Here is a 135,925-nt window from a genome sequence, read left to right as displayed (position 1 = left end):
TGAGCTTCCTGGCCTGAGTTCCCAGTGATGGCTGTGCGGGGCCTGAAGGGCAGAGCTGGGTGTCCCAGGCAGCTCTGAGGCTCTGAGTGGGGACAGGGGCATGTATAGGTCATATATTTCTATATATTTACACACCACCCCAGAAGTTCACTAGCACCAGTGTAGTTGTATATGCTTCGAGACCTTTAGCTCAAGAAGTGCAGCCTCAGAGAGCACAGTAGTAATTTCATCATGCATATAATTATTTTTTTTAACATTTGAGCATTTTCTGAGTTACTGAACCACCCATATTTTTCAACCATTGTTCTTGTGTCTGAACATAAGAGCAGATGGTTGAATCCATCCATATTTCTCCTCTTGAATATTGAGGTTCCTTCTAGTTTTTAGCCGGTATAAAAATAATCTGTAAAATGTGAAGATCTTACCCAAAATAGTAAAACCAGAGTGAGGGTAGAGGAAGTATTTTTGGATGGGGAAGGATTTCTGTTCTCTCCCATCCATTTCCCACAAGACCAGACTTCCTTGGATCCTGTCTCCTTGGCACAAGCTCTGCCCTTGAATGGTCTTTGTCCCCTTTGCCTCTTTGTGTCTTTTGCCCCTACTCAGCTCTCTTCCTGGGGTAGTTGTGCTGAATGAAGGAGGTGGGAAGCAGCGCCCCCTCCTGTCCATCCCCCATTAGCACTGGGAGAGGAACCAGCAATGGCCAGACTGAATCTCAATTGTAGAATAGGGCTGAGCAGCAGGAAGCAGAGTGGCCCACTGTAAGAGAAAAGAGCCCAGGCCACAGCCTGGCTCCTGGAAGACTCAGTGACTCCATATTGCTTTCTGGGAGAGGAGAAATTTAGTCTGTGTGCAGCATCTGGCTTAACAGTCACATGAAGCCTTCCCCATCCACAGGGTGGAAAGTCTTAAGAGTCTTCAGGATGAGGGTGGAGTGGGATGGTTTAGTCCGAGGGAGACGGTGTGAAAGGTTCTGTCATGTGGGGAAATTCTCAGGGAGTTTAAATTAAAGACACAGACACCATTTTACCTTTAAACCAGCTCCAGGACGTCTCCTCCAAACCCCCAGTCTCAAGCTCCCCAAGGGGACAGTGAGGTTTTACTGAAGAGGCTAGGGAGGGAGCGCGAGCACACTAGGGAGAGGGCTTTTATTGAAGAACAAAGAATTCTGGGGAAAATCCCATCCAATGAAGATCAAGGGAGGCAGTGTGGCAAGGTCAAGTTTGATGATTGGATCTTTGGGGCAGTGGTGAGACATGCCTCCCTATGTTTGAGCTCTGGAACCCAAGAAGGGTGGGAAAAGCTCTACCACAATAAAAGTGACTGAGTGCCTCACACCCAGCAGGGGAGGAAATTCAGTCTCGTGCAAGGATAGTCTCCCACAGGATGGGGCTCTTGTGGTCTTTTGAGGTGACCCAAGCCTCTGATGTCCACTTCTATAGGATTATCAGAGTTTAGCAGGTAATGTGGTTCATTTACCAGGTGAGAGAATGTCATTGTGACTGCATGGCCATACTACAGAGACTAGATCATTCTAGAGTGAGAGGTTTGCACTCTCTGTCCTTGGAGCTAGAAGCTCAATGTAATTTGGGGTGGAAACAGTCTCAGTGGAATAGAAGAGTCAGGGGACACTGATCCACTTCAGCTGTGCCCCAGCTGGTTGTGCAAGGTGGGAGACAGGGCCCTCTATGGCTGGCTTCCCTCTCTGTACAGTGAAGGGCTTCTTCCACATGCTCTCAAAGGCCCTATTGCCTTTGGAGTTGGTGGCTCCTATGTCTTTCCATGGAAATTGGAACAGCAACTGGACAGAAGGACAGTGGGCAAAGATATGACTGTGCTCAGCCTAATACAGCCTGGCTTTCTGGGGACATTGTGCAAAATTGTTTTCTTCTTTCCAGAGCACTTACCCAGAAATAATCACGAAGTGGGAGTTATGACATGACTCAATGATCAGGCAAGAAGGTGTTGGAAGGGACCACAGCCCCGAATAAGGTCATATGTCTGCAAGGATATGTGTTTGGAAACTAAGGATGCAGTGGCCAGGACCAGGAGTCTGGTGATGGGATGTGTGGATTTGGCCATATTTGGGTAAGAACATCATGGTCTCCTGGCTGAGAGGAGCTGGGACCTCCCTCACCTTGCTCTCAGAGTGCAAGGGAGATTGCAGGCATGCCTGGAAAACTGCACTGGCAGAGGAGCAGAGGGGTCATTTGTGTTCTGGTAGCTCTAATTCCCCATACTGAGTCTGCCTCAGATGTGAGATGATTTTGAATGATGTGCTCTAACTTCCAATAACTGCTCTAGTAGTTCTATGGAATTTTGAAGTTAATTTTTAGGTACACAGTTTGATTGACAATTGCCAAAACAGTAGAGGTTCTAAATACATTTTTGTAAGCATAACAGGCAAGGTGACTTAAGAAAAATAAGCAAACAAAAAGTAATTCAAGTAGCAAAATTGCAAAGGTGATATGCAAAAAATATGTGTGGAAACTTCTAGAAGATGAGATTAGGCAGGAAGCCTCCCAACAAACTGACCAATACAAGGCCTCTGGGGGGACTATCCTTCCTGCTTCCCCTCTTTCCCCTCTAGGTCTAATAATCTTTGTGGATCTGAGGGAAAATAGCAGTGAGCTGGGAGGCCAAGATTGGTTCAAAATACACTTTGAGACTGGATTTGGCTTCATATTCTGGCTCTACCACTTTCAAGGCCAGTGGCCTTGGGCAGGAAGTTTATTGAGCTCCTTCTGAGCCCTGGTTTCCTCATCTATGAAGTGGGGATGTCCTGGTCCCTGGGTGCTTGGACAGTGCCATAGACAGGGACTTCCCAACTCTGTGGTGTAGCCAGCTGTTCCCCTGCAGATCAGAGGGGAGTCTGCCCAGAGGGTGTTATCTGTCTGCAGTGTCTGTTTTCTCTTCTTCCAGGAGTAGCTCCTGATTCTTCCTGGGGTCTCTCCTCTGCATTTCACCCCATGTTGGGTGAGTGGGCAGGTGACTGGGCCTAAGAAGTCACAGCTTGGGGGCTGGGGATGTGGCTCAAGCAGTAGCGGGCTCGCCTGGCATGCGTGCAGCCCGGGTTCAATCCTCACTCAGCACCACATACAAAAAACAAAGATGTTGTGTCCACCAAAAACTAAAAAATAAATATTTTTTTAAAAAAGAAGAAGAAGAAGTCAGAGCTTGGAAACTCCCTGAACAAGGAGGCACTTAGCCTGCCAAGTTGGCGTGGGCTGGTCCAGACAGACTCTTCTAGAGGCCCACACAAATGACTGTAGGAAGTGAGCATGGAAATCTTAGTGCCTTCTTGTGGCCAGGGGAAGGCTAAACATGGAAATGGAGAGAGAAGACAATGGGTCTTTGAAACCAGCTGGACCTGCCCTCAGAACTACCCCCAGAGTTTTCACTTATAAAAGAAAACATCCGGGGCTGGGGATGTGGCTCAAGTGGTAGCGCGCTCGCCTGGCATGCGTGCGGCCTGGGTTCGATCCTCAGCACCACATACCAACAAAGATGTTGTGTCCGCCAAGAACTAAAAAATAAATATTAAAAATTCTCTCTCTCAAAAAAAAATAAATAAAAATAAAAATAAATAAAAGAAAATAAAACATCCCCCACCTTTGTCTCTGTTAGTTTGCCTTGATTTTGTCACTTGAAACCAAGAGTACTGCCTGACCTATGGTTTTTCTCAATTCCCTTTCTTTTGTAGTAATGGAGGGACAAGAGAATGGTCACAGGGGTCAGCAGAAGATTAAATCTCCAAAAAATTCCAATAACCCAATGAATAATTGGCAAATGAACTAAACAGACACTTCTCAAAACAATAAATATAAATGGTCAACATAATATCAAAAAAATGTTCAACATCATTACTAATTAGGAAAATGCAAATTAAAACATCACTGAGATTTCATCTCATATCAGTCAGAATGGCAGCCATCAAGAATACAAATAACCATAGGTGTTGGAGAGGATGTGGAGAAAAAACAACACTTTCACACTGTTGGGGGGACTGTAAATTAGTACAACCACTACGGAAATCAGCATGAGGCTCTTCAAAAGACTAGGTGTGGAACCACCATACGACCCAGCTAGAGCACTCCTTCCTCAGTATTTATCATGAAGAATGAAAGTCACCATACTACAAGTGTTCATGTGTACCCATGTTTATAGCAGCACAATTCACAATTGCTAAACTATGTATTTATCTTCAGTGGATGAATGGATAAAGAAAATGTGGTAAAGATACACAATGGAGTTTTATTCAGCCACAAAGAAAAATGAAATTGTTATCATTTGCAGGAAAACAGATGGAACTAGAGACCATGATGTTGAGGGAAATAAGTCAGACTCAGAAGGTTAAGGGTTGTGTGTCTCTCTAAGGAAGCTAGAGAGGAAAAAGTAAAACAAAGCTGGGGGTGGTAAAAATCAAAGGGCAATCAGTAGAGGAAAGAGACAAAGGAGTGGGATTAAGTGGGGAGGGAGAAAGGGGGAAGTGGGAGGGAGTGATATTGGCTAAATTATGTTGCTTTCTTGTGTGCATGTACAAATATGCAACAACAAATCCCAGCATTATGTGCAACTATAATGCACTAATAAAAATGTGGGGGGAAAGTTTAAATCCATACAAGCTTTGAGAAGTACCTAATTCTGGCCACGGGTTGGAGCACAGCTTTCTAAAGACTTGCTTTTGCCTTCCTGAGGCCTTTGCTATGCAAAGAAAGTTAAAAGTTACATTTTGCTACTGGGCTGGTATGAAGATGAATATAATCCAGGACAGACTTTATTTATTTTGAATTTCAAAATAAAACATGTCCATGCGATGTAGGCACTCTGCCTATTGTGTCCAATGGGTAAATCAACTCTGAACGTGCTTGCTTTTTTTCCTGTATTATACATCCATTTCTGTCAGTAGGCAAATACTTGTAACCAACAATTTCTGTCTAGTTTCGGGCAAATCATTTTTCACTACATCTACAGTGCACATTAAGAACCACATATTTCTTGAGTGAACAGCACAGGCGGAGCCTGGTTGTGGATTCCTATCACAGGTGTCAGAGTCACAGTCAGTTCTGATTGGCCACATGTACTAGTGGTTTCTTTAGGCTGAGCAGGATGGGAGGGAGGAGCTCAGAGCACTGCTCACTCTGATTGACTGAATGCTCAGTGGTCTTATTGGACCCCACGTGCTGGACACTGCAGGCTGGAAATGGTCCTCTTTTTTTTAAGACTTTTTTTTTTTTTGAGAGAGAGAGAGAGAGAGAGAGAATTTTAATGTTTATTCTTTAGTTCTCAGCGGACACAACGTCTTTGTTTTATGTGGTGCTGAGGATCGAACCCGGGTCACGCGCATGGCAGATGAACTCGCTACCGCTTGAGCCACATCCCCAGCCCCTGGAAATGGTCCTCTTATGGAATCCTGCCGGTTGTAGAGCGCAGAGGCTTCCCATCTGTGTAGGTGAATCTCTAGCATGAAACGCCTCACATGCAAATCTTTGTGTAAAAGTGATGGAAACGTATGTCTGTCTTGTGGAGACATCTAACACATGGCCTGGGGACTGTGGGTGATGAGCAGCCTGGCCTCACTGACCATGGGCTGCTGCAGCAGGGACCAAGGGCCTTTGCTGCTCAGGAACAGGGCCCAACTTCATCTCCTGGGGGACCTCCTGGCTAGTGTGTGAGAGGGGAGGACAGTCCTGGGGTTTGGCTCTGTCTTACACTTTCCCCTTTGGCTTTTCCTGAAAGGGCTGAGACCGAGGCCTCAGAGAGCTTGGCAGTGGAGCTGCAGCCGATCAGGAGAACCTGTCAGTCTTCACTGCTGCAGGGCTGGTGCCTTCTGGGAAACTGGGGCAGCATAAAGAGCCCCAGCAAACCTGGATTCTTGCCATCAAGTCAGAAAGAGTTCAGAGATTCACTCAGAGTAATAGGCATAATTTTATTGAAGGGATAGGAGAAGGGAAAGGGGACACTCTTAAGGGAGAGGCTGGGTTCTCCCAGAATGGAGAGAGACAGTGTGCCTCTCCTGCCCTCCAGTATGACTGAGGATCCCTGAGAAGTTTCCAAAGAGTCCTGCCCAGGTTCACCTCTTGACTTTTGACTGACAGCTGCATGACACCAGACTGTCAAGTCCCCACTGACAATGACAACTCTAGCTCACTTTGGCCCATGCTGACTGGTTCTCATTGGATTCTTAACCACAGATTCTTACGTATTTTATGGTTAGGAGGAATCATCCTTAACCCCTGGAATTTTGAGATCTGGCCTTTGAAGGGGTCACAAGTCTCCTCTTCAGGGTAACTTGGGTTCCTCTTACTGATGTTATTTCAGGCCTGCATTTTTCTTGCCAATAACAGGTAGCTTGCTGAGGAATGTGACATAGTCCCTCCACTTAGACCAGGCAGGGACTCAGGTAAATTGCTTCCTAGAAAAGACTTCATGTGGGGGTCAGCACAGTGGGACCAGTATATTGAATTATTCCCTTAACCTCGTGTTCCCACCAGTGATGTCTATCTCCTATCAACAGGACCTCCCTCTGATACTCAAATAGAACATATACATGTTCTTTTTGTACCCTTTAAATGATCTCTCCATGACAGATATCACCTAATGCAACGTAAATGCTATGTGGATGGTTGCTACACAGAATCACATGGGAAATCGTGACAGGAAAGAAGTCTGCTCATTTGGATCAGGCAAGCTCTTCCCCCAGTGTATCCAACCAGTGGTCACTGAATCCATGGATGCAGAGCTCACAGACACAGTGGTGAAATTTTAGGTGCCAGGCCTCTTGTGCTGTGCTGTGGTCTGTATGGAAGGCCCAGGTTGAGATGCTGATCTGCAGGGCTGCCAAGTGAGGTGAGAGCAGTGACGAAGGCAGAACTGGTAGCAAACCCTGCTTCTTCCAGAAATTTTTTGTGAGCTCTGCGTCCATGGAGTGCTCATTACCCATGTTATAAGAGGAAGATTTGGTCTCAAAGAACCTCATGATTAATGGTCAGTTGTTCTCTTTCTACCAAAGCCCAACAAACAGCCAGTAGTAGCTATTCAAAGAGTATCCTGAACACCTAAACAGGTAAGATTGGAGACTAAAAGCCTAATGGCACGCTCTGCCCTTCTTGTTTTTGTCAAACTCTAGTGAGCATAATTATCCTGGGACTAGTATTTCCACTGGCCTGTCCCTCATGTTGGTGCTCTTTGGATAAAAGCCTTAGCCTCCTCAAAAGCTTTGTTTCTTCTTCTCCCCATTCTAATATTCTTTCCTTGTCACCTGATATAATGGTTGTATTTGAGTCCTTTAAATTCTTGTGCACCACAATTGCACAGATGTTCTTATATTAACTTTGAAAATAAAATTTAGAATCCACCGTGTACAGTAACTATAATCATAGGTCTGCATAGGTTGCTAGGAAAAATCAAAGGATAGCCTTAAATCTCTTATAGTAGAATTTAGGAAATAGCATTAAAGATCAGAAAAAGCCTTAGTCAAAGAAAATGGGTATAACCCAGGTTTTTAAATGTTGATGTAGCCCTTTTGTGTCAGATATGATGTATAAAAGAGAACACTTATTGGTTACCTTACCTGTATTAAACCTACACATCTTCCATTTTACAAACTTTTATGTAATCCTCAGAAAAATCCCAGACAAACATATTTAGCTCTCAGAGGTATATATTTCTACTCACATATATTCAGGGTGTGAATCATATTGCAACAATCTAAAATTGGTTGTTTATTTAATCACTTATGAACTAATCATTTAAACGACTTTAAAACAGGTTTGGACCATAATTCCTTTAAGACTTAGTTTAAGTGATAAAACCTAATACACACAAAAAAAATTATCTTGATAAATTCAAACAGATCAATGTTTGAAGAAACTCGTGTTACTTCAAACAGAGAGAATTAGAGTCTGGTTTATATTGGTACCTTAAAATTTGACTTTAACAAAAACATGAAATAACTTCAGGCTATTAATGTCAATTTAATCACATACTCAAGCTCTCTGAGATTTACATTGCAGAAACCTTCTGCATCTTACTTAGACATACTACAAATTCTTTATGTCCTTGGTTTTATCATTTTTTCTTTCATTTTGGACTTTAGCACAAGGATATTACCTTACCATCCAAAATAATTTGCCATCTGTGGGGACAAGTGCATGGAGTACTGCATACATGGCATAGGTTAAGGGTGTCTGAGTTGCAGGCCACTCCCCTCATGCCAGGCATGTGAGCAGCAGGCCGCTTAGCTCACAGGCACAGCACTGGGCCTGAGGCCATGTGTTGCAGTCCCTGTGCTTGCTCCATGGCCCACTCCTCGATTGGTCACTGCAAGGACAGTTAGCAGACATTGCATTGGTGGCTTCCTGTAATCTAATTAGCTACTGTAAAATCAGACCTGCTTCCTGCTTGGTCTCTGGAGGTCTTGATTAGTGACTCCTCCACTACACTGTCCTCTATCCTGTTCTGTGGACCTTCTCACTGAATGAGAGGCCACACAGTCATCCAGAAACATTTCCTTTTCTGTAAGTATTCTGTGTTTGAGATTGGGGTCTCGTGATGACTTCATGACTGTGACATGCATGGCGACTGGGAAAGTTTCTATACAAAAACAGGAAGCTTAGCTGCCATGAAAGTTTCTGTGCAAAGTCACAGGATGCCTAGCTGCTGTAGTAATGCCCTCCATAAGCAGGCTCTGTGCTAGAGTTTTATCAGCCTTGACTTTGATCTCAAGCACCACAGCTCCTGGGAATAAAGAAACTCTCTTGCTAGACAATCACAATGTTTAACCAAGCTCCACTGTGCTTGAACCTGTCCACATAACAGTAACTTTAAACAATGGACTTTCTTGAGAGCCACACAAACCTCCTAATTTTGCACATTAACATTCAGGGTTATTATTGAAATATGATGTGTATTCCCAGCTAGTTTGGTTTAGTTGTTTTTTAACTTGATTTGGTTTCTCCTTTGACTTTCCCTTTTGTGTACTTCCTCCCTTTGCTGATTTTCATTGTTGTCTTTCATTTCCTCTACATGGAATATGTTTCTGAGAATGCTCTGTAATACAAGTTTCTTATTATAAATTCTTTTAATTTTTGTTTATCATGGAAGATTTTAATTTTGTCATCAAATCTGAAGCTTAACTTAGATGAATATAAGATTCTTGGTTGGCATCCATTTTCTTTCAGAGCTTGGATTATGTGTTCCAGGATTTCCTATCTTTGATGATCTGGGTTGAAAAATCTGCTGAGATCTGAATTTGTTTCATCCATATGTTATCTGAAACTTTTCTCTTGTGGCTTTTAAAATTCTATCCTTATTCTGTATGCTAGGCATTTTCATTATAATGTCCCTTGGTGTGGATCTGTTGTGATTTTGTACATTTAGTGTCCTGTAAGCTTCATGTATTTGATTTTTCACACTAAAGAGGTTCAATCAAGAGATTTTTGGAAGTGACCAAGAGATTTTTGGAAGTGAGGATGGCTGCCCACCCGCCCAAGTGGAGAGAGCAGCCATGTGCCCATCAGCACCAGGTTAAGTAGCTTCATTAAAAGGAGGAGGCATGAGCTGGTTGGGCCTGAAAATTAAAAAGGGCAATGCTCTCTCGTGGTGTCCTGCTATTTGGAAGGCCAGCTCCTAGTGGGACCCTGCTATTGGTGGGTAAAGAGCGGGCAGGGTGACCCACTGCATTGTGTCACTAGTGGGGAATGGGTGGTGGAGCTGGAGGGGGTAAGGCTTCCACCTGGAAATGGAAACTTAGCTTAGTCAGAGCCCCAACCATAGCCATATAATTTCATTCTTTTTTATAGCTGAGTAGATCTAGTGGAGACTGGTGATTGTTATATCATAAAACCTTGGGTAGGGAGTGTATACATTATATTCATCTCCTCTGGCTTTTTCCTACAATGAAGGAATTTTCTGTAACAACATCATAGAAGTTTGGTTGAGATTTCAATATCCATTGGGTGTATATGTGTGTGCATATACATCACAATTTCTTAATCTATTCATCTATTGATGGACACCTGGGTTGATTCTGTAATTTGACTATTGTGAACAGTGTTGCTATAATCATTAAGGCAGCTCTATCATTTACTATAATATATTGATTTTAGATCTTTTAGAAAAATACCAAAGAGTGCGATAGCTGGATAATGTGGTAGTTCCATTGCTGGTGTTTTTTTGGTTTTTTTTTTTTGTTTTTTTGGGTTTTTTTTAGAAATATAGAAACCATTCTTGGTAACATAATGTGATTTTGGAGATTGGAGTCCAAGACAGTTGTAGTGAGCAGACTCGATGGGTATGGAATTTATATAGATAAATACAGAAATTGCATTTTACCTCCAAGGATTTCTGTGAATGCCTGGTTGAAAAATGGAAACAAGTTGGAAAGAAGATTGATTTGGAACAATGTAGTATACCTGAATCACAAATAGAATGGCCCAAAGATAGAGGCTATCTAAACCCAAGGGCCTCTTTGAGCCAAACCTATATAAATTGGTGTAAGCCTTCTCTAACCAGGGTAAAAGATGTTTAATTGAACTCAGCTGGGAAGGCAAAAGTCACTGGAAGTCCCTTGTCCTAATGGAATTATTATGCAAAGCTGAGGAATTCTGAAGAAATTCCTCAACAGTTTGAGTGCAGGAACTGGTTAAAAATGTTTGCCAAGGCAGATTGAGACCATTCCTGCCTGGCATGTCTTGGGAGGAAGAATTTATATGATTGAGAACTGCTTTTCAGATGTGGAGTGTATGACCTTGGTGGAGGTGAGAGAAGTGAAATGTTCTGCCAGAAGCAACACTTCCCATCTGGGGACATACACAGTATCACATATGCCACCAGACTACTGGGCATAATACATGCTGCATGTTGAGTCCTCAAACATCATTCTTTTTTTAAGGCTAAGCTGCTCTACTTGAATAGAATTGGGCAAGTATTTATGTTTATCTTCATACACACATTCATTTTTATCTCAGGTTTCCATAAGAAACCTGAAGTGTGTCCTCTGAATATTTGCCAGTTTACAATGTGAAAAATTATCCCTAAATGCCTATTATATGCCAGCCTAGCTTCCCTGAATTTACTGTAACAAGTTCTTGCTGTGAGGCTTTAGGACAACATAAAAATTTGGCCTGGTAACTCAATGTGTTTGGGGGAAATTCGTAGAAATTCTGGATAAGAAATATTGAAATCTCAACCAAACTTCTATGATATTGACAGAAAATTCCTTCATGGTAGGAAAAAGCCAGAGGAGATAAATGTAATGAATACACTCCCTACAAGGTTTTATGATATAACAATCAGCAGTCCCCAAAGGATCCTAACTCAAAAAGAGGACCTTTACATGGTCATCTCTGTGTTCCTGGAAAGAATCCAGACTACTTTCTTCTAGTCCCCTTCATTGTTAGCGTGTCGAAAGTATAAATATCTTTCCCATTTACCAGATTTGACATGGTCTGGGAGATTGGCCCTGTCTTCCTGAACATGTACGGTGATTTTTCCAATGAGTCACAGAAACAATTCTTGTCATAATGAATTTGTTGGAGGTGGGACCCCAGGAAGGGTGTGGGTGGGCAGATGCAGCCTGGTATGAAGTTGCTGAAGCTGGTTCTTCAAGGAATCTTTGAGAATGTCTGAGGAAAAAAAGCTTGGATTACATGTATTTAGAATGTAATGTGGATTTGGAAAATAAGAGACACTTCTTGTAGGCAGCGTGACCAAGGGTTGGAAGGCCCACACTCCTGGGGGAAACGTCTGGCAGAATATCTGAATTGGAATAAGCCTTCCATAGCCACAGAGAGGACAGCAGTTGGAACCAGCTGGGAATATACTGGACTCCTGAAATTCCTTGCTCTAATGGAACTGCTAAATGAAGGTGAAGAAAGCTGAGTACAACATTGCTCCAAGAAAAGTGGGCCTACATCATAGGCATGGCAGTCTGAGGCTTTTCATGGCAGGAATGCTAATAAATAATTTGAAGACTAAGGAGAGCCACTTCTCTGGGTGTCTTAGTCAGCTTTTTTGCTACTGTGACTGAAGTCTTGACCAACACAATTGTTTATTTGAGGGCTCACAGTTTCAGAGGTCTCAATTCATAGACAGTAGGCTCTAGTCCTCCAGAGCCAAGAAAATGAGCCATCAAGTTTTAGACATACAGCCTCTGGAACTGTGAGCCTAATAAATCTCCTTTCTTTTTCTTTTTTTTTTTTTTTTAAGAGAGAGTGAGAGGAGAGAGAGAGAGAATTTTTAATATTTATTTCTTAGTTCTCGGCGGACACAACATTTTTGTTGGTATGTGGTGCTGAGGATCGAACCCGGACCGCAAGCATGCCAGACGAGCGCGCTACCGCCTGAGCCACATTCCCAGCTCTAAATCTCCTTTCCTTGTACTTTATCCAGCCATAGTCATTTTGTTATAGCAATGAAAAATATATTAATACACATTTCAAACTGGAAATACGATAGAAAGTCATGTGCCCATTCCTTGAATCATCTTAGATGCCTGGGGAGAAGTTGAAGTTCAGAGGAATCCACAAAAGAGCATAGCCTCTTTTTTTTGTTTTGTTGTGTTTGTTTTTAATTACTACAGAGAGGAATGCAGAGGTGACACTTTTAGACTCTGAGAACACTATGTAGAATAAATTTGGATAAGAGGAACCTAAGGCAATCAGACCAGGGAAGAGACTCTTCTCTGCTCCAGGTATGACTAGGTATGAGGAGAGACACTGGTAATGATAGAGAGGAATGACAAGTTTAAAAGCCATTTAAGGAATATATTTGAGTAAAATTTTGGACAGGAATGAGCAAAACTAGGAAAGGAGCTATGAAGTGAACTGCAGGATTGAGCAGATGTGGGGAGGGACTGATGATATCCAAGAAAAAATGATGGGGCATAGGATTGCTGGACACAGTAGGTGAGGAGCAATTTGTCTGCCCAAATCTCTGGATGGAGTTCCTCCCAAAGAGATGACACTGGATTGTGGTACACTATCTTTTTGATATGTTTTGTATGCAATTTGCCAGAATTTTATTGAGAATTTTTGCATGTATGTTCATCAGGGTATGAAGTTTTCCTTCCTTGAGGTGTCTTTGTCTGGTTTGGGTATCAGGGTCATATTAGCTTCCTAGAATGTGTTTAAAAGTGTTCCCTCCTTTCTTGCACGAATGGTGTGACTCTACGTCATGTACAACCAGAGAAATGAAAAATTGTGCTCCATTTGTGTATTATAAATTGAAGTGCATTCTGCTGTCATGTATAACTTATTAGAACAAATAATTTTTTAAAAAAAAGAGAAACCTTTATGGGCAGACACTTAAAAGTGATGCTTAAAGATTGAGAATGCACTTTTGAAGGCAAACAGCTTGTCCCAGAATCACCAAAAAAAAAAAAGTAAATAGCTTGTTATATTTTTAGAATTTGTTGATAAAAATTTTCCTTGGTTTCCAGAGGAGGGTACTTTCAATTGAGATACCCAAGAAAAAGTAGGAGAGCAGCTACAATGTTGCTATATTAATGAGGGTTCAGATAAAATTCCGTGTCAACTTCAACTTTATGGTCATTAAAGAATTTAAATTCTACCCAAGAGAAATCGGATTACCACCCTCTACCAAGACAACAGATTTAAAACGGACTTTACATGGTGTCAGACTCTGAAGCCTTCTGCACCCTTTGCACTCTCTCCCTCTCTACAGACTGTATTGATAAGCTCAGCTACAGGTGATAAATCATTGCCCTTACAATATGTTCAAGAATTAATCTGAGGAGAATCAAGGTCAGCAGGCAGAGAAAGATGTTTTTGTTAACATTAAGTTGCCCAGTTAATTACAAAAGCTTGATATCAAGTGCAGTGCCTCTTAACACTGGATCCTTCTCTTATTGTAATTCCTTTTATTACTTCTGGGCAACAAGATCAGCTTTGGCAAAATTCCACAAATTGGCAGATTTTTCTGGCCAAATAGTCATTACCCTGCTAATAAAGTTTTACAGTTTGCTTTCATGACTGCTTTTGTTTTCCCTAAAAGTGTTTGTGCTAAAGCAATTTCTCGGGCATTGTCAGTTTTTACTGATACATCCAATTCGGGGAGGGCCAGATTTTATAACAAAGAGTCTAGTTCATCAGACAAGTTTTTCCTCTGCACAACGTGCTGAAACGTGAGCTATAATTTTTGTCCTGCAATACTTCATCAGAATCTATAAGTATTTACAGTGACAGTACTTATGCAGTGGGGACAACTCAAGTAATTGAAATAGTCATTATTGGACATACTAACTCTGAGAAATTATTTCAGCTTTTTAAATCTTCACAAAATACTATACAATATTATCCATATTTTATTGGTTATATTCTAGCTCTTTCGGGACTTTTAGTAGAAGGTAACAAAGTTAAAGATCATCTTATTACATCAATGAAATATATGTCACCTTATTCCTTAGCTCAAGCATCACACACCCTGTATCATCAAAATGTTTCTGGTTTGCAGACCAAAAAAAAATTCACCTTGCTAGGGAACAGGAAAAGACCACAGTTAATGCCCTCAATGTGTTACTCACCTCCCCTTATCAACTGGGGTAAATCCTCAGGGGCTAAAACCAAAACCTCCTTGACAGATAGATGTTACCCATGCATGAGAATTTGGAAGACAACAATGGGTTCATTGACACCTAGTCTTATTTTACTTTTGCTACAGCACAAATGAGAGAAAATGCTAACCATACCATTAGTCCTTGTCTGGCTGTTTTTGCAGTCACAGTCAAGTCTCAGGAATGCAAAATATAATGGTCCATATCAAATTATTCATAAGACAAAAATCCCATAAAATGCTCAAGGACAAGCCATCGTAAAATGTGGCAATAAAATGTTAAAAATTCAACTTCATAACCAAAAAGGTATTATCCATCTCTGCAGAAGCAATCACACCATGCTCTTCTTACTTTAAATTTCTTAAACTGTGACTAGGAGGAGGGCTGCACTGTGGCTGAATCTCTGGTTCAGTCTGTTCAGCAGGAATGTTGTGATGTACATCCAGGAAAATGGAATGAGCCAGATCCAGCAATGATGTGGGGAAGAGGTTATGCCTGTGACTTTCCAGAAGGTAAGGAGAAGCTGATCTGGGAACCTGAGAGAACAGTGAGTCATCAACATGGATCCACAGTCCCAATTCAAAAGATTGAGGACTGTTCCAGAAACGTGGTGCCACAGCAACAGCCACCCCCAAATCTCAGAAGCAAGGCTGAAACAAGCACCCAGCCAAAGGCACACTGAGTGCAAATTCTCTGATGTGGGTTCAGATCAAGAAGTTGATATCAGCTGGCACAGTGGCGCACACCTGTAATCCCAGTAGCTCAGGAGGCTGAGGCAGGAGGATCTCCAGTTCAAAGCCAGCCTCAGCAACTTAGCAAGGCCCTAAACAAACCAGTAAGACCCAGTCTCGTAAGGAAAATAAAAAGACACAGAGAAAAGATGCAGAAGCATCTTTTCTATACATCACACATCTGTACATCACACCATTCTTGCTGAACAGACTGAACCATCACAGTTTAAGAATTTAAAGTAAGAAGAGTATGGTGTGATTGCTTCTGCAAAGATGCAGAGTGGCAGAAAGCTTTATTTATACCAATAGGTTACTTTAGGTCATTAGTGCCATAACTACATTTGATTTAGTGTTCCTTTATTCCCAGGAGCTGATGTCTGAAATCAAGGTCCAGGCTGTTAAGACTCTAGCACAGAACCTCTTCACAAAGGACATTACCATAGCAACAGATACTGCACCTGTTATTAGTTACCTTACTAGCTTCTACAAGAAACTGCCAAGCATTCCAAGTGTGGGAAACAGTTCCAGTTACCCTGGGAGTTTGCTCACCAGAGGAATGCATTTCTGTATACTTCCAGTCAGAATCCCTACATAGTCTCAAATAAAAATATAAAAAATGGGAGTGGGGATGTGGTTTGGTGGTTAAGCACCCTGGGTTCAATCCCTGGTTTTAAAAAAACCAAAAACCTATCAACAAAGAATTTCCCACTTGGCAAAAATAGCATTCATATATGAAGATAAAAGCCAGGTGTGGTGGCACATGCCAATGATCCTAGCACTGAAAGAGGCTGAAGCACGAGGATTACAAGTTTGAGGTCAGCATCCGAAAAAGACCCTCAGCAACTTAGTGTGATACTGTCTCACAATGAAAAATAAAAAAGGCTGGGGAAATATATCACTGCTAAAGTAGCCCTGGGTTCAATCTCTAGTATCCCCACCACCACCACCCACCACCAAAAAAAATAAATAAATAAATAAAAAATCAAGAAGTCTGTTTTTGGAAACAAATCCTACAAGAAATGCCAAACAAGTCATTAATCTTAAATTGATAAGATACAGTAAGTATCTTGAAGTCATGCAGAAAAATAGGAAACAATGTTAAAGACAGCTATATAGGTAAATATATAAGCTACTACTACAGCAGAGCTTGTAACTCTTTATATTTGGTTTAAAATATAAGTGTATGGGCTGGGGATGTGGCTCAAGCGGTAGCGTGCTCGCCTGGCATGCGTGCGGCCCGGGTTCGATCCTCAGCACCACATACCAACAAAGATGTTGTGTCCGCCGAGAACTAAAAATAAATATTTAAAAATTCTCTCTCTCTCTCTCTCTCTCTCTCCTCTCTCTCTTTAAAAAAAAAATATATAAGTGTAAAAGCAATATTCATATATTTGCCAAAGGGCACTGCAATTGACCATTCCCCAATGCTATACAAAAATATGGGGTACGTTATCATGAAAAAAAAATCTTATTTAACACCAAGTCTGGAGGTTATAACTACAATATCTTGATAGCACCATGAGTTGGTCTCTGGGGGCTACCCATTGATCAGCATAACATGGGATGGCACCAAGGGGCAGAATGTGGATGAGGAGAAACTAACACACACAGAAAGAGAGCAAAGAGGGGCAGTTTTGCTTTGTGCATAGCAACTTATTTTCTAAAAACTTCACTCCAAGAGACTAGCATTAATCCCTTTTGAGAGTGGTGCCCCCAATGACACTTCCCTCCAACTAGACTCACCTGTTAAATCTCAACATTGTCATAGTAAGAACTAAGCAGGCAACGCTTAAATGATAGGGGGACAAAATCACACCTGAATCAGAGCAGGCACAAACTATAAAAAAAGTAGCCTGTGGCAAAAGTATGAAAGAATTTAAGGGAAAAGCTGAAAATAAGCAGAATTTTGTATGTTAATGAAACTAAACTGTTATGAATTCAAACCAATTTTTATAAAGCTGTTAATTAAAACTCATTAAGGAAAAAAAAAACATGTCCAAAACAAAATTAAAATGATACGCTGGACAATCAACTCATCATTTAAAAAGCAGTAAAAAAAAAAAAAAAAGAATGGAAAAACACAAAAACATAGCCATAGAAAATAACTAGCAAAATATCATAAGTCCTTTTCAATCAGTGTTATTTTAAATGCAAATATTGCAAAAACGGACTGAAAAGGATGTGGTAGAACACAGCAACTCAGGAGGCTTAGGAAGGAGTGCAAGCTTGAGAACAGCCTCATCAACTGAGCAGTGCTCTTTCTTGCAAGTAACTAAACAAGGATTGGGGATGTCACTCGGTGGTAGAGCACCCCTGGACTTAATCTAGCACTACATAAAAAAAAAAAAATCCAGGTGTGCACAAGAGATTCACTTTAGATTTAAAAACAAAAATTGGTTGAGAATGAAAGCACTACACAAAAACAACCACCATAAGGCAGCTGGAATGACTTTGTGAATACCAGAAAATATAGACTCTGTGGATAGAGAGAAAAAAAAAAAAGCTGTTGAAGAAAAGAGAAAGGCCATTATGCGTTAGCAAAAGTTGTAAATATTTATACATCTAACCAGAGTCCCAAAATGTAAGAATGAAAATTATCAGAATTAAAGGAAAAAAGAGTTATCAAAATGGTTGAATACCATAATACCCCACTTTCAACAAGGCATAGAATGTACAGGGAAAAAAAGATAGATTTTTAAAAGAAGGACAGAAGAATATAAACCAAATAGAACTGAGGGACTGTATAGAGGACTGCCCAATAAGGCAGAGTGCACAAGAACTTGTAATTGCTCCTGGAACACTGTCCAGGAGAGACCATATTGGGCCTCAGAACACTTTAAATGACAATAAACGTAAAAAGACTAAGATCAGACTACGTGTCTTTTATGATCATAATAAATGAAGCTAGCAAAAAATAATAAAAGGAAAACTAAAAAATTAACAAATATGTAGAAAATAAATAGCATAAAAAAATAAAAAGTAAAATTAGAAAATACTTTAAGCTGAATGAAAAAGATAATACAACATTGCCAAAACATATGAGGTGAGAAAAAAAACAATTATCAGAGGGAATTTACAGCTATAACCCTGTTATAAAATATAAATGAATAGCCTATATTTTACACTTTAAGAAGAAAAGGCAAATTAAGCTAAATCCAAAGCTAGCTGAAGGTGAATATAATGAAGACCTGAGCAGAAATAAAAAAGAAAAACTAGAATAGAAACTAGAGGAGCAGAGGTTGTGGCTCAGTGGTAGAGCACTCGCCTTGCATGTGCGAGACCCTGAGTTTGATCCTCAGCACCACATAAAAATAAATAAGTGAAATGAAGGTATCATGACCAACTAAAAATAAATATTAAAAAAAGAAAGTAGAATGAAAAAAAATGGCTACTTGTAAAGATGGATAAAATTGAAAGCATAAGAGAAAACACTCAAATTATCAAAATCAAACTGGGGACAGACATCAATACTGAATTCACAGAAAAAAAAAAGATAATTTTAAAAGAATACCATGAACAACCATATGTCAATAGATAACCTAGATGACATGGACAAATTTTTTAAACTAAAACTGACTCAAAGGATTGGAATTGTGGCTCAGTGGTAGAGGGTTTGCCTGGCATGCATGAGGCCCCGGGTTCAATCCTAAGCACTGCACATGAATAAATAAAGATCTATTGACAACTAAAATATATTCTTTTAAAAAGTGACTCAAAAAAAGAATAGGGGGCTGGGGTTGTGGCTCAGTGGTAGAGCACTCGCCTAGCATCTATGAGGCCCTGGGTTTGATCCTCAGCACCACATAAAGATAAATAAATAAAGGTATTGTGTATATCTGTAATATTAAAAAAAGAATTAAAAATCTAAATATACCCATAATAAGAGACTGAATCAGTAATCAAAGAAAAATAAATAACATCTAGGTAAGAAATGAAATTAAACTATGTTAGCAGATTAAATGACTTTGTGAATAGAAAACCATCAGGAATCTACAAAAGAACTAACAGCATACAGAAGTGCAGGATCTAAGATGAATACACAAAAAATAAATTCAATTTCAGTAAATTATGATAGAATCAAATAATTAAATAGTAATAACTTTATTAAAAAATGAAAAACTTGCAAGTCTCTGGACATTAAAAATCCCACTGAAAAATTGATAAAAGAAATGTTAATAGAAAGGCATCCCATATTTATAGAAGACTTAAGGTTAAAATGGCAAATATCAATTAGATGCACATATTGAGGAAAACCCATCAAAATTTCCACCTGCTATTTTTGCAGAATTTTAAATGTGATCCACTGATTAATACTGATGTAAAAGGGAATTGTGTACACAAAATACTCAAAAAAGTACAAAATTGAAAGACTGTACTTACAATTCCAATTCTTAATATATATATCTTCAGTATTGCTCAAACTGGATATTCATCTCTCACTCTATAAAATCATCTCAAAATGAATAAAGACCTTTCTAGGGGGGATTGAACCCTGGGCACTTGACCACTGAGCCACATCTCTACCCTTTTTAATAAACTGGTCTTGCTGAGTTGCTTAGGGCCTAAATTGCTGAGATTAGCTTGAAGTTCCCACTCCTGTAGCCTAAGCCTCCAGTCACTGGAATTACAAGCATGCATCACCGATATATTACCTCAAAGACAGAAACTATAAGGATAAAACATAGGGTAACACTTAAGACTTACAGCGTAAAAAGGTTTTTATATAACCATAAAAGCACAAAAGACAAACACAAAAATAAACAAATGGGATTACAAACCAAAAGAGCTACGCACAACAAAGCAAACAACTAAAGAAGTGGAGAGAGGACTAACAAATGGGAGGAAATCTTTGACAGCCATTCATGCAATGCATGAGTAATATGCAGTAATTTAAAAAAAAAAAATCTAAAACTGGAACAATAACATGTAATCCAGAGGTGGGAGTTGTGGGTCAGTCGTAGAGCACTCACCATGCACATGCGAGGCCCTGGGTTCAATCCTCAGAACCACATAAATATGAATAAATAAAATAAATGTATTTTGCCCATCTAAAACTTAAAAATTAATAAATATTTTTAAAAATGTAATCCAATCTAAAAGTGGGCAAATTATCTGACCAATTTTTCATAGAAAATACAAATAGCTGATAAAATGTTGACTCTAACAAGCCTTCAGGGACATGTGAATCAAATCCACAGTGAGATATTATCTCACTGCAGTTAGAGACCATTGGCCAAGAGGGGAAAAAACTAATTAATGCTCATGAAGATGTGGAGGAAAATAATTTGCACACTGTTGGTAGTTGTAAATTTGTGCAGCCATTGTGGAAAACTGAAGTTACACATCCTGCTTAATTTTAACCTAAAAAAAACGACTCTGTGAATTCACTAAATTTTATGATGTAACATAACAAATTGAAAAAAACATAAATTACAATGACTTAGTGTTCTCCCAATGAGAAGGAAATAATAGAATATACTAAAAAGACAAAATATGTATTAACATGACCACTGTGGAACTGTATCTTAAAACTACTTTCTGAATAACACCAAATGTTCTAACCATCATTCATAAAATCTCTGAACAGGTGATTAAGTAGTGTTTTTATAACATTCAAATCAGTTATATTAGGTATTACATGAGAAAAAAGAAAGGAGAACAATGAAAATTTGGAGAAATGAGATCATTGTACCTAAAATAGGTTTTGTCTTTTTTTATTTCTTTAGGTATCTGAGGTTTCTAGTTTACTACTAAATCATCACCAATCTTGAAATTCTTTCAGTTGAATGATTCCCTTTTCTTCTAAAAACTGGCATAAGAAAACACATGCACACACACAGTGCCATGAGATTTACAGTAAGATTATAATATTTGTATAATTAAGTCAATATGAATCAAACCTTTGTTTTGTAGACGTTTTGTTAATACACAGAAGTGACACATGGAAAAAATACTATAGGATAAAATTTAAGATACAGAAGTCTGGATTTATTGGCATTTCTATTTCTCTCCCATAACAGTCTTAATTTACAACTAAATACAAAAAGAGAAATATTTAAAATACAATTTTTAATAATATTTGCCACATAATTTGAAGCTTAATTATACTTCCTAAATGGTGTAATAACCATATATATCCAATAACATCTTCTATTATCTGTTACCTATAACCTTTAGGAAAGCAAAATTCTTTTATGCCTGGCAGAATAACATGTGACTCACTATATGACAGTGTTAACACATTGAAAAGCATTCACTTTATTTTATATGAAATACTTTGCTCATATTATGCATGAATGTTAACTATTTCAAATTCCATCATGAAGTCTTTAGAAAAATACAGATTGAATATTTCATTATAATTTCTTCAACTTTCAGGACTGAGTATATTTATGTAATCTTTAATTTATAAGTTGATGTCTTTTAGAAATGTGCTACCACACTATTCTGATATCTGAGGATTTACATCAACTAATGAAGTCCAGTAAATTTTAATCAACAGTTAAAGGCAATGCTACTTTCTCCTTTTACAGAATTTCTCTCCATTAATAATTCTCATTTACATCTAGATATAAAGACTTTGCTATAATTTTCTCATTAGTCAAGATTTGATCTCCATTATAAACATTTTGCTGTTATATAAGGCATATATTTTGGACAAAGGTCTTTCCACAGACACTTCGTTCATGAGGTTTTGATACAATATAAATTTTCTGATGTAGAACAAAGTATGAAGTTTGATAGTCATTGACACATTATCTTTTTGTTCATTGTAAATGAACCTTTATCCATTTATATATGATGCTGAGAATCGAACCCAGTGCCTCACACAATAGGCAAGCGCTCCACCACTGAGCTACAACCCCAGCCCCCTGACACATTATTTTTTTATAGTTTCTGTACTATGAATTCTCTGATGTTGAGGAAGATGTGAACAACTACTAGCCACATTCCCTACGTTTGCATGGTCCCCTCCAGGATGAATCCCTGATGTTGAGTAAGGATTTAGTTTTGATTAAACACTTTCAAACAACATTTTCATTTGGAGTGCCTCTCTCCGCTATGAGTCCTGTGGTGGCGAGTTAGGGTTGGACAAGACTTAAAGGCTTTGCCACATTCTTTACATTTGTAAGGCTTCTCTCCTGTATGGATCCTCTGATGCTGAGTAAGGGTTGAGGTTTGGTTAAAAGCTTTGCCACATTCTTTACATTTGTAGGGCTTCTCTCCTGTATGAATTCTACGGTGACTAATAAGGTGTGAGTTTATATTAAATGCTTTGCCACAGTCTTTACATTTGTAGGGCTTCTCTCCTGTATGAATTCTACGGTGACCAATAAGGTTTGAGTTTTGAGTGAAAGCTTTGCCACAGTCTTTACATTTATAGGGCTTCTCTCCAGTATGAACTCTCTGGTGTTGAGTAAGGTGTGAGCTTCGTTTAAAAGCTTTGCCACACTCCTGACATTCATAGGGCTTCTCTCCAGTATGAATTTTCTGGTGCTTATTAAGGTGTGAAGTTCTAATGAAAGTCTTGCCACATTCTTTGCATTTGTAGGGTTTCTGTCCAGTATGAATCCAGTGGTGTTGAGTAAGTGTTAGAGAATCCCTAAAGGCTTTGCCACATTCATTACATTTGTACGGTCTCTCTCCACTATGAATTTTATGGTGTTGAGTAAGCGTTGCAATTTGTTTAAAAGCTTTACCACATTCTTTACACTTGTAGGGCTTCTCCCCAGTATGAATCCTGTGGTGTTGAATAAGGTGTGAACAATCCTTAAAAGCTTTGCCACATTTCTTACATTTATAAGGTCTCTCTCCAGTATGGATCCTCTGATGTTGAGTAAGGTTTGAGTTTCGATTAAAAGCTTTACCACATTCTTTGCATACGTAGGGTTTCTCTCCAGTATGAATCCTCTGGTGTTGAGTAAGGGCTGAACAGTCTTTAAAGGGTTTGCCGCATTCTTTACATTTGTAGGGCTTCTCTCCAGTATGAATTCTATGGTGTTTAATAAGGTGTGAACACTCCTTAAAAGCTTTGCCACATTTTCTACATTTGTACGGTCTCTCTCCAGTATGGATCCTCCGGTGCTGAGTAAGGTTTGAGTTTCGATTAAAAGCTTTGCCACATTCTTTGCACTTGAAAGGTTTCTCTCCAGTATGAATCATCCGGTGTTGAGTAAGGGTTGAGGTTTGATTAAAAGCTCTGCCACAGTCTTTACATTTGTAGGGCTTCTCTCCAGTATGAATTCTCTGGTGTTTAATAAGGTGTGAGCTTATATTAAATGCTTTGCCACAGTCTTTACATTTGTATGGCATCACTCCAGTTTGAATTCTCTGGTGATTAATATGATTTGAGCTTTGATTGAAAGCTTTGACACATTCATTAAATGTGTAGGGCTCCTCTCCAGTATGAATTCTTCTGTGTTGAGTAAGGCTTGAAATTTTCTTTGAAGTCCTTTCACATTCTTTACATGTGTAAGGTTTGTCTTCAATATTGATATTAACTTTTGAGCTCTGATGACAGACTTTCCCATGTTTATTAACTTTGCAAAGGTTCTTTGTAAAATGAACACACTGATGTTTTCCATGATTTGAACCAAGGCTAATATTTTCATGAGTTTCACTGCATTCATAATTTTTTTCACCAATATACATACACTGGTAATTACATAGGGTAGAGACTTGGCTAAAGTTCTTGGAGGTTTTATTATTAACATTTAAAACTTTCCAAATATCTTTATCTGAATTTTGATTATGCAATAATGGGGAAGCATGAACCTCCCCACTTTGATTAAAACTGTATATTTTGGCACAAGGAGGAACAATTTGTTGTTGATTGCAAAATAGCAGACTTTTTGTGAAGTAACACACAACATGATCACATTCAGAAATTTGTTCTTTATTTTTAACTCTCTTATCTATATAAATGTTTGAGTCAAAGTTTAAATCAATGCTGCAATTGAAATTGTTCATGTTGTTAACTGAAGCTTGGGACAGACTCCATTTCAGACTTTCCAAATTTCCTTTCAGAGGGAAGATATGGTTCAAAAACTGCTGTGGATATGTATTTAGAAACACAGAGAGCTCCTCAAAAGTGACTGGAATAAATTGAGCTGTTTTCTGAGATGCTATATGTTCTTGATGTCTGCTGACATTGACATTTTCATCATGGATAGTCATCAAACATTTGTTATGCTCATTATGACAAGATTTCGGAACTTCACTCTCTCTGACACTTTCCCAGTCTTTCCTTAGATGTAAATTTTCAATACCTTGACTTCCATGTCTTCCCTTGATCACTTTTTGAGATAAATGTTCTGGCAAAAAGTCTTGGACTTGATGAGAATATACAGCTGAAAGAAACAAAAATAATCAATTATTTCACTTTCTAGACTGGTGAATATAATTTGCAAATATATGAAATTATACAAAGGTGGGACATCAATAAGGTATGTCCCACCTTCATATAGTAAACCCATGACTTTCATTATTCCAGAGATATGTGAACTTCAAAACCATATTCTGAAAGAACTGATCTGTAAGAATCTTCAAAAGTGCCCGAGACTTCACAGCGGCACAGATGAGCACATCGCTACAGAGACATGCAGTAGACGGAGGAAAGGGTTATTTTTATCACCCACAGCATTTCAACTCAACTGTGCAATTAGGCAAAGAATATATCACGTACAACATTCCGACTCAACTGTGCAACTAGGGACAAAATAGCAATACTTTCTCTCTCAGTAAGAAAAAGGAACAGAAAAGCCTGCAAATATTTCTGACTTTATTGGGGACTTTCTAAACACTACTTTTTGTCTATATAGAGACTTGGAGCTAAAAGGTAGATTTTGGATGACAGTACCCCAGAAACTCAATAGAGCAGAAGAACACATGGACTTTTAAGAAGAAATATGAGCGAACTTTTATGATGGGAAACATACATATATACTTCTGGAGAAATATTCTGAAAAGAAAATTGAGAGGAAACAACAATCTCATAGAGCAGATATCAATATCACCTAGCCAAAGCTAACCCATAGGGATCAACCAAAATGACTTGCTTTATATTTGTTTCAATTTTTTCTATTTATTAATTTCACTGACAAGTCAACCTTTATATACTTACCATGTACATCATGTTTTAAAGTATATATACACATACATGGTAAAATGACTAAATCTAACACATGCATTATTTTGTATAATTAGCATTTTTGTTATTAGAAAACTTTATGTCCATTCTAGTAGCACTTCCTAGGCACACATTACACTACCCGGGCATGGTGGTGCACAACTATAATCCCAGTGACAGCTGTAATCCCAGTGGCTCAAGTGGCTGAGGCAGGAGGATAGCAAGTTCAAGATCAGCCTCTGCAACTAGGGAGACCAGGTCTCTAAATAAATAAATGAATGGGTTGGGGATGTAGCTCAGAGGCTATCACTGATACAATTCTCAGTAGCAAAAGTAAAATAAAATAGCATTCACCCTTTGTAAAGTAGAACTCTTGACTTATTTACACCCATTAAGATGAAATCTTGCATCTATGACTAACATTACAATCCCCTAAGTCCCATGCCCTGGTAACCACCATTTTATGTGACATTTGAGTTCTACTTTGTCAGTTTCTATGTGAGTCTACTAGTGCAGAAACTGACCTTCTGCCTTATTTCTTTTCTCCTTTTCTTGGGGGAGAAATGAGGAAGGGGGGTACTTGTGATCGAACCCAAAGTTTCTTTACCACTGAGCTATATTTGCAGTCCCCCACCTTTTAAATGTGTGTGTGTGTGTGTGTGTGTGTGTGTGTGTGTGTGTGTATGTATTTTTTGAGACCAGGTCTCATTAGCTGCTGAGACTCATCTCAAATGTGCATTCCTCTAGTCTCAGCCTCAACCAATGAGGATTTCAGGAATGTGTCATTTCATCTAGCCTATTTTTTGTGTATTTAATAACTTTAATACTCCTTTCCCAAATGATATTAATAATCTACTGTTGGCTGATTTCCAAGTGAAAAATGTCCAGTGAAAAGTAACAGAGAACACAAAGAAAAAGTGAAAAATGACTCCATCAAAGTAACAAAATAAAAGAGTGGGAATTGACCATTAGGAAACTATTATAGATAACCTACAGAACACTAAGTAGCCATTTGAAAATGTTCAACAACTAAACCAGAACAATAGGAAAAATAAACGAAATTCTGACAAAAAAATTCCAACATAAGCAAGTAGAAACTGTGTAATAGAATTCCTTAAGAAATAATGTTTGAGGGCTGGAGTTTAGCTCAGTGGTAGAGCACTTGCCTAGCACGTGGAATGGACTGTTTGATCCTCAACACCACATAAAAATAAATAAAATAAAGGCATTATGTCCATCTACAACTAAAAATATTTTTAAAGAGTTTGAGAAATTAGAAATACAAAAAAAAAAAAAGATATCCAACTTTAAGAATTTCAATCATCTCTAGAAAAATGCAAAAGATTGAATATAAAGCACATTATACTCAAAGTGTCAAAGTCACAAAGAAAATTTTGAAAGGACCAAGATAAAAGAGGTTTGTCAGAAGTCTTCCAGAAAAGAATAGGGGAATACAGTCAAAAGGGTGAAGAAACAGAACTAGGAATCAAGAATACTATATCCAGAAATATCATGCTTCAAAGGTGAAAATAAAGACTTTTAAGATATGCAAATACTCAAAAAGTTCCTTACCTCTAGACCTGGTCCTACAAGAAATACTAAAGGAAATCCTTCCCATTAGAAATAAAATAAACCTACACAACAACACAAATAATTTGAAATTTAACAATTTTGCTACAGAATTTAAAAGACAAAAGCACAAAATTATCATACCTCTATTAATACATATGCCATTTCCAAACAGCTGTGACATCAATAACCTAACACTAAGAGAATATTTAAAGAAAATGATTATTATACAGTGTTGACATTAATTTATTATCACTTCAAAATACCATGCAAGCTTAAAGTGCTGTTTTGTATAATCAAAATATAATAAAAATAAATAAATAAGCACAGAAGATATAAGGGGAACAAGGGGAGAAACCAAAGCATGTCACTATAAAAATTAATGAACCACAAATTAAAGCAGTTAAGAAAAGTAGGAAAAGCAATTATAAGAAAAAAATAACTTAAAATGGCAATAGTAAGTGCTTCCTTTTCCGTAATATATTAAGTATAAATGAATTATTATTAGCCACTTTTTATAATGTATGACAAGATTAACAGGGTTAAGCCCCCAAATATTCAACTGAATACTATCTAGGACTATGTTGCATAGTATGTCATCTTTCAACTTTCCTGTCTATATTTTCAAAGATTGATGTTAGTTATACAAGATTTTTACTATTTTTGTAGTACCATAAAGAGTGGTCCCTTTTGTGGGGATCCGATCTAAATGACCACATCTTCCAGTCCTGAAACACCAGGCTCTGATCAGTCACTACATTTCGTGGTGACTTGGGCGTTGTCCCAGTTTGGATAGCAAAGCATGGCTCCAGGAGTAGGTGTCACCCAGTGGGGTTGAGTCCCACTCACCTATTCCTTTGTAACCCTACCCCTTGCCTCATTTGATGGCTTCTTCCCAATAAAAGGGTTCAGCATGTGCTCCTCTCTCTTCCCATGGACCCCTAAGGTGAGAGGAGCCATCACAGGACCCAAAGGAAAAGGTATTTCTCTGTCTCTGTAAATTATTTCCTGCAACCCAGTTCACCTGGAGTGACCTGAGTGTTTAGTCATGGAACTCAACAATTGGTGGCCCATACAGAGACTCCAGGGTGAATTTTAGAAATTTAGTGGATTTGGAATTTCTCTCCAGAAGTTAAGCATGCTTAGGATTTCAGAGTATTGTGGGCTGAACTGTAGAAAGTAAGTGAATTAGAAGAAACATCTGTGACGTTAAACTTTTTTAACATCTGGGAATATTTCATCTTTATTTTTTATTTATTTATATATTTTTTTTTTGGAGAGAGGGAGAGAGAGAAAGAGAGAGAATTTTAATATTTATTTTTTAGTTTTTGGCGGACACAACATCTTGGTATGTGGTGCTGAGAATCGAACCTGGGCCGCACGCATGCCAGGTGAACGCGCTACCGCTTGAGCCACATCCCCAGCCCATATTTCATCTTTAGAAAGATAAAAAATTTTATTTTTGCAATTCTAGAGACTGTAGTTCTCTCCCATGGGAAAAGCACTTTTGTGTACCTTTTTGGATTGTTTTTGTAAATCTTTATATTTTAAAATATTAGGTATTAGGAGTTACATGCTAAAAACCTGTGCTTGGAAAGTATAAGAGAGAAAAACAAAGAACTTTTTGTGGTGAGACTTAACACAGGAGATATTCTACTTCTAGAGAGGTATATTTGTTTTTCTGTTGTTTTTTAAAGGTACTCAAACAATTTATATTGCACTTTTGTGCCGAATTCTTGTCCTACTGGATGAGAATGGCTACAATTCAGCCCCTGTGGACAAAAGACTTTAGCCGCTGTTCCCTATGGGGTCTGTAACTAGACCCACCGCCATCAGTGCTTTTAACCCTGAAACCATCTGGCCTGGGTGCCAAACAGGCAAGGTGTTAGACTGCCCTACGATCTGATAGTAACGCTGGTGTCTGCTGTGAAACTCACCTTTAAAGTGCCCACGTGCTACAAGGGAAAGTACAAAAGACAGAAGGACACACACTGCAAGCACAGGTTGAAGAGACAAGGCAAACCACTCCCTCAGAAGGGAAATGCAAACAAACCAGATGGAATGCAACTGGCTCCAGAAGCCTTTGCCCCAACAATGGGCAGCTGGCTCCAAGCGATTTTCAACACCTGGCTACTGCCCAAAGCCTAGCCAGCCCCGCAGGCTTCCTGGTCCCACCTCCCATGTTTTCACAGGCTTCCCATTGGTCCTTCTAATGTCACTCAGACAGGACTTCTGGTCCCGCCTCCCAGCCACTAACCTGTACTTCCTGTTTCCCACAGACCTGCTACTGAAACTACACAGAGCCTGCATTTTTAAGAATGCCCACCTGTAAATGCTAATGAAAAGTATCTTTTTCAGACAAAATCTAATTCCTCAGGTTGCTAGTTGCAGCCCTAAGCCTGACTTGCTCTCAAACCTAAAAATAACTTGATTTTTTATCCCTCAACACCTTTGTTTAAGACCCTTCCTTTTCCTCTCTATGGTAATATTACTAAATAATGTTCTATTGATGAGAGGTATCAAACATATGCTTCTTTGTATTTTGTTTTCAATTTTAAAGGCTATGAGGATGCATTTGCTTGTCCCAGGAACAAAAGCTGGCAATGTTTCTGTGATAATCAAGAAATCCTTATTCTCATTCCTGAATATAAAATTACAAGAAATGAGCAAATATCTACACAAGGATCTTATTACATGATGTCACAAATATAAAAATGTGCACTACTCATCCAAAGAAAATTAAAATGGATCCAAATATCTTAAGAACCATGTGGTAACATAAAGCTTATACAATCATAAGTTTTGTCCTTATTCTTAATACATATTTTTCTAGGTATTTGGATAGCCTATAATTGTTAATGTATAAAATAATTAGCATATGTCTAATTGTTTAGTTAATATATATTTATCTTATTGTTTTCCTTTAACAGAAAACATATACATAATCTATATATACATTTATCTGATGCTCTGCCTTTTGTAATTAGAAATACCTTAAGATAAATGTATTTTACTGTAAATTTGCTTTCAGGTACAACCATCAAGTAATCTCTAACTCTCAAATTATTGTACAAACTTTATAAGATGATAAATTTAAACTGATTTCAAGGATAATATTCAAGGATATTTCAGGCTATTTCCTTGATTTTAATATACTGATATCAGCTAAGACTTTGTCCATATTTTGACATGATAAAGACCAATTAAAATGTTAAGTTTATTTCCTTTAAGGTCTTTATTTACCTAGTGATTCTTAGTGTTTAAGACAAGGATTAATTTTGGTGAATAAATTCATATCTAAACACTAAATATATTAAACTGCTGACTTAAATTCCATTTCTGACACTTCTACTTGGAGACTAAATTTGATTCTTGCATATTACTTCTGTTTGTTGGAAAGTTGTGATATTTGGGAGAGTATTTTATTAGAACTGATGTTTTCCAAAGTCGTATGTTAGTTTTAAGGAATAAAAATTGCAAACCTTGTTGGAAATTCATTGGTACTATATAAGTTCTCTGACTGGGCCTATTATCCATAAAAACATATGGTAAGGCTTATATATTACTCCCTACACTGGGAAGTAACCTTAATCATATTTTTAAAAAGGACAACTAAGAGACACCTAATTAAAGGATAATATTCTAAAATATAGAGATATTTGATACCTTCTCTCAAAAAGAGATTGAGGGTTCTTTTCAAATTGTTAGGATGGATCAACTAATCTATACACTAAAAAATTACAGTGATTAATTTTATATCTAGCTTCAATTACTATTAACAAAGAAGGCCTTTAAAAATTGCCTACTAAAAACAAAGATCAAAGAAAACCTCTCAAACTTAATATAGACCAAAACAAATTCAGGGAGATATTTCAAGAGATCCAAATTCATATATATTTCAAAATTTATGCCAGATGTCTAACCTCATCTAGAAAAGTATTATATTATTACTTAGCTAAACTTCAAAATAGAAGGCCATTTTAAAAATAGTTTTAAGAAAGATTTATCTTAACCATGTCCCAGTAACACAGAATAGGGACAGTTTGTCTGGAGAACAGACAGTTCCCCAGGAAAACTGGTATCCAACAGATAAACAAAATGCCTTAAAAATAATTTTAATAAGACTTTACAAAAATCCTTCTATTTTCATAGAGAGATTTAAAGAGACAATACAGCACCTAAACTTATAGGGAGCCACCCATTTTCAAAAGATGAGTTTATCATCCAATTAGCTCTAGACATTCCAAAGGATTCACAAAGGTTAACATAGTCCTAGCCAAGTTTAGATGTTACACCATAATTAAATGAAAAAAGAAGAAGGGCAAGCATACAGACAGAAAGAAATTAAAATGTTAATATTTCCTTCCCCCAAAAAATAAGCTTTCTAATTAAAAATTTTACTAAAAACAGATTTTGAAAAACTCTAAACACTGAAACAGGGCCTAACTTCAAACCCCTGTCAACCCCTGTCTCTGAGAAAAATAACCATAAAAATAATTACCCCTAAAGTATTAGACATCCATAAACAAATCAGCTCAACAGCTGATAGCTAATTTCAATAAGAAATTTTTAACATGATAGATGTTTTCTCAACTTTATTAATATGAGATAATGCCCTACATACATTGATGTTTTTAAAATTAATAAAATCATAAATTATACATAATTATTAGAGCTAATTTTACATTATTATAAATAAAGTTATTAAGGATGCTCACACAACTATTTCTTTATACACAAAGATTTTACACAAAGATTAGTTTGACACAACATCCCTCAAGATGTCATTGCTAGTTCAGTGTCATACAAATTCTAAATTAGATCACTGTCTTAAACCACACTGTTGACTTATTCTTACCTATTAATATTTGGGATACCAACTCTCCCTTCTTAGGTCAACACTAAATTTGATAAAAATAATGATAGTTTTTCATGGACTCATAGATAAAAGACTATTCATTTTCTATTTCATTTTTATTAATAATAAAACAAAACATCTTTTCTATGCTTAATTAGCATATGTACTTCCTATTTTGGACAATTGTCTATATTTTTCTCATGCCCTTAGTAAAGGTCACCATTCTTAAGTTTCAAACTGTTTCTCACTTCATTCCAAATTAAGAAAATTATTTAAGTTAATTTAAAGCTAATTTCAAAATATAAATCTTTATATACAATTTATTATATTCTTCATTTCTGGTAATTCTGTTAAAGTCAAAAATCAAGTCTTACATTTAATAAAGGCTGTTTCTATTTGCCATACTCCCTTTCCAACACATTAATGTTGGACTTAACATAGCTAGCAGATGACCTTTGTCAAAATTTATGACTAGCTAAGGATAATAAATCCTTTCTTATTATTTAAATACTTGTACTATTATCTATAACTTAAATTGATGATACTACTGTTGATGCCTTAACTCAATTTTATTAAATAAAGAAAAGGGGGAAAACAGAAGCCACAGACACATACTGGATCTTAAAAATATTTCAAAAATTTTCTTAACTGTGTTACTGAGAGTCTTACTGCTACTGAACATGATTCAGTAAATTAAATCAGATTTCATAAGATAGAGTTTAAACCTGTCATTGTGATAATGACTGAGAAACCTGGCACAGGAAGGTAAATTTCCAGCTGCAGAGTTTACAACCATGCAACTTCACAAGTTTATCTAAGTAAAAATTATGAAGAGACTTCTATGGACTAATTTCTCAGGTCCATTTTTAATGTACATGGTAGTGGGGACTGGAAAGTCCACCAATGAAACTAGATTAACTGTACTGACTGTAATTGTCAGTTATACCTTTATGTTGATCCTATGGTAAACAAGCTGTTTGGGAGTATTTTTTGAGAAAAAGACACCATATAAGAAACCTAAACCAGCCAATCATGCTAGCCCTTAGAGGTTAAGACTATATTTACTTATCTGGACAAGTGTCAGATAGATTATTAAAATAGATTTTTCCTATACAGAGCAGTTATTTACATAAAATATCCACCAATGTATTACTGTCCTAATCATTCTACAATATAAGTTGGCCCCTTTTCTAAGTGGATGGATTGTGCATGTCTTGTCAGTACAACACAAGATGTCTAGAAGTAGTGGATATTTTAGGCTAGTCTCCTAGAATGGACAAGAACGATTACACAAGGATGCCATAACTCCTAAAACCTTTAACTCTCACTGAGACGGCATCCAAAAGGATGTTTTGATGTTGACTTCTGCTAAGTATACTTACATTACTGGCAGACCCATAGACCCCTTAAATGTGAGAATTAAGAGAAAAATGATGAATATCCTGTGAGTATACAACTTATCTTATTGTATCACTAGTTATTGCCAGCTAAGATTTCAGAGCAATAACATGCTGAAGTTAATGCTCAGGCTTTGAAACAGGTGCATCCTAATTAGCCAGACCTAGGCAAGCTCCTGGTCTCATGATCCTTGAATGACTACCTTCAGTATTATTCCTTGCTTCTACAATACAGCCATGATGGCTAAGTTTTAGAACTTACAACATATGGGTTTTCTTAATAGTTTGACTTAAATTCTAAGTTAAAATGCTCTAGAAGCCCCTGTAATGAATAATGCAAATGAACCTTCTGCACTATGGTTTGTGGAAAGGCTTAAACACATGCCAAATAAAAATGTCTGTGCTACTATAACCAGACATAATGCTTCCCAATAAAATTGGGAAAAGATTAAGAATCTTCTGATGAGTGTTTGGCAGAATAATAATAGTAATAATAATAATAATCTAGATCTTCCAAGTTGATTATGTTGTCAAAATGATATGTTTTCTACTAATTCTTTTTGTGTTTCAATAGTAGATCATGATGACCTTGAACCAAGAATCCAGTGACTGAAAGATATAATTCCCTAGTTGCTTTTTTTAATATTAAGAAAGGGGGAATATGTGGGGAGCCACTCTGATGACCATGCCTTCCAGTCCTGAAGCACAGGCTCTGACCAGTCACTACATTTCATGGTGACTTGGGCATGGTGACTTAAGCATTGTCCCAGCTCGGATAGCAACACATGGCTCCAGGAGTAGGTGTAACCCTACCCCTTGCCTCATTTGAATGGCTTCTTCCCAATAAAAGGGTTCAGCAAGTGCTCCTCTCTCTTCCCATGAACACCAAAGTTAAGGGGGTGGGGGTGGGCCTGTCACAGCATCCAAAGAAAAAGGTATTTCTCTGTCTCTGTGAGATGATTTCCTGCAGCCCAGTTCACCTGGAGTGACCCTGAGTGTTTAGTCGTGGGACACGACACCCTTTTATCTCTTATTTTACTTCGTCTCTTTATCAAAGTTTTTTCACTTACACGTATTTTACCCTACATGACTTCTAGACTATTTAATCTAAGGTCACGGAGAGTAAAAGAGAAAGGATGGAAAGGAATAACGAAAAATGAATTAAAGGAAGCAGAGGTGGCAAGAATTATATTAAGTAAAACACAATTTGAAACCAACTTATATGAAATAAAATACATTTTAAGTAAAAAAAAAAAAAAAAAACTTTCATATGAGACAAAGTAGAATATAACAATAAAAGGGACCTCTCTCTAGGACACTACAGAACAGTGAATATGTAGGCAATGCACCTCACACTTCCCAAATATAGAAAGCAAATTTGAGAGAATTAAAGAAACAGAAAGAACACGGTAATGCTAGGAGAAATCAATCCCCATTTACTATAATGAAAAATAAAACCAGACACAATGGTAATCAGGAACTACAAGACTTCAAAAAATGTTGTATAGCAATTAGACTTACAGAGTAAATCTTCTTAATAGTTCATAAAATATTATTCTGGATAAGCCAACTTAAAAGCACAAAATGAACATTAATAAATATTGAAATTATTTTCTAAGCATAATATAACTACCACTGATTTAAAGTGAAGGATGTTTATCACCTTGAGATAGAGAGTTCAATCACAAAGGGAAATATCAGTAATATTTTCCTATCTATACTAACAGATATCCAGTCTTCTCTGAAAGCACGTATCAGAAACATTCATTTGGAGCAATTTCCAAGAGATAATCTGAAAGAAAGGAGATTTTACACTGATAGTGAATGCTGAGTTCTGAAGGGAAGCCCTGCTCACCCAGGAAGAACAGGTTTCCGTAGTTCTCTAACATCACATCTTTATATAGATTCTGCTGAGCAAGGTCCAGGCAATCCCATTCCTCTTGAGTGAAATCAATGGTAACATCCCTGAATGTCAACGATTCCTGAAAAAAAAGAGAATAGGTATATGAGTAGCATAATGACCGTGTGATCACCAACAGTCTTTAATTGGACCCCAGTTGAAATACGAGAACCAGTTCTCACCCAGGCAGCTGACCTCCATTATTCAGTAATATACTTTTAAACACACTGATGTGCTCTAATGTATTATCTAACTCTGAAGAGAGAAGATGATATAAGTAAAAAACATATATACTACTAAAAAGAACAAATAAAAAATTTTAAGTATATACTAAACGTTTCTAAAATAAAATGTAAAATTAAGGCATCAACACAAGAATATATATTTTAACCATAATTGCAGAAAATCAATTGTATATATTTCTCAAATGAGAGTTACACTGAGTAAGAGGATGCTTCTCAAATTTTAACATGTACAAACATGAATTAGAAATTTTATGAAAAAAGCAGGCAATGATTCAGCCGTTTTGGAATGTAATAGGATTTCTGAACACAGAGCAAGCCCTCTAGTGATTCCAATGCCAATGGTCCAAAGAAAAGCCCTTGAATAGCAATGAAGTAGAATAATAAAGGAAAAATTGATGAATTTGAATTCAAATATTTTTAGAGATTTATGCATTTCATTATAACAGCAAGGAGCAACAACAATCCTTTTGGATTGTTTTGGTTCACTGCAAATATATAAATATCACTCTAAGTGGTTTTCATACCTTATGTATAAAACCCATAATAACCTATGAGAGACCTAATAGTTTTCATCTTTTATGCCATTTTATCAAACATCCAGTAAATGGTAGAGTCCAGGTTTTATCCAAGTTTTTCTGACATAATTCATAAAAAGGTCAAAATAAAGTGTGAATATTAAAAAAATTTTCAGGGGCTGGGGGAGTGCTCAGTGGTACAGCACTTGCCTAGCATGTGCGAAGCCTTGGGTCAGATCCTCAGCACCATATAAAATAAATAAATAAAATAAAGATATTGTGTTCAACTACAACTAAAAAATAAAGATTAAAAAATAGAATTTTCATAACAGGACAGTCATCATAACCAAAGAGTAGTGTAAACATTTAAAGAAGGCAGCAAAATCAGACTCATCAATGATATTTACATTTTAGCACACATACAAACGGCAACTTTTTATACATTAAGACAGAATTGTTCCTGTGAACAGAAATAAAAAACATATTCAATTGGGGAAAATTATAAATCAACTGGGGGTTGGCTTTTTATATTACTGACATACACACACTGGAAGAATAAAGGATGAAGAGCTCAGGTTGTGTATTTTCTTTTCCTTTCCTGCATCCTCTGCTCCGAGCTGTGACTTTGACTCTAAGGAAGGTGAGTGTGTGTAACTCCCGCCTCTGTAACCCAGAATGCGGGCAGGCGAGGGCGCTACAGGACCCGCATGCTAATCATGGTCCCTTGAGCCATGGTTTCTCTGGGACCCACCAGGTGGAGACCACCGGTCCTGCTGGCCTGTCTCAGCTCAGAGCCTTGAGGCCTGGCAGCCTCCAGATGACAAGCAGGCCGGAGGCCACCAACCCCTAGGCAAGGCCCTGTGGCAAGGAGAGCAGGACACCTGCTGAGACCTCCTTCCCACCCCTTCCTCCTGACCTGTGCCCTCTCCTGAGGTCAGAGCCCTCCGGTTAACCCTAACCCTCTGCCAATACTCTGGCCTGTTGGCCTTTCTTTTCTGATGTATCCCTTTCATAGCTTTACTGCACAGCCAGCCCCATCCCTCAGGGAGGTGACACCAGGAGGCACAGTAAGGTGGAATCCAGTGGAAGCACAGGTGACTAGGGTCTGATTCAGAACCTCCAGTAGCAAGGCCAATGTCTCCCGCAAACAACAGTGGGAATTTTCCCTCTTCAAAACCAGCCCCAAGCCTGAAGTCACAAAAAAATGAATTTCTGCATCAAATATGATGGTTTATACAAATTATTTTTAAAATCCTGATAAAATACTTAATGATAAAAAGAAAGAAATTAACTTGGGGAAGTCATTAAGCATGGGGAAGAATCTGTCACAGAAAATTTAGACCAAGCAAATAAGGTGGAATTTACTGTAAAAGAAGCATGCAAAAATGGACACACCATCACTGCAGGGTTATCAGCGCCCCAAACAAAGTGAAATAAAAGGTGCCCACCAGTTTTATGTAAAGCATGAGACGATCACATCTCCCGTGCTCTGTAAGTACCCACAGGGTAGCACTTTCCTAGCACTCTGGAGAATGAATCTCTTGTAATTTTCTCTTCTGTCAGAACTTGGGTACTTTGGCAATGCATATTATCCCCATCAATATGCCTTCTGTCAACTCTCTTTAAGGCGATGCAGCATCCAGATGGAATGTCAACAAAGCATGGCTTATTGTACAATATCTATGAAAAAGCACTGCAGTGACTCCCACCAAAACACCAAGGACACAGGACAGCTCAGCATATGCAAATAAATAAATGCAGTATACCACACGTACAGAACCAAACTAAAAAAGACAAGATCACCTGAACTGATGCAGAAAAAGGCTTCAGTGAAATTCAACCCCACTTCTTGATAAAAATCCTTAATAAACTAGGGATAGAAGGAACTTACTTCAAATCATAGTGGCTACATATGACAACCACAAAGCCAACAGCATGATGAGTGTGAAGAAATGAAAGCACTTCCTCTAAAACCAAGAACAACATGAGGATGTCCACACTCATAAATTCTGCTCAATGTCATACTTGTATTTTTAGCTGGAGCATTTGGCAAGGGGCAGAAATAAAGACACAAATTAAAAATGAAAAACTCAAAATACCCATATCTGCAAAGGATATGATCCTTCCTACACATAGGAAATTCTGAAACCTTCAACAAAGAATCCCAGATCTGAACAACAAATCCAACAAAGTAACAGAATAAGAAAATCAATGCCAAAATCAGCAGTTTTTTGTTTTTTTTTTTTTTTGTACTGGGGACTGAACTCCAGGTCACTCATCCACTGAGCCACATTCCCAGCCCTTTTTTATATTTCATTTAGAGACAGGGTCTCACTAAGTTGCTGAGGTTGGCTTTGAATTCACGATCCTTCTGCCTCTGCCTCCCCAGCCACTGCACCCATCCTAACCAGAGCTTTTCTATACAATAATCTGCTGAAAAAGAAATTAAGAAGCCTATTCCATTCAAAATAACTTTAAAAAGTAAAATGCTCAGGAATAAATCTGACAACAGAAGTGAAAAACTTTTACAACCAAAATTACAGACCAGTGAGTGAGGAAGAACAGGATGCGAGGAGAAGGGAAGACTCCCAGTGTTCATGGAAAAACTCTATAGACGAGGCAACCTCCTCCAAATACCAATGAGATTCTTCACAGTAAACAAATAATCCTAAAATTCACATGGAATCCTAAAAAGTCCAGCAAGTAAAGCAGTTCTGAGTTAAAAACAGTAAAGCTGAAGGAATCACAATACCCGACTTCTGATTACAGACAAGAGCAACAAAACATGGTGGTGCTGGAATAAAAGCAGACACACAAGAACAAGTGATGGAACACAGGAGAGAACAGACAGAGCCTCACGGCTGTGATCATGTGATGACCCACAAAGGCCAAAATAACAAACATTAGAGGAAAGAAGTCCTAACAACTGGTGCTGGGAACATGGGGATGTCTGCATGTCAAAGACTGAGCCTACATTCCTATCTCTAAACCTGCACAAAGGTCAACCCCAAATGGGTCAAGGTCTAAGACCAGAAACTTTACAGCTGCTACAAGAAAACTAGGAACAGTCCAACATAGTGCACAGGATTTGCTTCCCCACTAGGATCTTACAGTTCAGTAAATAATCAAGAATCAATAAATGAGGGTTGGGGAAATATCTCAGTTGGTAGAGTGCTTGCCTAGCATGTACAAAACCCTGAGTTCAATCCCCAGCACCACAGAAAAAAAGAATCAATAAATGAGATGGCATTAAACTAAAAACCTTCTGCATGGCAAAGGAAAAAAAACATCAGCCAGAATAGATAGCCTACTAAATGAGAGAAGATCTTTGTCATTTACTACTGATTAATATCCCGAATACAAAATGAACTTAAAACCAGAAAACAAAACAACCCATTCAGCTGGGCATGGTGGTGCATGCCTGTAATCCCAACAGCTGAGGAGGCTGAGGCAGGAGGTTCCTGAGTTCAAAGCCAGCCTCAGCAACAACAAGGTGCGAAGCAACTCAGTGAGACTCTGTCTCTAAATAAAATACAAAATAGGGCTGGGGATGTAGCTCAGTGGCCAAGTGACCCTGAGTTCAATCCCTAGTACCAAAAAAAAAAAAAAAAAATTCAATAAAATAAATATTTCTCATCTCTCAAAAAAATAGCACAGGGCTGGGGATGTGGCTCAAGTGCTTGCCTGGCATGTGTGCAGCCTGGGTTCGATCCTCAGCATCACATATAAACAAAGATGTTGTGTCTGCCGAAAACTAAAAAATAAATATTAAAAATTCTCTCTCTCTCTCTCTCACTCTCTTAAAAAAAAAAGCACAAATAGCAAACAATTATAAAGAAAATGTTCCAAATTTTTAACAATCACGGAAATGCAAGTCAAAAGTTTCCTAAGATTCCACGTCACTCTAGTTAGAATGCCAATCATCAGAACTACAAATAATAAATAATAAATGCTGACAAGGACATGGGAGAAAGGGAGTACACACACAACACTGCTGAGAATATAAATTAATACAACCACTACGAAATCAGGGTGGATGCTTCCTCAGAAAACCCGAAGAACTACTACATGAATCTCAGGATCTATCTTAACAGTTTGGAGATGGATTCCCATGCTTACAGCACCACAACTCACAATAGCTGTTATGGGACTAGTCTAGGTGTCCATCAGTAGATCAATGGAAAAAGAAAGTGAGGCATATACATACAAGGAAGTTTCATTCAGCCATAAAAAAATAAAATTATGTCACTTGCAGGAAAATGGATGGAACTGGAAACATCATTTTCAGTATTTAAATAAGCCAGACTCAGCAATTATTGTAAATTTTCTGTCATATTTGGAAGCTAGAGAGAAAAAAGAGAAAAGGGATCTCATGAAAAAAAAAAGAGAGACCATTGGGTAGAGGAAGGACTCTGGAAGAGGGAGGCCTGGAGGGCAAAGGGAGACACTGGGAATGACAGTGATCAACATATTTTCTGTGAATCTGGACTTCACCCACATTGAAACACTACTATTCAATAAAATTAATACGTATCAGTGAAATTTTCATTAAAATTCCACTGACACCTACTATTTTTGCCCCAATTCTGGTTCCAATTTCAAGGTGAAAACTCGTTGAAAATCACACGTAGCTTAAATATGGCTTAAATAATCAAGGCCAGAAAAAAATGGTTTCAATTTATTATAATTTCCAGTTCCATGAAACCTAATTATAATGACCTTGGGTTCATAACAAGTGAATAGTAAAATAAATGTGAAAGATATATGTGGTTTCAAGGGAGAAATAGTGAATTAGATTAACAAGGAATTAAACCTGGTTTTAAAACAGAGATCAAGGGCTGGGGGTGTGGCTCAAGCTGTAGCGCTCAGCACCACATACCAACAAAGATGTTGTGTCCGCCAAGAACTGAAAAATAAATATTAAAAAAATTCTCTCTCTCTCCCCTCTCTCTCTCTCTTTAAAAAAAAATAAAAATAAAAAAAATAAAATAAAACAGAGATCAAGTTGATATAAACCTGAACAGGGAAAACAATACTAACGATGCCCCAAAATAGCTCCCAAAATATAATCGAGAAAAAGGAGACTTAAAATTATAACTGGCTTCTGAATTAAGTTTGTAGATATGTAGAACTGATGAAGCATTTCTCCTACACAGGAAACAACAAAAATGATGGAAAAACAACAAAGAAGGGTTGGGACACAGCTCAATGGTAGAGTGCCTTCCCTGCATACTCAACATCCTGGGTTTCATCCTCACCCCACAGAAGAAAAAGGAGCTCAAAAGTTAAAATAAATGATATTTTCTGAACTCATAAGAGAAATAATACCATAACACAAATAATCTGGTATTTTGAGGGCACAGAGGCCTGCAGAAGACAAAGGCTACAATGACTTCTCCAAGAAAACTGTTAAACTAGTAAAATGAACCGAGTGTTTTGAGCCAGTTCCCGAGTCCATGTGCAGGTGGTGAGTGTTAAAGTGAAATCCTCCGGTGTACAGACAAAGGGTCCCCTCCATCATGCTTGTTTGTCCTCAGGAATCTAAAATGCCCATCAGAGAAGTCAGGGCAGGATCCTGGGGGTCTTTCCCCCTGGTGCTGAGGAGGAGAGCTCCAACCACTGCTGCACTTAGGAGCCACCTCTCACACATGACTTTAGAGGACACCGCCTCACGTGCAGTGAGATAATATCAAACCTGGGCCTTGTGAGAAACCACCACAGCAGGGTGAATGACCCGGCCACCAGCAGGTCAGACATGCACACCTCCTGTCCTCTACCCATAAACCTGAGACCACTGAAAGCCATCATTAAACAGATAATCATCTAATGCTCAGAGGGTAATCACCACATTGACAAAGGCTGATGCCAGTTACACCTTGACTGGACTGACACAAGCCCCACACTCAAGTCGAGGGAGCACAGCTCATCAATAGGCTTTAAAATGCTTCCCGAACCCACTATTCTACTTAACACTCTGCCTTCAACAAATAGTTTCAATTGTGTTTACACAATTTTGTCTTTATTTGCAATGTTGGTTATTTGATTTCCTTTTCATTCCTGTAAGAACTTTAGTGTCAGTTGGCCAATTTCAACAAAAAGGAGATTGGTATTTTGACCTAATTACACTGAATTTTCAAATGCATTTTGGGATACTGTGATTTTAACAACATTAAAATTTTGGTCATTAGGGCTGGGGCTGAGCAGTAGAGCACGTGCAAAGTCCTGGGTTTGATCCTCAGCACCACATATAAATAAGGAAAAAGGTATTGTATCCAACTACAACAATAACAACAAAATAATTCAAACAAATTTTGGTCACTAAATATCAGCTGCTTTCCCATTTGTTTTACATCTTTCTTACTTTTCAGACATTGCACATATACTTTTATTTCAAATTATGTTTTTCACACAGTAGTGAATGTAATTGTGTCAATTTTGAGACTGATCATTGCTAGTATAAGAAACTTACAAAATTTTTTAAATAATTGTATTTACCCTGTAACCCATAACCTTGATAAAATGATTTGTTAGTTTTAGTGTTTTGTGTGATAATTCTTGAAATATTTTATATTCAGGATGATATCATCTCTGTAGGCTATTTTGCTTTTTGTTGTCCGTTCATAATTTCCAGAATGATGTCACAGAAGCCATAAAAACATGTTTTCTTTTTTCCAATGTAAAGTGTAAAGCATTCAGATTTTCACCATTAAAAACAATGTTAACTGTAGGTTATTCATGACTCACTTTATTTTTTTTTTTAAGAGACAGTGAGAGAGGAGAGAGAGAGAGAGAGAGAGAGAGAGAGAGGGAGGGAGGGAGGGAGGGAGGGAGGGAGAGGGAGAGAATTTTTAATATTTATTTTTTAGTTCTCGGCGGACACAACATCTTTGTTGGTATGTGGTGCTGAGGATGGAACCTGGGCCGCACGCATGCCAGACGAGCGCGCTACCGCTTGAGCCACATCCCCAGCCCTATTCATGACTCACTTTAGCAAAGTGAAAAAATTTCCTTTTAATCCTACTTTACCACATATTTTACCACGGACATTTATCAAAAGCTTTTTTCAAGTGATTTTTATAAATTAAAAAAAAACATGGTATTTTACTTGATTGGTTTGGGATATTAAATAAAATCTGTATTTCCAGCATATCCCTCAGCCCTGGTGTCAGATCTCCCTTAATGCACTTCACCTTGGCCTGCAGGTGACTTAGAAGGTGAGTCTACACCACCAGAGTGACAGGTGCTCTGCAACTTCCCTCCTGTCTACTTTTGTTATCTGGTAAATCTGGCCTAACAGATGATAATGTTTCCACTTCCTATTGGAAGTGATCTTGAACGACTGGTACTGATTCCTATTAAATACTTGGCAGAACTCATCAGTGTTTGGGGACGCTGTTGGTGGTGGCGTTTTTTGTTTTTGTTTGTTGTTTGAGATATGCCCTTGCTCTGCTGCCCAGGCTGCCCCTGACCCCTGGACTCATGGTTTCTCCTTCCTCAGTGTCACAAATAGCTGGGATTACAGGTATGAACAGCCACGTGCAGCTTCTGAGCTTCTCAGGATATTATTTATAATTGTGTTAGTTTTTACTTTATACATCTATTTTATATTTTTTCACATATGTCAACTGGTGTATTCTATTTATTCTCGAATTAACTTTCAAAACTCAAGTATAGCTAAGTATTTGACAGCAGGTTTTAATATTCCATGTTTCTAGACATTTCACAATTGAAATGAAATAATAAAGAAGAATAAAGTTGGGAAATGGGGACTTGGCAATGTGTGAATCCCCCCACGTCTCAAGATGCCTATTGAGGGATGGAGAATATGCAAGGTTTATACTAATATCTGTGACATAAATGAGGTATAGAAACTAAAGGAAATTGGGATTTGGAGCATTTTTTCTGATTTTGAGTACTTTAGTGAAGCTGAGCACTTTTCATATATTGTCAGACATTTATCCTTTATTGAGAAATATCTACCTAGACTTTTACCCATATATGAATTAGGTTATGAGTTTTTTTATTTTTCCTTTTTGATGAGTTGTATTCATTTCACTTTTTTTTTTTTAAAGCCAGTACTCTTGTTTTTTTTTAAAGAGAGAGAGAGAGGAGAGAGAGAGAGAGAGAGAGAGAGAGAGAGAGAGAGAGAATTTTTAATATTTATTTTTTAGTTCTTGGCGGACACAACATCTTTGTTGGTATGTGGTGCTGAGGATCGAACCCGGGTCGCACGCATGTCAGGCGAGCGCTACCGCTTGAGCCACATCTCCAGCCCCTCATTTCACTTATTATGGATTTTAAACTTTCTTCAGATTTGTAGCTAGCAAATATCTTCTTCCAATACATAACTACGTTTTCATTCATTGATTGGTTCTTTTGCTGGGTATAAGCATTTTTTTATTTTAGTATGGTCTGTCTTGATTGTTCTTTGTATGTTTTATCCAAACACTGTTGCTAAGACCAATGTCAAAGAATTCCCCCTTTTTACTTTTAGAAATTCTGAGGTGTCAGGTTATGTATCATATTGAGATACCATGTCATGCTTGTTAGCATAAATGTCATTTAAATGATAGTAATAATAAGTGTTGCAGAAAATACGTGGGAAAGGAAACCCTTTCTACACCACTAGCAAGAACATAAATTGATAGAGACATGGAAAACATTGAGGTCATCAAAAATTAAAATTAGGGGGCTGGGGTTGTGGCTCAGAGGTAGAGCACTCACCTACCATGCATGAGGCCCTGGGTTCGATCCTCAGCACCACATAAAAATAAAATAACAATATTGTGTCCACCTATAACTAAAAAATAAATTTAAAAAAAATTAAAATTAGAACTACCCTAAGATCCAGATATCCTTCTAGATAAATGCACATATAATTTGGAGTTCTTCAGAAAAAACGGAATCAGTATACATGTACATACATATATATACATGGGAAACAGTGGATTTTACAGGCCAAATGACCATATCAGTGTGATATGTCTACATATGCATATACTGCATTGATAACATCCAACCACACTTATTCCACCCTTTCCCCCAACACGCACACACACACTCTTCCCAATCCCTTTAATCAATACTTTACTTTCAGGTCGACTTACTTTACTTTTATATGTAAGAGAATATGTAAGATTTTATTTTCTGTGTCCAGCTTTTTTTACTTAGCATGATATCTTCCATTTCCTTCAATTTTGCTGCAAATAATAGGAATTTATTTTTATTTATGGCTAAATCATACTCCATGTGTATATAAACCATGTTTTCTGATGCATATATTAAAGTGCTTATCTAAACTGCTAAAGTTACTCTTTATATTATTGCAAAGCTGTGTAATATGCAACTTTAATTTACACTGCGAAGAAAAGAAATAAGAAAGAAGTAAATTAGAAAGCTAGGCTACTTGGCCTAATTTAACCCAACTTTAAAGATGTATTCCAAAGCTCCTATCTCTATTTTACTTTAACTTAATTAATACACAAGAAAATAGAATGGCAATTCTCTTTGGATCCATCACCTGCTGATTTGAGTCATTAGTAGATTATATTACAGTTATTTGCTATTGTGCAAGGCCTATCCCTATCACAAGACCTATCCCTGGGGATCTCTTTTACTATGTATGCTCTGGATTGTTCCTATTAGAATATATTTTTGATCCTAAAAATTACCCCTACGAGTCTCTTCTTCAAAACCAAGTAACTCTTTTTTGACTTTCTCAGAGTTCTCACCCCTCACAAGTCTCCCGTCCTCAGAGTTGTTTTCCACTCTTGTATACAATTATTGTCATACTCTCTAGGGACCTTTCAATACTGAGTAACTGCAGGCTTGGGTGAGTTAAATGGTACCTGGTGTTCTATCATAAATTTGAAGCCAGCCACAGCAACTTAGTGAGAACCTGTCTCAAAATAAAATAAAAAAGGGCTGGGGATGTGCTCAGTGGTAAATCACCTCTGAATTCCATTCCCAGTACTCAGGTCCCCTCCCCACCCCCACACAGAGCAATCCCTGTCTTTTTCTATGATATTAAAGACCTCAAAGAAAAAGAAATGAGGCTTGGGGACACTAGGTCTTCCCCAAAAAAGCTGTGTATTCCAGTTTTCAATGCTCAAGATTTCAAATCTTTGTAAACATTATTCCTAAGAATTTTGATATTATTGTCACTAGAATTGGTTCCTTAATTTTATGTTTGGATTGCCTTTTTCTTGTATACATTAAAAACAACTGCTGGGCCAGGCATGGTGGCGCATTCCTGCCTCAGCAGCCGGGGAGGCAGGAGGATCATGAGTTAAAAACCAGCTTTAGCAACTAAGCGAAGCCTTGGCAACTTAGCAAGACCCTATCTCAAAATAAAAACAAAAAGGGCTGGTTATATGGCTCAGTGGTTAAGCACCCCTGGTTTCAATCCCTGGTACCAAGAGAGAGAAGGGCAGAGAGAGAGAGAGAGAGGTGGGGGGGAGTGGAGAAGGTGGCAACCAGAAGCTTGATAGTGTCAAGGAAGTAAAAAATTAAAAACAGTGTATAGGTCGGTCTGTAGGAAACTCATGTGGTTTAACTGACTGCTGATTTTGAAAGTTAGCCTCCTTTGTTAGTAGCACATGGAACACTCCCTAAAATAGATCATATTTTATGGTACAAAGCAAATCTTACCAAATTAAAAAAAAAAAAGATAATTCCTTGTATCCTATCAGATCATGATGGAATGACATTAGAAATCAATAGAGATAAAAAACAGAAACTACTCTAATCCCTGGGGATTAAATAATACTCTTGAGTGAAGAGCCCTGAACCACATAAGAGTCTCAGCTGAATTCTACAAAACTTATTTAAAGAAGAATTAATACCAATCCTTCTCAAATTACTTAATAAAATAGAAAAGAAGGGAACACTGCCAAATTTATTCTTTGAAACCATTATCATCCTGATTCTAAAACCAGACAGACACGTAAAGGAAAGAAAACATCAGGCCAATATCGTTGATGAGCATAGATGCAAAAATTCTTTTTCCTGGTACAGAGGATGGAACTCAGGGCTGCTCAATTACCAAGCCACATTCCCAGCCCTTTTTATTTAGTTGCTTAGGGCCTCACTAAGGCTGGCTTTGAACTCATGATCCTCCCTCCTCAGGCTCCCAAGTTGCTAGGATAACAGGTATGTGCCACCATGCCTGTTATCATTAAGATGATAGTGCACACTGATCAAGTAGACTTCATTATAGGAATGCATGGTTGGTTCACCATACACAAACCAATAAATGTAATTTGCCACATAAATTGTGATAAGGACAAGAATCATGATATCCAATAGATGCAGAAAAAACATCTGACAAAATCCAGCACCCATTCATGTATAAAACACTAGAAAAATTAGGGACAGAAGTGTTAGATACAGAAAATGAAAAACTCCAACACAGTGTGGCCTGAGAAAAGGGGATAAAGCAGAAAGCCACATGCTGAGGGCACTAATCTCTTCCAAGACAAGCCTATTCCCAGTGCTGGCCACAAAACCCCAACCCAAAAGTCCAAATTCCTGAGGCCCAAACAGACAGACACACTCACTAAATCACCTCTCAGTAGAATCTACATGAGCTCAACTCCTCCTGTGGCCAGTGGCTCGTTTTCCACAAGGAAAGTGGGTCCATCAGAGGCCTCATACCTTCCTGCAGGAGACTCCCTTCCTGTATAAAAATCTGAGATGACCCATGAAGTTTGCGTCTGGCCTGGTCTTTCCAGCAGTGTAAAGGCCACAGGTGACAAAGCCAGGGCCAAGACCGCACTGCATGGAGAAAAACCAAAAGCATTTCCCCTAAAGCAAACAGCAAAACACCAAGCATGTCCATTCTCACCACTCCTATTCAGCATAGTCCCTGAAACTCCAGCCACAGCACTCAGGCAAGAGGAGAAAATTAAAGGTATAAAAATAAGAAGTCAAACTATCTCTGTTTGCTGATGATATATTTAAAAAACAACAACAACAACAATAAAAAACCCTCCACCAGAAGACTTCCAGAGCTGATACACAATTTTATTAAAGGTTATAAAAGAAACATACCTCAATCATTTTCCTATACTCCAATAATGAATCTACTGAAACAGAAATTAAGAAAACTATCCCACTCCAATAACCTTAAAAACAATAAATATTTTTAATTAATCTAAGGAAGGAGATGAGAGAACTCTACGTGAAAAGTGCTGAGCACTGAAGGAATTGAAGAAGACCTTAGAAGAAGTCTTTGAACAGGCAGAATTAATACTGTCAAAATGCTACACTACTAAAATGCATTACACAGATTAATGCAGTCCCTACCAAAATCCCAATGACATTCTTCACAGAACTAGAAAAAACAGTTCTAAAATTCACTTGGAAGAAGAGAGCCAGAATAGCCAAAGCAATTCTGAGCAAGAAGAGCAACGTTGGAGATCCAACTGTACCAGATCTGGGTGGACCACAGAGCATGGTATCGGTGCCTATGGTACCAAACAGCATGAACAGCATTAAGTCTAGTGGGACCAAAGACACAGAGACATACCCACAGAGATAGTCACCCGATGCTTGGCAATCACACAGGTTGGAGAAAAGAAAGCCTTTTTCACAAATGATGTTGAGAAATGGGATGACCCCATCCCTCATCCTATACAAAAGTCAACTCAAGTGAATCAAAGACGCAGGAATTAGACCAGAAAACTACACTGCTAGAAGAAAACACACTCAACACTCCAACAGAGAGGCACAAGCATCAGCTTCCTTAACAAGACCTCTAAAGCTTACGAAATAAAACCAAGAATCACTAAGTGGGATAGTGTCAACTTAAAAAGCTTCTGCACAGCAAAGTCAACAATTAATGGGCAAACTGAACAGACAATTCCCCAACAAGAAATACAATGGCCAGTAAATATATGAAAAATGGCCAACATCTCTAGCAATCAGAGAAATGAAAATCAAAACTACACTAAGGGACTGGGGCTCAGTGGCAGAGCACTTGTCTAGGATGTGGGAGGCACTGGGTTCAATCCTCAGCACCACATAAAAATAAACAAATAAAATAAAGATATTCTTACCATCTACAACTACCAAAAAGAAAACTGCATTAATATTTCATCTCATTTCAATTGAATAGCAATTATGAAAGAATAAAGACACTAACAAATGTGGACAAGTATGTGGGGAAAAGTATACTCATACATTGCTGGTGGAACTGCAAGTGAGTAAAGCCACTCTGGAAAATAGTATAAAGCCACTCTGGAAAACAGTATGTACACTCCTCAAAAAAACTAGGAATAGAAGCACCATCGGACCCAGCGATCCCACTCTGGTACATGCACAAAAGCTCTAAAGTCAGCACATTATAGGGATGTAGCCACACCAGTGTTTCTAGCAACACGACTCACACTAGCTAAGCACAGGGGCCTGTCAACAGATGGATGGATGTAGAAAATGCGGGATACAGACACAAGGGAGTATTACTCAGCCACAGAAAAGAATGAAACTTTGGTGTTTGCCAGGAAATAGATGGAAATGGAGAACATCATGCTCAGTGAAATGAGCCAGACCCAGAAAGTTGAAGGTCAGATGTTTTCTCTGATCTGCAGAAGCTAAAACAAAATAGGAAATAAAAGTAAAAGGGGGGGGTGGAATTCCACCACAATAGAAGAGAGGTCAGGGGAGTAGGGGAATGGGGAAGAAAGGAGGGAGGAAGGAGGCAAGAAAGGAAGAACAGTGGATGGGTCTAGTGCACATGTGAGCATGTGTCCCAGGGAGTCCCACCTTCATCTACATCTGCAATGCCCTAATTTAAAATATCTGCAAATAAATATAAAGAGACACCAGGGACTGGGGATGTGGCTCAAGCGGTATCCAGCTCGCCTGGCATGCGGGCGGCCCGGGTTCAATCCTCAGCACCACATACCAACGAAGATGTTGTGTCCGCCGAGAAATAAAAAATAATAAATATTTAAAAATTCTCTCTCTCTCTCTCTCTCTCTCTCTCTCTCTCCTCTCTCACTCTCTCTTTTAAAAATAAATAAATAAACAGGTATAGAACTTCCACTGAATCAGTAGACCCCATGTCAAATACTGCTGCTGAGAATGCTCGGAGGTTAGACACCCAGTGGGACCCTCTGTGGTACCCTTCCAGCAGAGGTTCACAGTGGTCGATCACGTGAGGTGCTATGTGCTCGTGAGAAAACCACTGTCTTCTCAGAACAGAAAAGCAACCCAGGAGATTCACAACATCTTTACAAAGAGAACACTCAAAAGACAACTAAACAGAAGTCAACATGGCTGAGAGAAGTGGTCATTCAAGATGCAGGACCACTGCACTCACCAGGGGTAACAAGGACGACAAAGGCCAAAACAAATCATCAATTAACAGATGAACAACTGCAAAGGAGTGACGCAGTGGCCCTGTCAGACACTGCTGTGGACGCCCAGTGGTGGAGCTCCTGGGAAGAGGGCCCGGTGCCACCTACCCAGGCACACCTTTGGGACCGCCAACTCCACTCCCAGGCAGAACAGAGCAGCACAAAGGATTCCAGGAGAAGGCTCTAAAGGCCAGTGTCCCCGCTGCCTTTGTCACCTCAGGTGGGCTGCCTCCACCCTGCCTAGCCTCCAGGACCTGGCCCCTGGCCAGCTGGACGTGCGGGGCATTAGAGAAGAGTGTGGAGCCACTGGTGGGCTGGATGCAGAACCTGGAGAGGCCCAGGTGGGAGAGGAGGACGCAGGGGAGGAGGACAATGTGAGGAGCAGGGGGACATCCCCCAGGGTGGGTGGGAGCAGGAGCAGGGGACACAGGGGGGGAGGAAGATAAGGGTGACAGGGGCTGTGCCAAGAGAGCTGCTCCAGAAGGGGACTAGGGGGTCCCTGCAGAAGACAGGAAATGGGGTGGCAGCGTGAGCCCCAGGCGAAGGGCTGGGGGCAGGAAGCCCCCAGGGACTGGGGGTGGGGACACTTGACAGTGGGAACTTCTCCTGGCTCTCTCTTCTGGCTCCAGAGCTCCACTTTCTCCTTCTCCCCAGCCTCACTCGGCCTCCCTGGACACTGTCCCCACCCTTATCTGCCACTGTGACCCTCAAACCTGCCATCCCAGTGCCCAGCTGGCCCTGCCTCTCCTCTCCTCCCAGGCTCATCCTCCCGACCCCACCTAGACCACAGGCCATTCTTCTTGAGTAGCCCCTCCTGCCTGTACTCTGCACCTCCACCTCATACCCTAGCCCATCCCTTTCCTGCTTGATCCCCAGATCTCAGACCCCTCCCTTAGATAGCTGTGGGCCAGGGTGGGACCAGCCCACAGTTGCCCCCTTTAACTTCCCTTTTGGTAAAACTTACATAATAAGTTGTCACACTTCTGTTTTCTTGTTTTAAAGAACACTCCAAGAGTACTAGTAAAACAGAAAAGTAGTAGTTATCGCTAACAGGAAGCAGTCAGTACATGCAGTGGAACCATAGTAAGGTCACTGGTTTACTTTAAATTACTTTTAAAGTGTTCTTTGTTACTGCTGCCCTGGATGAGTAAATAACAGATAAACTGCTTAAAAAAAAAAAAAACAAAACAAAACAAAAAAAACCCTGGCACAAAAGACCTGAGAGTAGCAAGCAGAGATAAAAGGAGCTAGGGAGTTGGTTGGGGAAATGCATCAAAAAAGAAGGATTAACAACTCTTGACAGGGTCCACCTAGGCCAGGGCCAAGCCAGGAGTCATGGCCACAGATGCCTCCACAGTCTTGGAAGGGAGGCAGGTTTCCTTAGTAACATGCACTAAGGTAAATTCTGACTAGCCTGGCCCCAAAACCAAAGGAGGGTGATTTGTAGATAAAATGCCCTGAACAGGACGGCCACCATGGCAGTTCTGAAAAGGGCCAATTAGGGTCAAAACCTGGGCCCTGGACATGAAGGAGGAGCTTCGCACCTGACTGTCCTGGCTCTCAGCAGTGCTCTCTGCCTGAGCCTCACTCTGCTCTTACTTACTTTCACCTCACACTTATACTAAAGTGCTCTCTTTTCTTAATATTTATTTTTAGGTGGACACAACATCTTCATTTTATTTTTATGTGGTGCTGAGGATCGAACCTAGTGCCACGCGCATGCCAGGCGAGCGCGCTACCACTTGAGCCACATCCCCAGCTAAAGTGCTCGTCTGACTTTTGGTGTCCGACTTTAAATTGTCTTTTGTGGGAACACAAGCAAAATATAAAACATTAACAGTTTTTGTCTTGTTTTAATAAAAAAGAGAGCTATAGGGCAGATGAGGTGGAATATGCCTACAATTCCAAGTACTTGTGAGGCCAAGACAGGAGGACTGCAATCGCAAGGCCAGCCTGGGCAAATTAGTGAGGTCTTGTCTCAATTCAAAATTTTAAAAAGTGCTGGGGATGCAGCTTAGCGGAAGTATGTTCTTGGCTTCAATCCCAAGAACCATACAAAAATTTACTTGTTTTCAAAGTTACACAAAAAGACATGTTAAAAAATGTACAAACTGGATAACATTAAAATAAAATTTTCATCATCAAATGATACCATTAAATGGTACAAAGGAAGTGACAGCAGGAGAAATTAATTACTTCACATATAACTAAACTTTTAATAAGAAAGGAAAAGATAAAGACCCCAAACCAAGGCAGGCAAGAGACTGCATAGCCACCTTATATGAAATATCTGTGTTCAATAATCATAAAAAGCTCAACATCTTTAGACATTAAAGATATAAAAATAAAATTAGATAAAATTAATCACTGATTTGGAACAAATAAATTCTCATTAACTGCAGACAGAGTGGAATGAAGACACATGACGCTCCCCCCAGTAGCAGACTTGCAGGAACGACTGCAAAGTGAACCATGATGATCATGTGTAAGGATACAGCGGTATAGATCCCAACACCTAAAATCCAGGATGGGGAAAGAGAACTCACACGAAAGAAGAGGTAAATAATACAGTGTGGGAAAAATGGTCCGGTTCAACAAATATATAAAACACCACTAAGTATTATATAGATGCCACGTTCATGTGAGACCTCACATACATACATCTTTTAAAAGGAAATATGTAGAATACTCATCAGAAATAAAAATTTCTGGGAGTACTTGAAAGACTAAATTATATACACCATGTGTAGATAAAACTCATCACTAAAAAATAATAATTTTACCCAAATTAATCTATAGTATAAAAAATTTTAATATGCTGGGTTGGGGTTGTGGCTCAGTGGTAGAGCACTTGCTTAGCACGCATGAGGCACTGGGTTTGATGCTCAGCACCACATAAAAATAGATAAAGGCATTGTGTCCATCTACAACTAAAAAAAAAAATTTAAAAAAATAAATTTCAACATGCTTATCTTTTAATGAAAAAGGGTTTAAAGCAGGTTTTCCGGGGGCTGGGGATGTGGCTCAAGCGGTAGCGCGCTCGCCTAGCATGCGTGCGGCCTGGGTTCGATCCTCAGCAGCACCACATACCAACAAAGATGTTGTGTCCGCCGAGAACTAAGAAAAAATAAATAAATGTTAAAATTCTCTCTCTCTTTCTCTGTCCCCCTCTCTCTCACTCTCTCTTTAAAAAAAAAAAAAAAAAAAAAAGCAGGTTTTCCTAAAATTCTCCTGGTGGTAAAGCATACTGATTTATAACAGCAAATGAAGTAGTTTTCAGTACCTAAATTATATACACTATATATATTAATTATATACATAATGTGTAAATTATAGGCACTAATTTATAAATTATAGGCACTAATGTATAATATAAAACCATAATATTGCAATAATAAAGACCAAGGAACCATAATACAAACAAAATCCATAATTAAATCCACATATACACAAACATTTTTGTATTGTTAGGTCCAACTATATATATGAAGAACGACATTAGATGTAAATGGATGAAATTACCAAATGTACAAGTAGGTTGAGCCAGGCAAACAGTTCACCGTGCATGTGCAGAATTGAAAGGTCCTAGGCTTAAATACCAGAAGCACAAATAAGAGCCTTTTTTTTTTTTTGGTAGCAAGGATTTAACTCAGGAGCACTTGACCACTGAACCACATCCCCAGCCCTATTTTGTATTTTATTTAGAGACAGGGTCTCACTGAGTTGCTTAGCACCTCACTTTTGCTGAGGCTGACTTGGAACTCTCATCCTCCTGAGCCGGCGCTAGGCATAAAAGGCTTTTTTCTAACGGGGATTATTTTTGGAAAAAGAATATGAGACACCTGATTTTCCCTCCATCTATGGCTACACTGAATAGATGCTCATGTTTGGGTCCCTTTAAGACAGTCACAAATGAGTTTAAAGAATTAGATCCATTGAACAACTGAGAAAATATATACTTTCAAATGAGTAGGAAAATCTGGGGTACACTGGCCATGGTCCTACACTGCAAAATGTCCCATTTCATTGGTATAGAATGGGAGCCTAAGACCATACATACCCTAAGTCAAGTTTCCTGTGGTTTGCATTTTAATTTATAGGGCTGGGAGAACAAGTATCTGCTTAAGTATCAAAAAGTGGTAATTTTCTATGGTCATGCAAGCACTTCCCGGGGTTCATCACCTGGGTTCAGGGCAGAAGCCTTCAAACCCAACCGCATAAGCTTTCCCTTGGAAGATACCTGTCAGCAAGTTCTGCCAAATGCTGTGGCTGACACGCTGAATTTCTATCTTACTTCAGAGATTTAATAGGAAAAATACAGCATAAACCACTGACAGCCTGAGAGTTCAGCATTTACCTCCCAAACCTCCAACCTCCAACCAAAGCAGCTGAGAGCACATCCAAATCTCCAGACTGGAAACATGGATTTATTGTTTTGCAAGAGCTTCCATGAGCTATCATCCCCAGCAGTGACGCAGAAAAGGTGTTAGAAATCATAGATCCCTCTAGATTGCTCTTTCAGTGACTTCCTGGCAGCTCTCATTTTAACAAATTTGTTTCAGGAACTCAATGCACAAGTCAGATAGCAGACCTCCTGCAGCCTGAGTACAGATGCTAGAATGGCTAGTACAAAAAAAAAAAAAAAATTTTTTTTGAAAGATAACCAACACACCAGCGTATACAGACATAGATAAAAGGAAACCCTTATACAACCGCTGGTGAGAACATACAGTACAGCTGTTTTTGGAAACCGTATGAACGTACTTCAAAAAATTAAAAATAGGCCGTGCGCGGTGGTGCACGCCCATAAACCCGGCGGCTCGGGAGGCTGGGGAAGGAGGACCGCGAGTTGAAGGCCATCTCAGCAATTGAGCGAACCCTAAGAAATTTAGCAAGACCCAGTCTCTGAATAAAACGTAAAAAGGACTGGGACGTGGCTCGGTGGCACCGCGCCCTGGGTTCAATCACGCACGGAAACACCGGGGCCAGCGGCCCTCGCGGGGAGGCCGCGGTCCCCACCCGCAGCCGCCTCGCGGTGGGGGCGGAGGCTGAGCCTCCGCACAGGGCTCTGGCTGTGGGTTCCGGGGACGCCGCGGCCGACCCTCCCTCGCGGGCCGGCCCAACCAGGCGGAGGCCGGAGAGACAGTGGAGTCCGCCCGGCCATTTCCAGCGCCCACCGCCGCCCGCCCAGGCGAACCGCCGCGCTGTCCGCGGACGCCCCTCGCACACACCATTTCCCGGCCGCAGGGTGCCCGGCCTTCCGCCGCGGAGCTCCGGCGCCTGGCAGCAGAGGAACTCGGGCCTCCCGAGGACTGGTGGCAGCCCCGCCGCTCACCGGACGAATGGCGAGGTCCCGAGACAAAGGCGCCCCCCCAGGCGAGGCCCGCCCTTTCCGCACGGTGCGGGCTCCGGATTGGGCAAGTCTCGCCCGCTCGCCTCTGATTGGACAGCGCCTCCGACCCCGACCCTGACCCGGAGCCTAGGGAGCCTGCGGGCTGAGTGACAGCGCGGGCGTCCAACCCCGGAAAGACCGGGCGGAAGGCGGCCTGGCGGTCCGGCTCCGCGCGCCCGCGCTATTAGGGCAGAGCTGGGGTTAGACGCGGGTGCGCCTAACCGTAGGCCGCCGCCCACGCCTTTCCTTTCCTCACTCCCAGACAAGCGCTCACTAACGGCGCGGCTGCTGGACTCACAGGCCCGCCGCCCACGGCGCTGTTCTGAGTTGCTGGGAATGGAACAAAGGCTCGGGGACAGCCTTTCCAAGGCGGGGCCTCCCTGCAGCAGGGGGCTGTCTGCAGCAGGGGGCTCCAAGCCGGGAAGACTCGTATTTTATGACGTATATAGTCGCATCAATTCATGGAATAAGTGCATGTATTATTATCCAGGGATGGAAATCATATAACGACAATCACTTTGCATTTTTATGTGACTTTTCTGCTCTCTGGTCTTGGGAGGAGGCAGCGTGCACCTTGAACTGGGAAGCAAACCCCTAAAGCAGCGATTACCCGCACAAATAAAATGTGGGCACACGCGTGATTCTAGGTTTTCTATTACATGAAAGAAAAAAATCAAAAATAACAGGCCAAGGCCACTTTAACAGGACGTCCTCTTCAGGGCGTCGTCGTTATGTGGACAGCATGAAATTCCCGATGAGGTTGGCGGGTGTGGAAGAGCATCCTCCACGGCAGCCACCGCTTCGGCGGGGGGCAGCGCCTCCCGCGACTCCGGCCGGTGGAGTTCCCGGACGCCTCCGTTTTGTGCCAGAGGCGACGAAATACACTCCCTTGCCAATATTTTTCCTCGGTGCCAGGGAATAGCAGAGACACTGCCCTGGGAGCGAACCGGGACCTCCCAACGGGAAGTGTCCCAGAGCAGACCGCTGTTTCCCACCTGGCGCTGGGCAAGGTCCTCTCCCATTTCAGATGTCATACAGCAAAGAAAGGAAGATGGGTGTCCCAGGAGATGGGGGCCCATGTCTTCAGATCTTTCAGCAGTTTAGACGCTAGCGTTTAAACAGATTAAAGGAAATTTTATTTTTGCAATTTTCTTTGATCTTAATGGCAGGACTGGGATGTCTGTTTATATGCATATATGTCTACACGTATTGCGGTATTCAATACCCTATCAAAAGACCTAACTTTAAATTAGGAGAAAAGAAGAATCAATGCCTATAACACATGTGCTATTTTCCAGATAACTTCTGCATCACATGTGACACAATTTTGTTTATAAAGGGTGTCTTAGTTATTTATCACTGGATTATAAGCCTCTCAAAAACATCAGCTCATGATTGCACTGATCATTTTAGGCTGGGCTCAGCTGGGCGTCTTTCAGCTGCTTGTGGTTAGCTGATAGTTGATAAGATTTCAAAACTTCAGAGGGTAAGCTGACTGTCAACTGGAGCACCTTGATCCTCCTCCCAGTGAGAGCTCCTTCTCCAGCAGGCTGAGATGGACTTGTTCTCTTGGAAATGGCAGGGTTCTGAAAGCAAAAACACAAGTATTCAATATCTTTTGAGGCTAAGTACCCCACTAAGACTTTCACAATCACAGCTTTATATGAACCATAGCAGAACAGTTATATAAACTTCATCTATAAGAAAAGAAAAAATGACAATGAGTGACAAAACATCTGCAGTTCTTTCGTTTTATCTGTACCCATAACCCTGACAATGTGATTTTACTCCCTTTCCTGTCAAAATACAGATAGTTTCCCAAGACTTGTGGTTCTGCATAATTGAAGGGGCCTTGATCTTTTTACTGCCAAAAGCAGCGGACTTTTTCTGTACCTACAGGAGAAATGCTATTTTTATGTCAATCAATCTGGAATAGTAAAGGAGGATAAAACAACTCCGACAGGACCTTGAACATCAGAAACAACCGCTCTCCTCTACAGAAGGATGGAGTGGGCACTTCCTTCCCTGACCCCTCTCCTTGTCACAGGTCTTTTGTTAATGCTTGCCCCCTGCGTCATTAGATTGGTTCAAGACTAGATCCAAAAAAGTCTCTAATCAAACTATAAACCAGCTTTTGTTACAGGAATATCAATCCCTCACCAAAATTGGGGCACTGGGGACAGCATTTCACCACCACTCTGTAGAGAATCAGATGTGACTGTGTTACTATTACTGTCCTTGATGGAGTCTGCCTGCAAACGGGATATTCTGTCAAGGTATAGATAGGTTGCCGCAGTCTAGCTGGGCACAAAAATCATGAGTCACTCACACCTTGTAGATTCAAACAGCAACTCTTTATTCTCAACTGTCACCGGCACTCTATACACAGGTTCTGGGGAAAATTCACGTTCTGGCCGCCAAATTCACGTTCTCCACCAGGCTCTAATCAGCAGGATAGCCCTATTCCCAGCAGGGTACACCTTAAACCTGGAACCGCCCTAAACCCCAGGACGGGATACTCCCTAAAACCTGATCCGCCCTAATCCAGTAGGATCCTCCTTAAACCCGGATCCACCCTGGTCCTTGAGCAGGATCACCTTTCTCAAACATACATGCAATGTCACTGCAAAATGTCCAATGCAAGTCCATTTCCACGAGTCCTTCCTCTAAGCAACATGGGGTACGCCGGCAAGGAAATTTCGATGCTTCATTCCTACTTGGCAATGGCTCTCAGCAATAGGTAACAGCAGACATGCTTGAAAACGAGGTGTCTGCTGTCCTTGGGAGGGCCTGTTCGCAAAAGAGAGGCTCCTTCAAGGTTTAGGATAAGGTAACAGAGGACATGCTTGAAAACAAGGTGTCTGTGGTCCTTGGGAGGACTTGCCTGCAAACGGGATGTTCTGCCAAGTAGGCTAGGATGGCGCTGAGAAAAATTTTATTATCTGTTCTTAACAAGAACAGAGCTTGGCATGCTCCAGGCCGAGAATAGATTAGCCACGAGAAGCGGGTCACTTCTGATTAGAAAGTAAAACTTCTGTGTGCTAAGTTTAATTAGCTGAAAGACCTGATTCATTGATGTTGGAAGGCTGCCTTCTTTGTTCACAATACTATAAAAAGATTGCTTGTACACAATAAAGGACTTTGTTTCTGCTGCTGCTTTGCTTGCTCTGCTTCTTCTTTTCCCATGCTGACCTGCAAGTGAATTACTGCAACATTTGGCGTAGTCGGCAGGATCCAGCACCGAAAGGGTAAGCACCCCAGGTTAAGAAAACGAAAGGGGGACTTTCAGAATTAACAATATCAAAAGGTATCACTCTGGGTTGAAAGAAACTTTAGAGGACTTTCAGAACTAACAAATATCAAAAGGTATTGCCCCAGGTTGAAAGAAACTTTAGGAGGACTTTCAGAACTAACAAATATCAAAAGATATTGCCCCAGGTTGAAAGAGACTTTAGGGGGACTTTCAGAACTAACAAATATCAAAAGGTATCACCCCGGGTTGAAAGAGACTTTAGGGGGACTTTCAGAACTAACAAAATATCGAAAGGTATAGTTATGCTCAAACTCAGGACCCCTAAAGACCACCAGAGACCCAAGATCGATTTAAGCAGCAAAGAGGTGTTTATTGCGAGCTAGCTTGGTCCTCCACGCGCGCGCGCGCGCGCGCGCGCGCACACACACACACACACACACACACACACAGCAACTGGTGACTCTGAGAGGCCCGAACCCAGGGTTTGCAGCATTTTTATACATTCTTTGGAGAGGGCAGGGACTTCACATACACCATAGCCTCTTTTAGCAAATCATCACACACTGCGGGAAAATCAAATAACAACTCTAAAACATGATTAGCACATTCACTGGCGGGAACAAGTTGGGTAGGGGTGATTGATCAGTACAAAAGGGGTATTCATTTGAACTGATTGGTTTAAGCCAAGAGGGGTGTACATGCTGAACTACATGGTTTCCCAAATTGTTATCAACCACCATAAAATACTGGGATCCCAGGTATTTCCCTGTCTCATGCCAATTGGTGGCTGCTAGGGGGCTGCTATGGATTCCCACCTAGCCTGACTGAGTCAGGGACACCTGACGCAGCAGATCTCTCCTGTTATTTGTAGATAAACAACTTAGCAGGGTGGGAATGTGCCTAGGAGTGCTCTGTGGGGCTTTCCAAGGACAAAGGCCATGTCCCTTCCTTGGACAGGCTTTGCTCTGAGATAGAGGCTGGTTTTTCAGTATCGCCTCGGGTTGAAAGAGACTTTAGGGGGACTTTCAGAACTAACATGGAAAACTCCCAGTCCTTAAAGGAACAATATATGGAGTTACTACAAGGATTATTATATTCCATAGGTGTGAAAACATCTCATAAGAGACTCAAGGAGTTATTTAAAATTATAGAATGCCATTGTCACTGGTTCCAGTATCAAACTAAGGTCCAGTTAAATTTAGGGAAATGGAAATTGGTTCAGAAAGAGCTCCATAAGCAGCATCAGGCTGGAAATGTTATTTCTTTGAAGATTTGGACATTGTGTAACACCATTACTCAGGCATTACAATTATTAGAAAGCAATAATCAAAAGGGCTCTCTTTGTGAAAGACAAGTTTATGCATCAAAATCTGATAATAAGGTTAACAAAACAGAGCCCAAGGAAGATATTTGTGATACTATAGATGACTCTGTTACCGCTGTTGACTAGTGAGGAGTCCTTGCTTCCCGATGTTGAAGAATAACACCAAAGAAGCACGCCGAGGCAAGGTTAGAGTAGAGATTAGAAATTTATTAAAGGACAGAAGAAAAGACTTCTCCCGGAGGAAGAAGGGGACCCAGAAGGTGGAATCCAGTTAGCGGGCAATGTGTTCCCCTTTTTATAGGTTTGGTGATGGAATGTAGGTTGGAGGGCCCGAGGGGTGGGACACCTGTGGGCCAAAAGGGCAGAAAGGACTTTTGGGATGGGTTTATCACTTCTCTGGGATGGGCCATCTCCAAATCTGTTGGGGGCTGTTCATTAACACTTCTTTGAGGTGGACTTTGGCATAGGGCCTTTTGGGGACTTCACTGACATTGCATGAATTGTCCTGCCTTTTCCCTGAGTCATTCCCAGCATGGCCTCCATTTTAGATTTCACTCGGTATTAGACCCGATTTACCTAACTACACTGACTACCTAACTTTAAATCTGGCTTCAACTCTCCTAAATCAGTTCTGGGTGATAAGGAAGATTCAAAAAGTTCAGATAGTGACTCCAATATGAAAGAAATTATGGAGGCCTTTGTGGATTAAAATGAAATTAAAAAAGCAAAGGTCCTCTCTTAAACCTACTACTCCTTCTAATGCTTCTCTCTTTCCAATGACAGAGTATAGAGTTGATGTGGGTAGAGAACAACAATGTTTTTCATTTCCTCTTACTATGATACATGATAATGATGATCTTGCAGCTCCTCCTGGTTGTTTTGTTGATCCACCACATTTGTTTCCTATAACTAGACTACAAAACCTTCAAAATTCCCCAGGACCTATGGAGGATAAGTTAATGGAGGAGGGTAATTACCCTGCCTTTAGAGAGCAGGCTCAATATACAGATCCAGATCTTCAACAAGTTCGACAGGTTTTCTTCAGAGCTTGGAGATGTGTGATACCCACTGGTCAGGCACAACCTTCCTTTACTAAAACTGTACAAGGGGCTACTGAAACTTACACTGATTTCTTTTTTTTTTTTTTTAATATTTATTTATTTATTTTTAGTTCTCAGCGGACACAACATCTTTGTTTGTATGTGGTGCTGAGGATCGAACCTGGGCCACACACATGCCAGGCGAGCGTGCTACCGCTTGAGCCACATCCCCAGCCCTACACTGATTTTCTTGCAAGACTGTGTACTGCTGTAATGAGGGCAGTAAGTCAAGATCAAATAACAAAGGTATTATTGGAAACATTAGCATTTGAAAATGCAAATCCTGAACATAAGCATATTTGGGGGCCATTAAAAGGGCAAAATGCCTCATTGAGTAAATATGTGAGAGCTTGTGCTGGAGTGGGAGGAATTGAACATCAAAGCTTCTGTTTTTGCAGCAGCCATGGCTGGAACCCGTAAACCCAATAAACCAGGAACTTGTTTCAATTGTGGAAAAGCAGGTCATTTTAAAAGGGATTGTTAAAATAAATAAATAAATAATAAATTTATGGTACTTTCTAATTATCGGCCGGTCATTTTTTCTAGGACTCTTGCTTTTTCTTAGATTCTGTATTTTTTGAGCTAATAATTTTGATCCTACAGACCTAAGTTAATGTTTTCCTGATCAGTTCTGTGTTTGATCAACTGTGAAATATTTAAACATTGCAATGAAAATTTCACCTAAAATAGCTACAAGACCTTTATTGTGTTATGTGTGCACATTTGTATTGTATGTTGTATGTCTGTTTGTGCGTATGTCCATATATCATGTACATGATATAAAGATTGATATATATGTAAAGAGTGCTCATAAAAATGAAAAAAAAATGAATCCAAATATTTTTAATTCACTGATTTAAATGGTTCAATTTAAATTGGGTAAACAGATAAAAAAATAAGATGTCTTTAACATGTTAATGACTGATGTGCTGAAAGGGTAAAGTTTCTAAGCTGCAAAGCCTGAATTAAAATGTAAAAGACTGGGCATAGTAAAGTTCCTCTGCTACACCCAGAACCTGAAATTCCTGAGATAGTTAAGACAACGCCCTACTGGCCATTTAGCCTAGGGCCCTGTGCAGTTTGTCAAGTAAGCATACAGGACCCGAACCAATCAGTTTGAATGTGTATCCTGCTTAGGAGTGACCAATCACCACACCCCATACCCCCCCACACCCCCCATACCCCCCCACACCCCCCCACCACCTGTTCCCGCCAATGAATGTGCTAATCATGTATGAGAGTTGTTGTTCAATTTTCCCGCACCTCATGCTGATTTGTTCTGATGTATTCAAAGTCCCCCCCCTCCTCCCCCCCCTCCCCAAAAAGTGTACTTAAGCACTGCTTAGCCTCTACTCTGGGCTCTGGACTGCTCTCGCTTCTTGAGTGAGCCTAGAGCCTCAGCGTGCTGAATTGGATCCTCAATAAATCCCCTTCTACATTTGCATAAGTCAGTCTCTTGGTGGTCTCTTTCTCCAACTTTTCGCTGGACCCTTACAGTGCTTTGGTTCTAGGACTTTTCTTCAATAACAACAACAACAACAAAAATAGCTAACACTGTTCATTATACTCATCTAATGTTTTGATAAAATAAGTAAATTAATTAGACATAAGATTACTTGTTTATGAGTACTTTTGTTTGGGGTTGGGGATGTGGCTCAAGCGGTAGCTCTCCTGGCATGCGTGCAGCCCGGGTTCGATCCTCAGCACCATATACCAACAAAGATGTTGTGTCCGCTGAGAACTAAAAAATAAATATTAAAAAAAATTCTCACTCTCCTCTCTCTCTCTTTAAAAAAAAAAATGAGCACTTTTGTTAAATATCGGGTTAATTTACAAGGTTAATATGCTAAATGTTAAATATACCATGAAATGCTTTTAACTCCTTAAATTACATGAGATAACATTATTAATAATTTTTAAGTTGGTAAATAATAAAAATAAATAAATAGTTGTTTTGTCATCCCTAATATTTATTTTTTTATTTTTTATTTATTTATTTATTTATTTTTAAGATAGAGGAGAGAGAGAGAATTTCTTAATATTTATTTTTTAGTATTTGGCGGACACAACATCTTTGTTTGTATGTGGTGCTGAGGATGGAACCCGGGCCACATGCATGCCAGGCGAGTGCGCTACCTCTTGAGCCACATCTCCGGCCCTTATTTTTTTTTTTAAAGAGAGAGTGAGAGAGGAGAGAGAGAGAGAGAGAGATAATTTTTTTTTAATATTTATTTCTTAGTTCTCGGCGGACACAATATCTTTGTTGGTATGTGGTGCTGAGGATCGAACCCGGGCCGCACACATGCCAGAGGAGCGCGCTACCACTTGAGCCACATCCCCAGCCCCATCCCTAATGTTTAGACACTATATTTTCATAATATGGTAAACAAATGTGATTAATTGTGTACTACAAATAACAAAAATATCTCTTATTAAAATGGAATAATTTGCTTAAATTCAAAAATTTACAAGGATTGTTTCAAAGTGTGAATAAAGAAGAGGTTAACAAAAAATTAGAAGGTTCTAGGTATGGATTTAATAGAAAAAATGTGTTTCTGGAAGTGAGTAAATAAAAGTGTTTAAGCAAGTGATAAAGAAGGTCTATGTATGTTGGCTATATAGGTTTAAGCCAGTGATAAAGAAGGTCTATGTACGTTGGCTATATATGTAAGTTTTTTAAACAAATAATCTTGAAGAAATTAAAGATTATACAACTATGGTTAAACAACAACTATTATTTTACAATATTCTAATATGTTATTTCTTTTAGAGCTAAACTTAATTAATATAAAAACATCAATAGTAATTATGGTACTATTACTCTTCTTTGTATATTAAATGTGTTCATATTTTCCAGGTATATAATCATTAAGATAGAAGCTTTAAAAAAAATTATATCAAGCTGGTGTTCTCCAAAAGGTTACATGGTAATTTTAGGCTTATAAAAATAACGTATTGGAGATTTATTTATATCATTTAATTTCTGTAACTGGGCCTATTATCAATAAGATATATAAAGTTTTATCTTATTTTTTACACTGAGGTACAATTTAAATGTATTTTTTAAGTTAATGAGAGCCTAATCTACATAAAGGTTAATATTATAAAACACAAAAACATTTTTCTATTTTTCTACAAAAAGCTAAAATTTTCAGCCTTTTTTTATTTCATGTTTTAGATGTGTTATCATATTGTGTTAGTTTTTACTCAAATAAACTTAATCAATTATTTATATAAAATTTATAAAATAATATTTAAAAACAAAAATAAACTTTAAAACTACAACACTTACTTAAAATTTATAAAGAGCTCTGCTTACCTAAGATAAGACTCTATGTCCTATCTCCCTTCATGTAAAAATAACTACAAAAATAGTAGGCCAAATTTCAGTATATTTTACTCATATTAGAGCACATTCTACACTGTCAGGACCATTAACTAAAAAAAAAAAAAAATCAAAATATTGATCAACTATTATTCCCCTTACAAAAGACTCATCTAGAACATGCTTTACATCATACAAACACTAAAGGACTTTATAAAAAATACAAAATAACTCAAAAACAAACATGTAAAATTATAGCTAACTGTTCATCATGTGCTCCTTTTAATATTCCTTACTGTCCTCCTGGTGTTAATCCAAGGGTACTCCATCCTATTGCTCTTTAACAAATTGATGTTGTTATAATTCAGTCATTTGGATAACTAAGTTATGTATATCATACTATTGACACTCATATTCATTTTCAATGGGCCACAGTTTATCTTAAAAAAAAGCTGATGCAATCATTTCTCATTTATTATCTTGTTTGCTATCATGGGAATTCCTAAAGAACTTAAGACTGACAATGCACCCACATATACCTCACAAAAATTACATTCATTTTTACAAAAAATATGACATTACACATACATTTGGCATACCTTATAATAGTCAGGGTCAAGCTATTATAAAAAGGACAAATCATACGTTAAGAAAATATATACTAAAAATAAAAGGGGGAATATGGCTATGGCTTATACACCTCAAAATATACTTCATAAAACTTTACTAACTTTAAATTTTTTAAATGTCTGCTCAGCTTCCGAGGTTCCTGCAGCCCAGCAACATTTCTCTACATTTAAATCTCAGCCATTATTTCTAAAATTGGAAATACCTATATCGTACAGGGATGAAAATGAAGAATGGATTTCTAGGTTGTTGCACCACACGGGAAAGGGGTTCCTCTTATTTCTACAGATAAAACATCTTTCTTTTTTTTTTAAAAATATTTATTTTTTAGTCTTTGGCAGACACAACATCCTTGTTTGTATGTGGTGCTGAGGATCGAACCCGGGCCGCACACATGCCAGGCGAGCACGCTACCGCTTGAGCCACATCCCCAGCCCAAAACACCTTTCTAGGTACCTTCAAGACTTATCAAATTTCAGAATGAGCGACCCATTTATCAGAAAACTTCAGGAGCTGGCAATGCGGAGAACTCCTACAATGGCAACGAGAACAACAGACACCCCAACGTGGGGACAGATGAAAAGGTTGACTCAAGAAGCTAAAAAAACCCTTCAAAAAGGCAAATCAGCCTTTAAATCCTGTTAATCTTTTTTTTAGCTATGCTTGCAGTTATTAATTGCCAGGTAAGTATAGTTTCTGCTCATTCTTTTGCTTATTGGGCCTATGTTCCTAACCCTCCTTTGGTGCGCAGTGTTTCCTGGGGAGAACCTGAAGTTCGTGTGAGTACTAATAATACTAATTCCCCCCCCTGTATGTGGGGGAATTGAAGATATTCCATTCCATAAAAATCTATATAATATTTCTAATATAACTGTAGATGTTGAAGGAGTCCCATTGTGTATAGGGGCTCCTTCTTTCTGTTTGCCTCTTATAGCACATAATGACTCTCTTTCTTATAATACTTGGAGAGTTAATTATCGTAGTTATTCTACTGCTGTTTTTACTGTCATGATCTCTTCCTGAGGATTTAATACCTCTAATATGTATGTTGATCAATCATGGCTAACATCTGAAGAATGTTTTGTCAAAACTCATCTTCCTTTATGTTCAGCTAAATATTTTGAAACATTTTCAACTCATTTAAAGTGGGAAAAATGTCATAATCATCACCCTAAAACAATATTCAAATATCAAAATATCACTATAGTTCATTGGAGTCCTGATCATTCTAAATTTATAGAAAGTTGATCAAATCATACTTTAAGATGGCATCCACATAATGGGACAATAAATGCTTGGGGTAATGAGACAATTAAAATGCAACATTATGCTTTGGTCCCTCCAATGTGACAACATATAAAGTTTTCTAATATTCAAGGGGATATATGAAAATTATGGGCAATATCTGGGGAACTCACTGTATGGACTGGAAATTTCACATTAGATTTATCTCTTTCTTCTCCTTTTGAAGTACATCTACATAATAATCTGACTTATTTTGCTTCTACATGTGTTAAATTCCCTTATTCTCTTATGATTGGAAACTGGGAATAGAATGAAACTTGGGGAACAATATCATGTATAGACTCTTATCTTACTCAATGTGTAAATAGGACTAATTGGGAATTAATAGAAATTAATAACTATTCTTTAGTTATTGTTAAAGCTCGCACAGAATTGTGGGTGCCTGTTAATTTGACTCATCCTTGGTCTGATTCATTTTCTGTTACTCATTTTTACAATGCTGTTCAAGTTTTGTTACAACGCTCTCGACAATTAATAGGAATAGTTATAGCTTCATTCCTTGCAGTTGCTACTGTAACTGCCGCTGCTGCGATAGCTAGCGTCTATTTGCATCAAGACATTCAAACTGAAAATTTTGTGAGAACATGGCATCAAGATGCTCATTTATTATGGCAACAACAAAAGGACTTAGACTTCCAATTGATTACAGATGTGATCAATTTACAACTGTTTCCTGGCTTGGCGATCAAGTGACTATCTTGGCTACCAGAAGTGTTCTGAAGTGTGACTGGAATTCTTCTCATATTTGTGTGACTCCTGTGCCATATAATACCAGTGATTTCTGAGAAACTGTTAAAAGATGGTTAAATGGACATCAAAATTTAACTTTAGAAATTATAAATTTGGAAACAGCTATTATGGACACCTTTAGTAAGACATTACCTGAACTAACAGGATCTGACATTTTACAAAAATTGTCTTCAAGTATTGCTAACTTAAACCCTTTAAGACATTTCTCTACCTTGTTATCAACTTCTTTAGGTAACACTGTAATATTTTTTTGTTTTGTGTTTTGTTTTGTATATAGTCTTCCAACACTGAAAAAAAGGGAAGACAACTGAAACATGAAACCTCTCTTATAGATTCTGCTATGGCTCATTTACAAAAACAATAGGAGGGAGATGTAGAGAATCAGATGTGACTGCATTACTATTACTGTCCTTGATGGAGTCTGCCTGCAAACGGGATATTCTGTCAAGGTATAGATAGGTAACAGCGGACATGCTTGAAAACCAGATGTCTGCTGTCCTTGGGAGGACTTGCCTGCAAACAGGATGTTCTCCCAAGTGGGCTAGGAGGGCGCTGAGAAAAATTTTATTATCTGTCATAAACATTTAACCTCTGTCATCGTCATGGTCCCATGACATCCCACACCCCTATTCAAATGCTGCCCCTTCCCAGCAGGAAGCAGTTATAGAAGATTGACCTAAGTCCCTGTCCCTTAAGGGGCCCAATAAAAACAAAAAAGAGGGGAATGTAAGGTCCTGGCTTGGCATCTGGATGGCCATCTTAAGTGATGGCTGTCATTTAAGGAAAAAGTCTCACTTTCCCACCCAAGGGCTTCCCACCCCTCATACCAGCCCAACCCCCAACCACCCACATTAGACCACTCGGCTCTGATTCCTGATCCTGCCCCCTAAACGTCCTAAACCCCAAGCCTGTGTGGCCCACTCCGTCTGTAGAGAGATGGCCTTTATTCCTCAGCTCTGACAGATGACCTCTGCCTGGCCTCCTCCTGCATTTCTCGCTGGCCCTTCTCTCCTTCCTCTCTTTTCCTCCAGCAAGACAGTTCTGTTATATCTTATTTTGGGTGTGTTTTGAGGGATGAACTCTGGGCACACAACTTGGTGGTTCAGTGGCATTGTTTACATTTTCTGTTTGGGGACAGGGTCCTTGCTAGGTGGCCGAGGCTTTCCTAGGGACCGAGGCCCTGCAACCTCGTGGTCACTGCAAAGGATTTCTTGGAAACACACATGAATACTGACCATACGCAGGAACAGCCCTGAACTTGGGTTCTCACTCTGAGGGGTGACCCGTGTGCGCTGGCAGGCGTCCCTACAGGAACGTTGGGGACACTGAGCCTCCCCCCACTCACCCCCCCTCCACACACCAGGCCCCAGGTTAGGGACTGAGCGCGGCGATGGCGCCCTCTGCTGGCAGCTGTCGTGCCCTGCACTCCACACACAGCTGAAAAGAAAAAAATAGTAAAAAAAAAAAAAAAAGTTAAGTAGAATAAACTAGTTAAAAACAAAGCATCCAAAAACTAGTATAAAAGGGAGAAAGGGAAAGAGTTGTTTTCTTCTTTTAAATATTTTTAGTTTTCTATGGACACAATTCGTCCATTTATTTTTAATGTGGTGCTGAGGATGGACCCCAGTGCCTCCCAGGAGCCAGGCAAGCGCCCTACCACTGAGCCCCAGCCCCAGCCCGAGGGGTGTTTTCTTTCGTTTCATCCCTGAGGGCTGAACCAGGGGCACACAGGGGCTCCAGCGTTTTTACACTTTATTTTGGAACATGTCCTTGCCGAGTCCAGCAGGGAACCACAGCCCTGCAGAGGATTATTATTATTATTATTATTATTATTATTATTATTATTATTATTATTATTATGGATCAGGGACTGAACCCAGGGGTACTTACCCACTGAGCCACATCCCCAACACTTTTTTATTTTTTTACTCTGGGACAGTGTCTCACTGAGTTGCTTAGGGCCTCACTAAGTTATTGAGGCTGGCTTTGAACTTGCAATCCTCCTGCCTCAGCCTCCTGAGCCACTGGGATTATAGGTGTGTGGCTCCACGCCTAGCTAGAAGATTCTTTTTTTTTTTCTAAGATGTTGATGGACCTTTATTTTATTCATTTGTTTATTTGTAGTGCCTCACACATGCTAAGCAAGAGCTCTACCACTGAGCCACAACCCCAGCCCTAGAGTATTCCTTTTAAACACACATCTATAATAAACAGATACAGAAACAAAACTAAACCTTGATGCAGAATTCACTTTCCGCAAGACAAACAATATGAGGGTTGTCTTTAGTGGAGGCAGAACTGCTGGAGAGGCTGAGCCTTCTCCTCTCAGCATGAAACCCCGGGCGTGGATGGGGCGTACCGAGGGCGCCCTCTGCTGGCCGGTGTCCCGCCCTGCATTCCTCACACAGCTGGACCAAAAAAAAAAAAAAAAAAAGCAAAACAAGTGTATTCAGATGCAAATAATTGAAAATTTCTCGATTTTATTTATACCTGACCTCCACAAGATTTTTGGAAGCATCCCCCTCCTATAATTCAGTATCAAGAAGATTATTTTCTCACCATGTGAATTTTTTTTTTCTTTTTTGGGATACTGAATTCACCACTGGAGCAAGTACAAGGTCCTGAACTATTAGAAATTATTTCTTAATGCAGACCGTTTAATTTCTTTCTTTCATTTCCCTTTCTTTTGGACTGGTATTTATCTTATGCTATTGTGTGAAAAACTGAAAATGTTTTGGTTTGTTATATTCTCAGTAATCTAATATTTATAGTACTTTCATAGGGAATGGCCTCTTCACTGATCTCATAACTGTCTTCACTGATTAAGCTGAAACCCTCTTTCCTTTGCTGTCAGATGACCACAATATGTTTTATGTTCAAGACAAGGAGCCTGTTTCTACCATATCTCTTTTTGTCCCAACAATTAATTGCTCTCATCAAGTCATTTTTGTTCTTAAACTTATTTTTATGTAACTGGTGAAATATGAACTCTAAAAGAAATTATTGTTTCCAGGAAAATCAAGGTGAATACTTTGGAAAGACTAAAAAGTGAGTCATTTAAAAAACTGCTACCAGCTGGCCATGGTGGATCACACCCAGCAGTTTGGGAAGGTGAGGCAGGAAGACCACAGCCTCAGTGACTTAGTGAGACCCTGTCTCAAGATAAAAATTATCAAGGGTTAAGAATGTAGCTCAGTTTAGAGCACTCCTGTGTTTAGTCCTAGTCCAAGGAGTGAGGGGAATGTTACCAACTTAGATATTGGGGGGAAACTATAAGAATGTGGGGAAAATTGTTAGGAAAAAGAGTTACAGGTTTTTATCTTGTTCTGCTTTGCCACTGTAACCCCATTGAACCCAGGGGCTGTGCTGAGCTATGTCTCCAGCCTTCTGATTCCTTTTATGTATTCTGCATTTTAAAATTTTTTTGTCGGGGGGTGGGTACCAGGGATTGAACTCAGGAAACTCAACCACTGAGCCACATCCCCAGCCCTATTTTGTATTTTGTTATTTTTTTTAGGGTCTCACTGAGTTTATTATTTTTTTTTTCAGGGTCTCACTGAGTTGCTTAGCGCCTTGCTTTTGCTGAGGCTGGCTTTGAACTCGCAATCCTCCTGCCTCAGCCTCCCAAGCTGCTGGGATGACAGGCGTGTGCCCCTGCAGACGACTCCTCACATGAATTTGCATTTTTCATTTGACTGGATGAGGCATGTATTGTCCTCTGATTCCCTTTTTCCCTTGACTGATGGGAAGCTCAGTGCTCAATTTATTGCTTAGTTGGTCAACAGGTCTCTTCAGGAGGCCACAGCATCAAGGGCCTGCCCTCTTCCCAGACTCCCTCTTGGCCTTGGTTCTGTGCTAGGCCAGGGCCTCTGCACAGGCATCAGGAAAAGGCTGTTGGTCTCCACCTCTTCCATCATCTCCCTCTTCACCTCCTTGGATGAGTCCTGAGCCCAGGGCTCAGTGTAGAAGTCCTCCCTGCAGGGACCATGTGGCACAGGATCCTCCCTGCAGTGCCCGGGAGGGTGTCTGCACACCCCCCAAGGTAGTACCAACCCCTCCTGCCAGCCGTCTGCCAGTGCCTCTACCTCTGGGCCAGCCTCCGCAAGGTCGACTCCCTCCCGGCCGTGCCCCTGCGGGCCTGCCCAGGCAATGTGGTCCCTGCTCACTCTGCAGCATCCTCGCTGGCCTTGGTGGCAGCTGGCGTATCAGCGCTGGCAAGGAGGTGGCCGTCCATGTTGGTGGGTGGTCATCAGGGATGAAGTCTCCATGGGTGACAGGGACAAAGCCCAGACAGCGGCTGCAGTGTGGGTGGGAGAGACCCGAACCGTGGACCTTCCTTGGCCCCTTGCAGCTAAAGTTGATCCCCTTCCTTCTCTGGACTGAACCAGGGCTTCTCAACCCCCACACCAGGGACCTTTGGGACTGGTAATTCTACATCAGGGAGGGTGGCCTGGGCAGGGCGGGAGGCTGAGTGAGACCACCCCTCTCCAGGTGTGACCAACGAAGGTGTCAGTCAACAGACTTTGCCACAGATCCCTGGTTGAGAGCCCCCTGTTGTAGGGGCTGAGTCTGCCCTAGGGGCTGTGTCTGCCCTAGGGGCTGTGTCTGCCCTAGGGGCTGTGTCTGCCCTAGGGGCGGGGTCTGCCCTAGCGCCTGTCTGCTTCTTCTTGCTCCCCTTCAGTTCCTCCCAGGCTTTCTGCTCACCAACTAAGGGGAGGAGGAAGCAGCTGGGGAGGGGGTAGTGGGGGTCAGGGAATGTGTTCTGACTCTCAGCCAGAGCACAGTTGTGCAAGGACTGCACCCCACAGAACCCCGACTGGCCCTCAGAAGACCAGGTGGCTGGCTGGGGGCAGGGCCAGGCCCTGGCTTTCATTAGACCCCCCACCACCACCCAGGCTCAGCCTGTGTTCTCAGTGCCTCCAAAAAAAACAGAGCTCAGCTGGAGCAGTGCTCAGCCCACCCGCCTTCCTGGGCCTGAGAGCAAGCCCCACACCAAAAGTGAAAACCAGAGAGAGAGGCCGGCTTGCGGCTGGGGCCAGGCCCTGTGCTGGCCCTGTGGGCCACAGCGCGGCTCCTGCACATGAGGTAGAGATGCCCACGCACGGCCTCCCTAGACTTGCCTAAGGGAGTGACAGGGCTTCCTGCTCCCAGGCGCCTGAGCTGGCGTTCACGGGTGGGTGTGATGGGGTCCCGTCCCAGGACGAAGGCCAAACACTGTAGCAGGGGATGGGGAGAGGGTCTGCCGTACCCAGAAGGCCCCGTCTCTCAAGCTGCACCCAAGCTTGGGCACCAAAGCCCAGGCAGGCCACCCGACCTTCCCGTCCATCCTCCAGGGCCTCAGCGGCCCTCCCAGCCCCTGGGGCAGGCCCTCCCCCCAGGGTCCTGGGAGCCGCAGAGAAACACAGGCTCATCCACGGGTCGCCCCAGAGATGCTGCCGTTGGGTCCCTTCAAAGCCTACCACGCCCCTCTTCACCCAGGGGACGTTCATGTGCTGATCCAAAAGCCAAGGTTCCCTGGGGACAGGGCAAGGGGTGGTGTCCACACCCAGTACCCGAGGCTGGAGCTGCAGGGTGCTGAGACACGTGGCCCAGGTCTCACACAGCAGGTGGAATCACTGTGGGGGAGGGAAAGGGCCCTGAGCTGCATGGAAACCCATGGACCCCAGGATGGCAAATGGTGGGTCCATGTGGTGGGGGAGGTTACATGTGGTGGGGGATCAGCAGTCGGAGACCCCCACCGCCTCTGCACTGATTTCTAGGGCATTCCGCTCTAGACAGGACCCAGGGCAGGGCAGGGGCTCTGGCCTGGGGGTTTGCTTCAAGGGGTGAGAGAGCCAGACCTCGTTCCTGCCTGGGGACCCAGATATGGCATCAGAGGTGGTCTTCATCTCCATGGGTGCTGTCCAGGCTAAGGGTGGCCTGCTGGCATGGCCTCTTGAGGTCCTCAGCTTCAGGTCCCTGAGGGAGATAGGAGGGGTCAAGGTGAGGAGGGCAGCTGCCCTCACCACCCCACCCCTGGGCTGGCCCAGAACCTGCCACACCCACCTGGGGGTCCTCTAGGGTCCTGGTAGGGGATGTCCTTGACATAGACTGAGTTCCCCTGCAAGGGGTGGAGCTTCTGATTGACACTTTCCAGGCTTCCTCCCTGGTACAGGCCACCCAGAGGAGGATGAGACACAGCTGGCTCAGGCCTGGCCAGCCTGAGTTCCCAGTGGCCAACCCAAGCAGGCTCCAGTTGCTCAGAGCCCCCAGGGACAGCTGCAAGGGAGAAAGAGACAAGGTGGGCTTCTGTCACTCGCCCTGTGCTGGAGACCTGGCTTCCTGTCCCTGCACCCCATGCCAGGCAGCTTCTGCACCCTGGATCTACTTGATTTTAAAAAAATATTTTATTAGTTGTTGGTGGCCCTTTATTTATTTTTTTGTGGTGCTGAGAATCAAACCCAGTGCCTCACACATGCTAGGCAAGCGCACTGAGCCACAACCCCAACCCTACTTGATTTTTCCCCCAGAATTTCTCTCTTTATTTTCACTTCCTGTATTTTCTCTGATTTCACTCCTTACATGGTCCTAGACCTCACAAATCAGTTTTACTATGGACAGTCTAAACTCCCGCTCTGACATTTCTTCCATTAGGGTGTTTAAGAGTATCTTGGTTTGTTTGAGACGATTTGTTCCCTTGCTTTTTCATGTTGGGTGTCTACCCCTCTAGCAGAATGGGTCTGAGGCAGTCGAGTTTCTACTCTGTGGACAGCACCTCACAGTTTAGGGGGAGACAAAAAATAACAACAAATAATGCCAACATTAAACCAAATAGTTCCTGCTATGACATCTACGATGCTGTCACAAGAAACAGAAAATATATGATCAGTTATTGCCTACCATAAAAACAGCGAGTTTGCAAAAGGGTTTACAATTTCAAATGGTGGACAGGGAGAGAACCCAAGAGATGTAGAAAGTGGTAATTACAAAGGAGGAGAGAAGATAGAGATAAAACATCAGGGCTGGGACCGGGGCTCAGAGGTAGAGCACTTGCCTACCATGCGTGGGGCACTGCTGGTTCAATCCTCAGCATCACATAAAAATAAAATATTGTGTCCATCTATAACTAAAAATAAATATTTCTTAAAAATCAAAGGAACAATAAAAGAGAGAGCAACAGACATTGGCTATTCGCAGAAGAGAGAAAGAGAATCAAGATAAAAATTTTGAAAGTAAAAATAAAAGAATACAAAACCAAACCAAAATAGACTAGTCAAACACCCTAGTCCTCAAAATACTGCTCCATGAATGATAACCGGCTTCCAAAAATGCTAGAATTAAGAAAAAAGAAACAAATAAGTATAAGTGTCCATGAACCATTCAAGTCACAATTAAGACGGGGGCGGAGGGAGGGGATCTCAATGAAAAGCTATAGAATTGTGTCCTGAGTTCAAACCCGCCCAGCTTCCCTTCTCGGCAGCCTAGATGGGTGGGGTCGGAGGCTCCACCCTGGGGTGGGCGGAGCTCCTGGGGGCGGGGCCTAGGTGGGCTCCAGGTTCCCCGCTGAATGGTGATTGGTCTGGAGACCTTGCATCAGCGCTCCCCAAGGGCCCAGCATTGCTGTGCCCCAGGCAGACCTCCTGAAGGGCAGGTCCCTTTAATTCCCTCATCCCTGCGCTTTGTCCAAGGGGGAAGGAGGGGCTGCTCTGGCTGGGAGTGGCACTGGGGACGTCTTCCTTATTTTATTATATCCAACCTCCTTAGGCTCTGATCTGCTTTGAATGTCCAGGATTAAGTCTCAGTAAAGTACCTTTTTTTCTTGGTGTCACACGGGGCAGTCAGGGTAAGTGACCTCTTCCATTTCCCCATTTTCTGCGCCCTGGACCTGGAAGGGGGCTGGTTCAGCCTGTGTTCCCACAGAGCCGGGGTGCAGGTCTGGGTTGCCGGCCCTGGCTCTCGGAGACCCGGAGCCTCAGTTTCCCTCAGCAGATCTCCCTGGTGAGATCTCCCTAGCCAACCCCCATAGCGCCTTCATGACCGGACAGGATTAGTGATCCTGTGTCCACATCCTCACTGCCCCTGTGCTCCCTGCTGGGAAAGACCTATGGGGGTCCCCTGCCCACCCAGAGCACCAGAAATGCCAGCGGGTGTCCATGCCTGCTGGTGAGCTATCTCAAACTGGCCAAGACGTCTGTCCTCATGAGGGTCCTGGAGACAGCTGCTCATCTGCCCAGGGGAACTAAAGCATCCTGCTGGGAAGTGGCTGTCCAACCTCACAGCCCCATCTGTGCCACCTTGCACTGTCACCAGGGCCAGCAGGGACCTGCAGATCCATTCTCAGGGATCTCTATGTGCAAGAACCTTATCCAGTGTGCTTCCCGTCCTGGTGCCATCTCCTCTCTGTTGGTGCCCAGCACAGGACCATTCTGCTGCTCCACAATGGCCTCTGCTTTCTGGATCTCACCTGAGCCAGGTTCAAGGTGGGGAAAGCAGGGTCCCAGCAGCCCTCTGAAGTCAGATTAAGGGGCCTGTCACACTGGGTGGGAGTGTGGGTGGCTGGACCTGACGAGAGAAGGAGCCTGTCACACCCACTGGGCACCTGGGCAACCTGGGCCAGGCCCCTGAGCTTCCTGGTCTCAGTTCCCCAGGCTTTTGGAAGGGGGCAAGAGCCGGGTCAGTACCCGAGGGACTGGGAAGTCCTTATCAGAAGTGTCTCTGTGACTGGTGTGGTGGCCTCAGGGTGGGGGCTCTGGAGTGTGGGGGTCTTGAAATGAGTGGAAGCATGGGGGTGATGACTGGCTGTTGGAGCAGCAGGAAGGTAGTGGGTCTTTTTGGCACCTCAAAAGGACTCTCCCAAGAAAGAGCAGCATCCCTGGCCACCCTGCATGGCAAAAGTAGCCCTGGACCAGTGCCCCAACTGCCAGGTTCAAGGGCAGGTCCCAGGGGCAGGAGTGGGTGGAGAGAAGGGCCAGCTGGGGAGAAGGGGTGCCCAAGGCCTGACAGGGCAGGATGAGGGGTGGAGAGAACATGTGGTGAGGCGCTGGGGGCCTCCCTGTGTGTTCTGCTGCACAGGGATGGGGTCATTTCCCTCTCTGACTTTGTGTGCCTGTTGGGTTTCTGCAGCTTGCCCTCACACCTCGGTAAGGGCAGCTAAAGGGCACATGCCCAGGGAACTGGGGAAGCTCCCTACCTGCTCTGAGGAGAGAGCCCTGCAGGCCAAGCGGGGCTCATGCATTCCCAGGAGGAACACGATCTGGAGACTGCACCAGGAACCAGACTCCTTGTTCAGACTAGGCCGGGTTCCAGATTTCTTTCTGGTTACTGTATGTTGCTGGACAAATTGATCATCCACCCTGGGCTCCTGCTTCTCCTCTTCTGTAAGTGGGGACAAGTGGACATCCGCAGGGTGCAGCGGGTGGGCTGATGGGCACACTTGGCATTAAACACGAGGCCCAGCCTCACCTGAGCTTCAGATCAGCATGGCCTTCTCCATATTCCCAATATCTTGGATGCACTTCCACCAACAGCTGCTCTGTTTTTCTGAAATGAAGTTCACCTGGCCGTCCTGTAGTCCACTTCATATGAATAGGACGAGCTGGGCAGAGCCGGGTGGGGTCAGGCCCCCCCCCCACCCCAGGGATGCTGATGGGATTGTGGCTGAGTTCTCTTGGTCTGGATGGCTTGAGTCCTCTGTCTTCCATCCTACAGGCCCTGTCACCATGGTTTCCAAATCTGGTTCAGCAGAGGAGAGAGAGGGGCCTCTGTCCTGCCCTGGCCCCTCTGCAGGGCTCATGCTAACCTTTGCAGCACTTGCTATGAGCAAGTGAGGCCCAAAACACCAGCTCCAGGCACCCCATGGTGCCTGCCTCTTTGTGCCCTGCCCCCCCCCACCTTGGTATTAACAGAGCTGCAGCCAAGGCTGCATGGTGCAGGCAGGGTCCATCTTTCCCAGACAGACTGTTCCCAGGCCCCCAGTGCACATGTGAAGGTCACTGCCTACCTGGGGGCAGAGGCAGATGGCACAGGTAGGGGTGGTCCAGGGCCGGGGCCTGGCTGGCTGCTGCTGGACACCAGCATGGCTGACCTTCATTAGTTCAAGGAGCTTTTATTAGGGGCCCTGGGCATGCAGGCTGGGCTGGGTGTGGGGACCAGAGTAGCAGGAGACAAGGAGCCCCAGCAGGGGAGGACAAGAGGCTCTGGGTGGACGCAGGCCTGGGCGAGGGGCCTCTAACCCGTCCTAGAAGATGTCCCTGAGGGAAGACTGGCCACAGAAATGGCTCAAGCAAAGACCCTGGGGTATGCCCAGGGAGAGACGCCGAGAGGAAGAGACTTGGGGGCAGGGATGGGAACTGAGCAGAGGTGGAGGTCAGCAATGCTACTGCTATTTTTGGGGAATGAGTGTCACTCTGAAACCAGAGGAGGTTATCCAAGTGACAGACTGCCATGCACTAAGTCTCAGGAGGGTGTTTTCAAGGAGTTTGCCCACAGCTGAGGTCACCTCTCCCTGAATCTCAGGGTGCTCCACCCACTGCACAGCCTCTTCTGGGGTGGAGACAGACCTGGCCAGGTGCATCCTTTCCAGCCCCTCAGCCCCTCAGCCACCTGGAGCCCGTGCCTCCAGCTCCTACTACAGCCCCATCTGTGCCACCCTGCACTGTCACCAGGGCCAGCAGGGACCTGCAGATCCATGCTCAGGCATCTCTGTGTGCAAGTCTTAATGAAGCACAGTGGGTGGACAGAGGCTGGAGGACCCTGGGGAGGGCAGGGGAGGAGTGGGTCACCAGGAAAAGGAGGCAGAAGGATTTGGGCAGGAAGTGCATTTGGCAACTGGGTCTTTGAGAACACTCATTCTAATTGATTGATTGATTGATTGATACCAGGGGTTGAACCCAGGAGCGCTTAACCACTGAGCCACATCCCGGCACCTCCTCACCTTTTTTGTTTGTTTAATTCAATTTGTTTGTTTAATTTCTCAAAGTTGCTGAGGTTGGCTTTGAACCTATGATCCCCCCCTGCCTTAGCCTCCTAAACTGCTGGGATTGCAGACATGAGCCACCAGGAACAGCTGACTACTCTAATTCTGAGAGCCTGTGCTGAAGGAGTTAATTCTGAATTGCCCTGGAGTGTGGCAGCTGCTCAAGGACATCCAATGCACTGTCATTTAAAAGTAGCTAAGAGGACAAAGACAGGAGGCTGGAGGGGAGGCGGGGCTGAGAGCAAAGGAGGCCTATTCCTTCATTTCTACTTTGAATTTAGAGCAGTTTTACATTCACAGCAAAATTGAGCAGAAGGGACTGAGAGTCCCCATAGAAAGCTCCTTCACAACCCAGACCCCCAGAGTGGGGTGGTCCAGGACAAACATGGGGTGCACCATGGAAAAACCCCACACTGGCACATCATACACCCACAGTTCCCAGAGTCCCCATTGCACAGAGGGGTCACTCATGGTGTGGGATGTTTTGTGGGATTGGACAAAGGTCTAATTTCGTGTGTCTGTCACCACACATCATCTAGTATGGTGTCTTGCACGCTGCCTGTTCCTACCTCTCAGCTGACCCTTTGCAACACTAATCTTTCACTGTCTCTGGAGTTCAGGCTTTTCCAGAATGCCCTAGAGATGGAATCATAAAACACGTGGCCTTTTCAGACTGGGCTTCATTCACCAGTACGCTTAAACTCCCTCCCAGTGTGTTCTTGGCTTAACAGCTCCTTTCTCTGTAGTACTGAATATCACCATGAGCTATTGAAGGACGCCATGGTTGCTTGCAAGCCTGGGAAATCACCAATAAAGCCTCTTTAAATATTCGTGAGCAAGTTTAGGTGTGAATGTAAGTTTTCAGCTTCTTTGGGTACACACCAATGAGTGGATTGCTAGGCGGGATGGCAAAGGTACACAGCCTTTAAGAAACTGCCTGTCCCCAGAGCAGTGGTGCCTTCTTCATTCCCACCAGAGATGAAGGGGCTCCAGGTCCTTGCCAGGACGCCCTGGTGTCAGTCTTGTGGATTTTGGCCATTCCATTAGGTACGTGGAGGCAATGCACTGTGGTCGATGGACCCTTCTCTTAGGACATGTGATGTGGAGCTTGTCCTCAGATGCCTATTTGCCATCTGTATATCTTGTTTGATTCGGAGCCTGATAAGGTCTTCGGCCCAGGTTGTAATCAGGTTGCTTCTTATTGCTGAGTTTTGAGCGTCCTTTGCGTGTTTTGTGTGGCAGTCTTTTTATTCCATGTCTTTTGCTAAGTTTTCTCCCTTGCCTGTGGCTTGGTGTTTTCCTTCTCCTAAGAGTGTTTCTTTTGCAGAGCAAAACTGGAGGGCATTAAGTGGAAGAAGCGAGGCATGGAGGACAAGCCCTGCTGATCCCCTGTTTGGATTTTGAAGACTACAACTGAGATATCACTTAGAATTTTGGTCTAGCTTCCATCATTAAACAGGAGGATTGATTATGATCATGTTACTTGTTTGCGTTCTTCCTTTCTGAGAGAGAAAGTCCGGTGGTCCATTTTCAGAACATAGAATAATTGGTAAGACTGGATCTTACCAATTTAGCTTTAATTGGTAAGATCCAATCGCAGCTTATTTCTGCCATTGGCTGTGGTTTGACAAAAAAGAAAATGAGTTACAAATTGGAGAAAGCTGCCCATTGACTGTAAGGAAACCAGATACCCACAGAGAGGAACTTCACCCATGGTAACATGGTGAAGAACTGAACTGCCAAGGTCTGAGCAGAGAAGGACTTTGGCAAGAGAACATATCTTCAGGTGGGCAGGAGACCTGGTGAGGTGGCACAAGACTGTGTGTGTCCTCCTTCCTTTTGGAGGATCTGTGTTGAACTTTTGCTGGTCTCCAGGTATGTATCACTCTTCCATTGTGATTCCTAAGCATGCTCAATTGATTCCTGAGCATCTTTTTCCTTGAGTTCTCTGAGCACAGCTCAGTACACTGGAATTTGCAGTAAGAAGTTCACCTCTGCAGCTGAATGCCACCAAGTGACCTCAGTCAATTCCACATGGAATGAAAGGATTGCCCAGCTGAGCCCAGGCTGAATTCCTGATCCACAAAGTCATGGGCTCCGCACCCAGTTTTGCATTTTTCCTTTTAAAAATTTTCACCAGTTAAATGGTGAAAATTTCCTGAGAATAGAGTCTGTCTGCCTCCCCCTTGCTCTGATTTTCGGGAAGTCCTGCCTTCTGGTTTCTGTGCCCATCCACACCAAGGTCTTCTTCCTGGAAGGGAGATGGAATTCCAGGCTGAAATCTCTCAGGCCAGACAGTTTCAAAGGTTTCAGCCCATAATTGCTGGATCTTATTGCAGCACAGAACATCATGGCCGGACTGTGTAACAGAGGATGCTGATCACCTCATGGCACAGCTTCAGAGGTCTTAGTCCATAGAAGGCCAGCTCCACTCCTCAGGGCCCAAGGTGAGGCTGAACATCATGGCAGGAGAGTATGGCAGAGGGAAGAAGCTCACATCACTGTGATCAAGAAGCAGAGAGCCCGGCCCTGGTTTTTTTTTTTTTTTTTTTTTTTTGCTTAGAGATTGGGCCTCACTAAGTTGCTTAGGGCCTTGTTAAATTGATGGCTTTGAATTTATAATCCTCCTGCCCTAGCCGCTGGGATCACAGGTGTGCGCCCCACCCGGCTCTGTTTGGCTTCTTTGTTGTGTCATGTATATGCTTGAGTTCCGTGAAGAATACCCTTGTAACTGCTCCTGAGAGGCAAGAAGAAAGGAATAGAGTAACAAAGCAAGCCAGAGAAGTCCCAGGCCCCCCCAGCATTCTCTCTTACAGGCTGTTCTGGGAAAAGAATCATATCTTTGCTATTAAGTTACCCTAGGAAAGGTCATCAGATAGTCAGCTATTTACCAAAAAAAAAAAAAAAAAAAAATCAGCCAAAAACTCTTGGTGAGGATAAAAACAACAAAACAAAACAAAAAACCCTAAATTTTCCTACTGAAACTTTTTATTGTGTGCTGTTGTTGCCTAAGGAAAGTAACTTGACCATAATGCGTGCAGCCTGGACTTAATGACACCAACTGTATATGAGCCACTTAGGAACAAGACAATCTACATTCTCAGATCTACTTAGGTGATAAACGTCACTTCACCAATGGCTTTTCTCAGGTAACCTTTAAGAAGAACTCATAAGTTGCACTGATTATGCCCCAAGAGATGAGGGACTGGTGGTAATTCAGATGGGCACCTCTGAAAAGATTTGTCAGTTTCTGTTCTTGTTGTAGCCAGGTTGTTTTGAACACCTTGAGAAAGACTGAAATTTCCCACCAATCTGTGTCTGTGTGCAAGTTTTTATGACACTAATTGGAAAAAGCAAGAATCCCAACATGGCACCCAACAGACCTCCAAAGATAAAGTCATTGACTAAATGAGCACCACGAGTCCCTGTAGTAGACTCTTTACTGGACCTCACAGGCCAAAGGAGAGGACATTGCTGAATCCATTAAGGAATAGAATGGGCAGCAACCCCCACCGATACTCTCTACTCCATGGCATTTCAGTGCCCTGAAGCCTAAAGTGTTTGTGACCTTGTCATGATACTTGTGGTCTTGAAGCCACCTCTGAACTCCTTCTGATGGAGTGGAAAAATGGATTTTGTTGTCCTTGCCAGTGTGCCACCACGACACAGGGTGCAAACTCTGGGGCACAGAGGCACTTTCAAAGAAGGCAGGGCAAATCCTTAAACAGACCAGACACAAGTGCCAGGATGCTTGTCTTCTGCATCAATGGGGAAGGATCCTGCCATACAAGTTCCAAAATCCATCCCTCAACAGAAGTTCTGCATCGCGGGTTTGGCTTCCATAGAGTTGCTGCTGAGAAAGGATCTCCTGCAAGGGAATGTGAAGGCCACATTGTTGGAAGCTCCACAGCGGCCGCACAGCAGGGCTTCACTTCTCCAACATTGGTGATGTGAGGTGAGATCTCTGGTTTTGAAGATGTTAGAATCAGTGGCCTCTTCTCATGAGCTTCTGAATTCATCATGTTGCCTAAGTTGCCTCCCCTTTGTGAAGTTTATTTTTTTTTAGTTGTAGCTGGACACAACATCTTTATTTCACTTGTTTATTTATTTATTTATTTTTAATGTGGTGCTGAGGATCGAACCCAGGGTCTTGCACGTGCGAGGTGAGCACTCTACCACTGAACCACAACCCCAGCCCCATGTGAAGGATTTTTTAAATAAACTTATTTCAAAACTGCATCTTATGTCAGGTAAGTTGGCACACCCCTATAATACCAGCAATTTGGGATGCTAAGGCAAGAGGATTGCCAGTCCGTGGTCAGTCTGGGCATTTTAGCCAGAACTGTGATCCCAGCTAAGCCTGGCGGTGGGAAGGATGAAACTTTCCCAGTTTCTTCCATTGTTGCTGTTTTGTTAGTTTCTCTCTTCTGGAGTCAATTTTGTTAACTGGATTTCCAAACAAGAGACTAAATGAGTCAACTCCTCCCAGAGGTGAACAGCTTGATATTTTCCCCTAAGATGCATTAAGGGTGACCCCAGTTCCAAAGCACCTAACCTGTGCCCCAGAAACACTCTGGGACATGAGGTGTCCTAGCACATCTGATTTTGTGGAATCCTTTCAAAGCAAAGGCACAAGAAGCTCCAACTGGCCAGGTCACCATTCATGTATTTCAAGGGCTTTTGTTTACTAGATTATAGGTAGAGAGACTATAAGGATGGCCTTAGCCTAAGCAACTCCATTTTAAAACTCTATCTTAAAATAAACCTGCATTCTCACCAGGCAAGCCACAGAGCCCTCCAATATGTCATCAAGCATAGCCTGATAAAACAACTCATTTTCCACAACCCTGATAAGAGCCAGGAGGGTGATATTAGGGTGGAAACCACCAGACCATATGTCCTCACCTGGTAACAGCTGATAGGGACCAAAAGTGCATGCAGAAGCTCCCAAAACTTAGTATAAATAATGGAACAAATGAACAGACATTCAGCCAGCTGATGCTGATGCACACAAGCCTGAGAACCCGATGAGGACCTAGACTGACATCCCATCTCTCCTCATCTGCCTGATCCTCTGCTTCGTCCTCACTACTCTCAAACTCTACAGCAGCCTCTTGACCCTTCTCCTCAGCCAGCCATCAACTCCACACCAGGAGAAGCCTCGGTACATCAGCTGGACTTAAAACCTGAGACCTCAGACTTTAGCACTTGAACTTGGCAAGCAGAGGGAATGTCTGTAATGAATCTGTCATGAATTAGTGTGTTTGCAGTGCTTAGAGTTAACTTGGAATTGTTTGCTGTGAATTGGTTTATGTCTATTGGAGAGCCCAGCATTAAGGATTGTCATTTCTTGATTAAGAACCTGTAGAGTGAAACGTTTTGAGTGATTTTGAGTGAATAGAACATTGAAAAGGGCATTAGCATGTGGACATTCTTTGTTTCTCCCCTTGACTGCATAAGTCGTACTTTTGCTCATCACAACAGAAACAGAAGTGGGAATTAAGACCACCAGCTCAGTAGAGCTTGGCCAAGGACACTCGGCCCCATGCCTAAGGCTGCCGGTGGCTGTAGGAAAGTGGCCAGTGAGCCCTCTAGCCAGTGCCCACCCTGACCTTTTCATCAAACCCTACTAAGAAGCATCCCAGCACCATCAGATCCTCTCCTTCACAATGACATAAAGGCTGCTGGTCAAATAAAAGAGCCACCACATTGACCTCTGTGGGTTTTGGGTTCCTGAATCTCAACCGCAGACCTGGAACCATTGGAAAACTACCTGAGAGGGCTTAACAACCATTTGACCCTCTGGGGCCTATCAGAAAGACTTGTTTGTTGCTGTACTGGGGACTGAGCCCAGGGTGCTCCACCATTGAGCTACATCCCCAACCCTTTTCATTTTTTATTTTGAGAAAAGGTCTAACTAAGTGGCCCAGGCTGGCCTTGAACTTGCAATCCTCCTGCCTCAGCCTCCTGAGTCTCTGGGATGACAGGCATGCACTATAATGACCAGTCAGAAAAGATTAACTTTAAAATAACCATTTTCTCCTTATTACTCAAGTAATATATGGAAGGACATCAGCAAATGTACAAGAAGAAAAAAACATCAACAAGTAACAACACTCAGTCTCACTAAGACAAGCATGCCCAAACCATAGTCATCTTTCCAGAACTTTTCAACACCTGTACATGCAATTTAAAAATATCTAGACATGTACATGCATTCCAAAAATATATAGACTACTCTAAAAGTTTTATAGATCATTAATATCTTTCCATGTCAACAATACTCATCTGCCCCATTAGCTCAAAAAGCAGTGTGATCTGTGAACCTCTGGGGGATTCATGAGCACAAAACTATTTGTATTTTAATGGTAAGACATCATTTGCCTTTTGTACTTTCATCCTTTTTGTTGTTGTTTTTAGGTATACATGACAGTAGAGTGACATCATACATAGATGGAGTATATCTTCTCATTCTTGCAGTTGTACATGATGTGGAGTTACACTGGTCCTGTATTCATCTATGAACATAGGAAAGTTATTTCTGATTCATTCTGTCTTTCCTACCCCTATCCCTCTCCCTTCCCTTCATTCCCCTTTGTCTAATCCAGTGAACCTCTATTCTTCTCTCTCCCCTTTATTGTGTATTAGCATCCTTACATCAGAGAGAACATTTGACCTTTGGTTTTTTGGGATTGGCTTAGTTCACTTAGCATGGTAGTCTCCAGTTTCATCCATTTACCAGCAAATGCCATTATTTCATATTTCTTTATGGCTGATAATAATCCATTATGTATATGTACTACATTTTCTTTATCCATTTATCTGTTGAAGGGCACTGAGGCTGGTTCCACAGTGTAGCTACTGTGAACTGTCTGCTCTTGTTCTATCCCAAGCATACACTTAACCTTCCTAGAGGCTAAATGATTTACAGCAGTATGAATATAGAAACAGATATAAAAGTAAAGCTGCTTCTATTGTTTGATGCTAAACAGAATAACAAAAATCTCAAAGCATACCACTCTTTCTACTGTTTTATTAGTTTGGGAATATATACTTAGTTTTCAGAAAATATTATTTATGCTACCATATAATGAATTTATTGTTATTGTTAAATGAAATAGTATTTTAAATTTCTCTTTTAATTTCAAAAGCTTTGACAGATGCAGCTATACATCTTCTTTGGAACCTCCATAATTTTGAAAAAAAAATGTAAAGGGATCCTGAGACCAAATAGCTTAAGAATCTCTGATTAACTACACCATTTTCTAAAATGGCTGACTGATTCCATTGATCTGAAGTATCATAACTCCTTTAACCAGTAAGTAAGCCTGAGAATAAGATCAAGGTAAATTTGTGCATACCCTTAATTATCCTCTTAGAATAATTTTCAGAGGTGAGTTTTCTTGTTTTTATTTTTTGATGTATTATTTTGTTTTTTCAGGGGTGAGTTTCAAATGAACTAGTATGGACAATGCAATCTGCCCCTCAGCCACTGGGTTATTTCCATTCTTTGGTTTCCCTACAATACACCAAGGGGAGTGAAAGGCATGGAGTCTCCTCCTAGCTTAAGGGTTTCACACTAGGTGGTCGTTCCCAAGGGGAAAGGACCTTGTGGACTATCTACTCCCATGGGCTCTAACCTAAACACCCTCGAATCTTGTTTAAAAGCAAATTCCTGGTGGGGAGGGGGGATGAGTGCAGCTACCTACACGCTAACTATTGCTGGGATGAGCTCCCTTTTCGTAAAATACAGGCTGAAATGATGCCCAAGTGAGATGGGCTCCGCTGCCCTCTGGTTGGACTTCAGGTCAGTTCCTTTCCCAGGGCCTGGGGCTTTCCCAGCCAGGATCCACGCAGCCTTCTCTTCATTTCCATCGCTGAGCTAAATCCGGATGGACACTCCAAGGACTCAGCAGATGACAAATCCAATAAATCCTAAATTTTCAATTCTGAGAATATTTCAAAAACAATTGACACAGGTTCTTTAAAATCAGTTGGAAATGATAATCTAGAGCTTCCAGGTGCATTAACATTATAATTACCATATTATTGGTATGTAATTACAATATACTATATTTAAGTATTTATGAGTGTGCCACACCTGGGATGATGGGACACAAAGGAGTTTTTTTGTTTTGTGCTACGGGGGACTGAACCCGGGGGCGTTTCACCACTGAGCCAGCCCTTTTCCTTTTTTGTAACAGGGTCTCCCTAAGTTGCTTAGAGCCTCACTAAGTTGCTGAGTGCTGGCCTTGAACTCGCCATCCTCCTGATCTTCAGGTCCAGCCTCCGTAGCCGCTGGGATAACAGCTCGGCTGACACGAAGGATCTCCACCAACACTGAAGAAGTCTGGAAGGTTCTGACTCAGTGGGCCCCAAGCCAGTCCAGAAGCCTGCATTGGAAATGCGCGCCGCTGCTGACGTCAACCAGGGCCACCGTCCACCCGTCGGTACGGGATGGGCGGCTCCGCGGAGGCCGCGGTGCATCTCCCGCAGAACAGCTGCCCCCGGGGCTGCGGCGGGCATTCGCCGGCGCCCGGCGCAGGTCGGCCTTTGAGCCCAGCGGCTGTCGACTGCAACACCTCAACCCCAGGACCTCGGGTCTGGCCGCAGGTCTGCAGAGGCCTGAGGAGAGCCCACCCAGGCGCTGCAGGAGCAGCGGGGAAGACCGCGGAGACCCGGCGCACCAGGGCGGCGCTCGTCCAGGCTGGGTTCCCCGCGGGGGCGCGCGCAAGTGGGCGAGCCTGGGGCGTGGCTTCTGGAGGGGCGGGGCCACATGGTGGGTGGGGCCGGCCGACGTGGGCAGAGCCGGGAGCGAGGGCCGAGAGGAGGCGGCCCCGGGCCCCAGTCTTCGGGGCTGAGGCGTGCGGAAGCTTCCGAGTGCTGCGCGGAGGGGCGGCTGGAGGCGCGGCCCAGCCTCACTCGCACGGCCACCGCGGCGCGCCCGCGGGGAACGAGGGCCGACGGCGCACGGTGAGCGGGCGGGTCGACCGGGAGCTGGGCCGTGCAGGTGCGGGCGGGGCGGGGCGGGGCCGCGGACCGCCCCCTGCGCGCCCCCGGGCCCCGCACGCCCCCCGTCCACCCCCTGCACGTCCCCTGGCCCCGCGCGCCCGCCCGCGCAGACAAAAGCTGCCGCTGCGCCCCGCTGCTGTCAGCGGCGCCTCGGGGACCTGGGCCACCGGGCCGACATCGGAGAACGTCGCGGCGTGGGGACGGGCCCGCTGCGTCGCTCTGCGGCTCCGTGGACAGGCCGCAGCCCTCGGCACGGGTTCGGGCGGTCGGCAGCGAGGCCCGCGGTGAGAGGAGCGAGTGACGGGCGCGGGAGGGCTGGTGGTCGCAGGTGAGAGCTGCTCTGGGCACAGCCTGTTGGGGGCCTGCTCGGGCCTCGCGGGGCCGCCCCGAGGGCCCGGAAGTGGGGCCAGCGCTGCGCTGTGCGGGGAGGGGCCGGGCCGGGCCTGCGCAGCGCGACCCGCCCTGCGCGGCCCTGACCCCCGGTCACGGAGCGTCCCCGCGAGTGTCCCTGATGCCCAGGAGTATGCTCCCCACCCACCGGCTACCTCTCCTGACTCAGTAGTTACTTGATTTGTTATAGTTTGGAGATTTTTTTTTTAAATTGTCCACGGATCTTTTATTTTATTTATTCTTATGCGATGCTGAGGATCGAACCCAGGGCTCTTCCACTGAGTCCCAGTCCCTTGGAGATTTTTTAACCTCAAGAAGTACATTTTCTCTTCCTTAAGCTGTTTGTGCGTGTCTTTTTTATCCTTTCTTTTTGTACTGTAGTGTCTTCTTTTAGGTTTTTTTTTTTTGTAGTTGTAGATGGACAGCATGCCTATATTTTATTTGTGTATTTTTTATGTGATGCTGAGGATCGAACCAGTGCCTCCCACATCCAAGGCAAGCTCTCTGCCACTGAGCTACAGCCCCAGGCCCCTGTAGTGTCTGCTTAATAAGTTAAGAATCCATGGTTCTAACAAAATAAATTTTTTGAACATAATATCTATCTATTTATTTATTTATTAAATCTCCATTTTATAGATAAAATAGAATAGGAATGACATTAAGATGTGTTTCCCCAGTATTTTTATTTATTTTTTATGTGGTTCTGAGGATCGAACCCAGGGCCTTGCACACGCTAGGCCAGTGCTCTCTACCTCTGAGCCACAACCCCAGCCCACAAAATAAATTTTTCATTTTATTTATTATTATTATTATTTTGGTATGGGATTGAACCCTGGGGTGCTTAACCACTGAGCCACATCTCCAGCACCCCCCCTCCTTTTTTTTTTAGTTGTAGATGGACACAATACCTTTATTTATTTATATGTGGTGCCGAGGATTGGACCCAGTGTCTCACATGTGCAAGGCAAGCTTTCTACCACTGAGCCACAACTCTAGCCCCTCCCCAGTCCTTTTTATATTTCATTTTGAGACAGGGTCTTGCTGAATTGCTGAGGCTGGTTTTGGACATGCAGTCCTCCTGTCTCAGTCTCCCGAGCTGCTGGGATTACTCAGCATTCTTAATGCAATTAATAATTTACTGCCCCCTTTGTTATTGGTTCAATTATTTAAGGAATGACTGAGGACTGGACTCCTTTCATTGAGCTTCTTTATTCTCTTAAGAGATAAAGTGAAACCCTTTAATTATGTATAACTATAAAGCTCTAATAAAAAAAAGTCAAGCAAACACACACACAAAAATAAGAGAGATAAAGCAATATGGTCATAAATAATCATTAGAATAATTTCCATCTACAAGTTTGTTTTGATTCTAAACATTTTAAAATTGGGGCTGGGGATGTAGCGGGGATGTAGCTCAGACGTAGCGTGCTTGCCCTGTATTAAGAGGCTTTGGGTTCACCCCCCACCACCACCAAAAAAAAAAAAAAAAACCTTGTTCAGTGTTTTTAAAATTATATTACAACATTAGTAATTTTTATGTGGGTTTGAAGTTGAATAATGGACCTGAAATCAAAGTTGAATTGTAGCAGCATAGTACTGAAACTCATTGATTGTGTGTTGAACTTTCTGGTTACGAAGAATTTAGACATGGTCACTTAACTTTTGAGGTCACCATTTCTGGTAGGTTCTGTATGATAGGTCTTTGAAAATGGCTACCAAGACATTATTAAGATATAGTTTAGGGCTGGGGTTGTAGCACAGTGGTTGAGCACTTGCCTTTCATGCGTGATACACTGGGTTTGATCCTTAGTACCACATAAAAAATTTAAAAATAAAATAAAGATATATTTAAAAATATATAGTTTAATTTTTGAATGTTTAATCTTTCATTGGGATGATTTTGAAATGATCATTCAAAGTATTTTGACACAAACAACCAATTTTGGTTCATTTTGATTTCCGTTTCAGTACTTGTCTTTTACCCTGCCATTCACCTTTGAATCAACTGCTTGTCTGTCTGTGTAGCTTCCTGGGAATACTGATCCGCCTTCATCTCACTGAAGCATCATGAAGTCACACCATTCTGCTGTGCTTATGCTAGCCTTCCTGACACTCCTGATGTGGCTCCCTGGGTCACTGAGCTGCAACAAAGCACTGTGTGCTAGTGACGTCAGCAAATGCCTCATTCAGGTAGGACCGACTCCTCTGTTAATGTTAAAACACATAGTAAAGGGGCTGGGGATGTAGCTCAAGTGGTAGTTCACTCGCCTGGCATGCACAGGGCGCTGGGTTCGATCCTCAGCACCACAAAAATAAAATAAAGATGTTGTGTCCACCGAAAACTAAAACAACAACAACAACAACAAAACACATAGTAAAGCCGAAAAACAGTATACAGATAGTGTGTATATGATGCGGCATTGGGCCTGAGGTGCTGAACTATGGTGCACTCTGGATTTTTACCTCTGTCATGTGTTGCACACAAGCACTATAGAATTTAAGAAGTTCAGTACTACCAGGTATAGTGGTGCACACCTATAACCCAGTTACTTTGGAGGCTGAGGAGGTTTGCATGTTCTAGGCCAGCCTAGGCAACTTAGTGAGACCCTGTCTCAAAATAAAACAAATAGGCAAAGGGGTTTGGGATGTAGATCAATGGTAGAACTGGGTTCAATCCCCAGTACTATAAAATATAATTAAATTCAATACTGAGTCTCATATCCTGCTTTTTTAAAAAATATTTATTCGTAAGTTTTAGGTGGACACAATATATTTATTTTACATTTATGTGGTACTGAGGATCAAACCCAGAGCCTCGTGCATGCTAGGAGTGCACTCTACCTCTGAGCCACAACCCCAGCCCCTGATATCCTGCTTTGTAAACATGCTGTTATAAGGTGATGAGCATCTTTTTCAGGTGAATTTCAGAATTCCTTTATGTAATCTAATATTTAATTGCAAAGAGACTCAAAGACTATGTTTAGAAAAAAATTTTAGCAGCTCAACTAATAGAAACATTGTTCCCTAAGTGTAATATATCATTTTATATTGCAGTGTAACAAAGTACTTCAAAACATAGTGGCTTAGTGGAGTAAATATTCATTCTCTCTTGAAATTTCTGAGACTGGAACCCTGGGAGCAGTTCAGCTTGGTGGTTCTGCCTCAGTGTATCTCATGGGTTGCAGGCAAGTGTTGGCTTGGATTAGAGACTCCGCGTCCAGGAGACTTTAACGTGGACTCTTATGGTCATCAAGCCAAGCCCACTACCCTAGGTACTGCTCTCTCTCTCTCTGAGGAGAAAAGAGGCTCCATAACTTGGCAGGGTTCATATAGGGAGTAAGTACCTGAGGGACCTGATCTGGCTTGACTCCAAGTCTGCAGCCTTCCGCTGAACGTTCTGGCTCGTCTCTTGTTCCCTCTCCCATTAGACTAGCAATAGCCTTTTCATTTTGAGTATGTCTTTATTAGTCTCCCTTCTTGTTATTGATTGTGGGCTAAGAAATTTAGTAACCGTGTTTGTAGGTTGAGTAGACTTATCTAAAATGCCAGAACTGGTTCAGATTTCAGACTTTGTGACAGAGTTTAGAATACTTTCATATACCTAATGGTATCTTGAAATGGGACCCAAATCTAAGCATGAAGTGCATTTGTTTCATATAAACCTTACTTATACACAGAGTCTGAAGGTAACTTTATGTGCTTTTTTTAGAGCACCTGCATTTTGACTGTGACCCAGCACCTGAGGCAGGTGAAGTGTCACTTGTGGCATCATTCTGGTACTCAGCCAGTTTCACAATTTGGAGCAGTTCATGTTCGGGATGCTGTACCTTTATTAGCATTCCTTGTGAAGTGTGATTCAGCCAGCTCTGCAGCGTGGTGCTCCTTACTGGGGTGGTAGTTATAGATCAGAGGCACCGTGTGCTTCTTTCTGGTGTTTTGAGTCTTCTCATTCATAATTGAAATTCTCATCACCCCCCCCCCCCATCTCATACCATGATAACCCTTCTTCGTGTTTCAAATTAGAATGTTTACCTGGAAGAATTTGCTTGTTATCTGGCTTTAACTTTTTCCTGTGGACATGTTCAAGTGTGGACAGAGGAGACGTGAGGAGGCAGCCGTCAGCAGGCAGCGCATCCTGGCTGTGGGCTGCCCTTCTTTTGTTGGTGTGTAGGTCTCTGGCGGGTCAGACTCTCTGACACCCAGCTGTGAGACCAGAATGCAGCTGGAGCTTCTGAGGTGGCAGGTTCTGTCATCTGCACAGCAACTGGCTTTGTGCTGTGGTCAGATGGGCTCTGCCCCTTCCAGGTCATTCAGCATACCTTTGTCATTCATCGTTGAAAATAAGGTCTTGGAACCATTGCTGTGTCTGGGGGTTAGGGGAGATTCACTTGAACCTCAGGTTGTTTTCGTTTTTGACACTCCAAGTTTCCATTAGTTCCAGGAATTAAAAATGATACTTTAAAATACTTTTCTTTGTAAGTAAGGAAAGTTTAAAAGAGAAAGCTTTGGGTTAATGTTGATAAGTACTCTCTAAGGTTTTTGTTTGTTTGTTTAAAAAAACTTTTTTAGCTTGAAAGTTTTAAGATTTACAAAATACTTCAAAAAGTAAAGAATTTTATGCAAGTATAAAAACTGGACTAGTAAATAAGACTCCACCTTGTGAAAGAAGCTAGGATTGGAGTTTTGTCTGATGCATGGGGCTGACATTCTGAGGCTGCGGCTGCTCTTCAGGCAGGAAGTGGTGACTCTTTTTCTGGAGTAGCAGACCCAGGCCTTCTGGTGTGTGGCGGGTGCTTGGGGTTGCAGATTGTGTGGGCGGGGACTTCTGTTCAGTGCTCTTCCTCTGTTCAGTCACATTCTGAGCACTGACCTGGGACATGCTTTCACTGCACCTCTGGCTGCTGTCGTGGACTCCAGAGCTCTGGCAGATGTCCTCACGATTGGACCCCCAGTTCCCTTGTGTTCCTTTCACTATGGCTGTGTGATAGATCACCCCAAGAACCAGTGGCTGAGCTCAGCATTTATTTTGCGGAGGCATTTCTTTCTGAGCAGGGCCGGGGGAGAGCTGGCCTCTTGTCAGGTCCTTCACTGGAGTTGAGGCAGCACTACCCATCAGGCCTGCCCTGTCGAGTTGGTGGGAGCTAGGTGCATGTGGCAAGTGAAGTGTCACTAGTGTGATTGGAACACCAAGTTTTAAATTTTACTCAATTTAATTAAAATACCTATGTGTGACTGACGGCTGTTCACTGTACTGGACATCAGAATCTGAGTGATCACAAAATCTGACACCTGAGCTGGAAATATCCTTTGGGCATTCCTCCCCACCCCAGACTCCCTCACACCCTCCCTTCCTGGGCCTTCTGCATGGGCTCTCCACTGCGCTGCTTCAGGCAGAGCCATGCCTCACATCCTGGATCTCCAATGCCGTAGGTGGAGAGGATGTGGGCCTCTCCTGTGGTGTTGGGGATTGAACCCGAGGCCTTGTGCACACAAGGCTACCACTCCACCAACTGAGCTATATCCCCAGCCCTGGGCCTCCGCCTTTCCATGGAGGAGCAACAGTGTCACTTTGTCAGGAAGCATGAGGACAGGACACAATCCTGTGGCCACCTGTGGAAAAGACAGCCCATTAGCCTCTCATCTGGGAAAGGGGCGGGCTAGATGGCTCGGTGTTCTCCTGGTTCAATGCAGCTCTAAAGAAAAAGCCACCTACTGTATGTCAGATATTTGTTTTTTTAATTGTAGTAGTAACTTGTTAAATTTTCAGAAGAATACACAGCAAAAAATCTCTGGATCCAGTTCTCCCTACTCCTCCTCCTGTTACAAAGGGAGATCCACTTTTAATGTTTTAGCTACTTCTATTTTCATTTCTGTTTGTGATTTTTACCGAGATGATGAAATACTAAACTTTTACTACCATTTCTTGATTTTTCAATTCTAGGGATTGTGTGTCTAAAACTGCTTTTCTGCTATAATAGATGAGAGTGTATCCCACTCACCCACCCCCACCCCTGCCCTCTGTGGTTTCCTCACTGTTTCAAGTTTATCTCTGGTTTCCTTTTTAATTTCTACAATGTATTTAAGCCTTTCTGCTCTGTTCTGATTTCTGATGTAAGAGGAGATTAATAGCCCCATTCTTCCCTTTAAAGATTCTAATTTTTAGCAACAAGATATAGTACAATTTTTAAGAACAGTGCACCAGGCTCAGTGGCACACACCTGTGATCCCACCTACCCAGGAGGCAGAGGCAGGAAGATGGCCAGGTTGAGGCCAGCCTGGGCAATTCAATAAAAAATTAAAAATAAGGGCTGGGGATTTGGCTCAGAAGTAGAGTACCCCTGGGGTCAATCCCCAGTACTTTCCCCTCCAGGGAGCATAGAGAAAGGAGGGTTAATCAGGGCTACAGTCTCAGGCAATCCTTGCCACGCTTCACGTCATAGAAAGCCAAGAATTGCAATTTCCTCATATATGCGAATGCGTTTTTACTCCTGGCCTGACCTCTGGAGAGCAGCGTAAGCTGAGGGTACTGGGTTATTTTCCGACTTCACTCCTGTTGTGGGGTTGCTAGATCTCTGCTCTGGAGACAGCCTGCTGTGATGGTGAGGGCAGTGCTGCACTTGCTGGCCCTGTGCCCGGGGCAAGTCAGTCTCAGGGTCTCTGTTTCCTCACCTGCCAAGGAGAGGGAGCAGCCAGGCCTGCCCGTGTGGTCACTGTGCTGTGCCTGGCACTTGGGTGCTCCTGTGGCAGTAACTACCCTTGTGCTTGGGTTCTGTGGCTGTGTTTGTGTCTTCCCAGTTTTGCTCAGGTGTGTTCCGCAGTTAGCGCTCTGCGGTCTGAAGATGGTGAGAGCCTGGACTGCTGGCTGCTGCTCGCTTTCACTTGAGGAGCTCTGTCTCGAGTTGCTAACTGTCCTTCTTTGTCTTGCATCATCAGCCGATGATTCCTTGGGTGTTTTAAACTCATGATCCATCTTCCTCCCACGTGGAGCCTCAGTCTTGATGTTTCTGGACTCTGGGGGGGTCTGACTTTCCCATCGTTCTCCCCAGTTGGTCTCTCTGTTTTAGATTCCGTATCTTGTCCTTTTTAAAATGTTTGCCCTCATCCTGTCGTGAGGTGCCTTCAGGTGGCTTGCTCAGTGGGCTGTGTGGGAAGTCCATTGGGTGGTCCTGCCAGCTGGGAGTGGAGTTTCCTCTCGGGTCACACACAGGGAGGGTCTGCCTGAGTGTCTGTCCTGCTGGCATCCCACATTGCTGGTGAAAGGTCAGTCCAGCTTGTTTCCTGCTCTCTGTGTGGGACTTGGTTGGTTATTTCTCCTGGAGCCTCCCTGCCACCTCTCTGCCCTTGACACGGTGAGACGTACCCTACAGAATCCTGGCCAGCCTCGAGGGGCTCAGTTGAGCCGAAGACTGTCAAGTGCGCGTGTGTGCATGCTTTGTCTTCTGGAAGGCTGACTGGTATGTGTTGAAGAAGGAAGGATCCATCGAGGTCAGATCTTTTTAAGACAATTTTGTTGAGATGTAATTCACACTATAAAAATCCTCCTGTGCACACATCTGATCCAGTGGTGTTTGGTGTGCACGGAGTTGTGCAGCCATCACCACGATCTAATTTTAGAACATTGTCATTACCTTAGAAAGACATCCCACACACAGCACCCGTCATTTCCTGTCCCCCCACCCCCCATACAAGACTCTTTGGGATGTTGAATACACTCGAGTCCAAGAGTGTTGCTGTGCCTGGTTCCTGTCTCTGAGCATCCTGTTTCGGGTCCACCCATGATGTAGCATATTGCCGTGCTTCGTTTATCACCGTCAGGTGCTGTGGAGAGTTGGGTCGTTTCTCCTTTGTGGTTTGGGATAATGTTGCTTTGAGCATTCATGTATGAATATCTCTTTTTTCCAGTATTGGGAATTGCTAGCCATGCCCTCCACCACTGAGCTACATCCCCAGTCCTTGGTGTACTGTCTTCTTTCTCTTGAGTGTGTACCTAGGAGTGGAGTTGCTGTGTCCCGTGGTGACATTTTGAGGAAATGAGGGTGTTCTTTTTTTTTTTAATATTTATTTTTAAGTTGAACACAATATATTTATTTATTTATTTTTATGTGGTGCTGAGGATTGAACCCAGGGCCTCGCATGTGCTAGGCGAGCGCTCTACCGCTGAGCTATAACCCCAGCCCCCCTGAAATGAGGGTTTTCAAAGTGGCTACTCTGGGTGAGGATCCGACCCTCAGCCTTACCTGTGCTTGTCTTTGAGGGTCACCAGCTCAGTCTGTGATGTTGTGATCTGCGAGTCCTTCCTGCCAGGGAGCTGAGCATTGTTTCACATGCTGATTGGCCATTTGTTTATCTTCTTCAGAGAAATAGCTATTCAGTATGTCTGCCAATTTTTAATTAGATTGTCTTTTTCTTGTTGAGTTGTAAGAGTTCTGACTACAAGTACCTTATCAGACAGAATTTTCAAATATTTTCTCTCATTTTACGGGTTGTGTTTTTACCTTCTTTTGGTATCATTGGTAGCACAGAAGTTTTAGTTTAGTTGTTTTTGTTTTGTTTTGTTTTTCCTTTTGTGGTGCTCGGAATTGAACCCAGGGTCACACACATGCTAGGCAAGCACTCTCTCAGGTGCCTTTTAAATTTTTATTTTGGGACAGGGTTTCATTAGTTGCCCAGGCTGGCCTCGAACTTGACATTCTCTTGCCTCAGCCTGCCACATACCTGGGATAACAGGCATGAGCCACTTTGTCCAGCTAAGTGTTTAATTTTGATGAAGTCTAGCATATCTAACATTTTGTTGTTGTTGTTGCTTGTGCTTTTGATGTTATATATAAGAAGCTGTGCCTCATCCAGGGTCATAAAGGTTTGTTCATATACATTTTTTCTTCCAAGAGCTTTATAGCCACAGCTTATACATTCAGGGCTGTGGTCTAGTTAGTGTGGGCTCAGTCAGATATTTGCTGTGAGGTGGTTCCAACTCCCGTCTTTTGAATATGAATATCCAGTGTCCCAGAACTATCTTTCCTAAGTGTATTATCCCTGCACCCTGTTCAGATCTTTGTTTGTAAATGGGAGGTCTGTATGTTTGCAGGGCTTTACAGGCAGGAAGGCTCACCTGGGTCGGGAAGCCCCTAATCCAGGAGTGTGTCCCCCCTCTCTGAGGCTGGTTGTTTCCCTGGAGAACACGCTGGTGGTTTGATTTGCTTGCTTGTGTTGATTGGCTGCTTTCCTGTGCTTGGTGGCAGGTAGATGGCCCACAGGTGCCTGGTTCCCGTCTTTTTGCTTTAGCATGGGGGCAGCCTGACTGTCTAATGGAAACCAACTTTAACACCCTCTTCTAGCCCTGTTCTCTTCAGTTAAAGAGCAGATTAGGTATTTTTATTTCATATGCCAACACTTATTAACTGGGATCTGTCTTTGGACCTCTTGGTGGCTTCAGGGGATTTCTGGGAATTACATTCAGATTGCGTGTGTGCAGTGTCCTGGGAGAAGGTCTGTAGCCTTCAGGGGGTTTCCAGAGTGGTCAGAGGCCCTGAAGAGGTTGGGAATTGGTGCAGCCTTGCTCTCACTGCCACACTGGGGTCCTTGTTAAAATCCACCTTTCACAAGACGTTTCAGATGATAATAGCTTTCCCTTAAGCTTCTTTAATTATGGACAGAAAGGACAGACATAAGGGGGGAGATGAAGCACTAAAGACAAAGAAGCAACACATGAGTAGCATAAAGGAAACTTGCCTCTTAGAGAATTTAGAGTCTCTTTTTACTGGTTTGGTTTACAGCCTCTGTAGTGATGAAAGGATGTTCTGTGAGGATACAGTAGAACATGTGTGTGTGTTGACCTTTCTCCACTCATGAAATAAGCAGAAAGTTTCCCTGGAAGCTCATAGTTGTGTAAATATTTGTGACCAGCACAGTTGCAGGGCAGTAGTCATTCCTGCCACTCCTACAGGTTGCTATGCATAAGGGTGGTCCCTATGTAAATATTTATTTTGTGCTTCTGATGGGAAAATTTAAATATCAAAAAATAAAACTGTTGTCTCCGTGTACCCCTTGCTCACATAATGAGTGGTTTAGCTAATCTTGTTTCAGAAAAATAATTGGTGATGTAGGATTTTTCTTCTAACAAGATCTTTACTATTTTGATGCTTTTATAAAAAGAACTTTTAAAGTTTGGATTGGTATTATGCTCTACTGTAGTGTGCCAGCTTTCCATTCTTGTGGCAAAATGCCTGTGATGATCAACTTAAAAGGAAGAATGGTTCGTTTGGCTCCTGGTACCAGGTTTCGATTGGTGATCGCTTGGCCTTAGGACAACACAGCACTTCACAGGCGGAGGAGGCCTGCTCGCCTCCTGGTGGCCTGGAAGCAAAGAGAGAGGGAAGGCCAGAGTCTCAGTGACCCCTTTGCAGGCATGCCTCCAGTGACCCAGCTTCCTCCCACTGCCCTGCCAGAGGTCTTCCACCTTCCCATACGGCCAAGGTAGGGACCACGATGGCTTTGGGGGACATTCCATACCCAAGCCATAAGCCTGGTAATCTCCAGGCCCATTTTATTTTAAGTGTGGAAAAGCCCATGTTGAGTTTTAAGTGCTTTTGGCTAATATTTATGCTCATCTCATGGGAACTTTCAGCCTGCTTTCCAGGCCCCAGGGCACCACCTCAGCACGTGCTGGTCCTCTGAAGATGCATGCAGCACTCCCCTGTGCCACATTGACACCAGCCTTCTCATTCTAAAATTAGTTATTGAATCTTAAGTTTTCTAAAGCATGTTAGAATTTCAGAATGCTTTATTTCTTTTTAATGATTCTAGTTTTAAAAATGTATTTTCCATCAAAAATTGTGCTTTATTTATATACAATGAATTGAAGAGCATTCTGCTGTCATGTATAACTGATTGGAATGAATGAATGAATGAATGAATACATAAATAAAAGAATGCAAATATTTTTTTAAAGTGTATTTTTCCTTAGGTTAAAATTTTAAATAGTTCAGGAATCTTTAAAGCTTTCTTAATTACAATAAACTAAAAAATTGACTCTCTTTTTTTTTTTTTGAGAGAGAGAATTTTAACATTTATTTATTTTTTCTTAGTTCTCGGCGGACACAACATCTTCGTTTGTATTTGGTGCTGAGGATCAAACCTGGGCCGCACGCATGCTAGGCGAGCACGCTACCGCTTGAGCCACATCCCCAGCCCAAAAGTTGACTCTCTCTTCCAAATTTCCTTCTCTTCCTTTCTCCTTAATGCAGATTATACTCCACATTACTCCATGGCAGTTGCTTGACTTGTCACTGACCACTAATACTTTTGGCTCATAGTAGGAAGTGCCTTCCTACTATGTGCATGGCGTTAATTTCCAGTGCTGTTCCCAATTGCATGTTTCTGCCTGTGAAAGCCATGCCTTGAGCCCCGTTTCCCTGCTCTGCTTCAGGTGACCTTCGTGGAAGTCTTGGAACACACAAAGGCAGTCAGTGTCCAGCCTCATGAAATTCAAGGAGGAATGCATCACTGCTTCCCCCTCTTATTTCACCAGCTGGAATACCTGCTAAGGTGTACAAGTAGTGGTCAAGGTACATTTTCACCGACCACTTCACCTGTTGGATTGGTGTGTTAAAACAAAGACGAGGATTCACTGGTGCATGTGGAAATGTTCACGCTTACACAAGAGGGAAGACCGTAAGTAGCTGGTTTCCACCCCGAGCTTGGGCAGTGATCTACATTTGATCGATCCATCCCATCTGGACTTGCCCCACCTCATGCACTGGGTAATTTTAGAGAAATGCATGGGGCACCTCACTTTCACCTTCAGTTTCTTTTGCTAGGTTTGTGCAAGAAATGGTGCCAGTCGATATAGTCAGGTCTTCGACCTGCTTGTGTGAGCTCCTGTGCGCCTGCATTTAGCCAGGAGGATGGAGTCTTTTCCCAGCTGGTTCACTTAAGTGCTGGTTATTTTCAGGGCAGAGTTTATAGAGAGGATTTTGAAGAACAATGTGATGGAGGTTGGTTGGTTTTCTGCCCCAGGTTGAAGGTTTGCGTGATGTCTTCCTAGAGTCTTAGAATGGCAAGCAGATGTGTTAGAGCCTGGTGGCAGCTGTTGGTTCTTGAGTAAGGGCTAATTCTGGAAGGATGCTTTGTTACATGCCTGTTGGGCCTGTGAAGGTGTGCAGCAGCTGCAGTGCAGATGTGACCAGCATGCTAAACCCACTAACCACCTTCCTATTGATTAAGGTCGAGATACTGCGAACATTGGGAGTATGCCTCATCTCACAAATGAGGATCGCAGTCTGTGTTCTTGTGTACTTTGCTATTTTAAGAAGTCATATATGATACAAGCAAATTAAATGTTTGCCCTTGTAAAATAATTGCTACTCAAAAATTCAGAAAACACAGAAAAAGTAGCCATTTGTAGTCCTGTTCTCCAAACCCAGACTTGGATTCTGTTGAGGTGACTAACAGTTGTAGAGTATACACAACCTTTGCTACTAGTGTTTTTCATCTGGATTGTTTTGTGTTTCTTTGTTTTAAAAATAGTATTTGTATAGATTTTTAAAAGCTCTGAGTTCAGAGACCTGCTTTCTGCATTGTTTTCTGTTGTACCAACAGAAGAGTTTAGATAAGCTTTGCATTTAGGTAAGTTCTGTGCTTTACAATTCAGGTTTATTTAAAAAAAATAGCTAATGGCTAAACCACAGTGTACCATTACTGGATTTTCAGAATGAAACAAGGTATTCCCTGATCTCCCAGAGCACCGTTTTTTCCCCTTTTTCGGTCATGTTTATTGTGGTATAATCCATATGCTGTACAATTCCCTCTTTAGGGGTATAGTTCTGTGATTTTTGACAAACATATACTCATATAAATGCTACCAAGGTCAAGATAGACAAGATATTCAGCCCTGTAAAAGGTTCTCATGGCTCCCTCCTTTTTGCAGTACTGTAACCCTAACCCAGGGGTGTTCCACCACTGAACCACATCCTCAGCCTTTATTTTTTATTTGGAGACAGTCTCTCTAAGGCTAGCCTCCAACTTGTCATCCTCTTGCCTCAGCCTCCCAGTAGCTGGGAGTTCAGGTATACACCACTGTGCTCAGCCCTGCACCCCTTTGTAATGGAACCCTCCTCCCTCTCCCAGCCTCTGCCCTGGCAACCACAGATCTGACATTTGTCCCATCTGTTTTTTTTTTTTTTTCCAGAATTTTATGTATTTGTTGGTTTCTAGAATTTTAGGTATTTTTTGGAATCCTGTGGATTCTGTCTGGCTTCTTTCATTTGGTAGAATGCTTTCGGATTCTTCCGTGCGGCCGCTGTATCAGGGAGTGCTTTCCTTTTTTGTTGGTGCATGTGCCCCATTGGTGGGGTGTGTCTCATCGTTCATTTATTTACCATCAGATGAACTGGGATTGCTGCAGCAGCCAGGCCACTGGTGGTCATGAGAGAGTGAAGCTAGTTCTTGCTTTCCAGTTCAGTCTTTGTGTGGACCTGCAGGTTGTTCTCACCAGGTAGATACCTGGGCGTAAGACTGCTGGGTCACCAGAGCATTTGGTATTCTTTATCTCATTTGGATGCCAACATCTTTGAGGGAGAGTCCAGCAATACCAGTCCTTTCCTGCCTGAGCAGCTGAGAGTCAGTGTCACACGCTGCCACTCTGGGCTAGGACTTGAAACCCCACCCTGGACATCCAGGTCATTTGCTCTTTTGCTTCCAGTGTTTCTCTGTTGTGACGAACACATCAGGTCTTGGCAATAGTTAGAAAGTGAAGTGTTTACCAAAACCGATCCTCAGAATAAACAAGATCCTTCCTCAGGTTACTAGCTTCCCTGTCTCACCTAGAAATTTGGAAGTTCGTCCAGTAAACATTCTCATTATCTAGTCTTAAATCAATCTTCCCAGAAAATGTGTTTTGCATAGAGATCTCCCTAGAATGTAATTTGTGTATGGAATAAGATTCCTCTCCAAAGTCAATTGGATTGTTACATAACATTTCTATCTTGTGGCATTCAGAATGAAATTCTTTACATGGTCCCCAACCTTAAGAGCATCTAGCATAACGCTTCCCTCGGCACCCCAGCTCTGACATGCAAGAGCAGCGTGGGAGGAAGAGCCAGTGTCACGGCCGACCAACTGAGGTGGTGCGGCCTTGGAGCCCCAAGCCACTGGGGAAGCAGATGCTGCTTCATTAGCTGAGAGGAGTGAAGGGGCGTCAGGGGCGTCGAGCACTGCGTTCCAAGTGCCTGGCCTTGTAGGTCAGCCAGCCTCACCCTCTCCTGGATTTGGGCAGCAGCCCTCCAGGTGTTTGCAGGGCTGGACCTGAAAAAGGGCCTGATACACAGCCTGCAGGACAAACTGAGGCAGTCACCGGGCTCCTGCTCTCTGGGAAAGAGTGACAGCAGGAGTTATTGAAATGTTAATGAGGAGTGAGCTTTATTCTTCTTAAAGAAACAGGGAGATTTAACCATCACTGGGGTTGGTCCCAGCCACTTAGTAATTGAATGGTGATTTATAAATGTTGTCATTTAGATTTGAAAAATGAAAATAATAACTACCTTAATTTGAGCTTTATGAGGTTCAAAATAGTGCATGTCAACTCTGAGCACGCGTGCTGTAAGTGGTAAGTGGAATCCCTCCAGAGCCTGGGGGCGGTGGTGGGTGTCAGTATTGGAAGCTCTGAATCAGTCTTTATTTTGGACTTCTGTGAACTTGGTGTTTGGTTTGGTCAGATGTTCCATTCAACTGAGCAGGACTCAAGCTGAGCCATAGTGGGGCTGGTTAAATGTATAAATACATTTCCTAGCCTCAGCTCTACTGTATTTTCTGTTAAATAGAGACTTTGAAAGGCAGTAAGGATGAAATGGAAGCTGGCAGAGTGTTAGAGAGTGTCCTAAAGAAGAAGATGGCCAGACGTGGGAGGGATTCACAATTTAAGGACTGTTCCTGAATTTTTGGCACAGTGAGTTGCACATCTCTTAAGTTATGTTGACAAACTTTCATGATAGTGAGATGCTTATTTTTCTTAGATCAGGATATATGTAATCATTATTTTGTTGGAAAGTCCTGAGACTTCATCAGCATGGGATGCATCTGATTGTTTTGTTCCCATCTTCTACCCTTGTACATATTTCCCAACATCTTATAATTTCAAAAAGTTTTTTATTTTTTTTATTTTTTTTATTTTGCAAAGCCTTAGTTTTTGGCTGGGGATATAGCACAAGGCTTTGGGTTCAATCTCTAGCACCACCAAAAGGAAAAAAAAAAAGCTTTAGTTTTTGTTTGTTTGTTTTTTTGTTTTTGTTTTGGGGGTGTCTTGTTTTGAGAGGGAGTCTCATCATGTTGCCCAGGCTACCCCAACTCCTGGGCTCAGATGACCCTGCCTCAGCTTGGCAGGGAGCTGGAAGGCGCCGCCAGCCCCCAGGCTTGCTTCCTGTTCTATCCACCTTGTTGCTCATAGAAGATCGCTTATCCTCCTAACTGGAGCAGCTAGAGGTGGCGTGTCCTTGGCACATGTCTTAAATGGAGTACTTTTGTACTTTTCCATAATCCTTGATTCAGCAGTTATATTTCAAGTTTATTATTGGGGTCTTTTTTTGTTTGTTTAGTATTTTTGTTGTTATTGTTTGTATTTCCAATATTTGAGTTCAAAACACTTTACAAATATTTTCTCTATTTAGGAACATTCCTCCTAGCCATAGTTTGCTTGCCTTGAAAACACTTGCAGTGTGTTTCCAAGTGTGTTTATGACCAGTTGTTAGTCAGTCAAGCTATGTTCCGAGGCATGCAGGGGTGGAGGAGGGAATCATGTGGTGCGCTACTCCTGCTGCCCCGTAATTACTTACCTGTGCAAATTCAGGGTTTCAGAGTGTTTCCTGCTTTAAAAACAGCATTTTGGAAAGCAAATGATCACAGTCTATTTTTGCTTTCTTGATTTGCAGAGAGATTTTTGAGATCAAGAAGCTGTCTGTGAACTTGCTTATATGATGTTTTCCCCTGCAAAGTGAGAAGTGCTTTTGAGAGTGGAAAAGGCTCAGATGCTCACCAGGAGGTTGGGCTAGGGGCTTGTTCCCATGTCCAGATCTGAAGTGCACATTGCCAGGAGCTGTGAGGTGCTGCTCATGTTTGGGGCTTATTCACTCACATTGCTAAATTTTATCTGATTAACTTGTTTTATTAAGACAAAGACTTTTTTTAAGCTTACCTACAGTAAGGCAGAAAGAAGGAGAAATATATGAGAGTGCTGTGTTGTTAACAGACCAAACACGTTGGTGTCTGTCCACATGTAGACATCACCCAACAGATTCATGGTTACATCTCTCTCACCAGTGGCAGTTCACTCAATAGGCATGAATCATCTGGTGATCACAAGCCAGCAATCAGGTTCTTTTATTCCAATCTAAGTTTCTAATATCTATAACACTCAAGTCACACGTCACACTTCACACAATCGTGTACTAGGTTACAGAAAGGCTAAGAAAGGGTTAGGGTAACCATGTGGGGTTAGAAGGTCCGAGAGCAGCTATGTAGGTGTCAGATAAGACCAGGAACCAGCCAATGGACATCTTCAGGGCACAGAAAGCCCAGGATGTGCTCTAGGCAAGGGTCCTGACTGCAGATTCGGTGTCTGGTGGAGGTATCTGCTTGGAGTGGGCCATACGTGGTGATCACGGGCAGGAGAAACCGCACTTTGCTGAAGTCCAAGGAGGATAGGAAATCAGAGGTTGTTTACTGTATCAATTTTCCAGAGCAAGGCTTGTGACTAGTGATCAGGGGACAGGGTAAAAATGTTGCTGTGTCTACTCTTGGGGACGGGGACGGGTGAAAGTGTTGCAGTCTAATCTTGAGCTTCTTCTTTATGGGCCTTGAATGAGGGGTTCACATCTGGTGAGGTTTATGTGATTTGGGAGGTTTACGTGTCCAGGTGCTCCTGAGTTTGGTATGTTGGCACATTTATTAATTTGTGCCTTATGGTGGCAGATGGTGGCTATTTACTTGTACAAACAAGGGGTGGAGTCGTTCTTCCTTGACATTTTTACTCAAAACTGAGTAGCTCATGGCAAACTAGTGCTTTACTAGATGGAATCACTCAAGATCAGGCACAGCCTGACAATTGGTGTTCTGTATAGTGACCAAGGGGTCACTCAGGGCAGGCAGAGCTTGAGAACTGCTGTTCTGTACACCACAGGGTCACTCAGGGCAGTCTTAGCCTGAGGTCTGCTGTTTTACACACTATGGGGTCACTCAGGGCAAGCAGAGCTTGAGAACTGCTGTTCTACACACCAAGGGGTCACTCAGGGTAGGCACAGCCTGAATACCGCTGTTCTATACACTGTGGGGTCACTCGGGGCAGGTACAGCCTGAGGACTCCTGTTCTATACACCATGGAGTCACTCAGAGCAGGGCATAGACTGCCCTCATGTTAAAAAAGTAAAGCCATATTTCTATGTGTAACGTACATTAAATTTTAAAGGAAGCTTTATTTCATGCGATTAAGTGGCAGCCTTTATAAACAAAAAGCATCAACATCCTTAACTAATGGTGTTTTTAAAAAAATGTTCCCTCAAAATGTTGTCCTTCCAGTGATAAAACAGGCAGGTTTCATGGAGAAACCAGTCACATATTTTCAAGTAAGTTCAAGCTTGTAGTTTTGTGTTGCTTTGCTTTGTTGTGCCAGAAATCAAAGCCAGGGCTTCTCCCATGCTGGGCGGGTGCAGACATACAGCTGTGCTTCTCAGTGAGTCCCTACCCTTTTGCCCTCTTTTTCTTATTTACTTTCATATTTATCTATATATTGGGGGAGGTGTTCCTTGGGAGCTTGGGGTTTTGGGGTGCTGAGTCTAGAACCCGGGTCCTCACACATTCGCAGCACGCATTCTGCCACTAGCTGCCCCCCAGCCCTGAGACTTCCTGACAGCCCAGCAGAGTTCCCTTGCCTCTGCAGTGCGGGAATGCAGCCCTACCTGCAGTGGGAGCTTATTGTCCTTTGTATGTAATAAGTCACAAATGCTGACGTGGTACTAACAAATTAGTTAGAAAATAGTGCAGGTGTTGATTCCTGAAAATGCTGTGTGTAGCTAGGGGATTTCTAGAGATGAAAAAAAGGAGTTAAAATCAGTGTTGCAAAACAATGTCATGTTAGAATTACAGGCTCAAGTCCAGTGATCTGGAACATAATGAGATGAATTAATAGGGATAAGTATTATGTCCTCTGTTTAAATTTTAAAGGCACCAATTGACTTAGAGAAAAAAGGGTTATATGGCACTACTTAATTTTTTAAAATATGTGCTATTAGTAGTATTTTACTAGGTCTCAGTTTTTTAGAATATTGTTGAAATGGTTTGAAAACAGCACAGTTACTAACAGCATCTTTGTACCCCAAACAAGCCGTCTAATTTAGGCTACTTCAGTTATGAGAGACGGTGCCCAGAATCCAGCAGGCCAGTGGTTGCTCCGCTCTTCCTGGCTGTGCTAGGCTCTGATGGGTGGTGGTGGTGGTTTTTTCATGGTGGCCTTAGGAAGAAAGTGCTTGCTGGTGGCACAATCAAGGTCATATCATGGGAGGGTCACACTGTGGGAGACCTGACCCAGGACGAGAGGGCAGGGAGGCAACACGGCCTTGCTGGGGTCAGTGGGGCTCTCTGGCTGGACGTGACTCGGGTGCTGAGAGCATCTCACGGGGTGTCACTTCCCTGCTGCTCTCTCCCCGTAGACACTGGAGCTGATGACCAAGGGCAGTTTCGGTGGACTAGAGCGCAGTGGTCCCTCCAAGGACTGGACCCGCGAACTGGTGCATCTCCAGGAGCAGGGCAGCCTTTTCCTCCCCACCCCCACTTCTTGTGACCGAGTGGCCTCCCCACTCAGCTGCCCATCAGCCCCCAGCGAAGCTCCTCAGGGACTGACAGACATCTGCGTCCCACTTCCACAATCTGGGAAGAGAACGGACTGCCAGTGACCACCTGCTTTCTATCAGTGCCAATTATTTGTAGTCTGGAAGAAGAAAGGTCACACAGTCTAAATGATTTCTGAGAACCCAGGAGGGTGGGATCCAGACGGTGTGCAGGTGGCGAGAGGCGGGAGGGGCTTTGTGGAGAGAAGATATGTTTGGGGGCAGCCGGTGGCAGGAGCTGAAAGAGCAATCTCCCAGGAATCAGACTTCAGTTCAACTTAGGGAAACACTTACTGAACCAGGGGTGGCACACATCTGTACTCCCAGCCACTCAGAAGCCTGAGGAAGGGGGACAACAACTCAGGCCAGCCTTTCAGCAAGTTAGCCAGACCCTGTCTCAAAAGAAAAAGTAAAAAGGAATGCAATGTAGCTCAGTGGTAGGCACCCCTAGGCTCAATCCTCAATACCACCAAGAAAATAAAAAAAGAATGGAAAACATTATTGGAGCATTACAAGTTGTGACAGGCTATTTGGGTTATTAAATCCCTCATCAACTGTTGGCTCAAATGACCACTTGTCAAAGGAACATTACAGAAGAGATCCTAGTCTTAGATGGAAAGATGGTCTAGTTTACCTCTGAAGTTCCTTCTGAGCCTGAGGGTAAGATCAGTTTTATCATAAGTTACTTCTATCCAAGTAGTAAAATTTAATGTTTTTTTTACAGATACATCCAGTATCTCTTAAGCCAGGGAAACCAAGAGGGCTGGGTGGCTACAGAATCCCATCTCAGTTAGTTCAGGAGTGATGGTCTGGGGACAGGGGGAGGCAGGTCAGGGGCCTCCTTCACAAAGCAGGCTGTATGGTTAGCCCTCGTGGAGTGACCAGCCACCCAGAGGGGCCTGGTTCAAAACAAAGCGTTTCTTGGCTCCCGTGTCTGTGGGTTGGCAGTGTGGGCTTCGTCCAGCTGGGTGGAGGCTGCTGCTCTAGGATGACTTCCGGTGGCCTGACCTGTCACGTGTCCTCATCCCAGCTTCACAGGACAGCTGGGGAGCTCTCACAGGAACAGCTAGCACTACAGGCTGCTGCAGGCCAAGGCGTAGAGCTAGTGTGAGGTCACTTCCACTGAATCTGTCCATCAAAGTAAATCTCAGGATCACCTAAAGCCAGAGGGGCTGGACATGTCCCTTGATCAGAGGAGAAGCTACTTGTGAAGAAGGGATATAGAGATGGAAGGTCATTTCCACTTTCTTTATAAATAAGTACCACAGTGAGCACACCGTTTTAAAGTATTATGGGTCATTAAAAATATCCTGTGTGTGTGTGCATGTGCGTGCGAGTATTTTACTGGGGATCGACCAGGCGTGCTTAACCACTGAGCCACATCCCAGCCCTTTTTATTTTTTTTGAGATAGAGTCTTGTTAAATTACTGAAGCTGATCTTGAACTTGCAATCCTCTTCCTCAGCCTCCTAAGTTGCTGGGATGACAGGTGTAGGCCACCATGCTGGGCTCAGAGTAGCATTTTGTAGTAGATGCTTTATTCACATTTTATATATTGAGAAACTACAGCTCTCACTACAAGTTGACTGTTCATTTATATTAATCTGAACAACGAATCGAATACTGAGAAGTATTTTCTGTTCAAGAATGGTACTTTGAGGTGGTTTGCAGGTTAAAGTTACAAGTTATAAAGTTAATTGTTTCCTTTGTTTCAAAGAAGATAAAAGTATCTATATCTCTTCACTGAATCTGTCCAAAAGAAAAAAATTGACTTGACTTTGTAGGCCCTTATGTTCCTGCAAATATGAATTAGATTGGATAAAAAGTTACACCAAGAGGGCTGGAATCTGGCTAAGTGGTGGAACACCTGCCTAGGGAGCATGAGGCCCTGGGTTCAGTCCCCAGTGCCAGGAAGAACAGTTGCATCAGGAGTAAATTATTATAATGTAAAGATTTGGGGGTTAGTTCTTAAAGAGCAATAACATTAGATAGCATTGTTTGAAACTTTGCCTTTAAATGTCTGTCCCTTCTAGGAGCTCTGCCAGTGCCGGCCCGGCGAGGGGAACTGCTCCTGCTGTAAGGAGTGCATGCTGTGTCTCGGGGCCCTCTGGGACGAGTGCTGTGACTGTGTGGGTAAGTTGCCACCCAGGCGGTGGCTCAGCGTTTAGGAGACTCAGGGAGGCCAGGGGGTGGCCCAGTGGCAAGGCTCTCACCTGGTGTGTGCGTGACCTTTGGCTTAATCCCCAGCACCATGGTAGAAAGAGAGACTTCACGGAACAGAAGTGTGTTTTATGTGTATGAATGAGTTGCCTCAGGTATAATAAGCATTTGGAACATTGCTATTACATGTGCTTGTTTTGGATCATATTTACATTTATGTGCTTTATTTTTATTGAAAAAGTTTGGGGAGGAGATTTAAAGTGCATGACCTTGGGGTGTGGAAGGGAGGGACCCAGAGGTGATACTTTTTGCTTTTCATTTGAAATCTTCTATACTGTTGAATTTTTTGTAAGAAGAAATTTGTTGCTAGGAACCATATTTTATCAGAAGCATCTAGAAAAATTTTCCAAGATATATTAAGTCAAACATGTGCATGTGGGTTGATAGAGTGCTGCTGGTGGTGCTGAGAAGGAAAACCGAGCACCTGAACCGTGACTGGGGCAGGACACCCCGCGGCTCCTTCAGGTCTTGGTGCAAACACCCCCTTCTCAGCAGCCCTCACAGGGAGCCGGGAGCACCCACTCACCCTGCAGGACTGCGAACTGCAGGCCCCTGTGAGGGTTGCTAGCCTGTAAGGAGGAAGCAGTCAACCTTTTGCACAGTTAACTCCCTGTCCGTCCTCACTTGCTCGCTCCTCTCTCCCTGTCCGTCCTCATCCTGTTTGTTTTCTGGGGTATTGTGAAGTCCATCATTTCACAACACTACCAAAATACTTTAGTTATGTATCTCAAAAAAAGAGTAATTTTTCTTACAATGTCCAGTGAACAGTTCTTCTTTAATGCCATCTAACACCACGTCAGTCCACTGATGGACTGAAGGTCTTCTGCAGGGGTTTTACCCAAACCAAGAAGTGAAGTCCACTTGCTGTGGTGGGTGGTTGAGGTTTCTTAAGTTTCTTTTTTTCTAGAACAGTTCCTGCTTGTCCCCATCTTTTGCTGTTCTTTTTGAAGGAACCCATTTGTTTTGATGGGAAGGAGACCTCTTCTGGATTGGGTGGTGGCTTCCTGTGGCCGTTGAACCTGTTATTCTGTCCACTCTGGCCTAGAGGCTGGAAGTGAGGTTCAGGCTTGCTGTGGGGAGGCACAGAGTGCACCTTAGCAGGTAGGCAGCACCAGAGGTTCTGCTTCTGGCGATGCTTAGTTTGGTCAGTGGGTGACAGTGCCATCCTTGGTGATAGGTGGAGGTCCCTGTCGGCCTCCCATCTAGCAGTCTCCCCCTGCCCTGATGACCACTGGCTGGGCCAGGCGTCCCATTGGAGTTGTGAGGCAGTGACTGTCCATCTCCACAACTGCTTCTGCAGTTGTCACCAGCTGGGACTATTCTGCGTGGAGCTTCCCTTGATCCAGTGAGGCCCATTGCTTACCTTAAAATAAAGGTGTATAGACAAACGCAAGATAAACAGTAAATCCTTTCTCTTCATGCATTTGCCAAGCACTGACTCTGCCCTCAGATTCCACTGAGGTTCAGTATGTTTTATTTGCTTTTTGCTTGCTTGCTTGCTTTTTTGATGAAGGGTTTGGGATATATATATTTAGTGTTTTATTTGATTGCTGCCATCCCTCCTCTTTCTTTTTCTTCAAATTGCCTCATCTCTAGTTAGTAGGAGTCTTTCCAGATCCTCACAAAGGCCCAGAGTCCTTTGGATGTGGCTTGTTCCTATGGCTTCAGAACCTCCCAGACTCCTGGGATTGCCCCTGGAGCCTTGCCCCCCCCCCCCAGGAAGAATGGTGGTTGGAGATGGCCATCCAGACATTGGGAGTGTTGTGGCTGCTCCTCGGGCCTCTCCTGGCCCTTTCCAGTGGGCAGACATGATAGACAGGTATAGGCACGGAGAGGACCTGCTTTGAGTTCTTACTAATTCGGTTTTAAGATAACAGAGTCTTGGGCTGGGATTGTGGCTCAGTGGTAGAGTGCTCACCTAGCACGTGCGAGGCCCCAGGTTTGATCCTCAGCACCACATAAAAATAAATAAAATAAAGATATCGTGTCCAATTACCACTAAAAAATAAATATAAAAAGATAACAGAGTCTTTATTTCTTTGATTTATATTTGTAACTTCTTTTAAATTAAACTTTTTTGTTCCTGCGTATATGCTTGATTTTTTGTTTAGACGTTTTCTGTGTGAAGGAATTTATTAGAAAAGTTATTTTGACCTTTTAAAATAATAATATATGCTTTTATGTATAATAAATCAATGAGATGATTAAATAAAATTTAAGGTTGCTGATTCTTAAATATTTCCTGAAGATGCAAGTTCAAATACAGTGTTCCAAGGTCATCTAGAATCATTTCCTGGGCAGTTATGGGACCATCTTGACATAAAGTAAGGTTTATTTGTATTCATTTGTTTTCAATTTTTAGGGGTTGTTTCCTTTTGGTTTGGTGTTTGGGTTTTTAAAAATAACTTTATTTTATTTATTTATTTTGTATGTGGTGCTGAGGATCAAACCCAGTACCACTGAGCCACAGTCTCAGCCCCATTTTAGTTTAGTTTTATGTTTTGGGTTTTTTTTTTTTTTTTGGTGTGTGTGTGTGTGCATGTACATGCTCATAGCTCATGCCAGGGATTGAATTTAGGGCAGCTTAACTACTGGGCCACACCCCTAGCCACACCCCCTTTAAAATATTTTTAAAAATTTTTTTTATACCTTTATTTTATTTATTTTTATGTGGTGCTGAGGATCGAACCCAGGGCCTCATGCATGCAAAGCAAGTGCTCTACCACTGAGCTACAACCCCAGCCCTGCAAGCCCTTTCTTTTATTTTTTATTTTGAAACAGGGTCTGAGTTGCTGAGGCTGACCTTGAGCTTGTCATCCTCTTGCCTCAGCCTCTCTGGTCACTGGGATTACAGGTGTGTACCACCATGCCCAGCTAGCTTTATGTTTTGAGGATATGAAACCTGTACAAGAGAACCAAGCCAAACGCACACAGCACTGGTTAGATAGGGGCTCATGTCCATCTTTGTCACCTCTGCTCTGCTTCCTGCCTTCCCTATAATTTATTGTTCAAGTAAGGTCACTGGGAGAGTGAAACAATGGTAGCCAAGCCTAAACTCACTGAAGAAACTGGACCTGTGATCCCTTAAAACTCCACAAGCATTTGCGTTTGCCATCAGAGCACTCATCCTGCATACACCGTTGTGCCCTTTGCCTTCTCTTCTCTCTTCAGACTTAGTTGTGTGCAGCTGTAACCATGCTGCTGGCCATGGGGCGTGTGCTCGCTCACCATGCATGGGCCTTTGCTTACTTCCTGTCTTTCCCCATTCGGACAGCCCTGCATCAAGTGGCCATGTGCAGAGGTCTTCTGTGCAGCTGTGCTGGTGTCCACATGCTCTTCCCTGAGGGCTCTATCCTCTGCACTTTCACCAGGGCCCTATAACTCTGCAGCTTACCCAATCCCTGCTGCATTGCTACAAAATTACACTGCTGGGCTGGGGCTGGGGGCAGGGCGCTTGCCTAGCATATGTGAGGCACTGGATTTGATCACATAAAAAGTAAATTAATTTAAAAATACAGTTATAAAAAAAGACTTCCTTCCTTAAAAAAAGAAATTACACTGCTGAACGCCCATTGCTATTGCTAATGAACTTCTGGATTTTTGTTAATCTGATAGGAAGAAATGGTATGACTTTAATTTTTATTTATCTTATTTCCAGTGAGGTAGATTGTCTGTTCATATGTTTAAGGACTGTATATTTTTTGAATTGTTTATTCTTATATATTAAGAATATATAAGAATAAACAATATAATTGTTTATTCTTATATATTATCCACTTTTCTACTGCTTTTTTCCTTAATTATTTAGGAATTTTGACAAATATATAGGATATAACTCCAATGCCTGTGTTTTTCCTCAGTCATTTGTATTGGTTGTGCTTCAAAGTATTTTTCATCCTGAAAGTCTTGTTTTCATGGAGCTGATCTCATTAAGGTTTCTTTCTCTCAGACTTGGCGCTGTGGTGGTCCCTGTCGCAGTAGTACTCGGTGTGCTTATATTTGTTGTGCACAGCTCTCTGGTGCATTTATCCTGGGGTTGGTTGTTTATTTGTTTTGTCCTGAGGGTTGAACCCTGGGGATGTGGCTGAGTGCTACCACTCAGCCACATCCCCAGCCCTTTTTTAAAATTTTGAGACTGGATCTCCCTAAGTTGCTGAGGCTAGCCTCCAACTTGTAATCCTTCTGCCTCAGCCTGCAGAGTGGCTGTGATTACATGTGCGTGCCACTGCAGCTTATCCTGATTGATGCGTGAGCTTGGATCCCGTTTTTTTCAAAAAACTATTACCATATATTTAAACATTATTGATGAAATCCTGGTAGAATTTATTGAGTAGTACCTTTCTCCTACTGATGGAGGTGCTGCCTTCCTCTGGTGCACTTTGCTTTATTGCTGGGTTTCCTGTCTGTCTCTATGTCTGTCCAGGCGTCAGGTCTCTCCCCCTCCCCCAACAGAAGCCTGGTCCCAGCTCTTTTGCTCCTCTGTGCAGCATGCTGTACATGGCACAGGCAGTCCCCGTCCATTATTAGTATATAAGGCAAAAAAGAACACTGACTTCATTTTTCTTTGGTACTTAGGCTGTTTACTTTTTCAAGATCATTTTCTCTAGAAAGTCAGAAACAAGACCATGGATGGTTAAGTCTTCATGTGGTTGAGATTCTCCTTTTTGAATTTTGGGTCTGACGTTAGACTGCCCTTTTAGGATAATTTGCAACAAAAATATCTGGGTCTGACCTTTTAAAAAGGAGCCACTCAGCAGAGCCAGGTGTCTCAGGCCTGCGGTCCCGGCCCCAGGGGAGGCGGAGATGTGAGAAGTGCTGGACCAGGAGCTGGGGGCATGAAGCCACTAACCAGGGCAGCAGGTTGTCAACCTTCACCAAATCTGATGGCTCACGGTTTCAACTTCTGGTCTTCTTTATTTGCCCATTCTAGATCTTCTGATCCTTAATTCTCATTTTAGTGCTATTGTTCTTTTTAACCCCTTAGGCTAATTTTGTCTGTTCTACACATAATACCACATATGGGCTTAAAATACATTTTGAAAAACATGAAATAACGCATTATGTAATCGCAGACTCTAACTACATCAATAATTATAAGTTCAGCCCATATTTAATGTGTGTTCAAAATCCAAATCTGTGGCAAATGTTAAAAGAAGAAATTAATAATTGCACCCAATGAAGACCAAGGAGGAGAGGTGGACATCACTGCCGCCGGGCTCTTGCTGTCCTGCACCAGGTCTGTCATGGTCAGTGGGGAGCCTCTCCTCACCGCCAGGTGTGGACGCCAAGTGTGAGTCTCAGTACAAATGCAGATGGAGCTCAGGTGGAGCTTCCCTGCTCACCCACCTGGTCCTTAAATGGGTAATAGAGGATCCAGCAGAACAGCAAGGGGCAGGTGCGGCTGAAGGAACCAGCTTGAACCACGAATTGAGGGAGTTAGGGACAGGGCAGGACCTGGAGACCAGAGCCCGCCAGCACCAGGGGCTGTGGAGGTCCCTCTCCCTCCCCCAGAAGACACCATGGGCCTCATCCAGGCACCAGCAGGGTCTGGAGGCCTCCTCCTAAAAGGAACTGGGCTCCCCAGCTTTAAGCATGTAGTTGAAGAGCATGAGGCTCTTTCTAGATCGGCTGAAGCCTTATTCTGAGATCCACAGAAAGAAAATTCTAAGCTTAAAATGCCAGGGTTGTGGGGGGAGGGCACTCAAGAAGAAAATATTTTCCATAAAGGAATCAAATATGCCATCCATCTTTCCTGATAAAGACCTTCAAGTATACACAGAAGCGGAAAGAACAGCCTAGTGAACTCCGCATACCCATATCAGACTCAGAGTGATTGAGAAGATGCACACTTGCCCTACCTATTTTTTTTTCTTTGCTGAAGTATTTTAAAGCAAATTATAGCAGGATCTAGTGGCACACACCAGTAATTCTAGCTCCTCAGGAGACTGAGGCAGGAGGATTGCAAATTATAATTGCTTGACCTGAAGTTCAGTTCATGATCAAGGTTCTCCAGATGTCTCAGAATGCGTTCTGTAGCTGATTTGTCCAGATCCCTATGGGGGCTTGTATCGCATCTCTAATCCAGAGCCACCATGCCTGTCCCCATGCTGTACAGTTCTATGGAGCGACCACCTTTAACGGGTCCTCTCCCCTTCTGTGCTTAGTACTTCAGAGCCACCTGTGAGCCCTTGATCAGCTTCAGGTTTGATGCCCCTTGGCAAGAAGACTGCATGGGTGTGCTGTGAGGTTCTCAGTATTTTACAGAGTTCAAGGAAAGCCCTTTGTCTTGACATCCAAGGCACTGTTCTTTGCCGTGACCTTGGATAAGGGGTCCTGGCATGCTGCCTGAGCCTGGTGACCAGTGCTTGCAGGTTCCACTTGCAGGCAGGGGCAGGCCCTCCATGGAGGCAACCATCAAGCCTGTCAGAGCACAAGTTGGAAATGGGGAGGGAGAGTGGGAAGGGCCTGGCATCCTGGCCTTGGAGCCAGGAGGGGATGTAGAGTAGAGCTAGGTATTTGCATGTATTTAAGATACCAAGGAAGCTAATTGCCATGTTGATGACATCATTATGAGGGATATGGGGGGGGATGGGGCTAGGGTCAATGAGTTCCTTCTTTCATCTTTTACTCTAGAGCGTTCACTAATAATGTCTCGAGGTGCTTCTGCAGCTGCTTTGACCATTTTTATTTGGGTCATCCTGGTGGTAACTATGAAAGGGCTGTGGAATGGCGTGGGCTGAGGCCTTTTGCTGCTGGCTCTTCTGGTGTGTCCAGGCACCCAGGAGAGCAGTAACATTTCCCCTGTTGTCTTAGCATCTCCATGAAATACAGTTTGTCAGGTAAACCACCTCTTCTCGCATCCGTGGTTTTCAGGTATCTGATGATGACAGGCCAGACTTAAGTGTTGCTCTGTTATCATGGGAAATTCTTTGTATTTCCTAGTTGCAGATGAAGAGTGTGATGGGGTGAATTTGGGAGTAGTGTCTAAATTCTGTTCACTTATGGATTTGAAATCTTTGCCTCTCAATTATGGCCAGTTATGACTGTTATTTGCAAAACCAGTTTAACAGTTGCATTTATAGTTAATATTTAAATTTCTATGTAGTGAAAGAATACAAACCAGTAACAAAATCTCAGAGAAATGATCAGGAAGAGAAAAGTGAGCTCCAAGGCAGCCTCTGCTTGGAGAAGAGCTTCTAAGGACAGACCAGACCCCAGGACGCTCAGGCAGGTGCTTTTGCAGAGCCCTTCCGAGTGAACTTATACACAGAAGCTGGTAACCCCAACCCGAAGTTGACCCCTTGTTTGCAATGAAGAGGGGCAATTAAGGAGCTCCAGAAGTTTCAAAGGTTTCCTTTTCCTGGGCAGGACAACACATCTGGAGGATCAGTTACAGTCTTGAAAGAGTGCAGAATTGGAAGGCTCATGGCAGGAAGTGAGGTCAGGGTCACATGCTGAGTCTCCTGTGCTATCTCTGGAAATGACCCTCATTGAAGAGAAGACAGACACACATTCATAATGCCCAGAGGGTTTGCTTTCCAGTGCTGAAGATCATTTGCAAAAGGAGTTATTAGAAATGGCAATGGCAGTGAAATATTAAATCTAATGGATGCTTAAAAAGAAAAAGAAAGAAAAATTTAGCTTTTCAAAGCTGAAGGAAACCCAGAGCACTCTGTTCCAGTTACTCTTGCTACTAAATCACCTACCCTGAATTGCAGTGGTGGGGCACGCACTGTCCTTGTTCATGAAGTCCCTGCAGGACGGGCTCATGGGCAGCACCCCCCCTACACCAGGCAGCCCACCACGAGGAGCAGTGCCTGCCCCACAGGCTGGGGCTGGCTGAGCTCCCCCAGCCTCGCCTTCCCAGCACGGCCCTGGGAGGAGGTTTGTCAGCCCTGTCTGCAGTTCCCTCCATCCATGTTCTTGTTTTTAAATTATTTTTTTAAACTATTCATTTTGAAATAATTTCAGGCATAGAGAAATTTTCCAGAAGGGTCGAAAGACTCCCATGTTCCCCTCTCTGGATTCTCGGGTGTTGACATTTTATGTTCATATTGGCTCTTTGCTCAGTATCCGCCTCTCTCCTCTCTCTCTCTCTCTCTCTCTCTCTCTCTCTCACACACACACACACACACACACACTCTCACACACACACTCTCACACTCACACACACACTTTCACACTCACACACTGTCATCTGTTTTTGGATCTTGAAAAAGCAGTTCACACTTGAGGTCCCGTCACCACTAAACCCTGCAGCAACACGGACACTCTCTAAGACTCCTCACACCCTCCAAATCAGGCAGCATTGCCACCCAGTCCACAGAGCCCATCCAGTCTCGGCCCCGTCCTGCAGTGTCTCTGTTCCTGTCTGGTCCAAGGTCCTTTCAGGAATACGTGGTATGCTTTGTTGTCAGACTCCACAGTCACTCCATCTGGAACACCCCTTGTCCTCACCTGGCAGTGCAGACCTTACCTCTGTAGGCTGGTCCTTCACCTCCGCCCTCCCGATGCTGGCCTGTGGCCATGCTTCAGCTTTACCTCCCAGGCAGCCTGTCACTGTGACACTGCCTGCAACAGGTGACACAGCATCCACTTGTCCCACTACTGTGATGTCACCTCCATCTCTTGACCGCCGTTGGCCCCTCCACAGCAGGTTGGCACACGGGAGAGTTTTACAGTCTCCATTGGTATGTGCCATTACTCCCGCCCCAGCCTGGGCACCGCCTGGCTTCTCCCTGCAGAGTGCACATGCCCGCAGTGGCCTGTGGTACTCTGAGGTGGTCCACGGTGGTGTTGTTCCCTTCATTCTTCCTGCATCTGTTAGTCTGTTAGTTGGCACAAAAGTGTCTGCTTAGGCTGCACTGGTTCATTTATTTAGTTACACATGTGCACTCCTGGGGTTGACCCCTTGTTACCATTCTTTTATTGCTCAAATTGTCGACCTAACCAGTCATCCCAGCACTGAGGAGGTTGAGACAGGAAGAAGGAGGGTTCAAAGTTTGAGGCCAGCCTTGGCAACTTAGCAAAGCCCTGTCTCAAAAAATAAAAAGGGCTGGGGTGTAGCTCAGAGCACCCTGGGTTCAGACCCCACTTTAGTCCATGGGACCCCCTCCGATTGCCTCCCTGGCTCTTTCGCGGGCCCTCTTACTCACTGAGCACTTCCTTCCTTTGTCCCCAAAACATGTTCCTGTCTCCTGCTGTGCTTTGCCGCTGGGCCCTGGAGTCACCCTCTCCAGGAGCCCTGGTTCATGGGCTGGAGGAGGTAGCTCCACAAGAGCGGGGCCTCGTCCCCAAGAGCAGTGGCATGGTGGCCTCACTGCTCGGCCCTTCTGGCAGACACAGCTGGGGAGTGTCCAGAGTCAGGTCAGAAGCTGCTGCTTGAACCCCTGAGCGCCCCCCGAAAAGCAGCCACAGCACCCTCCCTGGAGCTGCTCAGTGAGGAAAGTAAAGGCCCCTCTCTCCCCAGGCATGTGCAACCCTCGGAACTACAGCGACACGCCACCCACCTCTAAGAGCACGGTGGAGGACCTTCACGAGCCCATCCCCTCGCTCTTCCGGGCGCTCACTGAGGGGGACACCCAGTTGAACTGGAACATCGTCTCCTTCCCTGTGGCGGAGGAGCTCTCGCACCACGAGAACCTCGTCTCCTTTCTCGAGACGGTGAATCAGCCTCACCAGCAGAACGTGTCTGTCCCCAGCAACAATGTGCACGCGCCTTACTCCAGTGACAAAGGTAACTGCCCTTGGACTTCCCTTCCACCCTCTGGTCTGTCCCTGGTCCAGTGACACCTGCATTCAGGTCATCCTCTGGAGCACCCTGTGGTTTTGAATCTGTGTGGGTGGTCCTGAGTAAATTCTAGACTCTGGTAACCTAGACAGAAGCCATCCGCGTAGCTGCAGAGCTCCGCCTGGCAGACAGTCACACTGGTATCCCTTTGCATCACACCTCACTGAGCAGGGCGTTGCTTGTCCCCATGTCCCCAAAGCTGAGGTTTCTGCTGTGGTAGGGTTGGTACCACAACTAGACCTCTTTGCCACAAGCAGTATTGTGGCACCTCGTCCCCTGGTCCACGCTGACCCAGCCAATGGGCCCTCCTGGTCGCACGGGAGCAAGATGAGAATGCCCTGTGCCAACCCGAGGAGCACACTAAAGATGGGTAGGAGGGGCTCGAGGTTTTATCAAGCCCTGACGTGTTCTAGTTCCAGGCACCGCATGGCTCTGCCACCGTGATGGCGCTGCTGTGTCCAGGACGCAAGGGCATGACTTGGGTTCCCCCCTCCCTGCGTGTTCTCCATCACAACCTTGACCTGTATAAAGTAGAAAGGACTTAGGACATGGATAGCAAAAGCAGAGTGGCTTTTGTTAGAGGATAGATTTCATAAAAATGTTAATTTTAATATTTCTTAAATATTTAATAAAGATTCTTATTTTCTCTTAGGTTAAAATACTTTATGCAACAAATTCTGAGTTTTGGAAAACATCAGGAATATGTGCAATATGATAATAAGACGTTTTGCTGCCATTTTTCCCACTATCTAAATGTGGATGATCAGAGCTATAAAATAAGAACGCACAGATTTCTCTCAGAGACTGCTCAGGTTCTGGGGATGGAGGGGAGCTAGTCCTGCAGTGTCCTTGGAGCTCCCGCCCCTGTGGCTGCGTTCTCTCCTTAGTGTATAGGGCCGCCTTGGCTGCTCTGTCCCTCAGGTCCTCTGATTACTCGGGGTCCCCAGTGGCCGTCCGCTGGTGTGTTCGTGAGAGCTTACCGACCAGGGGAACTTAGTGGGACCAGTCACTGGAGGCCTGCGTGCCTGCACCGCCCCTCTGTGCCGTGCTGCCTCCCAGGCCCCCTCTCATGTCCTTGGCAGTGCCGTCCCCACACAGCACACACCCCCCCCTTGGCTGTCCTCTTGGCTGCCTGTGAGCTTCGCTTTTCACCCTTACACTAAAGATGTCCAGTTCCTCTGTGAAACCTCCCTCACCGCTCGGGCCCTGGCAAAGTATCAGTTGTGTAAATGGCTCTGTAAAAATGGCCCAGCCTTAGATCATATGCTCTTCATCCTGGTGCCCGTTATCCACTGTGGATCTCCTGGGCCCTTTTCTCCCAGATGAGGAGTTATATGGGCTTAGTCACCAGGGAAACTTGAACCAGAATCAGTGTCCTGTGGAGAGTCAGACGCCAGGCAGGATGCCGGCCTGCTGGCCACTCACCGTGTCTAAAGCACCTAAAGTGTTCTTTACGTACATCCTCAACATCATCTTAGAATACAATAGTGGGGTTTTCAAACTTTTGACTGCAGAATTCTCTCTGTAGGAAATCTTATCAGAAGTGATGCACTTAAAAGAGCTTTGGTGTGGTACTGAACCCAGGACTTCATGCTTGTCAGACAAGCACTGTACCACTGAGCCAGATCCCAGCCCTCTTGCTTTTTTATTTTGAGACGGGGTCTCATAATTTGCCCCATCTAGCCTCAAACTTGTGATACTCCTGCCTCAGCCTCCTGATACGCTGGGATTACAGGCATGCACCACTGCATCTTGTAGCAAATAGTTTTTAAGCCTAGTAATCTAACTTCAGGTCAAAGTCTGAAGTGTGATGGGAGAGACTAAGGATGCCCTTTGCTTTCCGCATCTGTGGTGGAAGGATTCTCAGCCTGATTGACAGACAAAGACCTTTTCTCCTATACCTCATTTATGTCCTGTGCATATCAGCAGTAAGGGAACAGAGACAATTAACTGTCAATTGTATTCAACTCTATAGAAAGCACCTCGTGTTTTAACACCCTCCAGCTCTGAAATCTTAATTCTGTTTTCCAGAGCACATGTGCACAGTGGTGTACTTTGACGATTGCATGTCCATACATCAGTGTAAGATATCCTGCGAGTCCATGGGCGCATCGAAATACCGCTGGTTCCACAATGCCTGCTGCGAGTGCATCGGCCCCGAGTGCATTGACTACGGCAGTAAGACTGTCAAATGTATGAACTGCATGTTCTAAAGAAGGAAGAGAAACAGGAACCCAAGCACTCACAATCACAAGAAAGGTGTGAGCATGACTCAGTGAGTCCACTGGTTGGATCAGAATACCAGCAAGTTCCAAAGGTGCAAGGGCTGGGAAGGAGGTGCCATGTGAGGGTGCTGGGTGCTGGGGTGGGTTAGACACATGCGTACTACCACTCCCTCCTCTCCGTGCCCCTGGCTGCACACCTCTCCCTTGTTATACATGCACAGCACTGGTGTAGGAGAAGCCTCCAAAGCCTTTGTGCCCAACACAAAGCCTGGTACTGCTCCCTTCTTGTGTTCCAAGCACTTTCCAGTGTTTGCAGAACCCACTCAAGTGAGTTAGGGCTCCCTCAGTGCCTGCGACTCCTGGGACCTACCTGTTTCCATAGCTGTGTGCCACTCTTCATTGTGCCTTATGTCTCTCTGCTTTATGAACAGAGGGGATGTTCAAAGACATCTCTGAAAACCATGAAAATCACCTTAGTAAGCGTCCGCATTGGTTCTAGAAAGCAGGTGCCCGCTACATTTTACATTTGAGAGCCCTGATGCGCTAGAAGCCCTGCCCCGCCAGGGACAATGCTCTAGGGCAGATCTCTTGTCTGCCCACCCGGAGTGCTCAGCTGGGTGTCAGGGTGCACCGTGAGACTGTGTGGCGCACTCCGCCAGGGCAAGTAACTGGCGTCTTAGGTGCCAGCGAGGAGCACTGGGCGCAGCAGGACTGCCGAGCCAACTCTACTTAGCCTGCAGAAAAGCATTCTGTCCTCTGGGCAGGTGGGTGGCTGGTAGCCAGGCCACGTGGAGGTGACAATGAGCCTCAGCCCTGTGGAGACAGAGCCGGTTCCCCAGCCCACACAGAATCAGAAGAGAATTCAAGATATGAACAGGGCGGGCTGGAAGTGCTGGGAGGGCGCTGAGGACAGCCACATGACACGAGGCCATGCCCATGGGGGCGGTTGTATCTGGATCTCTTGCTCTTATTAAATAGGCATCAGATCGTGGGAGGTTGGAATTCTGAAATATTTTTAAGAATATCTGTTCAAGATTCTGTACACTCCAAATACACTGCAGGATTATTTAGTCAGCTTTTTATATAATGTCTCAATGGAGATAAGCTTAAATACTCTGTCCTTCATAGAATCCCAAACTTCAAGTATGAATCTAAAACATAAATATTTTTATTATACAAACTCTTGATTTTACAAACTTTCTAATTTCTCTAGTGAATATTTGAATTATAAGTAACTTTTTAGGAATACCTCTTTGTATGTCTTCATATTTTAGTGTACGCACATAGATAATGCTGTTGGTAGTTTGTATTATTCATTATCTGAACAGTAGTTATCGGGTCATTTGTAACATTGTGATTACAATAAAGTTCACAGCTGGATCACATTTCTGCTCTGAGGTCACTAACGAAGGTCACAGGGACTTAGGTATTTTGGCCTCTTAGGAAGCTGAGCTTTATGGCTCTTGGGACATCCTGTGCCTGGAGGCTCCTGGCACCTTTCCTTAACCCCTCCTCACCAGCACCTTCGAGGCCAAGGCCAGGGAAGGAGTCCGCTGCCTCATTTCAGCTTCACTGCTTTCCAGGTGGCTTTATGCCTACGAGTGGAGGAATGCTTCTGGGTTGATATTTTCTTAACAGTGACAAACATGTTGAAGTGCATTGATCACCATTTTTTAGCTTTCATTATGAAGTTGTAAAATGCTGTACTTTTTTCCACCTTTACGTTTCTCGGAACCCCATTCTCACTGCAAGGGATCCCAATGGAGTGGTCCATTGTGCTCACCTGCTTCTCTCTCCTGGTTTGCCAAGGGATGAAGAAAACCTTAGGGTCCCACTTCCAGTTCTCTGGTGGCCTCTAGGTTCTGCATGTGAATGTTTTTCCAGAGTGAAAGCATAGTACCAGAGAGGCCAGCAGCCTCGCAAAACACAGACCCTTTCTACCACGCAGAACGTTCACGCCCATGCTGATGGTCAGAAGAAAGTCTTTTTATTTTAATCAAAAATTGAGTGGTCACCTGTGTTATAGCCATATCTAAGCCGGGGGGGGGGGGGCCCTGTGAGAGGTGTGCATCAGCCGCTGTCCTGTGGCGGGGCGTGTGCTAACCAGCTCTGCCCTCCCTCCCGTGATGTTGTGACTATCGTGACTGAGTTCACAGTGGTTACCCCAAATCAGTCGACAGTTCAAATAAAATCTCACATCTGTTCACAAGGCTGCTCTTAAAGGGAGGCCACCATGTAGCAGTGCCAGAACACAAAACAGGTGTCAGGCAGCATGGAATGCAGGAGAGAAACCGAGAATTCAGTGGAGAGTGAGGGAACTCAGCCACGTTTTCAAAGTTAGTTTTGAGAAAGCCACTTTGAAGTTTTCTAGGTCTATGCTGCACTCCTAAGAGTGGGTTTACTGTGTTCTAGATGATATACAACATGTAAAATAGGTATCTTTTCTTTGGTTGTCTCTATAAACAAAAAAGTATTTTAATAAAAACTTGAAATGAATGTGAGGCATGTTCTCTGTTAATTTCAGCCAAAGGAAGTCAGGCGCTTCTGTCTGGTGAGGTTAACGTCTGAGGGTCAGTGAAGCAGGTCCTCTTCCCTCTGGAGGGCTCTACAGAGCTGGCTGGGACCAGGGACCTTTGCAGTCACTCTCTGCCTCTTCCTATGCTTCGTTCCTTCCTGGGGACCCTTAAGATAAGCACTTCACCATTCTTTGTGTCTGCGGGCCTCGTGATCCCCTGATCGAGGTTACAGGCACAGAGGAGGATGGCTGTCACTATGGCAGTCCCTACAGCAGCACTGCTGGTAGAGGGGAGCCACAGCTGCACTGGGGTGACAAAACGAGCCACTTCACATTTCAGCCCAGCACAAAGGATGATGGAACCCAGGGCACTCAGCCACTGAGACACAGCTCAGCCCTGTTTATTTTATTTTGAGATAGGTCTTGCTAAGTTGCCGAGGCTGACTTTGAACTTGGGATCCTCATGCCTCAGCCTCTTGAGTTGCTGATCTTATGGGCATGTGCCCCTGAGCCCGGCAGTTTGTTGTTTTTTTAGGTGAGGTCTTGCTATGTTGTCCAGGCTGTCCTCAAACGCCTGAGCTCAAGCCCCCCTCCCCCCTCAGCCCTGGGTATCAGGGATGGTGGTCTACACCACCACTCCTTTTATTTTAAAGTCAGAGTTTGACCCGTGGAGTTAGCAACAACCCCAAAGTTCAGATAGAAAAAAAAAGATTCCTGTTTCTCCCAGCAATGCTGGGAGGCCCCAGGAGCCTGTGTAACTCGGAGAGGACTGGAAAACGCGGTCCCACGGTCAGGGTAAAGAATTCTGCTGCTGACTCCAGGGAGCCACTGACAGACACAGCCACTACCAAAGCATGGTAATTTGGTGAAGGTGCCATGTGCCCTCCCTCTGGCGGCGCCACACTGTGGCCAGCATGGTCTTTCCACCCGGCCCTGTGCAGGTCATGACCACCACCACCCCAGCTCCCAGCAAGTCACCAGGCCTTTGAGCTCCTCTGCCTCAGAGAGCTGGCGTTACCTGGCAGGACGTCAGCAATGGCGGGCAGCCTGCCTTGTGTTGTCCAGAAGCCGGAAGATGTCGGGTCTCCATGCCAAACCTCAGCATGCCCAAGGCCCCGGGCGATCTGTGCACTAGGCCAGAGCCTGGCACTGCCTGAGCTCACAGGGAGGCCATGTCTGGGCTGAACCTGCCTCTTTCTGGAGGTTTCTACTTAGGAATACCAGCAGCAGCCCTGCCCTCATGGTCCAAGGCCCCCAGACCTGGCGCCAGGACTCTATGATCCCAAGATGGGTGACAGAGGCTTTTTCCTGGCTGACACTGGAGGGGACAGGGCTCAGCATCAGATGTGTTTGATTTAAAGAAAACAATGAGCAGGACCTGCTGCCACACCCATCCCACTCTGCTGGGCCAGCTTGTCCTGCAGATTGGGCCTCCTGTCCCAGTTCCAGTCTCAGCTCTTGCAACACCTGGCAGAGAGGCCTTCTCTGATCTCAGGGCTTCTCCCACCCGCTCCCACAACCCTGTCATCTTTCCCTGCAGCACGAAGCTCTGAGGTCTCGCTGCTCCTCATCCATCACCTGTGCCCCTAGACTGAGGGGCAGAACATCTGTGATTGGCACTTGGATTGCCTGTGTCCCCAAAGCTGCTTGTGCTGGTAGCATGATCCCCATGTGGCCATGTTGAGGTGCCGCAGGATGAAAGGCCTCAGCACAGGTAGAAGGAACACAAGGAAGACAACAGGAGCCTTCCACTTGCACATGATTTGAAATTCTCTGCACACTCTGGTCATAGGTGACACTATGAAATCAATCATCAGAACTTATCCTCAGGTCCATAAATAACCCATCTCCTGACCTGGCCTTAAGAAAATCAGATCTGAGAATGCTTTTGCTCAATGAGCAGATTGTTTTGTAATTGATATTTTGAGGATGTGCTGACTTTATCCCTGTCACATGCTGCAAGTTGGTGACACAAATGCAGTACTCCTTAAATTCCCAAGCAAAACAATGAAACCTGGGCATCTGAGACAGTAGTAGAGATATTTCACCAAAAGCAAAGAAGAAAAGAACCCCTGTAGGCGATGACTCACACGCAAGCGGCCAGCGCACAGGAGGACTAGAAGTGCCCTGTGAGAGCGAGTGTGTCCTATAGGTCTCACACGTACATATGCCTTGTTCAGTGAAGCCACCGCATCCTCTCCAGCACCACACTGGGCCTGTCAAGAGTGTGCTCCATCTATGCCAGGCTCCGTGGCACACATCCTAGCAACTCTGGAGGCTGAGGCAGGAGGATGGCGAGTTGAGGCCAGACTGTCTCAAAATAAAAAAGCTGGGGTGTGGCTGCAAGGTAGAGCACCTTGGGCTCAGTCCCCATTGCCACAAAAATAAGTACATAATGAATATCAGTCTGTGCCTTGCTTTGTCCATCCTTAAGTTTCTTTCTGTGATGTTGTCCAGGACCCACAGGGCCTGAGTCAAGATGCACCTCCCTTTAGGCATCCTGGAGACCCTGTCCTAGGAGACACCCCAGTGGTGGATTAATAGGAAGCTCAGGCACTCCTGCTCTCTGGCTGGGTTAATACTTTGAGAGCAGGTTGTTAGGGTGGACAGCCCATGCCTCTGTCCTCTCTGCACACAGGCGGCTCCCCTTCTGTTTCTCCCTGTGTGGTGATGGGGCCCGGGTTCTCTCTCCAGGACACCACACCCTGAAGCTTGGACCCTCCAGCGACCAGAATCAGAAGCCCACTAAATGCCTTCTTGAAATGCCCAGTCTCGGCTGTTCAGTTACAGCAACCAGGCAGACTAACGCAGGACCTGCCCCTTTTGCTACCCACCCTGAGCACACCCTGGTACCCTCAGGGTCTCAACTGGAAGCACAAGCTCTCATGGATGGGCAGATGATGGCAGATCTTTTCACCCACTTAAAACAGTGGCTTCTTGTTGCCCTCAGAGAAGTCCCAACACCCCCCTCTTCCCAGGCCTCTGAGCTCCTGTGATCTGTGTTCTTCCTGTCCTGCAGGCCCACCTGAGGGCTCTGGCTGACCATCCAGCTGCACTCCTGCTGGCCTGCTGTGACCTCAGCATGGATGCCTCTCCCTCCACAGTGGCCCCCACCTCACTGACCAGCTCGCAGGGCTCAGCTCTCCATGACCCGGGGCCCATCAGCAGCATTGGACCACAGAGGTCCTGCCCAGGAGTAGCCAGCCTCTGTGGTCACGGCACCTCTGACAGGTGCCCAGGTGCAACGCACCTCCTGCAGGTGCTGCCCACACACCTCATGCTGTGGCCTGGACACCTGCAGACTGCTTGTCCCCGGGGGCCTGAGGAGACCAAGGGGCTGCCTTAACCACCAGGGGAGACCGTGCGGTGGTTGCTGTGAAGGTACTTGGCATCCTTGAAGGCCATTTTTGTTTGCAGGAAAGACTATCAAACATATATTTGTTTAAAATAATAATGTTCCATTTTTTTTAATTTGCAAAGTCATAAACCTAGTTCTTGCACAGTTTTTTTTTTTTAAAAGAGAGAATTTTAATATTTATTTTTTGGCGGACACAACATCTTTGTATGTGGTGCTGAGGATCGAACCCGGGCCGCACGCATGCCAGGCAAGCGCTCTACCGCTTGAGCCACATCCTCAGCCCCACTTGCACAGTTTTTAAGAACAGTTTGCAAAATATTATTTCTATCTAGCAGCCTGGCAATCTGAGAACATTAAGTGTCTGACAGTCACTTTCACAGGCCCTCGTTCTGCGCTGGCTGTGTTCTCAGGCAGCTGACAAGCTCACAGTAGAGGGGGATCTATTGGAAGCCCTGGGACCACAGGGGCACTTGGGAAGACCAAGTCCAGCGCAGGTGAAGTCAACTCTGACTCCGTTTCTCAGCTCGGTTTAAACTGGAGTCACGAGTCTGCACTCCTACAAGCCAAATCCTCCGCAGCACTCATATATGCCAAATGTTTTTTGTTCCTGTTGTTGTTTGTTAGTTTTGATGGTGGAGGCTGAACCCAGGGTTGCTTCTACCACTGAGCTGCACCCACAGTCCTTTCATTTTATTTGGAGACAGGGCCTCACTAAGTTGGCCTTAAACTGTGATCCTCCTGCCTCAGCCTGAGTCCTGGGTACAGGAGTGTGCCACTGCATCTGCATACAGAGCCTTTTTAAAGGACTCCATTCACAACTGGGGTTGTGGCAGAGTGACTTTGCCTTGCTGGCGGCCACACTTGAGAAGTGGCGGATGTACAAGGGATCTGCTGCAGCATTGTTCACCACAACCAGGGGCCAGATGCCCAGCTGGGAGCCAGTCAGACCTGGGGTGTTCTTCTACAGGGCACACGCAGCTCCTACATCATGGATTTTGCATCTGAGGATTCAACCAACTGCAAATCAAAATATTTTTTAAGTGCTGGGGCTGTGGCTCAGTGGTAGCATACTTGCCGGGCATGTGTGAAGCATTGGGTTCGCTTCTCAGCACTATATATAAATTAAATAAAGGTCTAGCAACAACTAAAACAAATTTTAAAAAATATTTTAAAAATTGCATCGTACTGTACTGAATATTGTGAAGACTTTCTTTTTGTCATAATTCCCTAAACAATGTAGTATAATGACTACTTATATGCCATTTACACTGCCTTAGAGGTGTGAGTAATCTAGAGATGATTGGAGCTACATGGGAGAACATGTGCAGGTTATATGCGCTCCCTTTACTACCCCATTTCCTTCCAGGACTTGAGCATCCTGGCATTTAATACCTGAGGGAGGTCCTGGAACAAATTCCCTGCAGATACTGAGGGATACTTGTACTATGGACTGTTATGGATAATCTCTAAAATATATCAACAGGAAAGATCAAGGTGCAGATGTGTAATAGACTACAATCTGTTGTAAAAACAGATTTATGAGCCAGGCGTGGTGGCACAGGCCTGTAATCCCAGCGGCTCTGAAGGCTGAGGCAGGAGGATCACAAGTGCTGAGCCAGCCTCAGCAAAAGCAAGGCCCTAAGCAACTCAGTGAGACCCTGTCTCTAAATAAAATGCAAAAAAGGGCTGGGGATGTGGCTCAGTGGTTGAGTGCCCCTGAGTTCAGTACCAAAAACCAAAAACCAAACAACCACAACAAAACAGATTTATGTACATATCTGGTTGTTTTTTAAATGACGTATCTGGGAAGATTCACAAGAAAATGAAAAACTGCCTACCTCTAGGCAGGGAAAGAGAGGCCGAGGGGCAGAATCAGGAAGAGGATGTCCTACTACAGAGCCACGAGAACGTACTACAGCTGAGTGCTATTCGGAGCCAATGGAAACACCAGCTGAAATTCCAAAACCACAGCTTTTTAAGACTCAGAAGAGCAATCTTTAAGAAGAATATATTTTAATTCAACTTGAAACCACTATCCTAGAGCTTGCACCTGTTGCCTGCCCCATGGGAGGCTGCTGTCCTTCACAGCTCTGCTCCCATGAGCTGGCCTCCATGACATTGGTGACTTGGAATGGCCTTGCCGCCGCGTTGCCTAAGGAGCTCGGTGCGTTGGGCTGGGCCCAGAGCTCCCAGGAAGGGGAGGGGAGCCCTGGAGTGTGCTCAGGTGATGGTGTTATGCTGTGGAGGTGAGGTGTCCCCCAAAAGCTCACGCTTGAGACAGGGCAAGAAGGTTCAGAGGAGAACTGACCGGGTTGGAGAGTCTTAACCAGTGAACCATCCCCTGATGGGATGAAGTGAAATGGTGGGGTGTGGTGGAGGAGGTGGGGATGGGGCGTGGCTCTGGGGCATATGTTATGTATCTGGAGTGGAGACTTTCTGCTTCCTGATCGCCATGTGAGCTGCTTCGCCCCGCCTACGCTCTTCCCCAGGCAGAGCTGGCCGAGGAATGCACAGAGACCTCTGAAACCCCGAGCCCTTATAGAAACCTTTCCTTCTCTGCCATTGTGCTGGCCGTGTCATTTCGTCATAGCAGTGAGAAAACCCACTAAACCATAAGGTAACTGTTAAAGCAAACCTAGTCGATGAGAGTGATCACCACTCTCCTTCATGAGTTGTTTGGAGTGGACTTTCTGGATTTCTGCCCAGGGCCTTTTCTCAGAGCAGATCCTGAGCACAAGCTCCACTGGCCCGAGCCCAGCCTACCTGGTGACTCCTGGCCAGAGGCCAGGTCTGTTCACACCCCAAGGCTCTAGAAATGATTAGATCTCTTGAAAGGACACATTCTCCTAGTTACCAGGGATCACGAATGACGTGCAGGAGTCCGGGTGTTCAGCAACTCTGAAGATGAACCCAGGCGGCAGAGCTGCAGCCTTCCTGCTGCCTGGGAGTCACTGAACCAGGCCTCCCTGACACGGCCTCTGACACCTTTATCAAAGACTCTCCTGCTCTTGTCCTTCAATATTTTTTATTTTTATTTTATTTTATTTTATTTTTTGGTACTAGGAACTAAACCCAGGAGGGCTTAACCACTGAGTCAGCCCTTTTTATTTTATTTTTTTTTATTTTGAGACAGTGTCTCCTTAAGTGGCTTAGTGGCTCACTAAGATGCTTAGGGGCTGGCTAAGTTACTGAGGCTGGATTTGAACTTGTGATCCTCCTGCCTCAGCCTCCCAGGCCTCTGGGATTACAGGCATGCGCCACTGCACTCTGCCTTTGATGTTTGATTTCTGAATAAAAAGCAAAACAAACAGCCAGTGAATATGGGGAAAGGAGAAGACCATGTTTCATTCTGAGGCTTGATTCCCCTGGGGATGATGGACCCACAAGTGGACTGAAGAAAACACCCACACATAATCCCGTTGTCTCGGATTCAGTGGTTTCTGCTGTGAGCAGTGACTACTGAAGCCTGGCCTGGGGACAGCTCTTCTTGGAGAAGTCTGCCAGCCAAGGGCTGCGCCAGGCGCCTCTCCTGGGCCGCAGAGCCCCTAAGCTGCCTCTTCTCCACCATATGCCGGTGTTGCCTGGGATGACTCCCCCTTTTGGTGACCAACCTCAGTCTCTGCTTTTCACAACTGAAACTCAAAGTAGTACAATGTCCTCCTAGTCTCTGTCCCAACACAAAAGTAGCCTCATGTGCCTCCTTATCACACTGAACCATTGGAACGTGCCGATATAGTCAAGACTTTTCATATCTTCACAACTTGGTAGTTTCCTTGCAAAGTACCCAACTGTCTGAACAGCTGTCGTCAACATAGTGAAGTCCAACCTGCCGCCATCCTACTGAAAACGTGCTCTGCAAGGGAGGCCTCCCGCCTTGGCTCCCCGGCTTCACCACATGCACTGCCTTCCAGCAGCCCCCTGCTGAGTTGTAGCAGTGAACTAGTGCAACCTTTCAACAGCAGAAGCACTCTGGAGCCGTCACAAGAACATGAAATAGGCCACGAGAAGGAAGCAGGAAGCCCAGCTCTGTGTTCTGAGGCATTTCAAAACAGCACATCTGTGATCCAGATCAAAACCAACAGACTCAAAAGCACTCCGATGGGACTCAGAGAGAAAGTGGCCCACAGTGGCGCCACCTTGTGGTCACCAGGAAGTGTGGGCCTTTTAGAGGACACTGACACCCTGGACTGTCCCATTAAGCTCCTGAAGCCTGTGTCCACTGTGGCCAGGACCTGCAGCAGCATTACTCTAGTCTTGGATAGGGGGCCCCAGGCAGGATCCCCTAGGAGGCGCCATGTCCTGGGCTCTACTGCCCAGTGTGTCCTTGGGCCAGCTGCTGTGGCCTCCCCCGTCCAGTGTGGATCTCGGCCAAGCTCCAGCTGCTGGAGGTGTGTGCCTGCAGTCCCAGCTGCTTGGGAGGCTTGGGAAGAAAGATCTCTTGAGCCTAAGTTTGGGGGCAGCCCCAGCAACATAGCAAGACCCCATCTCAAAAAAGAAGAAGGAGAAGAAAAGGAGTCCTTCTGCCCCACTCACTTCCCACTAGAAGATAAAAATGCAGACTCTCCAGAACCCCGGCCTGTGGTAAGCTGGCTCCAGCCTGCAGCTCACTCCCCCAGGGCTTAACTCCCATGTCAGGTTCTGGAAATCCCAGCTGCCTTCAGGGTACCACATGCTCCATGGGTCCCCTCTACCTGAAATGCCCTTTCCAAGTGACTACATTAAAATCAGCACCAAACACATCCTGTGCTCACAGCCTTCCAAACAGTGCGCATGTCTTTTGTCTTCTCAGGACCTAGGGACCGGCACTGACTTTGTGCTTGACCGGCTGTGCTGTGGAGAAAGAACCCTGAGCTCCTGGCCAGGGAATCCAGAGTCCAGCCTTGCTCCTGATGGACTACAGGCCTTGGGTAGTCTCTTGGGACATCTGTTTCTCATTTCATTCTATGTAAAGTGGGGGTCACAGACATTCTGCGGAGGGGAGGAGCTTCTTACACTGCACAGAGGCTTCTCTGAGCACAAGCTGTCCTGCAGGCAGGGGCACATCAGAGCAGAGACCATGGTTGGCTCTTGGCAACATTTTGTGGGTTCTGTTCAGCTGTCTTGAGTCCTGGGGAGAATTCCCTGGCCGACTATGGCATGGAAAACATACTGTCGGCTGCTCCATCAAAGGCCACAGCATTCCTTCCCTCAAGGCAATTTAGGCACGCACAGCCCCTGCCCTCAGTTGTGGGTATGACGATGCCTCCATGTGGCACGAGTGCTCAGGGTGGAAAGGCTTCCGGGAACTCAGCAGACCGTGGGCAGAGGCACCGGGTGCAGGGGACTTCAGTCTGACCTGGCCTCTGCTGCCAGCCTGAGCCTCCTGCATCACTTCTCTGACCCCTTGGCTTGATTAAGTCAGTGCTAAGGTCCCTTCCAGGGCTTGCAGTCCATGGACACGTATGGCCTGGATATGTATGATCCAGATAAGACTGGCACTGAGTGGGTTCCTTAAAGACTAAGCTTCGCATAACTTCCACCTTTAAGTAGCTCTGGAATCACTCAATCCACAAATATTAATCCATCTACCCCAGGTGTGGTCTATAGTCCAATCAGATCACTCTCACGAAAGGCACCATCCATGACAAACACTGAGTGAAAGCTCTGTCTATTTGGATGCTGATTTCTTAGGATAAATTTCCTTTTTAAGAAACAAAGTTGTACTTCATTGGAAAAACTAATTAGGAAAGGCACCCGGAGTGAAGCCCTGTGACTCACTTCTTGCTGACTTTGTTTCCCAACTTTTGAATTTCATGCTTCCTGTTTGTATTGCCTGTTCTTTAAAATAATCATGTATATTGGGTTCAATCCCCAGCACCACAAAATAATAATAATAATAAATAAAATAAAAATTAAAATAAAATAATCACATATTTTCTTATGAAATGATACAGTGTCTGGGACTTGTTTTCAAGTGCTCCAGGCTGGGGTCGGCCAGGTAGTGACTGTTACCACAGCTGCGCAGTGAGGACCTGGGGGTTCCTGTTCTACTTTTGGATATGTCTGGAATGTTCCAAAATGAAAATATTAATTAGTAAACATTCCCATTTGTTAAAAGCACACTTAATTACTCACAGACTGCAAATTTTTGCTTTATTCCACCTTTCCCCTGAAAACTGTGTTGGTGTAATGAAAACAAAACCAAATTCCCTATGATGAATCAGTTACATTTTTCCAAGAATTAGGGAAAGAAACCAGAGAGGAATCTGGAGTGCAGTGCCAGCGGCCACCAAGGACAGCAGCAGATGTCGCTTGGGAACACCATCTTCTGTTCTTCCTTGGCGAGTTGGAGCCAGGACAGACACAAAGCAGAGCTTCCTGGGTGCACTGCTGAACAAGCACTTTCCTTGAAGGGCACTTTTCTTGTCTCACTGGCTTTTCCTTTAGGAAAAAAAAGCAAAGCGGTAGACCACCAGTAAGAGCGGGCTTCAGATATGTCTCTCCGAACGGCAAATGGCCTTTGATATTCATATGCTCAGCCAAAAACTGCTGTAGTGTCTCTGATGTTTTTAGCAATGCATTTTTTGAAATAGTTTATGAATAAGTGTTTCTGGCATTGGGCCAGCTGCTGAAATATGCTGGGCTTCAACTGTGTATGGGCTTCCTGTTGCTGCTATAACAAATCACCTCCACTGACCTGGTGGTCAAAAATAGCACCAGCTTGATCTCTTGCAGCCTGGAGGTCAGAAGCTTGGATTCAGTTCCATCTGGGTCAGATCAGAGAGCTCAGCTCCTTCTGGAGTTCCGAGGAGGGACTCGCCCCCACTTTTCCCAGCTTGCCGCACGCGGACAGCCAGGGCTTGGTCCCTCCTGTCTTCACAGCACACTGTTCCTCTCTCATCCTCGGCCCCATCACCTCTGCTCAGCCCTGGCTGTTCTGCTCTCCCTTTTATTGAGGTGTGATAGAGTAAAGATAGGTAGAAAGGAGACCGAAGGAAGGAAAGAAACCTCCACCCCACATCTAAACGCCCATGACCCGACTGACCCGCCAGGCCTGTTTTTCCTCCAGGTCTGCCACTCCCAACTTTCTGAGAACTCTGTTAGAGTTACTGCAAATTCCCTCATCTGTGAAAAGTGCCTCGAGCAGGTTACAGCTGAGGTGCCCTGTTACCTGCACGATGCTCTTTCAGATGTGGTAAAGCAAAGACAGGTGTTTGAAGCAGCCTATCCCACAGGGTACTTTCCAAGTGTTACCTACAGAGCTTTGGAGCAAGTCACGGTCTTAGAGCAAGTTGGCCTGGGACTCTCCCTTCCTATGTATACACTGGTGGTGGGAAGTCGAGCTGTCGCACCAGGGCCATCCAGAGCACCAACACCAGGTTTAAAAGGCCATGTGTCAATCGCAGCTCCTTTTCTATGCTTGGCATGGCTTCTTCTGGTGGCTTCACTTCAGAGACTGTCCCTGGCCCCTGAAAAGCAGAAGGCACATGGACCAACACATGCACAACTCCACCTGGTGTGAGCCAGCTGTGGTAGCTGGCTTCCTGTCACTGTGACAGAATACCTGAAAAGCCTATTTAGCAGGAAGAAAGGCTTGTTGGGCTCATGTAGCAGAGGTTCCAGCCCATGGTCACTTGGCGCCAAGTGACCATTGGTTTGGGCTTCTGGAAGCACAGCATGGTAGGGCGAGAACGCATGATTAGTAAGTCCTGTCCACCTCATGGCGGGTGGAAGGCAAGGGAAGGAGCTAAGGTCCCAGCACCCCTGCAGACACACCCAGGACCCAGCTCTTCCTACCAGGCCTGGCTCCTAGGCCCCAGCACCTCCCAGTAGCACCACAGGCTGGTCACCCAGTCTCTACCTTGTGGGCCTCCAGGGACATGTAGATCCAAATAGTTGTCACCTCTGTTTCCTTTTTGTACTGACAGTGAACCACGAATTCATGCTCACTGAGACCACGGCAGCAATAGGGAAAGAAGTGTGTGGAGCAGAACAGGGCAGCCCTTCCAACCATTCCCTCCTGCTCGCCTTCCAGGTTCCCCTCAGGAGATCAGACGCGTGGTTCTGTGGACGGATGAACCCCCCCCCCTTGCTCTGCTCCACCCAGCACAGCTAGCAAGACTGCTGCCCTTTCCCGCCTCACTCCCCATTACAGACTCTGTTTTGGGGCATTTTTTATGTTTTTTAGTTGTAGATGGACATAATACCTTTATATTTATCCTTTCATTTTTATGCAGTGCTGAGGATCAAACCCAGAGCCTCACACGTGCTAGGCACGTGCTCCGCCACCAAGCCCCAGCCCCAGCCCCTGTCGGAGCATTTTCAAGAGCAGAAAGAGATGCCATTTTGCAAAGCAAAGGGTTCCATAGATCCCTCTGGAAAAGGAGAGGAAAGCCCAGGCCACGGAGCCTGGAAGACAGAAGCGCTCAGAGTGGGCAGGGGCAGGGAGTGTGGCTGGGCTGCAAGAGGGAGAGGGGGCAGGTGATGCAGACCCCAGGGGAAGCCACCAGGCAAAGCTGGGGCACCCACAGGTAGCGTTCTCACAGGCAGCAGCCTCTGTCTTTAGGGTCTGGCTACCTTTGGAGGGTCAGGTGATCTGAGCCTTTGTTTGGTTCTTAGGTGGGCTTGGGGGGCCCACTGGGCTGGCATGGTACAGAGGGAAGGAGGCCACTGCAGGCTGCATAGGCAGCTCCACCACACCTCGGGGCAACAGGGAGACCTTACAGTGAGGAGCATGTCCCCAAGCAGGAACAGTGAGAGGGCCTGGCCTGACTTAAGACGGGCTCTTAAGACGGGCTTGCCTCTTGTGGGGGACTTAAGACGGGCTTGCCTCTTGTGGGGGACTTGGCTGCGTTTGTCCTCCAGGTCAGGTTCACATGCACACCCTTATAAAAAGCACCAGTGGACTCCTACTAACTTACTTTTCTGTGACTTGCTTTCCCCTTAATATTCTAGAGCATTCCCTGTCAGCTCATGGGGAACACCGATTCTTCCAGGCACACACTGTGCATCTTCAACGTTCGCAGGCTGCTCCTGGCCCTCCCTTCTCTCCTGCGGCTGATTTAGGTCAGGGAGCAGGAAATGAGGGCTGCTCGGGGCAGGCAGGGGACACACTGGCCACTCCCCTGGGCTTGCCCTACCTTGTCCATGCACTGCCCTTTGGAAGCCCCCTTGCTACTCACCAGCCTAATCCTGGGGGAGCAGCCTCAGCCTCTGCCCTGCTGTGGAGGGGAGGTCAGGGAAAGTTGGGGGAAGTCCC

At 43.6% G+C, this 135,925-nt stretch overlaps 2 protein-coding genes, 1 long non-coding RNA gene and 1 pseudogene across 5 annotated transcripts; 2 read left to right on the top strand and 2 right to left on the bottom strand.

Moving 5' to 3' along the window:
• Positions 1-21,272: 21,272 nt before the first annotated feature.
• On the bottom strand, positions 21,273-55,668 carry LOC101974121 (uncharacterized). The gene is made up of 3 exons (XM_040275302.2): positions 55,511-55,668; positions 35,115-35,241; positions 21,273-24,656 (listed from the first exon to the last, which is right to left on the bottom strand). Exons 1-3 carry the CDS (start codon positions 55,511-55,513, stop codon positions 22,345-22,347), a joined length of 2,442 nt encoding a protein of 813 aa, XP_040131236.2. The 5' UTR covers positions 55,514-55,668; the 3' UTR covers positions 21,273-22,344.
• Positions 55,669-58,826: 3,158 nt separating this feature from the next.
• Positions 58,827-61,853, top strand: LOC144369972 (uncharacterized). The gene is made up of 2 exons (XR_013429851.1): positions 58,827-58,919; positions 61,420-61,853. It is a non-coding gene; the product is annotated as an uncharacterized LOC144369972 (long non-coding RNA).
• A 19,349-nt stretch (positions 61,854-81,202) lies between these two features.
• Positions 81,203-87,116, bottom strand: LOC144369971 (mitochondrial nicotinamide adenine dinucleotide transporter SLC25A51-like; annotated as a pseudogene).
• Positions 87,117-87,132: 16 nt separating this feature from the next.
• On the top strand, positions 87,133-123,310 carry Twsg1 (twisted gastrulation BMP signaling modulator 1). 3 transcript variants are annotated; one of them, XM_078030464.1, is made up of 5 exons: positions 87,133-87,282; positions 89,737-89,901; positions 108,613-108,712; positions 118,269-118,535; positions 120,621-123,310. In XM_078030464.1, the coding sequence occupies exons 2-5, from the start codon at positions 89,779-89,781 to the stop codon at positions 120,800-120,802; spliced, it is 672 nt and encodes a 223-aa protein (XP_077886590.1). In that variant the 5' UTR covers positions 87,133-87,282; positions 89,737-89,778; the 3' UTR covers positions 120,803-123,310. The 3 variants fall into 3 exon arrangements, with proteins under 3 accessions (XP_077886590.1, XP_077886591.1, XP_077886589.1); XM_078030465.1 differs by lacking the exon at positions 87,133-87,282 and adding an exon at positions 87,361-87,649; XM_078030463.1 differs by lacking the exon at positions 87,133-87,282 and adding an exon at positions 87,362-87,605.
• Positions 123,311-135,925: the final 12,615 nt, after the last annotated feature.

Source organism: Ictidomys tridecemlineatus, chromosome 13, assembly GCF_052094955.1.
Source record: "Ictidomys tridecemlineatus isolate mIctTri1 chromosome 13, mIctTri1.hap1, whole genome shotgun sequence".
Taxonomy (NCBI): Eukaryota; Metazoa; Chordata; class Mammalia; order Rodentia; family Sciuridae; genus Ictidomys; species Ictidomys tridecemlineatus.
The sequence above is the reverse complement of the archived record's forward strand: the minus strand, read 5'-3'. Positions and strand labels throughout refer to the sequence as shown.

What these genes read in the sequence shown, in the direction of transcription:
- Twsg1 (XM_078030464.1), top strand. Translation starts at nt 89,779, where the DNA reads ATGAAGTCACACCATTCTGCTGTGCTTATGCTAGCCTTCCTGACACTC. An exon ending in CGAGTGCTGTGACTGTGTGG is followed by an intron (nt 108,713 to 118,268) that starts GTAAGTTGCCAC and finishes CTCTCTCCCCAG; the next exon opens with GCATGTGCAACCCTCGGAAC. An exon ending in GCCTTACTCCAGTGACAAAG is followed by an intron (nt 118,536 to 120,620) that starts GTAACTGCCCTT and finishes TCTGTTTTCCAG; the next exon opens with AGCACATGTGCACAGTGGTG.
- LOC101974121 (XM_040275302.2), bottom strand. An exon ending in CGGAAACCTGTTCTTCCTGG is followed by an intron (nt 24,657 to 35,114) that starts GTGAGCAGGGCT and finishes TGTTTCTTTCAG; the next exon opens with CTGTATATTCTCATCAAGTC.